Source organism: Vigna radiata, unplaced genomic scaffold, assembly GCF_000741045.1.
Source record: "Vigna radiata var. radiata cultivar VC1973A unplaced genomic scaffold, Vradiata_ver6 scaffold_83, whole genome shotgun sequence".
Lineage (NCBI taxonomy): Eukaryota > Viridiplantae > Streptophyta > Magnoliopsida > Fabales > Fabaceae > Vigna > Vigna radiata.
Genome location: NW_014543268.1, coordinates 1,147,758 through 1,283,720, shown reverse-complemented (window position 1 = coordinate 1,283,720; position 135,963 = coordinate 1,147,758). Strand labels below are relative to the sequence as shown.

General features: G+C 30.5%; 13 protein-coding genes across 28 annotated transcripts; 8 read left to right on the top strand and 5 right to left on the bottom strand.

The window, feature by feature from the left end:
• Positions 1-1,176: 1,176 nt before the first annotated feature.
• On the bottom strand, positions 1,177-2,445 carry LOC106754039. Its single transcript, XM_014635973.1, has one exon. The coding sequence runs from the start codon at positions 2,443-2,445 to the stop codon at positions 1,177-1,179; it is 1,269 nt and encodes a 422-aa protein (XP_014491459.1).
• Positions 2,446-15,273: 12,828 nt separating this feature from the next.
• Positions 15,274-24,631, top strand: LOC106754148 (histone-lysine N-methyltransferase SUVR4). Of its 2 annotated transcripts, none has more exons than XM_014636132.2 (9): positions 15,274-15,289; positions 15,415-15,691; positions 16,057-16,435; positions 19,093-19,973; positions 20,144-20,409; positions 20,837-20,903; positions 21,002-21,052; positions 21,584-21,677; positions 24,376-24,631. In XM_014636132.2, exons 2-9 carry the CDS (start codon positions 15,509-15,511, stop codon positions 24,405-24,407), a joined length of 1,953 nt encoding a protein of 650 aa, XP_014491618.2. In that variant the 5' UTR covers positions 15,274-15,289; positions 15,415-15,508; the 3' UTR covers positions 24,408-24,631. The 2 variants fall into 2 exon arrangements, with proteins under 2 accessions (XP_014491618.2, XP_014491616.2); XM_014636130.2 differs by having other exon boundaries at positions 19,090-19,973.
• Positions 24,632-28,139: 3,508 nt separating this feature from the next.
• LOC106754073 (peroxygenase 2) lies at positions 28,140-29,620 on the bottom strand. Its single transcript, XM_014636017.2, has 6 exons — positions 29,384-29,620; positions 29,096-29,245; positions 28,886-28,971; positions 28,712-28,806; positions 28,520-28,645; positions 28,140-28,423 (listed from the first exon to the last, which is right to left on the bottom strand). The coding sequence occupies exons 1-6, from the start codon at positions 29,493-29,495 to the stop codon at positions 28,270-28,272; spliced, it is 723 nt and encodes a 240-aa protein (XP_014491503.1). The 5' UTR covers positions 29,496-29,620; the 3' UTR covers positions 28,140-28,269.
• Positions 29,621-34,530: 4,910 nt separating this feature from the next.
• LOC106754007 (protein PHR1-LIKE 1) lies at positions 34,531-38,388 on the top strand. The gene is made up of 8 exons (XM_014635941.2): positions 34,531-34,989; positions 35,520-36,072; positions 36,479-36,623; positions 36,715-36,791; positions 36,880-36,919; positions 37,422-37,479; positions 37,724-37,793; positions 37,865-38,388. Exons 2-8 carry the CDS (start codon positions 35,542-35,544, stop codon positions 38,231-38,233), a joined length of 1,290 nt encoding a protein of 429 aa, XP_014491427.1. The 5' UTR covers positions 34,531-34,989; positions 35,520-35,541; the 3' UTR covers positions 38,234-38,388.
• A 780-nt stretch (positions 38,389-39,168) lies between these two features.
• On the top strand, positions 39,169-43,826 carry LOC106754163 (peroxisome biogenesis protein 12). Its single transcript, XM_014636150.2, has 9 exons — positions 39,169-39,435; positions 39,512-39,651; positions 39,740-39,977; positions 40,180-40,289; positions 41,291-41,365; positions 42,503-42,589; positions 42,945-43,031; positions 43,296-43,433; positions 43,537-43,826. The coding sequence occupies exons 1-9, from the start codon at positions 39,222-39,224 to the stop codon at positions 43,606-43,608; spliced, it is 1,161 nt and encodes a 386-aa protein (XP_014491636.1). The 5' UTR covers positions 39,169-39,221; the 3' UTR covers positions 43,609-43,826.
• Positions 43,827-43,839: 13 nt separating this feature from the next.
• Positions 43,840-46,110, bottom strand: LOC106754162. Of its 2 annotated transcripts, none has more exons than XM_014636148.2 (4): positions 45,815-46,110; positions 45,659-45,753; positions 44,381-45,593; positions 43,840-44,080 (listed from the first exon to the last, which is right to left on the bottom strand). In XM_014636148.2, exons 1-4 carry the CDS (start codon positions 45,878-45,880, stop codon positions 43,994-43,996), a joined length of 1,461 nt encoding a protein of 486 aa, XP_014491634.1. In that variant the 5' UTR covers positions 45,881-46,110; the 3' UTR covers positions 43,840-43,993. The 2 variants fall into 2 exon arrangements, with proteins under 2 accessions (XP_014491634.1, XP_014491635.1); XM_014636149.2 differs by having other exon boundaries at positions 45,659-45,744.
• A 1,124-nt stretch (positions 46,111-47,234) lies between these two features.
• Positions 47,235-51,818, bottom strand: LOC106754136. Its single transcript, XM_014636113.2, has 3 exons — positions 51,430-51,818; positions 49,129-51,137; positions 47,235-48,002 (listed from the first exon to the last, which is right to left on the bottom strand). The coding sequence occupies exons 2-3, from the start codon at positions 50,800-50,802 to the stop codon at positions 47,610-47,612; spliced, it is 2,067 nt and encodes a 688-aa protein (XP_014491599.1). The 5' UTR covers positions 50,803-51,137; positions 51,430-51,818; the 3' UTR covers positions 47,235-47,609.
• A 9,343-nt stretch (positions 51,819-61,161) lies between these two features.
• On the top strand, positions 61,162-65,203 carry LOC106754038. Its single transcript, XM_022777834.1, has 9 exons — positions 61,162-61,398; positions 61,508-61,587; positions 61,872-62,062; positions 62,358-63,534; positions 63,682-63,782; positions 63,960-64,019; positions 64,242-64,292; positions 64,645-64,715; positions 64,927-65,203. The coding sequence occupies exons 1-9, from the start codon at positions 61,280-61,282 to the stop codon at positions 65,072-65,074; spliced, it is 1,998 nt and encodes a 665-aa protein (XP_022633555.1). The 5' UTR covers positions 61,162-61,279; the 3' UTR covers positions 65,075-65,203.
• A 2,890-nt stretch (positions 65,204-68,093) lies between these two features.
• LOC106754086 (transcription factor MYB4) lies at positions 68,094-70,083 on the top strand. Of its 5 annotated transcripts, XM_022777837.1 has the most exons (5): positions 68,111-68,202; positions 68,353-68,418; positions 68,839-69,091; positions 69,186-69,315; positions 69,515-70,083. In XM_022777837.1, the coding sequence occupies exons 3-5, from the start codon at positions 68,962-68,964 to the stop codon at positions 69,921-69,923; spliced, it is 669 nt and encodes a 222-aa protein (XP_022633558.1). In that variant the 5' UTR covers positions 68,111-68,202; positions 68,353-68,418; positions 68,839-68,961; the 3' UTR covers positions 69,924-70,083. The 5 variants fall into 5 exon arrangements, with proteins under 5 accessions (XP_014491523.1, XP_022633556.1, XP_014491522.1 ...); XM_014636037.2 differs by lacking the exon at positions 68,353-68,418 and having other exon boundaries at positions 68,094-68,202; XM_022777835.1 differs by having other exon boundaries at positions 68,096-68,669.
• A 1,002-nt stretch (positions 70,084-71,085) lies between these two features.
• On the top strand, positions 71,086-76,252 carry LOC106754045. The gene is made up of 10 exons (XM_014635983.2): positions 71,086-71,260; positions 71,427-71,526; positions 71,600-71,704; positions 72,099-72,176; positions 72,996-73,051; positions 73,669-73,726; positions 73,854-73,979; positions 74,089-74,184; positions 74,776-74,847; positions 75,892-76,252. The coding sequence occupies exons 1-10, from the start codon at positions 71,172-71,174 to the stop codon at positions 75,952-75,954; spliced, it is 843 nt and encodes a 280-aa protein (XP_014491469.1). The 5' UTR covers positions 71,086-71,171; the 3' UTR covers positions 75,955-76,252.
• Positions 76,253-77,678: 1,426 nt separating this feature from the next.
• On the top strand, positions 77,679-82,024 carry LOC106754043 (probable low-specificity L-threonine aldolase 1). 2 transcript variants are annotated; one of them, XM_014635978.2, is made up of 10 exons: positions 77,679-77,887; positions 78,674-79,121; positions 79,288-79,399; positions 79,890-79,940; positions 80,426-80,497; positions 80,574-80,706; positions 80,802-80,860; positions 80,975-81,075; positions 81,395-81,461; positions 81,730-82,024. In XM_014635978.2, exons 2-10 carry the CDS (start codon positions 78,679-78,681, stop codon positions 81,766-81,768), a joined length of 1,077 nt encoding a protein of 358 aa, XP_014491464.1. In that variant the 5' UTR covers positions 77,679-77,887; positions 78,674-78,678; the 3' UTR covers positions 81,769-82,024. The 2 variants fall into 2 exon arrangements, with proteins under 2 accessions (XP_014491464.1, XP_022633574.1); XM_022777853.1 differs by lacking the exon at positions 77,679-77,887 and adding an exon at positions 78,246-78,314.
• An 11,586-nt stretch (positions 82,025-93,610) lies between these two features.
• LOC106754066 (protein G1-like5) lies at positions 93,611-94,979 on the top strand. The gene has a single exon (XM_014636008.2). It carries the CDS (start codon positions 94,165-94,167, stop codon positions 94,681-94,683), a length of 519 nt encoding a protein of 172 aa, XP_014491494.1. The 5' UTR covers positions 93,611-94,164; the 3' UTR covers positions 94,684-94,979.
• Positions 94,980-100,002: 5,023 nt separating this feature from the next.
• LOC106754115 (exportin-4) lies at positions 100,003-130,106 on the bottom strand. 9 transcript variants are annotated; one of them, XM_014636075.2, is made up of 33 exons: positions 129,847-130,106; positions 129,660-129,743; positions 128,643-128,730; positions 125,037-125,145; positions 123,686-123,784; positions 121,196-121,238; positions 117,812-117,883; positions 117,615-117,710; positions 117,269-117,505; positions 116,902-117,085; positions 116,367-116,478; positions 116,160-116,246; positions 115,903-116,041; positions 115,562-115,658; positions 115,386-115,448; positions 113,238-113,347; positions 111,918-112,022; positions 110,859-110,935; positions 110,412-110,487; positions 109,519-109,740; positions 106,240-106,311; positions 105,184-105,255; positions 105,045-105,109; positions 104,864-104,966; positions 104,658-104,789; positions 104,274-104,417; positions 102,508-102,615; positions 102,343-102,393; positions 102,194-102,271; positions 101,998-102,111; positions 101,535-101,731; positions 101,107-101,176; positions 100,003-100,881 (listed from the first exon to the last, which is right to left on the bottom strand). In XM_014636075.2, exons 2-33 carry the CDS (start codon positions 129,741-129,743, stop codon positions 100,693-100,695), a joined length of 3,495 nt encoding a protein of 1,164 aa, XP_014491561.1. In that variant the 5' UTR covers positions 129,847-130,106; the 3' UTR covers positions 100,003-100,692. The 9 variants fall into 9 exon arrangements, 6 of the variants coding, with proteins under 6 accessions (XP_014491561.1, XP_014491563.1, XP_014491562.1 ...); XM_014636077.2 differs by having other exon boundaries at positions 129,860-130,106; XM_014636076.1 differs by lacking the exon at positions 129,847-130,106 and having other exon boundaries at positions 129,660-129,840.
• Between the last annotated feature and the right edge of the window lie 5,857 nt (positions 130,107-135,963).

The following is a 135,963-nucleotide window of genomic DNA, read 5'->3' as shown; positions in this document are numbered from 1 at the left end:
ATAGTCATTATTGAATCAAAATTAATATTAAATAATCATATATTTTAAAAATATCTCTTTTTTTAGTTTCCAATTCTGGATGTATACAATATCTCTTTTTTTTCTCTCATTGGACATATCTGTTTTCAAATATGCAATAATTATAGTAGGTAAAATTACTTTTCAGATACTGATGTTAATAAGGTATTGGAGTAAATCAACTCACTATGCCTGATTAGAGAGCATCTAAAATCAACATTGCCACCAATCTTCACATTCAAGTTTTTTTTACAATCATTCTTTACTGTTTGTGATTCTGGCTGCTATATAAGTTGATAGCTTTTTCTCTGATTGAGTTTGTGTGCTTCGTAATTTAAATCTTTAAAGTTATAACACTTGATATAAGTGTTTCTTTTCTCTGTAAAAATGCAATTTATTATTGAATATTTATTTTTTTTTGTAAAAAAGAAAACCCATAGGTTGGCCTTGACCCATAGGGCTTGGGGGTTTTTTAGCCCTGGGAGCTTTTTTAATAAAGGGCTTTTTTGGCCCTAATCCACATAGGCTAGGGCCAGGACCTATTATAGGAGCCTATTTGACAAGTCTACTCACAATTATGATCCTTCTCTTATTTTTAGTCATAAACCTAAGGGTATTTTCACCCATTATGATGCTTATCTTATTTTTAGTCATAAACCTAGGAGTATTTTCTCTTATACATATATTTTAAATATAAAATTTAAAAGTGAGTATATAATCATTTTATTTCATTATTAAATAATATTTTAGATAAAATTTTGAGCTGAATAAACAACACAAACACTAGCAAAAAAATTTAACATAAGTAAATTAAAAAGTAATTAAATATTTTATTCTAAACAAATAAGTTGAAATTTAGCTTTCAAAAATGTGTATGTAATTTGAAAAAATAAACTTTTAAACACAATTTATATCATAGAATAATATATAATCAAATAAAACACTTCAATTCAAAAAATGTTGTCATGTTCTCTTATTTTTATTATATTTCATGCTTATGAAAAACATAACATATTTATTACTAATGAAAAAATAAAGAAGATTTAGATAAATAATTAGAGACGATGATAAAGAATTAAGAAAATACATTAAGGTTTTGGGCGGTTGCATTGAAGAGGCTGTGTGTGAGTGTTCTATGCAGCTGCTTTCCTCAATTCCTCAAATAAACGATTCACCGTAAGTCAGTTCCGACGACTCCGCAGTTAGACGACTCTTTTCGTCTCCGTTATTCCTCGGCCGGTTCCCCTTCGCGCAAGTAATCGTAATCTCACACCCAAAGACCGTTCCAAAGCACGAGAACGGTTCGCCGCGCCTCGCTCCACGCCTCGGCGTCTGTACCACGCGCTGCGGCGTATGTCCTACGCGCTGAGGCGTCTTCCTCACGTGCTGCGGCGTCTTCCCTACGCGCTGCGGCGTCTTCCCCACGCGTTGCGGCGTCCTCCCATCGCGTTGCGGCGTCCTCCCATCGCGTTGCGGCGTCCTCCCCTCGCGCTGCGGCGTCCTCCCCTCACGCTGGGGCGTCTGCCGCAGCTTCATCCGCTCCTCACCGTAATCCTCAAATGCCGGAGAAAGCTCCGCCCTCCACTTCTCCATCTTCTTCACCACAGCCTCATTCCCGCTGTTCACCGACCACCCGTCAATCATAGAACTTTCGGCCGTACGCGGCGGCGGCATTGGGTACCAATCCTTCGCGATCGCCGCAGCTACCACCGATGGCGACGGCCCCATGTCCGAAATGAGCGATTCTTCGTTGAAGACGCCGCCTTTCCGCACATCCATTTCCGAATCCTGCTCATCGTAGCCATAACGTTTCGCAGTCCCGCGGTAGGTGTAGTCATTGATGGTGGAATCGTTTTTCTCGCTCTGACAACGTTGCAGCGTCAAAACACTAGCAGTTTCCAAAGGCGAGTGCTTTTGACGGTCCTCCTCGGTAATTACTTTTTTGTTTTTCCTAGTTTCCATTAGGTCATCGTCTCCGGAGGAACTGAGTTCGGAATAGAGTGGCATGTTCCGCATGGTGCTGTCGAGGAGGGTGATACCGATGTTGAGATTTCCCCGGGGGCGACCGGAGGGGCGGAGAATCTGGAGCGCGACAAAGCGGGGCTTTGGTTTCCGGCTTTTGGGAAGGAGGTTGGAGACGTGAATAGCGACGGTGCCGATGAGGACGGGGCTTAGCCATGTCTGAGCGTAGATTTCCATCATGATGACTGCCTTGTCGGAATTGAGGAGGTGGTCGTCAACGCGGAACACGAACTTCTCGTCCCACGTGGGGTTGGTGTTACCCTCATGGTCAACTTGGGTGGTAAGTCTGCGGTCTGGGTGGACCCAGCCCACAGCGTAGGCCCGAACGGGTTTGGAGACCTGGGGCAGATCTTGGGCTGAAATCACAGTGATTTCTATGAGCTGGTATGGTCCAATCTGGGCCATGATTTTTGGAAGCTTTGACGGAAAAGGACGGAGAAGATGGTGCTGCTACGGTGATCACACAACCACTGACTCACTCTTTTCCTCGATGCAAAACTCTCTCTTATCGCTTGTTCTTATATACCTTTGGCTCGTGAGCGCGTGGCTGCCATTCCAGACACGTGCGAATGTTACTTTGTTTGTCAAACTTACTGGATAATATCACAATACAGGTGTCTCTTGGGAAGAGAAAACCGAAAAAACAAACTTTTAATAATCATTAATTGTAAAATTAGGTTGGCTTGGAAGCTTCTTCAAAATGCATCATTTTTACACTATTAAATTTTTAGCCAAAGCTTCTCTTATTAAATTATTTTGTAATCAAAATTTAGCTAGTTTTAATTATTTTTATTTAAAAAAAAGTTCAACTATTTGCTATTTCATTTCTAATGATTGTTTCAAAAGTTCGTGTTCCAATATGGGTTTTCGTACAAAGTCTCCTGAACAGCACTAATTGGTGTAAAGGTTTTTTATTTGTCGTTACATATATGTTAATGTTTGCGAAAACTATTCCTCGTGACATATTACTGGACTTTAGTATAATAATAAAAAACTAAAAAAGTATTATTATCATTATAATTATAAAATTAAATAGAAATAATTTTTATAATTTTATTGTTTTTATTTATTTGTAGATAACACTTTACTATAAATAAATAATAAAAAAATATTAAATTTAAAAAGATATTAATTTAAAAAGTAAAATTCATGAAATAATTATTTTAAGCTTAAAATATAGTTATTTAAAAAGTAAAATAAAAATAAATGTATGAACGAAAAGAGACAAGTAGTAAAAATGCATGCGTTAGCATGTGTGTTATTTTCTTATGATAAAATAAATAATAAAATTAGTATTACTGTTATAATTATGATTAGTCTTTATAATTTTATTATAGATGATTATTTTAATTTAAACAAATACATTTAAAGGATAAAAATGAAAAACGAATTTGTATAAAAAAAATTGTCTTTAATTTACTAGTGAAACTTATAAATGAATGAGATATAGAAGATTTGTTAGACTTGTATCCAAATATGCTTTGAAATTCATTGTTGAGAAATTAGACCGAATAGAACATGTAAGACTGAATAGTGGAAGTTGTGGATACATATTGAGACAAACCTATAATCTCTTATGTGTTTGTGAATTAGCATGATATATAACCCTCGGGTAATTCCTTTGACTAAAATTCATGTAATGTGAACCATATTGAGTTTTTCAAATGATGTATAAAATAAATCTTAGTCATACGTATTCATTAAATGTGAACTTGGTATGGTTGTAATGGCATCTATGATACCTCCATTACATAAAACGAAGACAAAAAGTACATAAAAGAGTAAACTTCAACAAACAGAAAGGTCTACAAAGTGTGAGTTGTCATATTTTAAGCACGTAGATGTCTTGCACTCAACAAATGAATCTTCATCTCAAAAAAACAATTGCAATCAAAGGCAAAATTTATGCAAAGGAGAGTACTTATGATAGAGTAGTAATATCCTATGTGTCACCTATACATTATCAATGTTCTTGATGTCATGGTTGATGGTCATTGTGGGTATACATGCATTGTTGCATCACAGGGAGTGGGGGAAAGTCATGGTCCCTTACCCGGCACGGTCTCTACAAATAGCTTGGTAAATGACATGATGAATGCACGACACTAGTGAGAAGCTATGACCGACTCAAAAAACTAAGGAGGTATTTATTATTTGTTTTCTTCTTATTTTTATAACAATTCCTTTCATTCCTTACATGCTAATGCGAATAAGTGGATGATTATATCATATATTACTTATGTAATTGCTAATCAATATAATTTGATCTCAATCGATTTGTCATATGATTAGAATTATACTATCTTCTCACTATGTGCTAAATTACCTTCATATAATATTTATTTTTAAATAATTTTAAAAATACAAAAAATATAAAATTTTTCAAAATAAAAAATAAACGTCTTTCAAAATAGTTTTTGATTTTTTTTTTAAAAGTTATGTATTTTTTCAAATCCAACCCGATTCAAACCCATAATGAGCCGGATTGGTCCATAGATTACAACTCATTTTGAAAGCACTATTAATAATTTTTCTTTTCTAAATAATTAAATATTGGTTTAAAAGTATAAGTATTTGTATGACTTCCCCTACTACTAATTGTTTTCCTTTTTCTCACAATTACTAAAATACTAAAAAAATACGAAATCTTCAAACCAAAATATTAACATTATAAAACAAAGTTGTTTTTTTAAAGAATCACGTAAACCTAATTTTTCATTCGGAATAAAAATATGTATGAGTAAGTTGAATCATTTTCAAATTCATAAAAAAAAATATTTTTGTTTCTTTATAATATTATTTTTTAAAAAAATTAAATATTTAAAAAAACACATCAACTTTATACAATTAATTAAGGATAAACATGGTAAGTACTAATATCTTGTACGTAACCGATTTACAAACTCCTCCAATTTTTCGTAAACCATATTTTATTTAATAATTTCTCATAATCATTTTAGAATAAATTATAGTTGCTATTCCAATTTTTTTTTTCAAACTCATATTTTTTTAATTTGCCGACACCATATTTCTATTAATTTCTCATAATCTTTTCTCATATTTTTAGAATAAATACTATAGAGCTAAAAATTATTTTTCCAATGTTTCCTTAGTCTTTGAAATCTAATGTTTGTGAATTAAAATCATATATTTATAATCTTTATATATACTTTATTATCACATTATTATTTTTATTTATTATCTATACGATTATACAAAGAGATTCTACCCACATTTTTTTTTCTAATTTCCTTTTTTTTTTAATTTTAACCACTTTTTCTAAATTAAATAAATAGAAATTATTTACAAAATAAATATAAGCTAGTTTTATATATTTATTGTAATAATTTTAATTTTTGTATTATTATAAAAAATAATACACATGTTTTCTTAAGTATATCTATACCTAAGAAAACATGTGTATTTTTTAATTTTACTTTTTTTAAGTAATATTTTTATAAATTTAGCCGATTGTTTGAATTTGAAATTTTTAATCTTGAATATAACTATTTTATTGCTGTATTTAAATTTAAAAAATTAAAAATAAATTCGTAAACCTAGCTTAACATAAATGTAAATATTTTGGTGGGGATACTGAACCGTTACAATCCCTATTTATACTCTGAAATGGAAAAAGTTTCGCGAAGAAACAATCCGTCCAAATACACCATTTCGCATCCTTTTCTCTCTCTTTTTGTATCGGCTTCATGCCCTTTCATTTTCATTTCCGTCGCAGCATTGTACCATCGCAACGGCACTGTCTCAGTCGCTTCTCAAAGACCAATTCTCAGGTTCTGATTTTCTTCAATGCTCGTTTATCAGGTAAGTCACTGCTTAAACCATTCTCTTTGTTTTCAGATTAATGTAGCCTTTATTTTCATGTGTTGTGGTGTTATGGTTTGAAAGGAGAAAGAGTTTAAAACTGCAACCTAAAGAAATTGCATTCTTGATCAATCATCTATTTAGTATGCCATTGTTGTTGTTTCTCTTTTTATTTGAACATATAATTAGGTTTTAATTTCAAGATACTTAGATTATCAATAGAAATGGTAGAAATAAACCGCTGTTATTGATTCTATTGAGTTTAGTTTTAATGTGTTGTTGGTATAATTTATTATATTGCTGATCCGATTTTAAACCATGGTTGGATTGTGAAAACATTTTATTCACACTCTTTCTTTATTGCAAAAGAATCACATTGAGAACCTTTTCTAATTTGAGTTTTATTTGAAAAATTTACTAGTCTTAAGCAAATCTTTTCATTGTAATCTTAATTGCCACACAAACATTGTTCACTTAATTCAACTCATAATATTTTTCAAAGAAAGAAAAATCATATCTCCATAGTAATATATATTGTTTAATATCATATATATGTTTAATTCCTTTGTAAAAAGAGGAAGAAAAAAAAAGTGTAGAGAAAATATATTTGTATAAAAGGACAATAGGAAATGGTTGGTTTTCAGGTATATATATATATATATATTATCCCACAATAAGTAACCATTTTCTTATACTAAATAGGTATTTTATCAATTTTATTCTAATTTTTTTAAAATATCATGTCTTCGAGTTAACATGTATTGCTTGATATTCTATGTTCCTTTCATTTGTAAAAGTGACGGAGGTGAAAGAAGAGTCTAGATAAAAGAATTTATATCTCTAAGAAAAAGGACAAGAAAATAGTTAATTTTTATCGGCGATTACATTTCTTTTCAAATTATATTCTTTAATAAGTAACTATTTTCTTAAATTATAAGTATTTTATTAATTTTACCTCTTAATTATTATTTTTTTAAATATCAGGTCTCCATGTTTTGACATGTATTGTTTAATGTTATTTTTTTGCTATTATTTATTAAAAGAATAAAAGGAGGAAAAGGAAAAGGAAAAGAAAATATAAGATAGATATAGAAAAAAAGGAAATTAATTCATATAGAAAAGGACAAGAGTAATAATAGACTTTCATTTGTATCTACATTTTTTTAAACTAAAATAAGTATTTTATAATTTTACTGTTTAGGTAATCTTTTTCAAATATGATTTTTTTTCCTATATGATACTTTTAATTTCTTTTAAACTAAAATAATTATTTATAATAAAAATTATGGGGTTAAATATTTTGATCCTTTAATTTTTAATGAAGTTTAGAATGAGTTCTTTTTCGAAATTTTATATTAATTTACTCTTTTAACTTTATAAATATGTGAATTTAATCTTTTTAATCAAATCTTGGTAAGTTTATTTTGCTTTTTAAAAGTATTTCATGAAACCATTTGAGTTATTTACAAGATTTAATTCATTTTTTCAGTTGAAAAACACCTTTAAAACTTCAGATAAACTTAACAAATTTGGTTAAAATGATTAAATTAATGCTCTTATAAAGAGAGATTAAATTAATTCAAAGTTTTGAAAATTATAGGTTAAATATATGATTTGATCCCTTAATTTTCAATGAAAATTGAAATTATTATTTTTTTCAATACTTTAGACCAATTTAGTCTTTTAATTTTAGAAATGTGTGGATTTAGTCTTTTTAATCAAATTTTGTTAAGTTTATTTGACGTTTCAAAAACATTTCATTAAAATATTTGAGTTGTTTACACGATTTAATACATTTATACTTCAATGTTAGTTGAGAAACACATTTAAAATCTACAAGGAACTAAATTATTGTAAACTTTTGAAGATTATAGGTTAAATATATATTTTGATCTCTTAACTTTTAATGTAGATTGGATTTAGGTTTTGTTTGAAATTTTAGACAAATTTAGTCCTTCAACTTTAGAAATATATAGATTGTATTTTTAATTTAATTTTGTTAAGTTTATTTGATGTTTCAAAAACATTTCTTGAAAACATGTGAGTTGCTTACATGGTTTAACGAATCTTTACTTCAACGTTAGTTGAGCAACACATTTAAAACTGACGAGGGATTAAATTAGTCCAAAGTTTTGAAGATTATGGATTAAATATATGTTTTGATCCCTTAACTTTTAATGAAGATTGGAATTAGTTCCTTTTTAAAACTTTAGATCAATTTAGCCCTTCAACTTTAGAAATATGTAAATTTTAGTATTTTTAATCAAATTTTGTTAAGTTTATTTGATGTTTCTAAAACATTTCATGAAAACACGTGAGTTACTTACATGGTTTAGCACACTTTTTCTTTATTGTTAGTTGAGAAATACATTTAAAACTAATAAAGGAGTAAATTAATCAAAAGTTTCAAAGATTATGGATTAAATATATGTTTGATCCCTTAACTTTTAATGACAATTGAAATTAGTTCTTTTCAAAACTTGGATGAATTTAGTCTTTCAACTTTAGAAATGTGTGGATTTAATTTTAATCAAATTTTTTATGTTTCAAAAACATTTCATGAAAACATTTAAGTTATTTATATAGTTTAACCTATTTTTTCTTCAATGTTACTTGGAAAACACATTTAAAACTTCAAATAAACTTAACAAAATCTGGTTTAAAGACTAAATTAATGCCTAAATTAGACTAAAGTTTCAAAGATGGACTAATTCAAATTTTCAAAATTAAAAAACAAAAAACATATTTAATCTAAAAAATATTTATAAAATAAATAAAAGTAATTTATAACAAAAATTATAATAAGTATTTTTTTTAAAAATTTTCTAATTATAGATTTATTAATTTTTGTATAGATGAACACACATATGCTAGTATTTGTATTTTCACTAGTTTTCTTAAAGTAAAATTAATATCTATAATAAAAAATTGTCTGCCAAGTAAAAAAAGATTACTCATAATAAAATTATTTAAATTATTATTTATGATTATAATTTTTTTGATAAATAAGCATGTAATATATATATATATATATATATATATATATATATATATATTCACTAGTTTTTAAAACTAAAATAAATATTTAGAATTTGTCAACAATAAATTATAAAAATTATTTATACCTACCGTAAAACATTATAATAATAATTTTATCATTTTTTATTTATGATAAAAAAATAATAAACACATACATGCATGATTTCACATAAAAATAATAATGAATAATGTGATTTTAAATTTTTTTATAAAAAAGTCTTCCTTATAATTTTATTCTTTATTCGTTTATCTTTAATCAACTTTCTTTTTTTAATTTCCACCCTCCTAATTAGTTTTTCTAAATCAACCCCAACCTAAAATTTTATATGCAACATAACAGTTGAGCATATTTTCCTTTTATTAACTACCATTATAACATTAATAATAATAATAGTAATAATTAATAATAATAATAATAATAATAATATTAATAATTAATAAACGGATCAGGTTTTGTAGTCAATAAAATATAATTGTTTTGTTTGCAAGAAAGTAAATGATGAAAAAGAAATACTAAAATTTAACATTATTATTTCTCACCTATTTATATTCATCTCTTTATTTTTCATTATATTTTTTTACTAAACTTCAATCAATTTTTTTCATTAACTATTATCATCTACTTAGTTGGTCTTGTTTCATTAAAATCCTTGATTTTAGATTAAGAATCCATTCTACATCAACCATGTATTTAGACAACATATACTCTCTAATATATTTGCATTAACCTTGTTATGTAGAGTATACACAAATCATGTTCATTTTTAGGTTTAGATGGAGAGAAAAAAAGAAAAGGGTGGAATCTAATATATTATTTTTCATAAATTCTTATTTAAACTAATATGTGTTAACTATATTTTTATCTCTAAATTATACTATGATTTTGATCTTCACTTCTATTTCAAATTTTTATCTCGTTAGGTTTCTATATTTAAGAAATAGATTAATTTAATAATTTTCTTCCATCGACGTTAATATATTTTAAATTATGTTTTCGATTATAATGAAAAATTAATTATTAATATATTTGAAGTATTAATATTAATATTATTATTATTATTATTATTATTAAAATTAACACTAAGTTAACATAAGAAATAATAATAAAAGACAATAGACGAGAATAAATGTTTCGGTATATAAAACATTAGATAACAAAAAGAGAATAGATTAAGATGACTGAAAATATTTTATTTTGTTTCTTCACAAAAAGTACATAAATTTTGATATGATCTACAATCATCCCTAATATATGGTTTAGTTACGATACTTATTTCAATTTTAGATATTATAATGTCGTATAAACTTAACCTTTCATGGCAATATCTGAAATATTTTCATTAATGTCTCTCTTTCAATATAATTTTTTTTAAACTATCTTTGTTAGTGACTAATTGACGAAAGTTATAATGAAACTATTTAAAAATAAAAGAGGTGTTCCAAGTTCTTCTCCGCCCGGCTACGAAATTGATGCGATCTCCGAAATTCATTTTTTACTTTAAAGGATAACTTTGTCCTTTTGTGTGATTTATTTTACATTTTAAATAAAATTTTAATACTAGATTAATTATGTATGTCATTTTTAAATATGGATGTGAAATTATTATTATTTTTTAAATTTTATTATATTTTGATTTTAAGTTTTAAAAGTAAATTAATATGTAAAGTCTTGAAGAATGATACTGGTTTAAAAATAATGATACTCAATTATTTTAATATTAAAAAGTTTTAATATAAATAGTTCAGTTAAGAATGAGTTTTATTATTTTAAAACACATAAGAAACTACCTTTTAGAGTTCTCTTATTCTTTTCTTAGAGTTCTCATCCCCTCTTCATTTGTTTAAAGATTAGACACAATTTGTGTAATTATAGCGGCGAGATCTTCAAGTCTAACCGATTTCTTTTCTAAGAAAGTAAGTTAGTTTTTACACTTTTTTTTGTCGGTCTCATTTCTTTTGCATGCGAACCTTAGTGTTTCATCTCAGTGTTCTATATGATTCTCTGTTGATCTTTGCTTCTCAGTGGAGCAGTCTGAGTTTAAGTTAAATTAACGTATTTGTTTATTTTGATTATTGATTTGAATTATCCTTTTCCTATGTCTTTCATCTCTCAATCATGTTAATGATTTTTGCATCATAACGTGCATATTAATCATATAAGTTTAAGAGTTTCTAGGTTTGATTAAGAATGTACTTTGATTGAATTTATGAACTTTCATATGATTAAATAGGTTTTCACTACTAATCGAGAATGTACTTTGATTAATGATAAAAATTTCAACTATAATTAATTGAGAGTTTACTTTGATTAATTAACTTTTAATTTAATTAATAAATTTAAGAATAAACATGATTAAACACAATAGCATTCAATTGAAAATGTATTTTGGTTGAATTTAATCTAGAAAGGTCTTGTTATTGATTGAGAATCTATTTTGATTAATTATAAGATTGTCCTCAAGTTAGTTAAGAATGTACTTTAATTAATTTGATACCTCAACAATAATCAATTGAGCAGGAATCTGTGAATAACGATGATGAATTTATCTTGGAAAAGCCGTGAAATTAACATATTTTATTATTATTGTTTCTAATTGTCTCATTTGTTCTTCATTTAAACTCACAACATTCTTCAACATTAAATTGATTTTCATTCTTATTTTTAAGCATTGCATAATATTTACTAACCTCTCAGAGCCTTCATAAGAATCAAGTATTGAAAAACAATTTCGTATTTGTTGAGAAACAGGTCAGGGTTACTTTAACTCTATCTAGTTTGTTGGCTACTAACTTGACAATATTGAAGTTGCCTTGTAAAGTGGTATTAATTTGATAGCTTCAACGACAACACATCAAATTTGAGTGATTCTAATGGTGTATCTTGATCATGTTTTTGTTGGTTGTAGATGCAGTTAGTATTCGTTGATTTGTGGGAGCTGTCGAAGAGTTTTATAGAACCGTTGGTCTTCAAACAGGTAAGGAAAGCTAATATTTGTTTGAATTTATGTCAAGAAGTATGAAATTATTTTTGCTAGATTGTGAGAATGATGTTTGGTTGAATATTTTATCATTTGGGATAATTATTTAATAAAAATTGTGTTTGATGAATGAAATTGGATTATTGATGAATGTTGTTGTGAATGATAATGAATTGGTATTTGCTTGAATTTTAAATGTTGCGATTTTGGAGTCCTAGGAGGTACAAATCTATTTCAGAATTGAAAGTAGTGAAATGAAAGTGGTGTTAGGAAGGTTTTCGGGTCTAAATTGAGGTTTTGGTATGTGAATTTTTACAGGAGTGGTTTTAGAGGAAAAACATGATGTGTTTGGGGTTGGTGTCTAGGCCTTTTTAAGACTTGTGTAACCTTTTTAGTCCAATTATATTTGAGGTGAAATGTTTATAATATGATATATGAGTTTTAATTTTGGTCAATGGGTAGGTGTAGGGATCAGTTTTAGTCAAGGAAGAGGGGTTTTTACAGGTGAAATATGGGAGGAATGGTTGTTAAGAGTGAAATTGTTGTTTAATGTTTACCTTAAGGCTGTTTTGGACTTAGTAGGCTAGTTAGTACTTTAAAAATATGGTTTAAAACATTTGAATTCTGATATATGAGTTGTGGGTTGTATGTTGATTAGTTGAACCTTGATTATTGACCAAATCAAATTAGTTTTTAATTTAAATTATAAATTTGTTTTTGGATCAATTCCAGTGTCCTAGATGCCATTTTGATAATTTGAATGAGTATTCGGGGTAACCAAGTTAGAAAAATTATGTTGTTGTAAAAAATTGACATGAATAATTGATTATCAGATCTGAAAATGGATTATTGTAGTAGGTATTCTGAGATAATTGATTATCAGACCTGAGAATGAATTATTTTAGTAGGTATTTTTGTTTTTGCGTAAAACTTTCAGAATTAATCGATTATCTCATAAGAAAATGAATATTTATGGTTTGTGAACATGTTTATGCATATGTTTATGATGGATGAATACGACGATATATGCATGAAATGAAATATTGCATATTAATATGTATGGTTCCATAACTCTCGTGGAGAGGTTCCATGTTGGTTCCCTGTAATCTATGTATTAATTAGGAGCTCAGTCTTGAGGGTTATCTTGACACTCTAATGATCATTTATTCTCAAGTAGAGAAGGGTCTCATGTGGTGAGAGTAGTATGAGATCCTAGTTTTGGGCTGATAGTATTGGCAAAAAACATTTTAACGTACTAATCTTGTATGATTGGTTAGAGGATGAGGCAACTGTTCCACCACCACAAGTGTACAATCTGTCATAGATCGACAATAACGCATGTATCAAGATTTTGAGTCTAAGTGTTTTGTTTAGTTTGAAGTGAAAATATAATATGTTACTTTGTGAGTTTTATGTCTTTTTTTTTTTTTTTTTACATTAGCTTACCCTTTTATCGGTGTGTGTTTGTTTTTTTCTTTTGTATTAGGATTTAATTTTTGGCTCAATACCACTAATGGTCCTTATTTTCGTCAGGTTTGTTCGATTTGGTTCTGTTTTTTTTTTCTGCTCGATGTTGTCCTAAATAATGTAATTTATGTTCAATTTAGTTCTTTTTGCAAACAGTGTTTAAATCTTTAACAACACAATGTCAAAGTTAGCAATAAGTAAATGATGTAAGCTATTATATCTGACGCGACTGTCTCTTGTCATCTTCATCATAGCCACTTCATCATCTTCCATGTTTTAGAATTTGGGAACCCAACCTCTTTCACCTTCGCCTTCTTCAAAATTTCCCTTCTTTTCCTTCATTCTCTCTAGACCTACATCCACCCCAGTTCCCAACCCCAATCCAATGGCCTCAAAGCCGCCATCCGTCGTCTCGACATTGATGGCTACGAGCCTCTCTCCTCCAAAATTGTCGCCGAACTCAAGAAAAGGAACAAGTCCAATCACCCCTGAATAATGGGTTCTTCACCAACGAGGTTTTCATTCTCATTCTTTTATCCATTTGAATCTTTACATGTGGGAGCACTGCTCATTAAGGGCATGTTTAAGAGATCTGCGTCCAAGAGGTTCGACAAGCAATTGAGCATTTTTTTTTTGGGTTTTTGGACTTTACTCATGCGATCCTTTATGCAAATCAAGTGCTAGTTATATTTGTATCTTTGTTGTGGATAACCCCTTTGGCTGAGATTTTTGTGAATAGTGGAGATGGTGCAACAAAGAGTGGATTTGGTAATGCAGAGAAATTGGTGGGGAAATGGGGTTCTTGCCTTCTGATTTTGGAAGCTTTAGGAAGTGGTGCTTGTTGGGGTCTAGTTTGTTGCAGATTGTGGCTTTTAGGCCTAACATGCTGCATATTATTGCAAATGAGGATTATCCCTACCCCCATTGAACCACCACCATGTGAGGAATGACAATTTTGGTGGCCCAAGCTATTGCAACAACAATAAGAAGAAGATTGGGAAGTAAACATGACTCCTCAACCACCAAGATTGGAAAGAAGATTGCTTAACCTCGAACCTCACTATGGTTTTCACATAAGAAAAGTAAAAAACCCTAATTTCAGAATCCATCCTCATCAAAAATTGGGTTTCATTAAATAAATGGCATTTCTTTAATAATCCACCTCATTGTGCCGGAAGGGAATCCATGTGGGTAGTTAAATGCCATCTCATTAGTCTTTTGCACACCTGGACTGTCGGCCGTTAACGATTTAAACGCCGTTTCCAAAAAGGACTAAATTTATCATAAATTACATTTTTCATAACAACAATAAATAGAAAAAAAAAACTAAAAAACAAATCGAACAAACTTGACGAAAATAGGAACCATCAGTAAACCTTAATTTTTCATATCTAAGTTTTTAACTTTAAAAATCTCTAGTTTCTCTTGTGGGATCATATTTGTAGCAGTTATTTTAGTATTTTTATAGTAATAAAATACAATGATATAGAATATAATTTTTAATTTAAAGCTAATTATGTTTATTTTTTATATATTATTATTTTTCATACATTTAATTTAAAAAATTATATAAATAATTTAAATATTAGTATGATAGAATTATTTATTTTTAAAATTTTAAAAAAATATATCAATTTTTTAAACAAAAATAATTTTAATTTTATATTAAAATTTAAGAATTAAAATAATATTTAATATAAAATTTAAGAATTTAAAAACATATTTAACTCTTGTTATTATTTATTATTTATACGAATGCAAATATAATTTAACACTGAAGCAGACTTGTTGGATTTCTATTTGTCTTCTTTATTCTGTAATAAACGTGAAGAATTCGTATCTACAGTTACATTTGGCGTGTGTTTGTTTATTAGTATCCATTCCCATTTTTCTACTTAAGAAACTAAACTTGATAACGAAAAATTGCTAGATTTACATATAAGGTTGGAGATAGTTCTCTCCTGAAATCTTTTCATTGTTTACTGTAGAGATCTATTGCAATATAATTGACCTTTCTTAATTTGAAGACCCCCTCTAACATTGTTCTTAATTCTCTGAACTTGTTCAGGATGAAGATTAATATGTGGTCATATAAAATTCAAGCTGATAGGTAACTTCGGTATTGTTTTTGATTCGGGTGGCTTTTATTTGTTGGAGCTATTATGGCCCCTAACGCAGGAGCTGAGAAGGCCTTTAGCTTTATGATGGACTTGGGAATTTCTAAGGAGGAGGTGAAGCCAGTGTTGATAAAGCTGTTAAGAGTTTATGAAGGAAATTGGGAACTAATTGAAGACGACAATTATCGGACACTTTTAGAAGCGTACTTTGATTTTGAGAAAGAGCAGGTTTCCTCTAACTTCATTTTCTTTTTTTCTTTTTTGAATACACACACTTACAAATTTTAGTTTTTTTTTAATTGAGGAAATTTATTTTAAGCATTAGTATTGAATATTTTTGTCAGCGTAATATTAGTTTTTATCTAACACGTATGTTGGTGTGATATAACTGTAACTTCACTTCTGGCGATTACAAAAAGTAGATTTAAAATGTGAATTATTATATCATCAATCAATAGGAAAATAGTATTATTAAATATCTTATGGAAAATCCACTTTAAGAGACTAAAATAACAAAATTCAAAAAATACAGGAATTGTTTTTTTTTCTTGTATAATTTAAAAGTTAATGCCTTTGTTGTCTTCTTCAAAAAGGTAATTGAAGGTGAGAGAAAACCTAATGCCAGTGGTCATGGCCAAATATCAACAGGGGAACCATTCTTGGTAGATGGTGATGACCGTGTTTTACCAATCATGGACAGCTCAAGCAAAAAGTTAAGTGCAGAAGTCAAAAAGTCATCCTCAAAGAAAAACATTAAGCCATCTCAAACATTCACAGAAGATGATAGGCCCCAAACCAGTTCACAAGCATTGCATTCAACGATGAGTGAGGCCAAAAAGACCTCTAATTTACCCCGTGGATCAGCTAAGGACAGTTCACAAACATCTGCACGGCACCGTGGCCAGATCGAGATGAACCCTGTGAAGCCAAGGGCTAAAAAACCCAAATTAGTTTTTTCGACGAATCATAATGGTAATCCTGCCTTCTTTATCTTGCAATAATTTCTTCTTTTTAGATTATAATATACTTGCTTCGATTTTTTTATGGGATTACATGTAGGTTTTTTCTTTAGATTTTACAGGTTAGCGAAGTGTGGGTACCCATGGTTGATGTTTGGATGGGGTTTTTCAGAAAAAATATGAAAAATTTTTATCTGATTTATACGAGAAACTTAGTTTATAAATAAATTAACTAAAAATTAAAAATTATAAAATAAACTTTTACAAATGAATTTGTTCTTATCTTTTTTGTGAAAAATGGAATTTGAAATTGGAAATGATCGTTCCTTGTAGTCGGTGTATTTTTTTTTTTTAAGTTTCTTTTTAAGAATTTGAGATTGACTCCGTTTTTTTGGTAAATTTGTGTGTGTCTATATATATATATATATATATATATATTACTAATATTTTCTCCAACAATATAGTGTTAGTGATTTTTGTAAGAATTATAGTTGACAATATTCATGATTTATTGGAATCAATTTTCTGATGTGAATTTTTGTTAATTTAAGATAATATAATCTTTTCTTTATCTTAAAATTAACTTGGTGTTTCTGTTTTTGGAGAATTTGGATACAAGGAGTTTACGAGTTAGTGTGATGGTCAATATATTCAATTATATAGAAGTGTGAAAATGGGTTCAAATTGGTATGTTAACTCGGTTCACTAATCGGGTTAGGTTAGAAAAAAAATCATTTTTTTTAAATGTTGGTTAAATTTAACCTGATTCACTTGATAACAAATAAATAAGAGAGAGTTTGACCCGAAACTTGCCAACATCAATTATTTTTTTATTAATCATTTTTCATCAATATTTTATAATTATTTATTATTTATAATTATTGAGGTGAACAATTTGGTACTTTTACATACATTACTATTTAATAATGTTTGAATAATTTGAATGCTTAATTTATTTGTTTATATCTACATTTTATTTTTTTAGTACTATATTTATACTAATATTTGATAAAATAAGTGAACGTTTTGATTGTAGATTTATAAATAGATGAGAGGAGTCAATTCACTTTGATTATGTTGAAACCAAAATTAGACTTAACATGACTAGGTCCCCAATGTTAGAGTAAACTAAGACAAAAGGGGATGAAACATATTATGAGACACTACGAGGAAAGAAACTATGACTATGCTCGCCTAATTGACACGAATCACACTCCAAACTGGATAAGTTAGGAAATGGCGGTTGCAATTTAGCAAGACTGGGATGATCTAATTGAGTATGAAGAAGAGAATGAGATTCCATAACTGTGCCAACATGTGTAGAAGGACGAAGAAGATAAAGATCATGAGACTCTCATTCGGTGCCAATCACATTTTTGGAACTCTGATCTAGTAAACAAACAAAATTTATGGTAAAAGAAATAACACAATCAAGAGTATAAGTTAGACGACTAATGGATAATAAGTTAAAAGGAATAACATAATCAAGATAACAAGTTAGATGCCTAATTCAACCTCACAGAACCAACTTAGAAGTTTGCATCAACTTATATATTCTAAGCTGACTTTATCTTTAGTCGATGTGGGATTTTCAACAATACTAATAACATTTCCCTTCAAGTTGGTGAATGGATATCTATCGTTCCCAAGTTGCATACGTGATCATGAAATCGTTTAGTGGGAAGACCATTTTGTAAACAAATATGCTAACCGAGGCCCATATGGGACATATGAATTAGTGATAAGGTCACTATCTAGTTTCTCTTTAATAGTGTCAATCTATCTTTGTGTGTTTGGTCTTATCATGCTGAATTGATTGTGAACAATGTTAATAGCTGACTTATTATCACAATAAAGTATCTTTTAGAATAATCCTTAGCCATAACAATTCACACATCCCTTGTGGTATAACTTGGAATTCATCCTATGCGCTAGACCTTGCAATAACATTTTGTTTCTTACTTCTCCAAGTCACCAAATTTCCACCCAAGAACATGCAATATCCTTAGACGGATTTGTTATCTATGACAGAACTTGCATAATTTGCATCAGTATACACTTCTATTTTTAATTTTTCATTCCTCTTGAACAATAATCTCCTTGGACTTATCATCAAATATTGAAGGATTTTGTTTATAGCTTGTAAATGTCTCTTCAAAGTTTGTTCCAATACGTTCAAATTCTGAAGTCTACATCTTTTAATAGTTGAGGTAACTTAATGAAGTGTCTCTTAAGACAAAATCATCTCAAAGGTCACTAACACCAAAATAGACAATAGACATTATCTCATCTGCAATGGCTCTAACGCTACCAAAATTGAAAATAGGAACAAACATCATGTTCATTTCAATATTACAAATTTCAGCGTTTCAATTTAATTTATTCAAATCCAATCTTATAAGATGAAGTTAACACTCACCTATTGTTATAATTTTTCTATATTTTTAGTCGATGTTAAATCTCTAATGTACCACTCTCATGATCAAAACATCAAGTGAGAGAATAGAGTTGTGTCTGATAATGAGTGATATGATATATTCAAAGAAACCTTCTTAAAATAGATGCTAATAAACTCTTATACGTGAGTTTTTATGTGTTGTTTTCACTTTATAATGTTTTTGTGATAAAATATTGATGTGTAGTTAATTTCTTGTTGATTTTCTTCAGCAGGAGATCTTTGTGTTAAACCTCCGTCAAATCAGGATCAGGATTTGCAAAGTAAAAATCTTGTACCAGCCTGCATCAATAATACCCGTGCTTATAATGGAAATATTACAATCGCTAGTTCTTCACGTCTTGAAGAAGTTAAATTATCTTTGAATTGTGAGTCAGCCTTGGCAGGACTAAACTTCCGTATTCCTGATTTGGATATTGCTATGAAGTTCATGGATAGGAAGTACCTTAGCTCAAGCAAGACTGCTGACCCTCAATTTTCTACGGCAAAGCTATTGAATGATCTTTGTAGCATTTTTCTTAAGCTGGGGCTTCGAAAGGGGTCAAATTCCAACCTAGCCAATACACATACAGAATACGCTAGTCTAGAAGAAAGGAAACCCTTTAATTTTATCAGTGACATGACAAAAGGTTCTGAAAAGGTGAAAATATCGTTAATAGATGAATTTGGCGGTGAAGCCTTGCCAAAGTTTAATTACATACCATGCAATATAATATATCAAAGTGCTACTGTAAATATTTCTTTGGCCCGGATTTCGGATGAGGGTTGCTGTTCTGATTGTTCAGGCGACTGTCTTTCTTCATCATTACCATGTGCGTGTGCTCGGGAAACTGGTGGAGAGTTTGCGTACACTCCTCAAGGTTTGTTGAAAGACGAATTTCTAACTGCTTGCGCGACTATGAAGACTGATCCTAAAGATCATCATTTTGTGTACTGTCAAGAGTGCCCTTTGGAGAAGTCAAAGAATGAGTACATGCCTGAACGATGCAAGGGACATATGGTAAGGAAATTTATAAAGGAATGTTGGAGGAAATGCGGATGTGACATGCTTTGTGGGAATAGGATAGTGCAACGAGGTATTGCATGCAAATTGCAGGTATGAAATTCTATGAATACTCATACAATAACTTATACCAATTGATAAAAATCATGAGAAAAGCCTCTAAAGTGACACTTGTTCTTTGCAATTGGCTCATTGCATCATTAGCAGTGCTACAATTGTTGTATTTGATTTTGTTGAATATATTCTCAGCTTTTCTTCTTCAGGTGTTCTTAACTCGAGAAGGTAAAGGATGGGGCCTTAGAACGTTAGAAGATTTGCCAAAAGGAACTTTTGTATGTGAATATATTGGAGAGATATTAACCAATATGGAGTTATACGATAGGATAGTGCACGAGAGTGGGAATGACAGACATACATATCCTGTAACTCTTGATGCGGACTGGGGCTCAGAAAAGGGGTTAAAGGATGAGGAGGCACTATGTTTAGATGCAACATATAATGGAAATGTAGGAAGGTTCATCAATCATAGGTAACCATATAAAATGAAACCCTTCTGAAATTCAACATTTTCCATTAAATATTATAATTTCGTTATAATGCTCTGTTTTTTTTTTTTTTTTTATCCTGGTAAGTGATATTCAAACACCAATAGTTATATACGGTGATTTTGTTGATTTTGGTACCAATTTCTTTTGCCCACTTCTTGCTTTCGTTTAAAATGTTTATTTAATGATGTTATTAGTTCGACTGTTCTTTGATTGAAAATTTTTAATTACCATCTTTAACAAAAATGTTTATTTTTATTGTAAATTGAATCTGATACCATCCGTACAAATGAGTTACTGATCATTTGAAGTGTTTCGTTCTCCCCTGTTTCCGATTCTTTCTTTTCTTTGCATTTAAGTAACTGATGAAAGTAGACGACAGAACCGTTACTAATGTTTGTGTAATCGCAGATGCTATGATGCAAATCTCATAGACATTCCCGTTGAAATAGAGAGTCCAGATCACCATTATTATCATGTAATGATTGGTTAATTTTATATTCACATAGTTCTCTTTAACATTTTCTTAGTTTTGAGTAACATAATAAAATTTCTGTTTTTGTTCTTTCTGTGCAGCTTGCCTTCTTTACCAATAGAAATGTAAGTGCGTATGAGGAATTGACATGGGTAAGTTGGTTGGACCGAATTTTTATTCGTGCGTTTTTTTTTTCTTTTTTTGTAAATTCATAATATGAAAGTTTAAAAAAGTAATAAAAATTATTTTATCTATGTATAAAGGATTAGAAGACATTGAAATTAATTTAGAAAATGTAATTAAAAATACTTTCAAATTATATTTTGCCTTATCTAAAATCTAATCTAAATCGAATTGTAAACATTCTTTCCTATCTTTCATTTGATAATATGAAAGTTAAATAAATGTAATAAAAAATGTTATCTATAAATAAAGGATTAGATGAAATTGAAATTAATTTAAAAAATGTAATTAAAAGTACTTTCAAAATATATTTTGCCGTATCTAAAATCTAATCTAAATCGAATTGTAAACATTCTTTCCTATCTTTCATTTGATAATATACTTATGCCTTGATATACGAATTAAACAATGATTGTTATGCTGTGTTTTAAGTTAGCGGTGGGAAGGCATAGACGCTACTGTCGTAATCAATCCTCATACGTAATTGATATTATATGCAGGATTATGGTATTGATTTTGATGATAAAGATCATCCTATTAAAGCATTTCGGTGTTCTTGTGGAAGCGCCTTCTGCCATGATAAGAAACAAAAAGGTTAGTTCCATTAATCAACTGTTTTCCTTAGTTGCGGAATTCCTCACCCCTAGATGCAAGTGTTAACTTCTGTATTTCTAAATGGCTGTGTATATTATTTGTAGTAAAATCTCTGTACATTGTTTATTACACTTAAACAAAATCAAAGAGAAAATATATTTTAGATAGGTTTCACAAGTATCTCTTAAGTTATGGGATTGATATTGAAACTCTAGATTAATGAGATACAATGAAAAAAGGAACTACTTAGTTAAGTCTATTACGAGTCTATTAATAAATCTCTAAGTTGATCATTGCATCCAACAAACTTAGTACAAATTTTCTTGGAACAACTTTTCTCAAATATAATGTCAATCGATTTTTATGTGATTGGTCCCCTCGTAGAATATAAGATTGGTAGCAATATGAAATGTTGGTTGATCATCACGAATACTTCTTCATTGATTAATCTCACAAAATTTTAGTTATTGGTGGAATTTTTTTATGCACAAGTTCACAAGTGAGAATTTATTTTCCTATATTTAATTTCAAAAGTTGATCGTACAACTACATTTTTTTTTCTTATTTTTCTTGGAAATATTTCTTTCAAGGAACACACAATATCTTGTTGTAGAGTATCTCCTCATAGGAGATCCAAACCAATCAATATCACAATACCTAGATATTTGGATATTCCCTTTATATTCATATTATAAGGACCTAATGATCTGCCTTATTGTGTCCAAAGAGTACTTTTAATATCCAATCGTAAAGGACTAATGATGACTAGTTATCATGGGAAATAAAAGGCAAACAATCATCATGATGGTTACTAGAGAGAAAGTATCCATATAACGTATGTTATTGATAATTTTTTCTTGGATATCTAGGGCAATGGTAAGCTGACCAATTCCTTGAGAAAGAGTAACGTAATATTTGTTCATAATATGTACATTGAGGACGGTTTTTACTACTATGTCTTCTTTCACTTGTCTTAAAACATTTTATGGCTAGAAACATTGACTTTTTAAGCTATGATTGCTAGTGTGATCAAAATTTGGATTAATTGCACGAAGAAACATGATCGTAGGGTATCTTCTTAGCATAAAAGATTTATGTCGTGATCAATTTGTTCAAGAGATTGAACATGTTTAAGAGAATGTCATTTGCAAAATTACTACCAGACTTCTTTCTAAAAGATTGTACATGTTTTGTGAGTTTAAAGGATCAATTGTATTGGGCTGGATTTCACTTATTAGTCGCAACATAACAAATATTGAAAGTTCATCTTTTGTCTTTGGGTAGTATCTTCTAGTGATATCTCTCTAACATCTCTTTCCAAGTGAACATGAAAGTCTTGGTCAGAATCCAAAACTCAACTCTTTCTATATGACGTTATGGTTGGATAACCTAAAAAATAGTGTGTTGATCCAAAAGTCGTTTGGTACCTGAAAAGAGGAGTAAAACAATGACTTTACAAAGAGTAGATGGTAGTCAAACAATTGACCGCAAGGAAGGGACAAGTAAGGTCTATGAAACCATACCCGGGAAGAGTGTGTGGGCAATAACGATTTAGAAAGTGATTAGTCTTATGAGGGGGATTTAACCATTTTCAACAACAACGAAACTTAGAGTCAAATTCATATAAAGGCCAATGAATTTGTAGGTCCTTTTTTATATTGTGTTTTTCATCTCTAATTAATGTTACTTAATGTAAGATATGGACTCACTTAAATTCTTAATAATTTGTTTTGGAAGTTTCACATCGCTTAGAGATAAGACCAATTTACATAAGTGAGTGTAAATCTTACTTTTAAGTTGGTTTTGTGGAATTGAATTAGACTTAAAATTTATTTCTTAACATGGTATCAGAGTCAGGTTAGAGCCTATCTAACGATATTTGTTGTTTGTTGAGCATATTGTTCCATCCACTAATGGATCACCTATTAATATCTCGGCGTGAGGGGGTGTATTGGAAGACTCACATCAACTAGAGATAAGACCAATTTACAGTATATAAATGGGCTGAAACTTCACCTTACAAGTCGGTTTTGTGGGGTTGAGTTAGGATTAAAATTTATTTCTTAGCAATCTCTTTCTCAATAGTTAGTCCCCTCATATTTATAGATCCACTAGAATGGAAACATTTCAAATCAGATATACTCTTTAATGGGACATGTTTGCTTGAATCTTTTGTCAAGAAGACTTTTTATACAAGGATGTACTATGCTTTTTTTAGCCAATCATCAAAGCAAACCATTGATTTTGATACCATTAATAGATTTTTTGAAAAGATACAATGGGGATATTCATAAAAGTGAACTAACCCAAAACATCACCTTTAACACAACTTTAAAACAATGATTTTGAGTTTTTTTCCTTATATGATATTTAATTTTTTCATGATAGATTTTTTGAATGAGACATCGGGATTATTAGACACCGTGAACTAATCCATATAGTAGACCAAGATGTCATATTCAACTCAAAACTTAAGACATTGAGTTTTTGGGCTTTCTATTTTATATGATATTTAACTTTCTCTTTTTTATTTGTACTCAACGTGGAACTTAACAACTTCTAAGACTCTAGGTGTGTACATATAGTTACAACTAAAAAAATATATACTTTAAGGATTGTGTTCTTATAAATAATCTGTATTGTTGCTTGAACGAATAAATGAGAAGAGTTTGATTTATGATTGATCAACTGTTATTAGGGAAAGGAAAAATAAAAAAATCAGGTTCTTGACATATTCTCTTCATTGACTCCTGCGAAGCAAACCATGATGAACTTGGTGCCGTGGATCAACATGGGTGAGGTGGCTAGATGCACAAATGAGAATAGTTTTCACTTTTATTTGTATGCAAATCTGATTTTGAATTCTGTTATTCTTTTGTAACAGCTTTAGTTTTAAGATTTGTAGTTTGAAATGTAATAAATTCATTTAGTACAAATTTAAAATATTTAAAAAATTATAAATTTAGTAGATAGAAAATAGTCTAAGTTTTTAGAGGAAAAGTAAAAACGACGCAATTGTTTTAAACTTTTTAGTAGTTAATTATTTCTAATTGAATGTTCTCTTGCATTAGTTCTCTGTGCCCTAATAATTTGTTATATATGAATCTCTTGACCTCTAACCAATATTTTTATAACTAGAATAGTGATAGGGATGACAACGGGTCGGATCAGACACGGATAGTACTTACATGTAATCTGACCTGACAAAAAAAAGTTCACCTGCTATTTGACTTGTTATACGGATACTTGCTTAAAAATATCCACGGATATTTTAAAATCCACAAATATCTATAAATATTTAAAAAAATATATTTTTATAATTTATTAAAATAAAATTTAAATAGAATTATAAAATATATATATATATATATATATATATATATATATATATATATATAATATAAATTAAATTAAATATAAATTAAAATTTAATTTTTGTTTCGGTTGAATTGGTGTGATGGTCAGTCGTCCTTCTTTGTTTTGTTTTCTTTTGATCTTCAATCCTTTTTGAAAATGTTTGACTTGCATAAAACACTCGGACGTTCAAGATATAAAAAAGTCTAAATTTTATTAGGATAGAAGGGAAAGATTGTACTTAGACATCAATTGTATATTTATAGAGCTTGTGGTAGGCAAGTTTATTGATTAACTATTAATGCAATATATTTTTAGGCAATCGAATCCAATAATCGATAATTAATATCGTATATTTTGTAAATAACGTATATTGTGAAGAATAAGACAATCTGACCCATTAATTAGTGCAGTATATTTTTAGGTAATCATACCCAATAATCAATACTGTATATTTTTTTGTAAAGAGTAAGACAATTTGACCTATTTGTGGGTAGTAGAGCCGTCAAAATGGGTCACAACTTGTGGGCCAATCCGGCCCGTCACGGGTTTGATCTGGGTTGGATTTGAAAAATACAACCCATTTATATGCGGGTCAGATTTTAACCCGACTCATTTAGACTTGGCTCATGCGGGTTGAACCTGTGGTGAGCCGGGTTGACTTACTAACCCACCTACCTAATTTTATTTTTTTAATTTTTATTTTATTTATGAAACCCTATAAACTAAAATACTTTCTTCACTCACTATGTATACCAAAAAAGTAACCTCTGCTCTCACAAATCATTTTCACGGTACTTGCTCTCATTTGACGGTGCTCTCACCCTCACTTCACTAACATTCTTCAAGGAAAACACCCTTTCCTTTTTTTCTTCCTTTTTCTCCACATTTTTTTCTCACTACATGGAATGATTTTTTTCATGTTCTGACATGCTTGTATCAGATTTTGTTCATTTTATTTAAACAATTTCAATATACATTATTTGAACAAGCTCTTTTTGATATCTTTGAATTTGGGAAAGTATGTTACAGATTAAATTATTAATTTTTTGTTGATGTTATTGAGTACTGGTTCTCTTTTTTTTTTACTAATATTTTTTTTATTGATTGTCGGAATTGTTATCGCATTAGGAAAATCTTTATTAGTGAATTTGGAGACAACAAGAACAAGGGTCAAAGGTTACAACAATTAATGTGATCAACTACATTTAGGTTGGTTTGACATTCAAGATGATTCAAGAGAGCAGAATATTGTGGATTTATCTATTCAAGATTCTAATATCGTAAATGGATAAGAAACAAAAAATGATGAATATAAGAAACTTATTTGTATATTTTTTGTGTTTTTTTTGGATGACATTTGGATTATATTATACATTTTATTATTATTTTAAATTGTCTTTAACATAATTTTTTGGGAGTGAAATTTGTTTAAATTTAAATTACAGAAAGTTTGTATTTTTTTATTTTAAAAAAATATAATTAAATGGGTTAGTGAGCCAACCCGTTTACCCACCAACCCGTGGTGGGTCGGGTCGGGTTCAAGTTTTTTCTGGCTCGCTAATAAATGAGCCAGGTTAGATTGGCTCACTAAGTGACCAACCCGTGGTGGGCCAGGCCAGGTCGAGCTGGGTTTCCCGTTTTGACAGCTCTAGCAGGTAACGGATATCCGTTGGTACGAATAGTATAATACTTGCACCCGACCTATTTGTAAGCCGATATTAAATATCAACTATGTGTCGCGAATTTTATTCGTAGTGCAGGTACAAATTTTTTTGCCATCTCTAAATACTGATATGTCAACAGATAAGACGGTGGAGGGTTCAATTATTCCATTTTTATTTTTAAGTAAAAATTCATCTTCTTCCATAATTTATGGATATAAACTTATCTTATACGCATATTTATGATAAAGAAAACATAGCATTATCAATGGTTATGTTTTCATCTTTTAACTTGTTGAAATTAAAAATAGTTAATTTTTAAAATTTTGATTTAATTTAATCTTTCAACTTAATAAAGATATGAAATTAACTTTTTTTTATTTAAATTTTGTTAAATTTATTTAATATTTGATGATAATATTTGATTTTTTTATATCATTTAATATAATTTTTTGTTAAAAAATTAAATTCAAACCGTAAAATGTTAAATTGATCTAAAATTTTAAAAAGAGATTAATTTCAATTTGTATTATATTTAAAGAATTAAAAACATATTTCATCATATTATTAAATATTTAACACTAATATGACATTTTTATTTTTCTAATGTCAAATATTTAACAAAATTTTAATCGTATAAATTTCATATTAGAATAACAAGAATAATTTTATAAAATATTTTATAATGATATATGAATAAATTTTTTTGACAACCAAAATATATATTAATTTTGTATTATAAAAGGAAATGACAAATAAAATATTAAAAGAAATAAAAAATGAGAAAGCGTGTATCTTAAAATTAATTTGATATATCTTTGATAGATGGAAAGTACCTCTTGTACAAATGAGAAATCTTTTTAAATATCAAAATAGTTAAATTATTGATAAATAATGAAAATTTTTTTAGTGAAAAAAGTTCTTCAAACCCTTTGGAAGAATTAGAAATTCTTGTAAACAACATGCAGTAATGTGAAAGAATTATATTTTGAATATAATTTATTAAAATGATGATAAAATTTATGGACATATTAGTGAACATTATACACTTATTAAGCAACAACCACTTAGAATAAGGGCTAAGTTGGGAGGATGAGTAGGTTAAATGGAGATTTGAATCTTAAAAGGATTTGGTGTTTGTCATATTTTACAAGAGATTTATAATTATATTTAAAAGTTTCATAGCATGGTTTCTTTTGAGGACAATGATATTTTGACAACATTTTTTAATAATTTTTTTATAACGAGACACGTGTTATTATTGGTCTATTTGAATTTATGTTTTAAATATTTATGTTTAAAAAGTATTTAAAATAGACCAATCATAAGCTACCAGGTATGCATTGTAAAAAAGTTGTTAAAAAAATATTGTTGAAAGAAGTTTTTCATTCTTTCAATTATGATTTTAAGTACGTGAAAGATAGAGAGAGATGAAAGAAAGAGATGAAAGAGAGAAGAAGTTCGAAATCCATTACCATTCTATAAAAGAACACACATAAATGGTAAACCACAATTTTGGTTGCAGAATTGTTATCCAAAAGTGTTATCCTAACAGTGAAGATCTGAAGAAGCTGTTAAGCCATCTTTCCAGCACCACCTTTGCGATGTTTAGCACAATACTCAAACAAGCTCCCATCAAAGCAACGCCTCACAGCTTCTTTTGTCAGATACCCTTGTTCATCTTTTGCAAGGACATACAACACTCCCCATTCAAATTTGCTGGCAACCCTGCAATGGTTTCAAGAGATTCACCCATTTTCAGTCCAGGTTTCTCAACATTTCTTGTTCATGCAAAAAAGTTTAATAAAGAGGAATAAAGAGGACCAGCCAAAGAAGTCAAATGCAACTCTGTTTGCTTCAGTCATGTGCCACAGTTCTCTCAGTGACAATTTATCAGGCACTTCTCGAGCATATTTACTGAACATGAATTCCAGATTTGCTGGCATGAACCTGCAATGTTGTTTTAGCCACACCACACTGTTATATAACATTCATCGAATCATTTTCTTGACTTACCTTCCCTCTGTGTCATAGCTACCACTGTCACTTCCATGCTTGGCCTTATGTATGTTTTTTATGTGAATTGGGAAAAAAGGTGAAGGTAGCCATGTCTGTGAAAAAAAACCAGAACATGTTACAAGTGGAAGTAATAACAATGGTAAGATAAATCATACAGGAAGAGTGTCTTACCGGAAGAGTAGGATAACTGAGAGCTACATGAATAACAATCGAGAATATGAACGAAAGAATTACGTTGAAACCCAGTGAACGAAATCCTACAAAATCACAAAAACAACCATCAAAGATGTGAACTTTGAGTCATCAGAGGTTGAACAATTTTAGAATCACATGCTTAGTTGCAGCTAATTGAACCAAAATCATATAAAAAAAAAACATTACCCTTGTATGTCTCCCATGGGTAAACCACACCATCATTGTTAAGGTCGAAGAAGGACACATGCTGCTGAAGTACTGACATGTCGTTGTGTTTGTAGCCCCACGTTCCATCCACATTCTCTGTGTCAGGGGCAATCAAAGCTCGTGGCAAATCTGAATTTTAGAAAAAACAAACACCATTAAAGATTCCTCCTTTAGAACCCTTAATTGGATTACATCATAAAACCAGAATGCCCATAAACAATATCATTAATTCAAACAAGAAAGCAAAATAAGAAGAGAGTGGATGACATGGTTTGCGAAGCTTGGTGTCCAAGTCCTCCGGGACCTTTCTCTGAGCAGTTACCGGAGCCTTGTCTGCCACAGTTGCCATGGATTCGTTGGCTGCTTCCACCGTTGTCATGTTTCAGGAAATGCCTTTGTTTTTCACTTTGGTATTGATCGTGATGTGAGTGAGTTTTGTTAGTGTTGGAAGTGGTGGTTGCAGAATAATAGGGAAGATGAAAGAAGTGTTGCGAAGCGAGGAGAAGAAGGGACACTCCACGCTAACAGTGACAGATTCTTCCTCATGACTCGCGATTATTGGACACGTGGCATGTTCTTCTGGACATCTTATGTTGTTACTTTTTTTTTTTTGTAGCTCTTCTGTTTCAATCATATGATTTCTTACGCAACAAAAAAGGAAACTTGACGTGGTAATGCTAACTAGAAACGTGTTTTTGAATCATGTCAGTGTCACTGTTAAACACAAAACCTTCAAAAAGAAATTATTTAATATTTCTGTCGTAGGTTGCTAGATGTAGCTATTGAAATCACTTCCTATGGTTATTAAGAAATCCTACTTTTAATTATATATTTTATTAGGTTAAGAATTAATGAATCAATTAATGAACAATAAAATAATATAACAACAGAAAACGAGGCAATATTTAGTTCAAATCAATCAACAGGAATTTTCATCCATCATGTTGACAAATTACTATTATATGATGTTTTTCTGTTTCACATCCTTTTCTCTTATGCGCATTGCTTAGTTTTTTTACCTTTGGTTAAGTGCTTCTCATTGCTTATAGCTTTTTACCTTTGGTTAGGCTAGGCGCATATCACGTGTTTGATATTTTGTCTCATAAAACCTTTCCTTTTTGTTTAGGTCCTTATGTCTTCAAGTGAGTATTCATCCTGTTATGATTAAAGTGTTTTTGTGTCAATTCATTCTCTTTTCAATAATATGAGATCAGTTCCTTTTCTCCTCTCTGGTTTGCCTTAAACCATGAGGGCCTTGCAGCTTCTCTTGTCTTTCTAATTTCAAAAACATGAGGTCTGATATGGTATCAAAGCTTTTTTATTGAAGAGCTATGTTGTTGTGCCAACTCTAATATCTTGTTCTTTCTTTTCCTTTCTTGTTATTATTTTTCTCTTTCTTGTTGTTCTTTCTTTTTCCTTCTTTTTGTTTTCTTTGCTACCATGGCAGGAATACAAGACCAACAATCTGTTCACAGTTTTCCAAACCAAGAAAGTAGATCCTACAAGAATTCAAATAGTAAAAAGATATGAACCTACTGTAATAGAACAGGACACATTGTTGATATCTGCTATAAAAAACATGGGTTCCTCTTCATCGAACCAAGAAGCCTCATGTTCATTATGTTTCTGCACAAGATCATCATTCTTCTGCCAAAGATCTGCATGAAAACGACAGCATTCGCCTGGCTTAGCCAAATCAACCAAACTGGTTCTTCCTCTTCCAACAATTCCATAACTGGTAACATTCACTCCATTTTCCACTCTAATAATTCCAATCATGTTTGAATCTGATCACATTTGTGTCTCCAAATGTGATTTCTCCTCTTATAAATTGATAAAAACCCGTTCAAATTAACCTTCCTAATAATGTTGTCTCAGCTTATATTGGAACTGTAGTCTTTAACAACAAATTCAAACTAGACAATGTTTTATATGTACCATAGTTTTCTTTTAATCTTGTTTTTGTTTCTAAGATTGTTGCTTCTCTTCACTGTGATCTTATTTTCTCTTCTTCTGGCTGTGTTATACAGGACATGAGAACCAACGAGAAGATTGGTTTAGTTAGGATGCATGCTGGCTTTTACATGTTTAATTCCAGTGATTTTCTTGACAATACTAAATATTCTGTGTGTATCTCTAAAAACATAAATATTTAGCATCCATCTAATGAAAGATTGAGTATTCTTCATGAAAAATACAACTGCATTGCTTCTGATAAAAATTATCAGTGATGCTTGCCATAAGGCAAAACAAAGAAAACTCCACTTCCCAACCAATCTTTCCTAAGCTTCACATAACTTTGATCTCATTCATATGGACATTTGGGGGCCTTGTAATATTTCCATCAATGGTTTTCGATATTTCCATCTCTCTGATTCTTTTAAACACACCATCATGTCCATCACCGCTGCTATTGAGCCATAAAACTATGCTCAAGCTTCCAAAGATCCTCAATGGGTGCAAGCTATGAATGATGAACTAAATGCTCTGCAAGACAACAATACCTGGATCATCATTGATTTACCTCCTGGAAAAACCGCCATTGGATATTGCTGGCTCTATAAAATCAAATACAACTCTGATGGATCCATTGAACATTTTAAAGCTAGATTAGTCGCCAAGTGTTGGAAGTCTCACATTGACTAGAGATAAGGTCAAATTATAATATATAAGTGAGGTGCAAACCTCACCTTACAAGCCGGTTTTGTGAGGTTGAGTTAGGCCTAAAACTCACTTTCTAACATAGTATCAGAGCCATAGTTAAAGCGTATCCTAGTAAGTTCTAAGTGGGCATTTTTCTTTCTATTCCACCCGTTGTCGGGTCAGTATTGGACCACCCAATTTCTACTATCACGCACGAGATGTCTATACCTCGGCGTGAAGGGGGTGTGTTGGAAGTCTCACATCGATTAGAGATAAGGTCAAATTATAATATATAAGTGAGGTGCAAACCTCACCTTACAAGCCGGTTTTGTGAGGTTGAGTTAGGCCTAAAACTCACTTTCTAACACTAAGACCACACACACCTAAGGGTCTTGATTTCTCGAAACTTTTAAACCAGTTGCTAAATTAAACTACCCTAAGACTTCTTCTTGCCATCACCACCTCCAAGAACTGGGTTATCAAACAGTTAGATGTAAACAACGCTTTTCTTCATGGCAATCTCTCCACGAAGAAATCTACATGAAACTCCCTCCAGGCTACCCTGCTCAGAAATCCAACAAAGTCTGCAAACTCCAACTTTCTCGATATAACTTCTAACAAGTTGGCCGTCAATGGTGTTGGGATCCAATAGAAATTAGAAAGTAAAATACTATATAAAGATGAAAGACCCATTAACCCATTGCGTTAAGGTTTTGAATAAAGAATGGTGTCAATCTTCTGTATAGTTGAGCTCAGATGTTATCCGTGTTTGTGTAATTCGTAGGTAACTTCCTCCAGCTGATCACTCCTTCTAAGCAACCTACCGAGTTCTTTGATATCTCAAAAAGGCTACTGGCAATGGTATCTTCTTCGACAACAAGATCCCTCTTCAATTACAAGCTTATAGTGCAACTTGTCCAAAGTAAATCCACCACTAGCTTTTCCATATATCTTGGCAACTTCCTCATTTCATGGAAATGTAAAAAACAACATATTGTCTCTCCTAGCTCAGCTGAATATCGCGCTCTTGCTTCTACCACTTTTGAACTTCAATAATGAGATATCAGTTCGTTTTCTTCTCTCTGTTTTGCCTTACACCATTAGCACTTTGTACAACCTCTCTCCCGTCTTTCTCATCTCAAGAACATGATGCACGTACATGAGTTCTGATATACCTCATCGAAATAAAGGATGCACAAGAAGGGATGAAATTAAAATCATAAAACGTTTTTTTTCATAAACTAATTTTTTATTCTAATAAAGAGTAAATTAAGCATTTTTAACATGGTTTTTGTTTTGTTCATTTATTTTATGATAACTATTTCAATATATGACATCTTTCATGTAATTGAATTTCAAAATTCAATATATATATTACAATACTATTGAAAATTTAATTCATGTGTCTTCCTATTTTTAAAATTATCAAAAATAATATGTCATTTAAAAACGGTTATTATTATCTTTTAAATACAAAACTATTGCATTAAAATTAATCGGTTTAATTTAAGACTTATTTATGATTTATTTATATTAGGTTAAATAAGATGTTGTTCTTTAAATTTTTATGTGAATTTGAAATTCTTTTTTTTCTCAACTTTTATATAGTTTAATTTTTGTCAAAACAATAGTATTTTAAATTGTATATATTTAATATGTTTTACTCAATGTCAACTTATAATATTTTAAAAAATAATAATATCATTATATTAAAAAATTTTATAAATTTTTTAAAGTTCACGATTAAAATGTATTAAAATTTAAATTATGAATGTATTCGGATTTCATTTTCAAGTTTAAGGAATATAAAAATATTTAATTCTTATATTAATTTGTTTTCTATACCGCAAATTACATTTTTAAGTTTATTTTATTAATGTAAAAGGTAACGCTTTTGGTTATTATACGTGTATAGACCAGTGGTCAATAACACATTCTTTAAATCTTCGTTCACAATAAAAAAAAAAATGCATTCAAATAATATTTCTTATATATATATATATATATATATATATATATATATATATATAATGCAATATATAGTTTTTGATGAATTATTTTAAAAAAATACATATTCCATTTAATGAATATATCTTTTGTAATTTGCACTAGCTTTTTTATCTGGAAAATAATATTTTAACACTAATTTTTTGATACTATCTTCACATTGTAGACGTGTTAAAACATAGTTGGACGATTTCAAATGAAAAAAAAAAAAAGATTTTAATATGTCTTTGTTTCAGTTTTTTTAATTTGTCCAACCACATTTTGACACATGTGCAGTGTCAAAATGATATAAAAAATTGGTGTTAATTTTCTTTTTTATTTACATAGATGGACAATTCCATAATTATTATACCATATTTATATTCCTTTTCCATTCTATCCCTTTCTCTCCATGTGTGAAGTAACAGTACACATTCAGTGCACTTGGACTGCAGAGAATAAAGGAAATTGCATGCAATGTTTGGAAAAACAATCACCCTTTGGTGGCAGCAATGCTTGTTTATTTTCTTTTCCTGTCAAAGTTTGAAACTTGAGAATATTTGTTAGTATTAGCTGCAGAGTGATTACAGCATCTCTGGCATTGAATTTTCAGAAAATAAACAGAGCAGAGAAAGTTGTTGGAGGAAGAAAGTGGCACCATGAAGTTGCCAAAAGGAAGTAGAAAGTGACATCATCATGGATTGACCATTTTGGACACTCTCACTTCACACACACCCAATAACATCAGCAGTATTCATCAGCAGCCAACACCAACACCACCAACAACTTTACTTTACCCTTTTTTTAATATTTTTCATTTTCCATCTCATTATTTTCTTGGCTTATCAAAGTCAACAACTTGCAAATGGCAACTCACGACAAAACAAACCCAAATGGACTGAAATCTGACGGCCCAGAACCACCCTGTCCCCACACGTGCGAGCCGCAGGATGTTTTTTTTTTGGGTTCACCTGCTCTTACCATAATCATGAGAAGTAGAATCAAAAGCAAGAGCCTTGGACGGACAGAGTTTGGATTCTAAGATTGTTTGTTTGAGTTAAACACGACAAACTCATATACGTGTGCATTACATTTCTTCCCTCTTCCTCCTCCTCTTCTTCTCTATCTCCCTCTCTCTCTCTCTCTCTCTTACCTTCCGTTTTTTAGTTGGATTCCTCGGCTTTTTAGATTCCGTTTCAGGTTTTTCCCAATTCCAAAGACTCATCATCGTCATCCCTTTATAGGTAAGATTTTCTACTGCTGCGTTTTTTATTCCATGTGCGCACTTTCAGTTCTTCACCCTTTAACCACTCCTTGGCTTGGTTATGTTTTTTCACAACAGATTTTCTTTATCTCTTGAAATTCTGTGTGCCCTGTTAAATTTTTGTAATTTCAGTTTTTTTTTAATGAAATTCTGTGAATCTGGGGGTGTGATTTTGATCTGTCACGGGCTGAATTGGGTGGTCTCAATGAATGGTTATGGGCTGCAAAAGAGGCATCTTGCGTGGTGGGTTCGTTTTCTTCAATTTGTGGCTGCAGAGAGGGTGGTGTGGCAGTTCTGGTGGTTCTGTTCACGGACTACGACACTTGTCAATGCTTTTTAACTAACTGCGAATTTCAACTTGATGACCCCTTTAACATCTCTTTTTCTTCAAACCTCCCTTCTTCTGCCAAAGCTGATGCTTGAAACTGAACTTGTTTTTTTATGTCTCAGTGTTAAATTTCACCAGCTTCAAGGCTAAACCAATGTACATACTGTGTTAATTTGCTGCAGATTCACTTGGGACTCGAAAGCTATGTCTTCATCTTCTCGTGTTCTTCCCACTCCCCTAGAAAACAAGTATATGAAACCCCCAGACTCTTGTCATCTTTCACCTGCCAGTGATCTGGCTGCAAATTCTGTCTCGTCAAATTCAATAACAAGTGCTGGGAAGATCATCTCATCACCCTCTGAATATCCTGATGGCACCCCTTTTTCCTTTGCTTCACAGAATGATAGGCAAAATGAAGATCTCCCCTTTGTTTCTCAGACATTGGGTGACAATGTGTCTTCCGAAATACACTCAACAACATTCATTTCTCACCCTCATGAAAGCACAGATATTACCTGGGGACCAGATCCATTTCAGGATATTCTTGGCTTTCCCGAAAATATTTCTGCCCAGCATGATCAGGTGGTAGACAATGCCTGTTACATAAACGATGAGAATGTCAAAAGAACCGATTTTGGCGAGTGGGTTGATCAGTTAATGTCAATTGATGATTCTCTTCACCCAAACTGGAGTCAGCTTCTTGGTGATGACAATGCAGCAGAACCAAAACCAAAGGTATGTTTCTCAAGCTGATTAATACTTGTCACATCTGGGAAGTTAAGTTACTAGAAGGAGTAGGTGGCATCTCATTTTTGGTTGCCTCTACATAGTCTATGGTGATGATTTTTGTACGTGAATGAACTAGTCACCGATGCATATGAAAATTAAGTCAATCTTGATCTTTTTATCTTGTTATAACTAGTGACTAAATGATCTCCATAAACATCCTTATTCCATCACCTTGTACATTTGAATTTGTGTATACAGTTCTTTCCTTCTTCTGTTGTATGATGTATATGGGATTCTTAACAGTTTGAACACTATTTTCATCATGCACAATAACCTCTTCGTTCTATTTGTGTATTTATTTTTTGTAAAAGTTGCTGAAACACATCCTACTCCGTTAATGCGTTCATTTCAGGTTCCTCAGTTGCTGGAGATACCATCTGGAGAAGTTAATGGCAATTCAGCAGCAACCACACCACAGACTAAGACTAGAATGCGTTGGACTCCAGAACTTCACGAGGCCTTTGTGGAAGCAGTCAATCAGCTTGGTGGTAGTGAGAGTATGTTCATGTCCGTTATCTCATTCTTTCTAGCCTTCTCTCTGGAATGTTTATTGTTGTCTCATGATGTTATCAACTACTTAACATGCAGAGGCTACTCCAAAGGGTGTGTTGAATCTGATGAAAGTTGATGGCCTTACCATCTATCATGTAAAAAGCCACTTGCAGGTACATCTTTGGTTTATCATCCTCTTAAATAGCTTTTAGGTGTGTCAATTTATTTAATCTCATGTTTTCCAAATCCTTTTAATTTCAGAAGTATAGAACTGCCAGATACAAACCAGAGCCATCAGAAGGTATGTTAAAGTGTGATTAGGAATCGTATTGTGCCTCTTCTTCATAGAGAGACACAATAGGAAGGAAAGAACGTTTTCAAAAAATAGGAATTTCTCTTGATTGTTGAAGAAGGATAAAAATTCAATTTTTTCTCTTCATTGTAAAGTTCAAATTATTTTCTCCTTTTCTCTCATCAAAACAAAGAGAAAGTTAAGTCTTTAGGTCAAATTGCATTCATTACAAGCACACAAATTCTTTTTTCTTGTTTGTCTGTGAATGAGCTGCTTTTCTACGTGTCAACAGAATAAATGGAAAAAGATATGCAATTGTATATTTATTTGTAACGGTTATTCTCTTAATTATGATAATTAAGTGTAATAAATGTATATATTGCAGTTTAACGTATTTAGTAGGCTGAAAATCAGTTTGACAGATTGTAATAATTTGTATTTATATGAAAATTCTTCAGTAAGAAGACAGTTTTTTGCTCAATCTTCTCTGAGTTTGACACTATGCATGCAGGAACATCAGAGAAAAAGACGACTCCAATAGAAGAAATGAAATCTCTAGACTTAAAAACGTGAGTTCTCTCTCTCCATCTCTGTGCAGGCTCATGCATGCTAGTTATTAGAGAATGTAACGTTTTCTCAGTTTAACTCTTCTCTAATATTATAATTTGAGATATAATTTAAGATTAGTACCAATTAATCGACTCTTGCTATGATACCATTCTGATGTCATATATGAACAGTTGCTCCTTGAGATTCCTTTCTCAGAGTGAACATAGCAATGCTGAGAAACATAGTTTGGTAATTCTTTTGCAGGAGTAAAGGGATCACTGAAGCATTACGATTGCAGATGGATCTCCAGAAGCGACTTCACGAGCAACTTGAGGTTGTTAACTTATCAGTTGTGTTTGGTTGCTCTTACTTTCTGAGACTGTAACTGTTGTGTTGTGTATGCAGATTCAGAGAAAGTTACAAATTCAAATCGAAGACCAAGGGAAACGTCTTCAGATGATGTTTGAGAAACAACGAGAGATGGGTGACAAGAAGGTTAATGGCTCCTCCGGAGAGGTGGCAGCAGCTGCTGCAACCACCACCACCGCTATCACCGCCACCCCATCAAACACTGTGCTTCCTTCTTCTCCTCCAGTAGAAACCTCAAATGAGGGAAACACTGTGCTTCCTTCTTCTCCTCCAGTAGAAACCTCAAATGAGGGACGCGAGAAAATGATGCATGGAGAGAAGAATGGAAGCACAAAGCAAAAAACAAGTGAAGGTGAAGATGAAGATGAAATTGCACCAGCTACAAAACGGGTGAAAAGTTCATAACAGTTGGATTGTGTAATGGTTGTAGGATGATATTTGGGATGTAATTCATTGCCTAGAATTGTTAAATATTCTTGGACTTGTTTGGAATCCATGGAAGTTGTAGAAATATTTTTGGAAGTTTCAACGTGCTTATCGTCTTCTTTTTCCTTCTAAAATATGCCTTAAATAGTACTAATTACAATTGAACTCTTCTCATTGTTGTCTTTTTTAAAATTGGTAAAATTGATTGATTTTTTTTTATTAATAATAGGATCCAATTGAATAAAATAAATAAACAGTAGAATTAAAATGATATTTAAGTGAATTTTTTTTATTAATTTAATTTACAAAACACAGTATACAAAAACTTACTTAACTGATAGAACATATATTAATTTCAAATTATTAATCCAATTTATTTTATTCAATATCATATCATGTAAGTCAATTATTTATCAAGTAGGTTTATTTTTACTTTCCTAGAGATTATTTTTGGTAAAAAGGGAAGATTTTAGTTTTAATATGAATTAAATATTTTTTTATTTTTTAGGTTCGGAAATGAAATTAAAATTTATTTATGTTTTTTTATTTTGATTTTTAAAATTTAAAAATAAACTAATATAATTCTTTTATTTTTTTTAATTTTTTATGCTGACATTTAAACTAAAAACTATCTATTATAATATTTGAGTTAAAATAATTTAATATAATTAAATTTAAAAAATTTCGTTTATTTAATTTTTAACTTCAAGACCAAATTGTATTAAAATTCTAATTTTGTATTAAAGTGTAAAACTAAGAATATATTCGTCCCAGTTATTATCATTAATCGATTAAAAAATGATTAATTGTATTTTCAAATTTTTGTAATAAAAAATAGGTATAATTATATTTTTACAATTAACAAAGAGTGAAAAAAAAAAAAAAAAAAAAACAGAGCAGGAAGAAGAGATAAATGGAAACGAGGTGAGCATGGCGGTGGTTGGTGTGGCGGGATTGAAAGAGAGAAATGTTGTTCCAGGTGGGTGGGCAAGGCAGCCGCCCCACCTTCTTCGAGATGGCGGCGGCTCAGCAGCTTCCGGCGAGTCTCCGCGCCGCTCTCACTTACTCCATCGGCGTCTTGGCCTTACGCAGACCCTTCCTTCACAAGCTCCTAGACTTCGAAGACGAATCCTTCGCCTTACTCATGCTCGTACTCGAATCTCACACCTTACGAACCACAGGTACACCCAAAACCACACTCTCCATCACACATAACACCAATTATTTCTGCTCATTCCTCTTATTTCCTCATTCTAGATGCTTCTTTTTCGGAATCTCTGTACGGTCTTCGAAGAAGACCGGCCAATATTACCGCCAAAATTGACGATACTGTTGCTGCCACCGCCGCTGGAGGCAGCTTGCGGAGACGCCAGAAAATTCTTTCCGTTGTTTTTTTGGTACTGTAGTTGATATTTTTTATTTTTATTTTGTCGTGTAACCCTAATTGTTACTTCTTAATTTCCCACATTATGATTGATCAAACAGGTTGTGTTGCCGTATATGAAATCTAAGTTGCATTCAATCTACAACAGAGAGAGGGAAGCGAGGCTTCAGGCCACTCTATGGGGAGATGAAAATGGGGGATATGATGATGCCCGAGGAGATTATTCTCCGGTGTCAACGACAACCTCTGACACCGGTGCCTCCGTTACAATGCGTATCACTAAGAGAGTTGAGAAAATTGTAGGGTTTTGCTACCCGTGGTTGCACGCTAGTACTGAGGGTATGTTAAATGCAAGATGTTGAGAGTTAGCATTTGTATCCTGATTTTTTTTTCCCAACGGATAAACCCAAATCGACTTGATTTTAAGAACTCGGTTAAAATTTTTTATTCAAGGATATGCTTTCGTTCTATCTGTAACGACAAAGTATTCTCTGGAATTTGAATATTTTTCAATGTGTAATGTAGGATATTTGCTATGCAGGTTTGCAATTTGCTTACCAGATGTTATACTTGCTGGATGCTACTGGATACTACTCGCTAGCACTGCACGCACTTGGGATTCATGTCTGTCGAGCTACTGGGCAAGAGCTGGTAGACAGTTATGAATTAGGATATCATTACGTTTAGACAAATTATTGTGTTATTTGAAAAAGAAAATATGATCAACCATGCATTTTTCGTCGGTGACAAATATTTAGTATTTTATAACTGACTGTTTTCTAGTGAAGTACAATTGTAGTCCCTGAAAACTGTGAAGAGATGTCATGATAATTCCTGAAACTGGGAAATGCAAAACAAATCCTTGAAATTGAAAATACTGTCACTTTAGTCCCTCACATGTACAACTTAATATCATGATTATCCTTAAGTTCTATAGCTTTGTAATAGCATTTTAGTCCGTAGTGGAACTATAGCTAATTTCACAAAGGGGCTAAAAGGAATGAAAAATTACAGTTTCAGGGATACTAGAAACTAAGTTAATATGAGGAACCGAAATTAGAAGACTGATTTGACTATTTACTCAATTTTTTTTCGGTTGTTTTTTCTTTTGCACGGGGATACTATCAAAATTCCCAAGGTTGCCATATATTAGCAGGCTCCTTGTTTCTAAAATGTAATTGAGTCAAATAATAACTTTTTCAGCATTCCTGAGTTGTCAACAAATAAAATTATTTTTTATCTTATGGTGTTTGTTAAGTGCTGTTGTGTTATAGGTTTCATATTTGTTTGTTTGTTTGTGGGTGCATGTTAAAATGGCTAATGAGTAGAATTATGGGAAGAAAAAAATTTATTGGCATAAATTGGTTAGTGCATGATCCTTCCAAGAATATCAAATCTTTTTTAAATTGATGAGTTTCTGCACCATCTATCATGTACCTATGTTCTACTGTATGGTAATTGTGCTTGAAACACATACTATTCTTTTATTTGCATTCTTCAGTATATGGAACTCAAATAAATTATTCAATGTAAGAATTTGTGAGTTGCTTAACAGCTTAAGAATTCTCCAATTTCTTGGTTAAGACCAAAAAATAAATTTGTCATTTATGTTTATATGATTGATTTTTTTATTCTCTCTCGTGTCAAGATAGATGGATATGTCTTCTAGAATTTCAAAGATGCGTAACCGTGAACGTGAGAGACTTCGTGGCCCCCAATGGTTGAAGGTATATGATTTTATTATCAGTATGATAACCTTATCTTTTCATGAATTAAGAAGAGACTCAAGAAGCTAGTTATACTCTTATACTTTATTGACGTTGTCCATGGCTTTCTCTCTTTCCATATTAGACTGACATAATATTTTCGATTTTTCTCTTTTTGTTTTGGGCTAATTGAAGTAAGCAATCCAACTTCAATGAGAGTAATGGGAACTGAAAGGATATTTTGTCAAACAAAAATTAGACAGGAAGCAAAAGAAAATTTAGCTAAAAAAGTGGCGATAGTAGGATATGCTCGGCCAGAATTAGAATTTAAAAAATATATCACCAAAGAAACAAGTGCAAAGAACCCATGAATTGAATAATGGCAAAAAATTGTAGAAAAAAAAAATAGAGACAATTTATCTGAAATGGTTATACAATACTTATTATTGTTTACACAAGCCCATAAAAACCATTTATTTTCCAGAAATATACTCATAAAACCTTATACATCTGTAGATTTAGACAAAAAATTGAAAATTTGGGTAGATAGAGCCGCCAACGAAAATAATGTTGGACTGTAGTGATTATGTTATATAAAGAGAACACCCCTCATGGTCTCAGTCTATAAAAATATATTTTATAAATTTTTAGATATTTTTTTTCTGAGATAGCATCTAACAATTACAGCCAGTCCCTCTTACACCAAAAGGTGCTTTTTGCTTACCATTTATTGGTTACATTTAAAGCTGTAAAACTATTTTACAATGAGTAATTTTAAGTCAGTTCTATTTTTACGTTCAACAATAAGAAGCATGGATTATAATACGGTTTTAATTTTGTTTATATCTTGTTTGACATTATTAAACACATAATATGAATGATGTTCGTACAAATAAAATCTGTATAATGTTGTCAAGAAAGTCATTGTGATCAACGAATTGAGAAGTAGAACTTATATAACTGGTGCGCTGTACCTGTACCTTTCAAGTATTGGGCCTGCATTGTGAGAAACTTGCTGTGTGCTGAAACCTTTTATGTTAGGTTGTGCAGGATAAAGTGACTAAACGCTCCTTATGTATGTAACGCATTACAATGCTGACGATGAATAAATGTTCTGTCTATGCTCCATTTTAATCACATGATGTATTCGTATCTCAGACTTTGCAAGGAGCATTGCTCAGCTGTACGTACACTGTTCTTGATTATGCACAAACCGGTTTGATTGCAGCAGTGTTTTTCTTTAAGGTGAGATGGCTATCCACGTATGTATGCGTATCTGTCTATATGTATATGCATGTAGTTATGTATATATGTGTATGCGTATATTTATGTATGTATATATTTCTTTTTTCATTGAGTACTAACAATATGGTGAAATACGTATAAACAATATCGTAGCCTGGTGGATTATTTTATTGACCTAGTTTCCAATTCTAGATTTGATCTGTGTCCGCCGGTTTGGTATAATTAAATATTGCTACAAACGATGGTGATCACTATTGGCTCAAGCCTCTTGTTACATTGCTGGCTTGGTTCAGTTTAAATAGGTTTAGCTTTGTATGTGTAATTATTAATGCATCACTTATGTGAACTTATGTAGATGATGGAATGGTGGTACCAATCTGCTGAGGAGAGAATGTCAGCTCCAACAGTATATCCTCCTCCCCCTCCTCCTCCTCCACCAAAGGTGAAGAAATCAATTTTAAGTGTTAATTAGTTGTCTATGTTACCTTAGCCTGAATTACAAATTATTCTAGACAAACAGATTGTAAAGGTTTATTTTTCAACTTTCATTGTAAAGGTTTATTTTTCACAATTCACTAGTTAGACTTGCACCCTCTATGATGTAGTGTCACACTGTCAATAAGTAGAATTTAAAAGTAAAAAAAAAAAATGTGCTGGTTCGTTGCCTACTAAAGATTTGAGTCTAATATATGTGTCCTAAAAACAGGTACAGAAAGATGGGATACCACTACCACCAGACAGGACAATTTGTCCCTTGTGCTCACAGAAGCGTGTAAATCCATCTGTAGTTACAGTTTCTGGGTTTGCCTTCTGCTATGCTTGCATATTTAAGTATATTACTCAGGTGACTGTTCTATCTGATTTCATGGTTAAATTTAAACTATCGGCATCCAAATCACTTTTCCTATTTTGTATCTAATGCTAGTTTTTGGTTTTCCACGTTACAGTATAAGCGCTGTCCAATTACTTTAATGCCTGCAACAGTTGACCAGATTAGGAGACTCTTTCATGATGTCTAGGCCTCAGTTGAGCTGGGTTCTTAGCTATTTTTTTTTTGTGAATCTTTTCTTTTGTTGAATACATGGGGCAACTATTCATGTACTAATGTATGTATATATCCCAATAATTTTTTGGCATTGTTTTCTTCATCTTTCTCTATGTACTAAGTTTGTATATATACATCATCATCTCCAAGCAGCTGCTGCCTATGATTGAGACAATGTTTTTTATCTTTCTAGACCGTGATTTTATACCGAATAGAGAAAGTAAGAATTAAGACAACATCTGCGCGCAGCAGCAACTGCGAAAGTAAGAATTTCAATATAAATCTGGGCATCAAATGATCAAAGATCTCAAAACAAGCTACTTAAGAAAAAAAATGGTCTTCCAGGGCTAAAACAAAAATCACGATGAACCCATTGATACACTAGCATCAAATGCACCTTCTAGTCTTGTTTGTAATGACATTGTAGTCCTCTTTGGTGATACATCCTGCAATAAAAGCAGTTAAGATCTGTTCAGCCTTCTCCGTCCACTAACTACTTAGTATTTTTCTTTGAACCAAAACCATAGTCTATATATATACATAGTCTGTAGAGACTAAATAAAAAGTACTTCTATTTTAATGTACTAGTTTTAAAATTCAACGCTTTAATATATAATAATAAAGAAAGGTATAGCCGAAAAATCATTTCAAATTATCTTACATTGTAAAATAACTATAATTCTACTACAAAATAAAATTGCTAGAATAACTACAGTTTTGAATTATATATGCATAATTCATCTTACCTTTCCTTTTTTGTTGAACTGCAAATCCATGCTCTGTTCCGTGTGAGTCCAGTAGCTTCCAACAGTACCGATGATGGGTGTCTCGTCGGGACTCCGGCTTCTAGACCTTATCGAAGATGCAGATAAAGAATACATCCTGATCTCTTCAACTGTTAATGCTCCCAAAATTGGCCTATCCTCGTGACTCCACGGTGAACCTCTTCTTCCTTTTGGTGTATGTTCTCCAACACAACTGTTACTATTAATGGAAATAGGCGTGCTTTCCGATTCAACCAGCCAGCTAGAGAGGCTGGTGTCTACCCCAATTTCTTGCCTTCTTTTGCTGTCACTGAATTGCCTACCCTTTCTGTTTGACAGCTTCAAAGCAGGCTCTGAACTAACGGGTATGTTACCATCTTGCACTACCAAGTTGATGTTTTCTTTATCCATCTTCAGTGGATGCACCTCTCTTGCTTTCACCACCCTCTCTTTCGTAACATTCTCGATTGGATTCAGCACTGAGGAAACATCAGGAATCCTCCCTTGTGCTTCTTTTTGTGTGATGTTCGCTGACACTAGACTGTCCACTTCATTCTCTGCTTCTGCTGATGAAATTCGTATTCTGGAATCAGCAGACAGAGAAAACAGAGATTCCGAAGACTCTTCTTGAACCCATGTTCGTTTAACAACACCGCCTTCTTCCCCCCTTTTTCTCTTCTCACTCTGAGGATCGTCATTTTCTAGCGTAGAATCCAAATCACTCGTATCTAAATTAACGTCGTCGTATTCGTCATCTGGGCAATCTCTATACCTATACTGTAGAACAGGGTGAGTCACTTTCCCATTTTCTCCTTCCTTATCGTCCTTCTCCTTGGATGGATTTTCATGGGTAAATTCTTCAACTGGACTCAGAACGGACGAAATATTTTGAAGTGGTGCATTTGGGGATGACCCAAATGCTTCAGGTACCTCTCTTGTGCATACCAATTGGATTGGACTGTTAACTTCAGGCTCGACTGTTTCGGCATCTGAAACTTTTTTTCTTGAACAAACAGACAGAGAGAACAGTGACTCCGAAGACTCTTCCTGATGCAATCTTTCACTGATCTCATCATCTCTTTCATGGTCATTCTTTTTCTCATCTATCTGAGGTGCTTCCCCTGCTGTTGCCCCTTTGTCACGCTCCTCCTTGGTTTCAACACTGTTATTATTTGATTGCTCTGCATTTCTTATTCTGAAAGCGTACATATGTAAATCAAATTGGATAAAAAAAAAATCACAACAAAATGGATAGCTTACTTTGATTCTGCTATGCAATCAATGAGTTCTTCAACATCAGTCTTCTGCCGTGCAAGAGGTTCAACAGCTCCTTCCCCGACATGGGTCTGTGACAACTTTTGAGAAACTTAGATTAAGATAACGGAGACAGAGAGAGAAAGAGCAAAGTGAGCTTACTTGTGTGAGAGAACGCAATTGGTTGCGGCGTTTTGAAGTGCGAAAACATGGTAGAAAGCACCTCATGATTGATTGATTAATGAATCTGTGTTGCGTAAAGTGACTTTGGTGCTAAAGAAGAGTGAGATTGCTTAGGAAGCCATGCTATGATGAAAGAAGAGATTTTTAAAAAAGGGATTTTTAGAAACAGAGAAACAAACGGTCATGAAAAAGGTTTCAGAATCTCGGAGCGCAACTTTTTCAAATTGGACCGTTAAGATTCATTCCCACATCAGTTTTCGCTCCTAATTCCACTCTATTAGTTCACTATTTCAATCTTCAATAAATGAATCACTCAAAACAATTATAACCACTCAATAAATGGAATTCAATATCCTTAAACACCCTGTTAAAATACAATAATATATATATATATATATATATATATATATATATATATATATATATATACATACATAAAACATATTCTAGAAAAATTTGACTTATAGGATTTTATGAAGCATTAAATTTCATTTTATTAAATATTATAAATGTGTGTTTTTATTGATAAATAATGAAAATAAATTAAAAGTCATTAATATTAAGAGTAAATTTAGTATATTATTTTAAAAATTAAACCAAATTAATTACTTGTATTGATTATGTTAAAAGGGATTTTTACTAAGGATTATAGGGAGTTTTATATATATATATATATATATATATATATATATATATATATATATATATATATATATATATATATATATATTGATTATTTGAATAATATGTTTCATACGCTAAATGTTTCTATCATGTGAAGAAAGAAAGTTCTTAAATTAAATAATAATATTTTTTTTCTGGAATTAACATTGGAGTCACTTAAACTTAACACCGTATTTTCTTCTTTTTTTCTTTCAAACATTTGCGTAGTGATAAAAATAATGTTAATATACATGTATTAACGTTAATTCGCAAAATTATTAATATTTTACCTAAATGAATAATTGTCATTATTATTATTAGTTGCAATTAGATGAGATATTAAAAATGAATCAAAATTATTTAGTTTTGTAAGCTGAATGACTAAATTGATAAATAAAATTTTATAAAAGCTAACATTGACATTGGCATAATTATAAGAGCAAAAATGGATTTAATCTTTTAATTTTAGAAGGAGCGTCTCATTAACACAGTGTACCTTGTAAATTAACTGAAATTGAAACTTAAATTTCAGTTTTTTTATCGTTTGAAGAAAAATTAGGGATCACAATAAATAAATTATAAGGGTAATTTAATACTACACATTATTTAAAAGGAGCGTTTTATTTTAACGCAGTACCTGCACTGATGTAGTAAATTAATTGAATTATTTCGTTGAATTAATTGAAATTTTCTTAATGAGAACAGGGATAGAAATAAAGATTAGCACTCAGGAAAATGAAAAATGGATAATGATGGAGATAGGAGTGAGTAGATACAAATAGTAGGTAGTAGTATCTAAGGACAACTAGAATGAAGCCAAGCACCCTTGCTCTTCAATTCCTCTTCACTGCCAATACAACAATTTATAGAAGATAAAGCTTGCTTTGCAAAACGAGGGAGAAAAAAAATTAAAAATAAAGGCACCTTTTTCTTAACTAATAACAATTGGTTGCCCAAGAAATTTCTAGTAAATTCTTGGAGAAACCCTCCAACATAGAACTATAATGTCAGCTGTGGCTGTGTGCACAAAAGAAATATCATTTTTCTCTGGCAACAACTATCAAAGCCTCAAGCAATTAAACCCAGAGATACCATACCATCATACTACTTACTACTCTTCTTCTACGTCCTCCGTCGTCCTCTGATGCACTCCATCTCCACCTTTTCCCGCTGTCTGCAACTTCTTATGTTTCTTACTTTTCGCTTTCTTTGCCTTCATTCTGCGTTTCTTCTCATTCGCATCTACCCATTTGTAGTCCGCTGGTATGTTGAAAGGATCAACTTCATCTTTATATCTGTGACTATCAGAGTCACTGGACTGCCCCCCACGACTTCCTTTCATCCAGGAAATCCATGAACTAGAGCCCTCTGATTCCTTGGATTTGGCATCATGGAAATGTGCTGGGCTGGATAGTGGAGTTGAAAACTCCTCCACAGGCTGAAGCTCCTCAAATTTCGTAAAAGTGACAAGGACCCGGATGGTAGGAACTATCGGAATAGCAACCTGAGTCCCAGAGGTTATTATCATTAAAACCAGATGCTTTTATAAAGAACAAGTATGGATGCTGAAAAATGTAATGACAGATAGTAACAGATTCGTAGAAACCAGGCATGAATTGCACCAACACTCAAACAGAGATTGATTTCTTTGAAGTAGATCAGCTAAATGACTGATCATCTAACTCACAGTCAACTGAAATATAACTATTCAACCATGAGAAAAGTCTAAGTGTGATAGGAATAACAATAAATCTAGAAAAAACCCTCCCGCTCGTTCCCTTGTCCAGACAATAGCAGCAAATCTCGGCTTTGCCTTGAATCATTTTAGAATAGGCTGGCATAGTTTAAAATAACAATTAACAGTACAGGTGTACCGTGCAGATGATATTCACTCAAAAAGACACCTATAATCTACTCATGCGCAGATACCAATACAAGAAACAGGAGAAAAGATAAACCCATGTCAGTCATAATGTCATCAAAGTTGTAAAACTTCAAATGTTCTTTAGGTACGTACGTGTATATATAGGCCAATGAAGGGAAAATCATGAGTTTGTATGACAATCTAGTACGTTTCGGAGGGTGCAGCTGTGATCAGGGCGAAATCACTTATCTTGGTCGTAAGATTGTGAGATCATAAATTTTTTAGCCAATTTTTGCTAATGCAGTTAGGTTTAGTGGGTTGAGTTTCGCAACCCAGTTTGGAAAAAAAAAAAATATATATATATATATATATATATATATATATATATATATATATGACTTTGGCATTCTGTATCCATGCCTTGGGTTCTGCTTTCAAATGTTCTGATTTTGTCAACTGGTTATCTGGCCTCTGTGTTTTGGTTCTTCCAGTGCTTTTTACGACTTGCAGGTGAACTAATAATGGATATGAATAATGAACTTTCAATTTAAGTTTTCGGGTTTAGTAACTATCCATTTTATATGATATTTGTTATGCATAAATATGTACTTAAGTATAATTTTGCATTTTCATCATGATATGCAATTTTAGCTGACTCACTGCCAACAAAAACCAGCTAAAGGAGATATGAACATGCTGTCCTGCAAGAGTGCAGAGCAACCGTGCATATCATAAAAAGAACTAGTGGTTATGGTATGTAGATTACCTTGACAGGAAAAGTTCCATGAGGAAGCTTAGTTGTTAAAAGTTCTCTGAGTCTTCTGATAGCCTTAACCTTATTTGCTAAGATGTCAAGTAGAGGCAGAAGCTCATCCGTTTTCAGAGGAAAATCTGGCGTCAACCACAACACAGGCCTTAAACCCTTTTTATACTCACTCTCATTCTTTGACTCAGTGTTTGTTCCTTTCTTCTTCTTCTTTTTATTGATTTTATCTTTTCCCTTCTTAAGGTCTCCACTATCCTCCTTTAGAGACTCAGATGCTAACTTTTGCTGATCAACAGATCTTTGATTGCTCCCTTCTGAGCCAAACTTGGAATTTTTCTTCACACTTTTGGAATCCTCAGGGTCATCAGTGCTGTTCTTCATACTTTTCTTGTTCCAACCAAACCAGCTCTTCTTTTCTTTAACCGTGCCATTGGCTTCAGAATTCTCAAAGGAAGCTGCAGAACCATTTTCTTGACCCTCAAAGGCTCCATTTTCCTCATCCTCGTATGTACCATCGGAGTTTCCCATATGTAGTGCAGAATCTAATTGCATTCTTTCCTCAGCAGTCAGTACATCATCATATTCGTCATTGTTTTCCCCATTTATCATGCTTTCTCCATCCTCCACAGCAAAAAGCTCTTCATCAGTCATAGCACCAGGAACCCTCCTTGACTTCACACTAACCATCACATGAAGCATGTCATAAACTTTTGCCTTCCAACTCCCAACCATCTCTGTCTTCTCCTGCCGCCTCCAATTTAAATGGGGAACAAGCTCAGCCTGAGTAACGTCAATACCTGGTCTATACATATTGGTCTGAGACATCAAGGAAACTTCGTGAGCAACTTCAGACTCTGTTGGCTGTGTACCAGCCCCTTCCAAAGCATTTGTGATTTCCTTCTCCTTATGAGAAAGAGCAATCAAAGAACCAGGTGGCAGAGTTAAGTTGCCCTCCTCTGCGACATAGCCCTCTCCAAGGAACAAAAATGTCTGGTCAGATCGTTGGATTCGCAAGCCATCAAAACCAGCAAGGGTCATATCAGCACGGAGATTAGACCCACGCTTCCAAATCCGATAAGTGTCAGAAGGAGCTATTCGCCCAATAAAAGGAATGACAGAGCTCTCAAAATGAAAACTTATCTCCATATAAAAATCACGAATTCGGGATGCTGAAGCAACAATGCGGGGAAGCCTACGACACCATTTAGCCCACGCCAAAGGTTGATAATGCCGTGCAATAATCATGGCAATAGCTTCCTCTCTGGTGCACACTGCTTCTTGCAGAGCACTCCAACCATGCTCATTCTGTAGACTCCAATCCGCACCAGCAGCCATCAGAATCTCAGCAGACACTGGATCCCGAAGTCGCACTGCAAGGTGCAGAGGGGTCTCCCTACCAGGAACATCACGGCGATCAATAACAGCAGAAACCTCATCCGAATGAAGTTCGGCTGCAAGAGATTCAGCTTCTGTGTTGACCTCCCCAGCCTTAGCCAGCCTGGGAAGGGAGGAAACAATGCGCCTCAGGGCAGCATGGTCGCGCCTGGCAACAGCCAAGTGAGCAGGACTATGTGCATATCTACTTAAATCTTCCATCGATTTCTCTCCCACCTCTCTCTTGTCCCTTCTCCCCGCTCCTAGGTTACTATCATGAATGATTCCATTGACTTCCATTATCCGTACACCTTGAGTTACGAAGCAGAAACAGCACACACTTCACACATACCTTGACCTTGCCTTACACACTCAAATCAACAATTAACACGGTTCCAATGACAAGGGAAAACCACAGAAATGGGTAATTCGAGTTTATTTCCTGCCCAATTCTAACCCTCTTTTCCCCTGCCACAATGAACCAACCTCCACTACGAAATTACAAGATACTACTTCACTTGCATTAACGATTTAGAAGCAATAACGACAAAAAGCAAGATGTCACGGACTGTTTTTGCTCCAAAACCCGATTTTGGTCACGAGCACAAGTATGCAGTGAGCCGATCCAATCAAATCTGCAAACAAAACGAGTCTGAGCCTAAACCACCGAACAAAGATACAAGCACGGAGTGCCAAGACTTACAATTAAACCCATTTAGCGTTTGCCCATTAAACAAAACGTCTCGAATTGTAACCGCTCCCAGAAAAAAATAGTGTTGTAAAACGTAAATTGAAATCAGAAGCAGAACAACAGCGAAAGAAAAAAAAAATAAAATAAAAAATAAAAAAGTGCTAGGAAGGAAAAGAAGGGTATAAGATTGGCGTGTTGGAAAGAATTAAGAAAGAGAGGAAAGAAGAATCCAAGACCTTGGGAGGGCGAGAAGGCGAAGCGAAATTGAGTTGCGGGTGCGATCCAAGGAGTTTAGAGAGGATGTGTGCGATGGTTGCAGGAGCAGGGTGTGATGGTTAGGGTTCTTCAGAGAGGTTCAAATTCTCCCGAACTGAAATTGAAATTGGGAGCAATAGAGAGAGAAAGAGAAAGGGGAAGATCGGACGGTGGGAATGAAATTGGAGAGATGAGATCGAAGGGTGAGGATGGATTGGCAAGGGAGGGACCATTAATGCTGACAAATGACAACACGAGACGACTCAAAAGGATAGAGGACGGAATCGGTCACGACTCGGTCCTCCGCTCTGACTCGGAGGTCCCTCCCCAACATCCCGCGCTCTACTGTTCTCTGTCCGTCTCTCTTTACTCCTTTATTTTTTTTATTTTTTTTTCTATAATCTTACTTTTCTCCCATTTAATACACTTGCCACCAATTTAAATATACATATAAATTAGAAAATAAATTAAATTCAGGATAATTTTTTCTTGAAGTAACTTAGATTTTCTAATTTGTACTCTCTTATCATCTTAAAGTTACATTTCAAGTAAGTAATTTCAAATGTGAAGAAGAATATTTATAAAATTAATTAGGTATATTTCTTACGATAAAACTTGACTAAAAAAATTTCTTATATTTTTTTTTTTATTGTTTTGATTCTTTACGAGAATTCCATTTATTTCTATTACATCATCGTAATTTAATTATATTTTATGAATATTATTTTGACATGAGAAAACTTAAGGAGTAGAAGTTCAAATATTATTTTAAGTTGATCTTTAATCTTGTTCGGATGATAATAATAAAATTGTAAAATGACTTATCAAATATAGATTTTAACACGTAAAATATGTTTCAGTAATCTAATAAATATATTATGTTATTCCGTTATTTTAAGACTCGTCAAATGAATGTAAATTTTATAAAACATTAAATTTTGTCTCAATGCATAATTCTCATACCTTATTTTAAATATAATGTAAACTATTTTTGAGTTGTTTTATTACTTTGACAAGATTTTTCATATCATTATTTAATATATTTAAAATATCTTCATCATGTGTATATTTGAATATTAAGACTTAAATACATTAATTATTATATGTCTGGTATTACACAGATATTTAAGAGATTTAGTGATTTATTTATACAACATTAATCAACTTTATGTTCAGCACGACCGGTATAAGTGTTGAGTTGCATTCCAACATGTAGAATTTCCTTAAGATTTTGTTTGCATACTTATTTTGATGCCTCAAAATTTCATGTGAAGTATAATAAAGTCGAGGCCAAAAAATAGCTAAGAGTATTCATAAATCTCATTTCAAATGTTGTTTTTGTTTATGATTTGAACTCCTCAATTTCTTATTGCACATCTCTTGTACTAAGAAATCATCTACATAGAGACAAATCAACAACAATCTTCTATGCTTTATTTCTTTTACATATAAGTGTTATAATTATCTATCATTCACAATTCTTATAACCTCTTATCTGTCTTTATATAATATGTTTTGAGTTAAATTTCATCAAAAGATGTAAGATTTGTATATAATTTTCACATATAGATATAATTTTATGTTTTTGGTTTATTTTGCAAGAAATCAAAGATTATAGAAGATTAAAGAGATGTTTTCAGAAACCACTTGCTTAGCGAGACAGTAACTCTAACCTAGTGAAGAAACCTAACGAGTAAAATAAGTTAACGTGTTATAAAATTACCTCTCACCCAATAAAAGGATATTTTGGCCTAATGAGAAAACACATTTTACTAAATGTTTAAAGTGTCAAAAGTTGAAGAAAAAAATAGTTTTGGACGTGAGAACAAATTAAAAACTCAAGACACGAGTTGAAACTCTTTTGGTAGTGTCTGGCTTTTAAAAATGTTTTGAGACCTAGACATGGATAAAACAGTCAAAATGTTTCGTTCTAGACATAAACCAATGCTCTTAATGATTCTACACATATTTTCTTAATACAAATATTATATTTAAATATCTGATGAATTGATATTTTCACATAAGTATTTAGAAATTGTCTTTAAAAAATTTGGACTTGTATGGTTATGACATAAATGTTTGAATACGTAAAAAATATATTGCGTGGATAAGTGTTTTAGTCTCTTGCAAACTCTCGTATTTTTTCATATTTATTTATAGATTAATTTTTTTTCAAAAAATCAAGAATGACAAATAATATTATATTAAAATATAAATTACGTCTAGTAAATTTAAAGTATAGTTTACAAATTAAAAGCATTTAATTATTAGACATTACAAATTTAATATAAATACAAACTAAATCATATTTATTTATTATTTATTACAGTAATATAAAATAAATATCTACTGCATGTACTTTACAAACTACACTACCAATCTAGAATATATAAGACACATATCTTGAAAATAGTAGATAAATGAAAATAGTAAATATTTAATTTCTGCACGTATTTAATATGTTTAATAAATTTAACATAAGAAAAATATAATACTCTTTTTTTTCATTTTTTTTAGTTAAGTTTATTTGTGTTTTCAATTACAACTCGCATAAGTTAAATTAGATTTTATATTATAAATTTAATAAAATAATATCACTCTATAATATACAACATATGTCTCGGGAATAGCAGATAAATGAAAATAGTAAATATGTTTAATGAATTTAATGTAGTGAAAATATAATACTTGTTTTTACTCTTTTTTAGCTAAGTTTAGTTGTGTCTCCAATTACAACTCAATATGCATAAGTTAAATTAAATTTTGTATTATAAATTTAATAAAAAAATATCAGTCTAGAATATATAACGCACATGTCTCGGAAATAGAGGATAAATGAAAATAGTAAATATTTAATTTCCAAATGTATTTAATATGTCTAATGAATTTAACGTAGTGAAAATATAATACTTGTTTTTTCTCTTTTTTAGCTAAGTTTATTTGTGTCTCCAATTACAACTCAATATGCATAAGTTAAATTAAATTTTGTATTATAAATTTAATGAAAAAATACCAGTCTAGAATATATAACACACATGTCTTGGGAATAGCGGATAAATGAAAATAGTAAATATTTAATTTCTACACGTATTTAATATGTCTAATGAATTTAATGTAGTCAAAATATAATACTTGTTTTTTCTCTTTTTTTAGCTGAGTTTATTTATGTCCCTAATTACAACTCGCATAAGTTAAATTAAATTTTGTATTATAAATTTAATAAAAAAAATACCAGTCTATAATATATAACGCATATGTCTCGAGAATAGCAGATAAATGAAAATAGTAAATATTTAATTTCCGTACGTATTTAATATGTCTAATGAATTTAACGAAGTGAAAATATAATACTTTTTTTCTCTTTTTTTTTAGCTAAGTTTATTTGTGTCTCCAATTACAACTCAATATGCATAACTCAAATTAAATTTTTTATTATAAATTTAATAAAAAAAATACCAGTTTAGAATATATAACACACATGTATCGAGAATAGCATATAAATGAAAATAGTAAATCTTTAATTTTCGCACGTATTTAATATGTCTAATGATTTAATCCAGTGAAAATATAATACTTGTATTTTCTCTTTTTTAGCTAAGTTTATTTGTGTCTCTAATTACAACTCAATATGCATAAGTTAAATTAAATTTTGTATTATAAATTTAATAAAAAAATACCAGTCTATAATATATAATGCACATATATCGAGAATAGCGGATGAATGAAAACAGTAAATATTTAATTTCACACCTATTTAATATGTCTAATGAATTTAATGTAGTGAAAATATAATACCTGTTTTTTTCTCTTTTTTGGCTAAGTTTATATGTGTCTTCAATTACAACTCAATATGCATAAGTAAATTAAATTTTGTATTATAAATTTAATAAAAAAATACCAATCTAGAATATATAACACACATGACTTGGGAATAGCAGATAAATGAAAATAGTAAATATTTAATTTCCGCACGTATTTAATAGGTCTAATGAATTTAACGTAGTGAAAATATAATACTTATTTCTTCTCTTTTTTTAGCTAAGTTTATTTGTGTCTCCAATTACAACTCAATATGCACAAGTTAAATTAAATTTTGCATTATAAATTTAATAAAAAAAAATACAAGTCTAAAATATATAATGCACATGTCTCAAAAATAGTGGATAAATGAAAATAATAAATATTTAATTTCCATACATATTTAATATGTCTAATAAATTTAACTTAGTGAAAATATAATACTTGTTTTTTCTCTTTTTAGCTCTTTCCATTTACAATTCAATATATTCAACATGCATAAATTAAATTAAATCTTTATTATAAATTTAATAAAAAAATACATATTTCTTAATAAACGTTATTATTCTATTATTTGAGCGATGACAATTTTTTCATCACGAGCTGTGAATTACAAAAACTGATTTTGTTATGATAAAAAAGTTATGAATTGTTTAAAGTTTTATTATATAATAAATTATTAGGAGTTTTTAGATTCAATTATTGCTTTCAACTTTTAAAAAATAAATAATAATAGTTTAGTTGAAGACAACATCATCACAAAAGTAAATCATCAAACATAATGTATGCGTACCTTCAAATGCTTGTTTCAAAGAATTTCACACTCGAGAGTAACTACTATTTCAATGATAGCATTTTGAGATAACTTAATTTTTAATTTTTAATTTTGAGCTAAGTCATATTATTATTATCATTGTTTTCTTTTGTATATATAAGAATTATCTTATGGGTATATTGTAAAATAAAGGAACAGTTTGTATGTGAAAAATCAATATTTAGTTTATTAATATATATATATATATATATATATATATATATATATATATATATATATATATATATATATATATATATATATATATATATAGTAAATACTAATTGTTAGTTTTTTTTTCTAGAATAAAAATTCCTAAATTTTCATTTTGAAATGAGAGAAAGGGTATCAAATTGAATCCATTCAATAAATATTAAGTAAACTACAATTTATTATATCTTATCTCTAAAAATTTAAAATAAAATATTATAAAATTAAAAGATAAACATTTTCTTTAGAAGTTAAAAAGACGTTTAACTCAAGTAGAATAGTGGAAGAAAAATTGAAAGATAAATATAAAATACATAAAGAACTTACGATATATTTTAAATAAAAATATATTAATGTAAGGTGTTATAATTCGTGTTTAAATTAACAGTTGAAGGTAAAGTTTGCTTTGATAAATCTCAAGTTACAACTAAGCTAGGTTTTCGTAATTATTCCGATTTAGGTTACCGCTGAAATTAAACAAATGTTAATAATTAGTTGGGATCTCGGGTATAGGAATGTTTGACCGTATGGTGTGTTATGCATCCATATAATAGTCAAACTTAAAAGTTGACGAAAAATAATATACAAACCCTATTATTTTTTTCATCCTTATTTGAGTTTCTTATTCAATAGAAAGACACACCTTAATTGAAATATAAAAAAAAAAATGCGAAATTTATTATTATATTAAGCTTAAATAACAATCTACTCTTTATTTTTTTAATTTTATTCAATTCAATTCAATAATATTTTTTCTAATTTTCTTAAATTTTGTTTAGTTTAGTTTTTTTAATGTCATTTATATAATTAATGGATATTAAACCGTGTATATTATGTATCAGTTTGTAATTTTTTATTTATTTTTTGTTTATTTTAAAAAATATATGTTCATCTATTTAACGTCGTGTCAAGGGATAGTAGCAATGTCAATGTAGTGTCACAATATGATCGTTAATTTCATTTAATTCAGTGTTATTTTTAAAATAGCGTATTTTTTTAAATTAAAATAAAATTTAATTTTTTATATAAATATTATATTGATGTTTTTATTAAATATTTATAATTTAAAATTAAAATTGATTTAGAATTAAAATGAAAATGTTAAAAATGGAAACTAACACCATTCATTTAAAAACTTTTAGAAGTTACAAATCACATAAAATATTAAAAAATCAAATCAACTATTAAATAAATACAATAGAACATTATATATTAATTCATTATAAATTAAAATTGTCTCTCTCTCTCTCTCCCTATATATAATATTGTAAAAACTATTTTTAGAGTTTATTCATTTTTGTTTTTTTTTAATCACAGTAATGCAATGCAACGATTTGTTTTAATATTGTAAATTGTGTTAATTTTTATTTTTCTTTTTATTTAATATTTTATATGACTTTTAGCTTTTAAAATTTTAAACTAATAATATTAATTCTTATTCTTAAAATTTTCATTATAATTTTAAATCGTGGTCTTAAATAAAAAATAGTTAAATAAAAAGAGAATTTTAATAAATTTAATATTTATATAAAATTAAATTTGATTTGAATTTAAAAAAAATAATACGTAACACAATACTAGATTGATACGTTGATATTTTTCTAAATAAAAAAAATTAAAATATTACGAATTAATACATGACCTATACTATTTCGTGTCTATTAATTATTTAAACGATATTAGTAAAAAAAATTAAATAGAACAAAATTAATGAAAATTAATATTAAAATAAAAAAGATATATATTAAAATTAAATTACACAAATCTATCAAAAATAAAGAAAAATTAGTATTTGAGTCTTACATTAATTATTTTTTTTCTTTTGGTCATGCAAAATATCAATAATGTTATGTATATATTCTATTATAATAATGATGGTTTATAAATGCATTTAAACTTAAAAACATTGCCTCCTCCTTTAGGGATAGGAACATCTTGTAAAATAAGATGATTAGGGTTTTTTCTTCTAAGTGGATCTCAAACCTAATTTTGAGATCAAACACACACACACATAAAAACTTCCAAATATATATAAATTACAAATACATATACTTAGGCAATACCATTCCAAATGTTCTTAGTAACATATGAAGCTGATATTGACATATACATATTTTTTAAGCAATTAATTCAGTTTAATTTCTTAATGATGGATTATTATTTAATCTTTTTGTTTTAAAATATTGAGTTAAAATGAAAAAAGTAACTTGCTAAGGTAGTGATTAAAGAAAGGGTTGGTTTGTGGAGTGATCCTTATTGTAAGTATGAGTCAGAAAGTGAATAATTTTACAATATGTTGTGTTTTTGGTTACATCTACCATCCGACAACATTGGGTGCCCAAGTTTTGGTTTGTAGCAGACATGGTTTCTTAAACTGTGTTTTGGTCCCCTTTGTCCATATCTCTATGGGATATTACTTTCCTTCAATAACATCTTTTCTTCTCCATTATCTTTGTTGCTTTGCAACTTACACTATTCCCCAGGTACACTAATTAAATTAAAAGAAAAAATAAATAACACTAATGAATCACTTCAATTAGTTTTTAGGATTTTTAATTATAATACAAATCATGACATTAATTCTTTGTTAATGTACTATGTGTTTCAAATCTTTGTGAAAAAAAAATAACAATAACTCAGATGAAAATGATAACATTTTTTACTACTTTACAATGCCTTTAAAAAAAAAGAAAAAATTTCTTTAACAATTTTTTTTTAACAATTTTTTAACAAGACAGTTTGTAATTGGTCCGTTTCAAATATTTTTTTAGAATAAATTTAAACAAATCAATAGAATTGTAATACGTGTCCTGTTGTCAAAAGATTATTAAAAAAAAATTGTTAAAATATAATTTTCCTTGATAATTCAAATTTTCTCAATTCATTCTAAGAAAGCAACCAACCCTACTTTTAAATTTTTTTTTGTCATTTTGTCCAATTTTGGACACACATGTACTTACTCTTTCAACACGAGATCTTCACTTATAATAGGTGGATGTTTTTTATATAATTTTTCTGAAAAATATAAAATTAAATTTTTTATCAAAACTTTTAAATATATCAAGATGAATAAAATATTTTCATTTAATTGATTATATGTAACATTGTAAAATAAGAGAATGCATTAATATTTTTTTTTTTGCATACAGTGTTGTTACCGAAATTAAATTTTTTTCGTTTTACTTTATAATTTACTTGTTCTTTGCAGAGAACTTACTTTTATAGCTTATTCTATTTCTTGGAAAAGACTATAATTATTTTTTATAATAAATAATAAACAGAAAGTTTTGGTGTCTTAGAATTGAACACAGTGTTGAATCAATAATAATTGATATTAGAGCCAAGAACTGTATTTAATTGATTAGTATATCTAAATTAAATTTGACAATTCTTGTAACAGATTTTAGTTATAGTTAAAAAAATCTTAAATTGTAATTTATTTATACTTTAACACGTGTTCTTTTTTGACAACAATATATTTTTTTTTTCAAGTTGTGCAAGTACATTTTATAATATAATGTTCTATGTCTTATCTAATTACCGAAATACATTAATCCAAATAGACAACTTTAAAAATTTATAATCTCACAATTTTACAATCTCAAATATTTTTCCAGCACTCATCCTTTTGCATTTAAATTATTCATTATAAATAAGTTAAATATTCTTAACATGTATGAGCATTGATGTTATAACTTACTATTTATACTATTATATTTTAAATATATTTATTTATCATATTAAATTTTTTAAACATATATTACCAAACTTATACTTTAATATATATGTACATGCAAATAACTCAAATATATAGACTTGTAAGAAATATTAATAATAGAAATGTGTTAAGTTAATTATAATTTTTTATATTATAATCTTCTTTCATGAATCTTAAATAATGCAATATTTTTTAATTTGAAATTCCTGTAAAACTGAAACAAGATATATTTTAAATGATATATGAAAATAATATTTATTACAATGACTTTAAAAAATAAAATTATAAAATTATAAATTTATAAACAAAATATTCATATCTAGGGAGAAAATATTTTTTTAATACATAATAGGGTGTAATTAACTGTTAAATATATATACTTGGTCATCAATGTTATGGTCAAATGAAAATCCCATTAATTATAACTACTTTAACAACAATTGTATCTTTATAAATTAAAAGTAAAAATATTTATATTTAGGGTATACTTTATATATATATATATATATATATATATATATATATAAATTTCCTAACATATAAATATTAAAAGATATTTTATAATTTAAATTTCAATTTGTTACTATAAATAAATACTGATAAATCATTTTAATGAAATGCAAAACAAAATAAAAATGATGTATGAAATTACATCATAAATTAGAATATACATTTTAAAAAGAAATATCTTTTTTCTTTTTTCACTCTCTTAATTAGATATTATCAGTATTAATATTTTTCTGATGTAGATCTCTGTTTAAGACACTAATCTCACATGTAATAAAATATTATTTTCAACAATCTTGTTTTTTTTTTTGTTAAAAAAATTCATTGTGATTTCTTATTAGTATGTTTAGTTTGTTTTGTTTTATCTATATATATAAATTAAATTTTATTAATATTTTTTAATAGTTAAAAGTAATCTTACATTATAACATGAATTATTTATTGTAATTTTAAAAAATAATTTACATAAAGTTCTACCCGAAGTAGGAAATTTAAAATTCAAGAAATAAAATCAATAAGAAAACGAAATATTGGATTTTTTTGAAATCTTTGTCACCGCAATAGAAACCAATAGGAGATTTTTATCTGTGCATCAACCTATTAATTCGTAGTACAAATGAAATCGAAGACATGCATTGGTTTTGTCCATGTAATAATTAACTATTTTCTTTTACCAAAAAGATATCTTCTTTCAAGATCACGCCAGAAATAAGTAGCCCAATCAACCATAACCATCTTAGTCACTGTAATTTATTTTTTGAGATTCTCTGCACCCACAATCAAAATGCTTGAGGACATGGAAGAAACTACAGCAGTTTTTTTACAAAAAGAAGAAGAAAAACCCTCCGAAGAGTGGTGTTTTGGATGCAAGGATGGTGGGGAAATGATAATCTGTGATCATCCGTGAGTCTTTTCATTTCTAGTTTCTTTTTACTACGAAAGTTTCCTTTGTTTAGTGTTAGTTAATCAATGGGTGTTAAAGACCGACCATGTTTATTTATTATTTTTGTAGGAATTGTTGGAAAGTTTATCACCCTATCTGTGTTGGGAAGGATGCTGCTTTTTTTGACAATGTAGAGTCTTGGTTTTGTGGTAAGTGTTTTGGATTTATTGTTATTTATTATCTGTCTTCTGCATGCAACAGATGCATTGTTCTTCTATAACCAAGATCAAGATAGTGATAAAAAAATACAATAGTAACATGGTTTGCATGTATTGGAATCTGTACTTTTTTTATCTATTATACAAGGAGGGGATAGATTTTATTCTTATATTCTCCCCTTTCACTGGATATTTTGAAAATTTGTAGTGGGTATGCTCTTTTAGGAAGTGAAAGTTGAAAAATATATTGATTTGTTTTTTCTTCATATTTTCAGGTAGACATGTCTGCTTCCAATGCAATGAACCTTCCAGGTTTTATTGTCTTGGCTGTCCAATTGGTGTGTGCAGAAAATGCTTTGCTGCCTCAGAAGAATTTACTGTTGTTCGAGGGGTAAAAGGCCTATGCATAAATTGTTGGAAGTTAATGGAGATTGTAGAACAAAATTTAGACCATGACTCAAATGGGGTAAGTTGTGATAATGAAATTTTGAATAGTTCTTGATAAATTTACTTGCTTGACATATGACCTTATTTTTAAAAAGCTAATACATTGATGAAACTAGCTAGTTTGACAGTTGAATGTTCGATGGATTATAATGTATCTTGCAAATTTGGTTTCCATGTTACCCTTGTTACTCTTATTATAACTGAATTAGGTTTTCTTTTTGCCAGAACAGTAATACTGGTTTAATGACACATAGTGCTTATCCATTTTCTATTTATGTTCTTATTGACAATGAAAACTTTTTTGCTCATTGCAGAACAAAATAGCCTTGAATGACAGGGAAACATACGAATGCCTGTTCAAGGAATATTGGGAAATTATTAAGGTAGAGGAAAGATTGACTAGTGCGGACGTTTTTGCTGCACAGCCAGATTTCAGAACGTGTAAACATTTTCAACATCATAAAAAAAATAGTAAAGGTGAAGAGAAAGAAGTACAAAATGAGTTAAAAGAAGAGTGGAGAAGTGATGCTGCTTTTGCTGCAAGCCCGGACTACAAAAGGTTTGATAGTTTACTACATCTTAAAAAAGTTAGTAAAGTTGAAGAAGCTCAAAATGAGGTGAAAGAAGGATTTATTGGTGATGTTACTTTTGCTGCACGGGATGAGTACAAAAAGTTCAAAAGTTTTATGCATCATAAAAAAATTAGTATAGTAGAAGAACAAGAAGAAGAAGAAAGTGAGGATGAAGAAGAAAGTGATGAAGGAAAAGAAGAAGATGAAGAAGAAGAAAGTGAGGAAGGAGAAGAAGAAGATGAAGAAGAAGAAAGTGAAGAAGGAAATGGTTTGATGTCATTGAGTAGTGATGAAGATAGTAAGCCAGCCAAACGGAAAAGGAGCAATTCAGAGGAGTTTGTGGGATGGAGATCAAAACCTCTCATTAGCTTCCTTGCATCCATTGGGAAACATGAAACTGAACCATTAACCAAATGGAATGTGAATTCTCTCATACATGAATACATCAAAGAGAAAAGTCTTGACCACCCTAGATACAAGGGGAAGTTCCTCCCTGATGAAAGGTTGTTTCCTATATTTAGAAAGAAAGTTGTCTCAAAAAGGGATATATATTATCTGCTTGAGTTTCACATTGCCAAGAAAATGAACGATTCATTTGAGGATAAAAACAATGTTCAAATCAGTAACAGTTCACCAGACGAGCATCTCAATGCTAAGAAATCATGCACTCGAAGCAACTTGTCAACCTTAATTGGAAGACCTCCATTGAAAAAGGGAGATTTTTTTATCAAGCATAGCCACTTTGCATCCATTAATGCTCATAATATAAAGCTCATTTATCTGAAACGAAGTTTGGTGCTGGAGTTATCAAAACAGCCTGAAAGTTTTCTGGGTAACATCGTTGGAACTTTCGTCCGAGCTAGAATGGATTCCAATGATTCTAGGCAAAGGAAGTCTTACCATCTCGTGAGAGTTTTAGGTAACAAATTTCATACAGATCTGATACTTTTTGTTCACCACTTCCATTCTTTCTTTTTTGTATGTTACTTTATATTTGTTCACGAAGCTTTAGTCTCTTATGTCTTAATTCTCACATGATTGACAGTTTCTCTTGTTCAACTTCTAGGTGTTGAATTTGATGAAATATCTAATAGAACCCTCTTGCAAGTTTCCTTAATGCCTAAGGCCATTGCCATTTCAGAGCTCTCTGACGAAGATTTCACAGAGGTAAAGGACTTGCACAGAGCCTGTTATTATTTTCATGGAATCAACTATAAACATGTAATAGGAAAGCCATCTTTCCAAATGTTTCCAATGCATAGTTGCATTGGAAATTATGTAATTTTGACATTCCTCTCATCTCCTAGAATACATTAGATACCAACTGTGTTATTTTTCTTACAGCAAGAATGTGAGGATTTGCAGCAAAAAGTGAAAACCAGCTTGCTCCCAAAGTTAACTGTGGTAAGTTATCTGATACATAAAGAGAAAAATGTTTTATCTTTCGACTATCTGAAAATAGTTTAAAATTTGAACCATATTTGTACTACATATTCTTGTATCAGTTTTGGTATGTGCAGTTTAATGTATCTTTTCATAACTTAGAAAATGATAGTTTCTTTCCATTGAATATATTGCAAACCACAATTATAACTACTTTGTCTTTACCTCACTGGCGTTTGGCAGGCTGAGGTTCAAGAAAAGGCTGAAAGTCTTCATGAGGATATAACAAAACATGTATGCTTCCCTGACTCTGCCATGTCAACATTTATCTTTGTTGCTCTTCTGATTTCAACATATCTGATCAATAACTAATTTAGATGCATTTTCTGGATTCTGTCAATCGAATATCATTGCATCAAATGCAGTAGTCAACCTTATGGTTTCATCTTCTACTCATCTAACTCTATTTTACTAATATCATGTTAAGATGTGTAACTATTTATGCAGCAAAACTTTTACTTGTGTGGTTCACTTTCGTCTACTTATATGTTACATGGTTTAGTATCTATTGATTTAACAGTTTGCAAATATGCCACCTAATATTGTTTTTCTGACAATCCTCACTCCATGATTATGTTCTTGGTAGAGCTTCACGACTCGCCTAGTCCATTTGCAAAATCAAATTGACCGTGCAAATCTCAGAGGACGAAACAAAGAATATCCTTTTATATTTTACATGGAAGTTAATGAACATGTGAATTCATTCTAGCATCACATTCCTACATACTTACTGATACTAACTAAAAGTGATTGATTGATACATAATGCATTATGATGTATGCTCCTAAAACGTGTCATCAAAACCATTCAAAATACAAAAGATTTACAAGAATGATAGTTTGTATCTCCTTAACTGCTTTTGCCATACAAAAATTGCATTACTTGAGGAAAGGGAACGACTTGAAAAATCATGGAAACAAGAACAACTGTTGAAGAGCGTGCCATCAGTTCGTGCAGAGCTTGTTGAAGCAAAATGTGGTGATTCTGAAGATGAACAAGATACAAATACAAACTGATTCCTCACTCTTATTGTGAGTTTTTGAGATAAGGACTCCGTTTCAGACTTTGTTTTTTACAATTATTAAGTGTCTAAACTGACAAAGGAACATATTCTATATCTCTAATCTTATATAAGAATTCCAGTCTCTGCATTTTAAAATTTTCTTTCTGAATTTTTATATACAATTTTTTTTTTTGAAAAAAATAAAAGAATGTGTTCTTACTAAAATATTTAATCCATTGCCATATTAAATGGTTTAATATGATTAATACGGTTTCTTTATTATAATTTGAATTGGGAAAATATAGATAATCTTCCACAGATAAATGTGATGCTAAAGTTTACCAACACTAATATAAAAAGTTGACCAAGATGATGAATGTTTTCAGATATGGTTGCAACTACATTGAGTGTCAACTCTACTGTTATATATCTTTATCTTAAGTAGAAAGTCAACCAACTTTTGGCATATGTTATAAAGCTATAAGGCATTGTTTATCCAATTTGCACACCTTGAAATAATAATAATTTTATCATGTTATATGATAATAGGATGTAATTAATTAATGTAATCTCTTCTTTTATCCTATTAATAACAATGATTTCTTATTCTAATATAGGTGTTGAGTTAACAAAACATTTCATAGCATCTATATTGTTCAAGAGATTACGTTTATCCAATTCTAGAGTCTCTTGAAATCTTTCTCATCCATCTCTTTAATGGTAGATTAATTATACATTGGACAAGAAGAAAAAAGTATCTTTAATGATACACTTTTTTTTTTTACTGAGCTGAAGATAAAGTAAAAAAAAGAGAGAAATGTTGCATGCTTTGGAAAAAAACTGAGAAAATAATATTTTTCTCATGTATTTTTTTTTTCATTTTAAATTTAGTTTTTTAAAAATTGATTTCTTCCGATCTTTACTAGTGTATAATAAAATAATTCCTCAATAAAAAGGAAAATCTCTTAAGAGATAAATCAAAGAAAGATCAAGGATAAAGATTATATGGAGAAAAGGAACAGTGACTAAATTTCAATTTTTGAAAATGTTGAACTTAATAACCCAATTTTGTCCTTCTATATTAATTTACATTAGCAATAAAAGTAATTGAAGTTAAAACTATTTGAATTTATTGTTTTATCATACTAATTTTTTATTTTATTTTTAGTATAACTTGTATATTTTTTTTTTAAATTTGTTTGCTGTAATGACAAAGAAATTAATTTTTTTCTTAATTTATATAAAAATAATTAAAAGCTATTTTTGTTAAAAATAAACTTAAACCTTTTTTAATTCAATTGAAACAATAAACTGGATTTTTCCTTTTAATTAAACAAAATTTAATTTTTTGAATAATTTGATTTAAAAAATTAATTAACGTGAATATGGAGTTTTTATTAAAAACTTGTTTGTTTGTTTGTTGGGCATTGTTGGTGCAATAATTTACATTCTTTTAATCTTTTAAATAATCTAGTCTTTTTTTGGCATTGCATTAAAAAGTTAATACTATTTATACACAGATATAAAAGAAAATAAATCATCTTTAAATATTGTAAAAAGTAAATAAATAAAGCCACATGTTTGATTAATTACAGGTAATCTTGTTTATGACAATGTTAGTAACTTTCTTATATATACTCGATTTATAAATTAAACAAACGGAAACCTTAAAACATGTTTTAACTTTTATATTTTAACCAATATTTAATAAAATGCAGTGAGAAAAAACTAATCACATTCTTTAAATATCGATTAAGAGTAGAAATATAAAAAAAAAATTACAAAAATTATTTACTCATTTCATTTAATTTTTAATATTTCTTTTATTAATAGCCAACACGTTATTATATTTGTTGAGAGTCTATATCAACTATAAATAAATCATTTTAAAATATATAGATTGGTCTAAATTTTATCTTACAAATTGTTTTTTGTGAAATAAGTTAGATTTAAAAATCATTTCCTTAACATGTAATATGATATTAAAATTGAGTTATTGTTTATTTTAACTGTATTTATTGTTTGTTAGACATATTTTTTTATAATGTCTAATATTAATAGATTAATTAAGCAAAAATAACTAATTAACTATTCTTTTACCGTACGGAGAAATCAAGTAATACCTATATTTAAATTAGATGCAAACTCTTTCTTTGAGTTTGTTGGCTTTATTTTTAAATTAATTTTCTCAATTACATATTTAAATATAAAATATGTTGTGAAACATTATCAATAACTCAAATTTCACTGTAATAAAAATAGGTTTAATTGCTGTGTCAAATTCGTCTCCTTTTAGAAAAATGTCAATTTTGTCTCCATATAGAAAAAATTTGTATTAATCAAGTCATTTCCGTTATGAAATTTGTATCAATCAAGTCTCCATATTACGAAATTGACATTTTTCTAAAGAAAACAAAATTGACACACTTCAACCAAATTGGGGACAAAAGAACCAATTAAACCATAAAAATATTACAAATTAAATATAAAACAAAGGGACAACATGTGATGTGATTGTTTGAGTTTTGCGATGGTGGTCCAAGTTCAATGTTTTGGAAATTGAGATATGCATAAATGTTTTAGTACATTAATTAATAATATAAGAAAAGAAGAGCTTCTTTTTCCTAACACTAAGTCAACCTTTATCATCATGATTTGACCTACGCTAAAGCTAATTAGCCCAAAGAGATACGGAGATAGATTATTCTGTCAAATCTTGCATTACTAATATTATTATATATCTCATGACAATAATAATAATAATATTAATTATTGTAAAAAAAATATTTATTTTTTTCACTTTAATTTAATTACTTTGAGATGGCATGCCGACACACATTTCATAAAGGTGACCGAAGCATTTTTGTGTATGGATATTTTTTTTTAATTTAATTAATCTAAAGATATCATAACAAAGAGAATTTTATTATTTAAATATAAAAAGTAAATAGTATATAAATATTTTTTTTATTGAGAAATAAGAACGACACTTAAAATATTAAAATTTTTAATAATTTTCAAGAAATCGTTATTTTTTTGCCTAGCACAGCACAGAGTGAGAAGAAGAGGAGAAAGAGCATTGCATGGATTCAAAGCCCGTACTCTTCTTCTTCTTCATCATCAATGGTAGTGCGCAGAACAGTGAGTTCAACGTTTTATGTGTGTAATTAAGAATATTTGGAAGATTTGAATAATTTTATAAATTTTGAGCATGTTTTTTCATGTATATATAATGTAGCTAACGTGTTTGTTGTTATACGTGACTGGGAAAATCGAAAATTGGGGAAAAAGAAAAGCATTAGATTGAAGATAGTAACTAGCACTTCACGGGGACAATGGAAAGAGGCGGCAGAAACAGTAAGAAAACATGATCAAGAAGTGCATAATGTTCCTGCCGCGCGCATACTACTTTTGACCTATCTGCCCAAAACAATCATTACTTTTAGCCTTTACCAGATGCCCTAAGTTTACAAGAGAAGCAACCTGGAAACTCCTTTGGAGTTGGATTCTACAAACCAATGCTACTTTCTCACACAATGCATATAAAATTATAGGAGCAGTTTCTTCTAGTGCTACATCTCTCTAAACATCATTACAAATCTGATTATGTATGTTTTTTTTAATTTTATTTCAACAGTTTCTGTGTGCGTGCGTGCTTTAGTTTGGAATTTTATCACACAAAAGGGGATGTCATCGATCATGTGATCACTATCATGCACTTTTGTTTTGAAAGCCATGCTGTTTATTTGGACCACATGTTCATTTTCTCTGGTATAGTAATCATAAAGGAACCGAAGCTACCTTGAAAGAGCTTAAGCGGCCACCAAAGTTATTACTACTCCATAGTACAGAGGAAAAGGGCACACATTATTGTGTTGTGCTGTGAAGCAAGCAGTGACTATGAAGACTCCTTGCTGTGAGAGAATGGGAATGAAGAAGGGACCTTGGACTGCAGAGGAAGACCAGATATTGGTTTCTCATATTCAACGATATGGCCATGGTAACTGGCGTGCCCTTCCTAAACAAGCTGGTAAGTTCTTCTTCTAGTTAGCAACATTTTCTCTGTAAACAGGCAAAGGTTAAACAAACATATGTATGATTATATGATATGGTTGTTTAATCAGGATTGTTAAGGTGTGGCAAGAGTTGCAGGCTTCGTTGGATAAATTACCTAAGGCCAGATATTAAACGAGGGAAATTCAGCAAGGAAGAAGAAGATACCATCCTAAAGCTGCATGAAATTCTTGGAAATAGGTGGGCATCTAATAACATGTATTCATTGTAATGTCTTCTGGTTCTTTCTATTGTCTTCCCTACGTGCATGAAACACCATGAATATGATTTCCTAGTATTATTATGATTTAATGTAAGAGATGTAATTAACATGTATAGGACTGAATTTGGTTAAGTAAGAAAATGTGAAAAATTGACGATGATCACCCTTGATGCTTAGGTGGTCTGCTATAGCGACAAGCTTACCCGGAAGAACAGACAACGAAATAAAGAATTTTTGGCATACCCATTTGAAGAAGAGGATCCAAAAAAGTGGAGTGCATATAAATGGCAATGCTTCATCGCATATTTTGCAAGAGGCACAAGCAAATAGTTCATCAAGTTCAAGTGCAGTTTCTAGTGCCTATGGAAATGTAATGATTGACAATTACGGTTTACCCTCAAGGAAGAATCCAATCAATCCACCTATTGTAGGTACTGGATTTTATGGTGCAGTCCCCTCAGATACTTTTGGAGAAACTGAGGACAATCATGATTCTTGTCAGATAAGTGAAGAAATGGAGTTTTGGTACAATATATTCATCAAATCAGGGCAAACATCACGAGACAATGAGAATCTAGGACATTAGGATGCATGATATATAGTTTGTTTATCAGCTTCGAAGTCAACCTCTGGTTTCAGCTTAATTGGTGTTTGTGTAAAAAAACTTAAAATCCTTTTTGAAGGTTCAAATTGGAAGATGAAAACTAAAGATGAATGAATAATTTTTGTTAATAAAAACTGGATAAGAGTTGGGCAGTTACAATACAAATTTGAACATTAAAATAATTTTGGTTAATAGAATTTCTACATTTAAAGAGACACATGTGGATCATGATCTTTCAAATAGATAGAAAAATGGTGAATTCAAATGAAATCTTTCATCTTTTCCTCATAATGCTACTACATTAAAATAGTACCTGTAATCTTTGTTTGAAAGTTCACAATTGATAAAATTTACTTATTAATTAACTTTTATTAATAAAAATAAACTTATTTTTACATATTTTAATTGAATTACAATAAAAAGTTCTTACGAAAACATCACCTTCTTTGAGTAGTAAATCTGGGCAGATTTTGGATATGATAAGTACCACCAGATGCTAAACGTTTAGGTACTGATTCTTCCTTATTTTTAATAAGACTTGATTACTTGTTTGGTTTCTCCTTTAATCAAAAAAGTTTTAAGTTACTTGTTTGGCTTTTCCTTTAACCAACAAGTTTTAAGTTAGTCTTCATCTTTTGAAAAGTTTTAATAACATTTTAACTTTTGAAAAACTGCATCAATTAGATGATTTTTTTTAAAAAAAAAATACTAACAGTGATATACCATATATCTTTCCATTTTTTATTTTTATTAATAAATTTTTTAAATAAAATCAATTGGTTCTTTCTTTATATAACAGACAATTTTTCATTATATTCTGTATTAGGTTTTTCTTCTTCATATAAAATGTTTTGTTACGTTATAAAAAATGTATTATACAAGGGCTCAATTAGTAGTGATGATATTTATCAATTCAAACATATAAATATTCTAAAAAAAAATCAATTGTCTCATGTTCAAAGTTTTTGATTTAGGATTTCAAGTTTTCTTCATTGTTTTTTGGGTTAGAATAAAAAACAATTTGGTGTGTTAGAATCAAATTTCTAACTTTAATAATTTCATAAAAAAAATAATAATTGTTTTTTCTAACTTTAATTATCGTGAAAAAAAAATAAAATTTAGAAGTAGCATGCAACAAGAAAAGTTTGAAAGAAGAAAGCGTGAAAGATAAAGCAAAACCCTATGAAACTAAAATTTGAGACATAAAGTGAGAGAGATAACAGTGCATCAATGGCTCTAGGAATCTCAAACATTCTGCACTGCCCCAAATTGAGCTTTTCCAGCAGCAATCTCCGTCCCAAAGTTTCAACCTCTCTCAGGTCGTCATCCATTTCTCCCTCTTTTCCTTTCCATTTGTAACAATCAAAGAACGAATTTACTTTTCCTTCGAATTTGTTTGTTTTTCGCATACGACGCGTTTCTTATCTTATCTTCGTCGACATCATTTCTACGGTTAATAGAATGCAGTTCGGTGTCGATTTTCAGGTTTCCCCAGACAGCAACATGGAGTGATAGAAAGATTGTCTGTGCTGCTGCATCTGCGGCAGGGAGCTCTAATTCCGATGGTGACTTTAATCCTTATGAGGTAAAGAGTAAAATCTACTCTTTGAAATTTGAAGTTGTTCGAATTTTATCTTAGTTTCTGTCATGTCATGTAGGTGCTAGGTGTAAGCCCTCTTGAGAAATTTGACATGGTCAAGGCAGCTTATGCAAAAAGAAAGAAGGAAGCTGAGATGAAGGGCGATGAAGCAACTGCTTCCAGAGTAGGTCGACTTTTTTTATTTTTTCCTTTTTTTTTTTTGTGTGAAATGGTTTTCATGACTATCGGCATTCCAACCATGTAATATTACGGAACAGTCTGCATTGTCATTGCTGATATGGCAAGTAGTTTCCCAAGTTTGAAATGGTCGAGGTTGATTTGCTGCATCCGTATTTGGAAGTTAACAATATGTAGGAGCTGTGCAATATGTATAATATTGTTGAGTTTACTTATAATGCCTGTCCTCCAAAGTAGAGCTCACTTATGGGATACAAGAGCCTATTATTCCTTTATTTTGAGGTTCTTAGTGATGTGTATTGATATTTGATTTTTTTTTTTCTCTCAAAGTTTAATGCACTAATGTGTGGGATGTTGTGCGCTGTGAATGTATAATTCAGCTGGAAAAGGCATATGACAAACTCATGATGGCTCAGTTGACTAATCGGAAAAAGGGTGTAACTTTTGGATCATTTAAGGTAAATGTAGGGCAATCTTTCTTTCTGTGGACTGTTAAAATCGCGCATATAACTTGAAGGCATAATAACAGTGAAGTGCTTAGTGTTTAAATTCCGTTTGAGGTGCAAGTTACTTTTGTTAATTTAATTTTGGATGTATATGATGCTTTCAATATTCACTGGACTTACTTTGACGAAGTAGCCATAATTTTGTAGAACATCTCTTTTTACTGTTTTTATCTTTTCTAAATGAACCCAGAGTGCCTATAAATTATGGTCATGTAGAATTTGGAGGAAATAATACCATATTATCTTGAACTCGATATTGTTCACTATATTCTTTGTGCCGTGGAGGGTGAAGTTAGATAATTCTATTCATAGTGTACCACAAAAATTAGTTTTTCTCCAGCCATGCAAATCTTTTATGCTTAGCGTGGGTAGTGGATATTGAGAGAGTATACGACAGTCATGATTTTTTCTTCAGCTATTAATGCTTCCGTGTCTATATACAGTGGTTTGTTAGTAGATACTGAAGAACGCAGAAATATTTCCCTAGGAGATACTTTTTATGAAAAAAAGATGTTCATTTAAGTATGTTTTGTGCCTTCTTCCTATTTTTTCCCAAGCATCTGACCCAAGATAAATGCTAGCAACACACTCATTTGAAAACACTGGTATTTTTATCTTCACGTGTAATTTTGTAGTCGCCAATAAATTTTAACCAATAGAATGAAGTGTGAGGAATGATGCTTAAGAGTGTAATGCTAGCACTGCCCTAGATTCAAATTTGTTATTTTGTTTGCATCTCCAAATCTTAATTGTGTATTAAACTAAATGCAGGTTTCAAAGGAGATTAAGTATGCTGACAAGCAGCCAATTCTACCTTGGGGGCCAAGGTTTGGTGTTTCTGCTTATGATTAGTAACAATGTATTTTTTTTGCTGTATATTGTCGTTGCTACCATTAGGTTACTAAAATATCTGGTAATTCTTACTTTAATGGATGATTTAATATTTAACTTCTCTAGTAATCACAGCCAGGATTTCTATAGATTGCTTTACCGTATGACAGTCATCTCCCCTTTATGAATTACGACCTTCTCCCCACCTCCCAGAAAAAATAAGGTTTTGCCAAATTTTGTAAATCTAATCTATTTCAATAGCTCTTTTAGAAACAAGACAAAAACAAGTGATATTTCTCTCTAAATTAAGCTGAATCAAGCAATCACTCAATCAAACCATCAAACAAATAGTATTAATTAGGATATCCGTATACTCTTGTATTATGAGAAGGTGATGCTTGGATTGGAATCATCTCTATTTGGATTAGATTTTTTTAGATGTTTTATAAATAACAGTTTGGAAGGAAAATATCATTTTTCTTGCTTGCGTAGATGGATTACATTTATTTCTCATTGTTTTCTTTTTATTCAAATCATTGTTTCTCCCCTTATCACTATCACTCTATTGATGGCTACTTTGTAACTTTTGATGTTATTTTGTATGTAATTTCAGGTTTACTAAATCAAGTCAAAATGACACACGCATAAACTTGGCAATATCAGCTGTTTTTGTGAGTTGGATAAAGATAGTTATTTATTTAATTTTTTGGGAAAATATCAATACTAAACCATATCAATCTTGTGACTTATGTCTTAAAATGTAGTATTTAAGCAGAGTTATTTATCATCTTTCTGCAGACAGCATGGATCCTTGTCAAGCGCAGTGCTGAATACAAACCTTTGCAGTTTTTAGCCTTTGCCTTTGTTTATAGGCTTTTTGAGAAGTTAAAAGCCTTTGAATCTCCTGTAACCCGCATATATAATGTGAGTCTCATCTTCTATGTCAGCACATTTGTGAAATATATGAATTCTGTTTTTGCACTGCATTGAATTACTAGTAGAATTGTATAGTTCATGCTATTGTTGGCTACAGGAAGAGGGTGAAGACACAGGAGAAGGATTGCGCATGGGGAAAAGACTGCTCCGAGCACTGGCTTTGGTTTTTGGATGTGTAGCAATTTCATCTTTGGTATGATGATTCTTTAGATCTTTTGGTGTGACTCATGGATCAGTACTTTGATATCCCAAATTCTTGGCTTCCCTTTCAATTGATATACATATAGTTTTTTTATCCTGTAACAAGAAAAAGACAAGAAGGGAGAGAGGGATCAATTCATCTTTTTACCCTCTTTTCCTATTTTGCTTTATGTGAAACTAAATTGTTCATTATGGTATGATGCATCAATTATGTTTTTTTTTTTTTTTTTTTTTTTTTTTTTTTTTTTTTTTTTTTTTTTTTTTTATCTATATTGAATCTCTTTTTTGAATGAAGAAAACCACGGTAGCCAAACTACGGAATTTATATTTTGTAGCCTGTTTGACTTCCACTAGTACGGAACCAGGCAAATGATGCCCTGACTAGTTTTTACCACGTAGTTGTAGTTTTTTTTTTTTTTTTGGAAGTTGGATATTCTATTTATTTGTCACTCAATATTCATCCTAGTTGAATGTGGCTCAAGTTCTCTTTTTTCTTATCATCTTTACACGTTGGCATGGGCATGTCTCATAATTATTTAATTTTCCAAATGAAAATTAATACTTTCTTGTTCTTCTCATGCAGGCATATACTTTTATTTTGAACATAATTGAGTTTGCAGGTGGTTTTATTCCTGCTCTTTTGTACAACAATCAGGTATACTATAAATCAATGAGAGCGCCCCTCATGGCTTGAAATATATTAAGATAAAACTGTCCTCTATCCTTGTGAATAATATGATGTGTGCCAAGCAGGTTTTTTGCCTTTAAAACGTTGGGACATTCTTTATGTGAATTATCTTGCCAAATACATTTTGTTCCCTATTTGCCTAATGCAGATAAGAGAAAAATGATCTCATGGTTATTGATTTAAAACTTTTTCTCCGTTACGTGAGTATTGTCTTTTAATACACGTGATGAGGGGATGGGTTGCGATTGAAGTATCAAATTGTTGTGAACTAGGATAAGGATAGCTAGTTTAGTGGCTATGTTTCTTAAATAGCAGATGAATTTAGATTGTGTATTAAAATAAATTTTACGAAGCACAGGTGCAATGACAGAGATTTTTTCCCTTGAACAGTTGAAGGTATCAGCTAATATTTCATGAATTCATTGTGGTCGAATGTAATTCAACTGCCAGTTTATCCTCTACAATATAAAATTTCCATGATATATTTTTCATTAGCCATATAATTAACAGCCATTTTGGGCCTCTAAAGATGTATGTGAGATTAGATTGGTTCCCCAAAAGATTGTTGCTTTGATAATAATTAGTGACATTGGTTTTCCTTCAAAAACCAATTTAATGGTAAAATGTGAAATTTTAAACCAATTTGATCATATTATTGATTTGATGTATCTATCTATAAATGGAGGACCAGGGTTGTGTTGCTATCATCTTTGAGAGGCCAATAATGTCATTTAAACTAAATTTACGCGTAGCATGCAACATGGTCCACGGGTGATGGTGGGACTAGTCTGGTTTCTTGTCTGCCATAACAAAGAAGCTGTTTCTTGAATGACACATTTTTATGGCATGCACATTGGTTTTTTATTTACTCTGTAAATAAGATACACACCTCTCTAGTTACTAGTTTTATTTGTCAGTTTTTTTTATTGCTGAATGCTAATCCTAGTTAGTATCTATCCTATTGGTCAGTGTGTATTTCTGCTAAGTTGACAGCCGTTATGGTATCTGCAGGAATTGGTAATCACCACTTCATCGGCAGTGATGCTTTATATCATGGCATCTTATTATAGATAGTGGAGCTTGCCTTGAAGACGAAGAAAACACGCATCGTCATCATCCATTTTTATCTTTTTTCGCACATTTCTTGCTTTTGTTCCTACTAGTGTTAGCTCAAATTTTGTCAAAAGAGATGTACTTTTTCCTTGTTTTAATATAGCAGGAATTGTGTTAACTTTCTTATGCTACTTTTTTACTTTTTTCTTTGGGGTGTCTTTATATTCATTTTGACTATTCACATATCATAGTGGCACATACAGTCACGCACTCTCGCTCGTTTTTATCGTTTATTTATTCCATTTTATTGCCAAGTAAATGAAATGGTCATTTACGTCTTGGACTACCATCATGCAATGTAAGATGCTTTATTTGACCGTGTCCATGAATGAGATAGTTACACACTTTCATACGACAAAACTGTAATTATGTTGGGAAAATGTATAATTTGGTTAAGTTCCATACGTTGAAGGATTAAGTCGCTTGTTGTGTCAATGGTTTTCTCGATTTCAACGGGAAAAACGATATAGGTTAATTTGAATTCAACATCAACTTATTTTTATGATGGAAAATTGGTATAATGGGTCAGTTTGTTTTTTGTTTTTTCCAAAAGTATTTTTTTTAATAAAATAAGCAATTTTTTATGTGTATGTTCAATCTGTTTATTTTATAAATAAGTTTTTTCATTTTTTGCTTTTTTAACAAAGTTTGAATTCGTTTGTTTATACTTTTCTGGAACTATTTTGTGTCAAATCTACTCATTTTAAAATATAAGACAGTTTTCAAATCATTTCAATAAATAATTATATCTCCTTCTAAATAAGTGATTTAGAAAATATTCATTTAAGATAAGTTTGTTGAATATGTTATACTACCATTTAGAATGGATTGAATGCATAAATGTCACATAGTAATATACTAAATTAAATAGCATTAAAAACCAAATAAGAATAAGAAATCATACATGATTCTTTTTTAGGCTTTTGGTGGTGCGATCTTGTTAAGATGCCAAGATAGCAAAGAAGGAGTCAATGAGATGGTGAGATATGTATTTTTGTTTTGTAATGTTCTGTTTGGTATTTTGCCATTGAAGAAGACTGAAAAACAGACACCATATTGTGATGAGAGAAAGAAAATGTGTGGTAGGTTTGTAGAGAGGTTAGATCCTCTTTTTGGTGCTTTAGGAGCTAACACAGTCGGTTGTCCCATCAGGAAGATGACTGTTTTCTATTCATTTGTATAATAAATACAATTATAAGACTGACTGTGTGAAAGAGTTGTTGTATAAATTATATAAACATAGTATTTGTCTCAAATATTAATGTTTTCATATAAAATAAAGTGTCAAGTGGAGCTTTTATTGGCACTGCAAAACTGAATTATATAATATAAATAAGACTGAACCGATAGGATATTAGTTTTATAAGAAATGTCATACACATTATGATAGAGAGACAGACAAAAACTTAAATTATTTGTGTGTACCGTTTCAAATTTTATTAGTGGCTGTAATGGGACAGAATAGACGACACAATGCATAAAAACAAACCAATAATTGGTGGAGGAATCCATTGAAACTGCACTCTGCTCATAATATGAATTGACAATTCAATAACGTATTATATAAATTACAATGATGTACTTTATTAAGAAAAGAAATACAAATGTTAATAATTTATTAGAGTAGTCAATTTGAAATTATGTTTAAAGACTTTCAGAGCAAGTAAAAACAAAAACATCTGATTATGCATATACAAAATGACAGTATGATTCCTTTTTTCTTCCTTGTAATATCTTAGTAATTAAACTCATTTATTCTTCATCCTCCTCAAATCTTGAAGCATAGCATGCACTCCAACACAGTTCTTGAAACATAAGTGTGTACTATAGATACGGTTAACTTGATCACACTTAAATTGGTTTGCTTGCAATCTTGTTGGAGTACCCAATCTAGGTAATTAATTTCCTTCAAAATTTCTGTGACTTTAATCTGTTCCACTTTCTTTGTTTCTCCCATGTTCTTTGCAGCTATATATATATTTCTGTCTTCATATCTTTTCCTCTGAACTAAATTGAGAGTAATTAGCTGAACTATTACAGGTGATAATTCTTCTTCAGATACCTTGTTGAACATGTCTGTGCATGAAACCTAGTTGAGAAAAAGATTTGTTTTTATGAAATTCTTAGTTTAACTCAAAATCATTGAAGAGCTCGAGCATGTAAATGCTCTATATTTGTCCCTTTATTCAATGTATAGAGTCGAAAATTCACTTAAAGTAATTTCCTAATCACATGTTCTAATGTTATTTTCTCTTCTGTTAAGTTGTCCTCCAATCAATCGGAAGTATGTGCTAAAGATGTAAAGATGTTCCGATGTTAAAGTGAGTTTAAACTTGATTGACAGTTAAGCATCAATGTTTGTAATGAATGTGTAGTAAAAATTTTAACCATCATACTTTTCAAGTGTATTTATAATTTTTTCTATGAATTTTTAATTAAGATTGGTTTAATCACAGTTCAGTTCCATTATGCTCCTTTTGTTACAGACAACATAAAAATCATATAGACTATTTCAAGATGATATATAGTGCACCACAGGGAACATAAATGTCTAGTAATTATGGAATTTGAATCCAAGAATGGTTGCAAAAAAGGTCACTGTATGATTGTGTGTTTGTAATTTTGTACTAAGAGCAACTATGGCTCAAAACGTCTACCTTGTGGCTTGTTTTGGTGGCAGAGAAAATGGTAGCTAAGATAGTTGATCTTCGGTCAGATACAGTGACAAAACCAACTGAAGCAATGCGAGGTGCTATGGCAAGTGCTGAGGTTGATGATGATGTTCTTGGACGTGACCCCTCCTGTTTTCGCTTGGAGACAGAGATGGCAAAGTTATTGGGAAAGGAAGCTGCACTTTTTGTTCCATCAGGCACCATGGCCAACCTTATATCTGTGCTTGTGCATTGTGACATTAGAGGAAGTGAAGTTATTCTTGGTGATGATTCCCACATACACATTTACGAGAATGGAGGCATTGCAACCCTTGGAGGTGTGCATCCAAGAACGGTTAAAAACAATGAAGATGGAACAATGGACATTGATTTAATCGAGGCTGCAATCAGAGATCCAAAGGGAGAGTTAGTATATCCAACCACAAGGCTTATTTGCTTGGAAAATACTCATGGAAAGTAAGCAATTATTCTGTCCAAATTTTTCTAGATAGTACAATATTACAACAATAATAAAAAAGTCCCTTGTGAAATCAGCTACATACACAAGCATTAAGATTACATTATTAGATTTCTCTTAAGGACATAAGCAGTATCAGTGGTTGGTATGTTTTCTTGAATGCAGCTGTGGTGGTAGATGTCTTTCAGTTGAATATACAGACAGAGTAGGAGAGGTTGCTAAAAAGCATGGATTGAAGCTTCACATTGATGGAGCCCGAATATTTAATGCATCAGTTGTAAGTAAATTTTCTGTTAATTAGTATTGATTTTTATTTTGTCCAAAAACTGAGTAATTTCACTGCAAGGATATAAACTTGTGCCTGAAATGCACCTAGCTAGATGAATACTTAAGAAATGTGTAAATAATATCTGTCAGCCTTAGATCTCCAATAAGGTAAAGTAAGATAGATTTTGATTCCACTATATGCTTTATGAGTACATCTGTTTGTGTAAACAACATGTGTCAGCAAAAAAGTTCTCCATCAAAAATTTGGTTACTTTTATACCATGTATGGTTCAACTTAACTCTAGAAATAACTACATAAATGTGGCATTGGCATTTCCAGATAGAAATGAATCTGGGTTCTTGCTTTTTCAGTGAGTGCTTTGATATTGTCTATTGTATTTTCTTATTACTGTAGTTTTATTGCAGATCTTGCTTTCAGTTCTTTTGTGCCTCATCATATGCCTTTTTGTTTACCCTTTTGTGTTATCATGCACTTTCAGGCACTAGGTGTCCCTGTGGGTAGGCTCGTTCAAGCAGCTGATTCAGTTTCGGTGTGTTTTTCTTTTCTCATTTTTCTTCTTTTGCACAAAATTCATGGAAAGGCTATTCAGAAGTGACTACTCTATTTTTAAAGGGAGTAAATAAGATTGTATCTATAGGTGTAAGTTATAATTAAGGAGTATACATCTTAATCTGTTTCTCACTTCAGAAACAATTTCATATCAGAAGAACATTCTTCAAGATGTAGGAAGTTCTTTTTTTCTTCTCAAAAGCTGCTTTGATTTGAAGTTAAAAAAAGTTGAATAATGTGTTATTAAATTTTGAAATTTCAAATAAAAAAGAGAAGGAAAAACTCTTGTGAAGGTTATTTATGCAAAAGATGCTTTTCTTTATTGAAAAGTTACTCAGCTTTTGAATATCTTTTATAACTGTGGTTATCCCTCTTTAAAAATAAGTGAAATCTCTTGATTTTAACAGATTTTAAACCCTAATCAAACTTTGTTGTGAATCATATCCTTGAATACATGAATTTTAGGTATGTCTGTCAAAAGGCCTGGGTGCTCCAGTTGGATCTGTTATTGTTGGTTCCAATAGCTTTATCAGCAAGGTAAATACAACAGTATCTATATTCTACCTCCTTTCTGAAAGAAGCTGATACTAGCAGAAAATATATACAATTTTAGGCTAGAAGGCTCAGAAAAACCTTAGGTGGTGGAATGAGGCAAGTTGGCATCCTTTGTGCAGCTGCACTTGTTGCTTTACAGGAAAATGTTGAAAAGCTAGAAAGTGATCACAAGAAAGCTAAACTTTTGGCTGGTAAATGCTATTCAACTTTTAACTGTTCTTATCTTTTTAAACACCCTTTAAATTGCACTTCTTAGTTTTCTCAAAAAGATTTCCTTTTGTCTTAGATGGATTGAATGAAATTAAAGGTCTGAGAGTGAAAACCTCTTCTGTGGAAACCAATATGGTCAGTATTCAGTTGAGACCACTGATAACAGTACAATTGCATTGTTGTTTCTCAAACAGATTTGATGCTCTGTGATGTGATTAGAATTAATGTTTGATTGATACCATGGTGCAGATATATGTTGAAATTGAAGAGAGATTAGGAACTACAGCATCCAAGCTGTGCAAGGACTTGGAAGACTATGGTATTCTTCTCATGACAGTTGGCTCATCAAGGTGTTATTTGCAGTTATACTGTTTTCTTAATCTGCAATTGATTAGTCAACTAAACTTTTCATTATTTTAGCCCATTCTTATATACTCACCTAAACTAGAAACCAGTCCATGATGTGGAGTCCTTTTGTACTTCAATTTTACAAAATAGCTAAGGAAATTTTATGCAGTTATGGTGAACTGAGAGACAAATTACTGTAAAACTTTTTGTAACTATTTTGGTGTAGAAAAAGTGATGTTTTCTAAATATGATTAGTTTAGTAATTAATATAAATAGGAATTGCACTTTATGGTAATTATGAGCAGTATCTACTTTTTGCAGATTGAGAATTGTGTTCCACCACCAAATATCTGCAAGTGACATGCAGTACACCTTGTCATGCTTTCAGGTGATGACTAGGAATCCATTATTATTAACCCTACACTTTTCACTTCATCTTCAACAGTACTTGAGAAACATCAAAAATATCTGATACTGTTACTCAAAATGACAATTTTCTTCTTTTTTTATTTTATGTTTTGAAGTTTCAAAATGAGCATAGAATTTTGGCCTTATTTGGCCTATAAAATGTGTTTCTTTCTTCACTTGCTCATTTCATCAGCATGCATTTTACATTGGAAGATGATATTGAAAGACTGTTTTGATGAACACTGTAGCAAGCTGTGAATGGTGTACGAAATGAAAATGGCAACTGAAGTTTGCAACTTGGTGGCACATGAAAAACTAACACCAAATTCCATTCCATAGCATGAAGCTTTGTGAAAAGCTTTTAGCATTTGAAACATTGTATAATGAAGGCTTTATGGAGTCTTTTATACTCTTAAATTTTTCAGTATCTTCCACAAAATGAGGTTCTTCCTTTCCTGCATTTTAATTAGTAAGAATTAGTTGCAAAAGTACTTGATATTAATTATTGGAATTAAGAATTAATATGAGTGACTTATTTGTCTATATTGATTTTAATTTTTTTTTAAAAATTAATTTTATTTTATTTTAGTTGTAAATAAACTATTACAAAAAAAAAATCATTAAATAGCAATCAAATATAAAATAAATAAATTATTATATTAACTAATTTAAATATTGTTTTATAAATTAATAAAAAATTATTGATCTTCAAAGTAATTTATGTTATGAATAAAAATTGTATTTGATTTATGAAATAGAGTCTAGTGTTTAACATTAATTATAAAAATTTTAACTAATTTAAAATAAATAGTAACAAGTAGTTGAAATTTTAATAATTAATATATTAATTTAAACTTTAATTCACACATCAATTATAATTTTATTTATAATAAAAACTATTTTAAGTACTAATAATTTTTAGGTTCTAAAATAACATATAATTTAGTTAATATAATAATTAACTATTGTTATTTAATAACATTTTTAGTGTTAAATTGAGAGAATAAACACCACAAGTTCCTATGTTATACATTTATGTTTATAAGTACTCACCGTAAGTTTTTTAATTTTTTGTTTGTATTAAGATAATGACAATTTGATAACATTTTTTATAATATTTTAATATTATTTACGTATTATTTTGTGATTAGTTCAAAATTATTTTATAATTAATAATAATAATTATAAATATCATTATAGACCACTCATAAAATAACACGTAAATAATGTTAAAATATTCTAAAAAAATATTATTTATCCTTATCCTTTGTATTATAAGCAACTTTAAAGATTTTGATAATTAAGATTTCTACCTCTTTAATATATTTCATTCATACCTTATTTTATGTTTACTTTTTATAGTCACATCACATTTTTTTTCTTTCTCTTTATGTCTGATAATAGGCATAAAAAAAGTATATCAATCATTCTTCAAAAGATAACATGGTATCATCATTCTTAAAAAATCCAAACTCAAAAAAGCATTGATGTTACATCTCACAAGACTTGTGGGCTCTATGCTTCTGTTTATTTATTTATATATATATATATATATATATATATATATATATATATATATATATATATATATATATATTATAAAAAAAATAAAGAAAAATAAATAAATTTATTTAATTAAATAAAATATAAATTTACAATATTTAAAATCTTCTATTAACATTGTTTGTTTTCTTTTTAAAAAAGGTTAACATCCAAGAAAAATATGTCTCATAGAATTCCTTTATAATTATGAATTTCTTTTATAATTAAAAGATGCTACAAAATCCAACAAAATTGATTATGTTGAAAAGAGATTATGCATCGATTGGTCACTTACTTCCTTACTACATTCCAACCCTAATATTAAAATTAAATACGTGTTATTCAAAATAATATTTTAGATCATTTTTATAAAATATAAATATATAATTTAGTTTAAAATGAGATATAACTTTTAAAAATAATTTAATAATAAACTTATATTTAATTTTTAATTATTTCATGGTTTTTAATCTATGTTGTTAATTTTATATTCTTTTATTTATTTTTTCTAAAGCTAGGTTCAACCAAAAAAATTGGATTTATGGGTAAAATATTTGAATGTTAGTTTTCTTGTGTTAAGGTGTTTGTTTAGAAGAAAATTTTCTTAAGTTGTTAAAAACAAAGTACTAAGTATTAGTAAACGAGTATTTTCTTTCTTAAAGATATTTTTTAATTTTATTAACGTAAATAGACTATTAGGATTTTTTTTTTTTGTAAACTAGATCTTTTAGGATAATTATTTTTGCGAAAGACTAATTTTTAAAATGTTTTGTTTTTTAATTTTATAGGTTGTTTAATGCTAAATTATGTTTTATAGGAACGTCTTCTTAGTGATATTTTTTTTAGCTTTATAGATTTGTATATTTATTTGTAATAAATTACTTTATAGAAAATTTATAACTTTTCATAAATTCACGTGAATATAAATTTAAAAAATATATATTTAATTTAATTTAATATTTATGAATTAATTGAGAATAAAAATTTGAAAAGTGATTATGATAAATAAGATAATTTAAATAAATTATAATAATGAAAAATTATGATAATAAATTGTTGTAATTATGACTGCTTTTTTGTAAAATTAATTTTGATAAATGTATATTTATTTGGTTAAAATAATTTATGTAATAATTTTTGTTTGTAATAAGTTAAAAAATAAAATTAAATAATAATATGATTGAAGGTGAAAACATTTGAAAAAAAATATTAATGTAAAGACACAGATCTAGAAAACTAGAAAAAATGTTATTAAAAATTCGTTTTTTAGAAAAGAGAATATCAACCACAAACAACCTGAAGAAAATACATTATGAGAATTTAGTCTTTCGCAAAAATAATTTATACTTAAACATTAGAAGGGTCTAATTTAGAAGAAAAAGAAATATTGTATACTTATGTTAATAACATTCAAAAGTGATAGAAAAAAAGGTCTTAGTAAACCATCATAAGAACTTTGGAATAAATAAAAAAATTAATTAGTTCCTTGTCTTCGATTTTAAAATAAAAGTACTGAAAATTCATCAAATTTTAGTTATTTGTTTAAAAAATATACTTATATTGTCTAGTAGGTAATAAGTCTTCTTCTAGATGATGTGTTGATGACTGATCCACTTTAACTATATTAGTAGTATATATATATATATATCCACTTTTATTTTATGATTATAAAAAAATAAAATATATATTTTTTTAAAAAATAATTATAAAAAATAATACAGATTTAAAAGATAGTATAACTAAAATAATTTATGCTAATAAAGGCACAATGGATAATGAGATGTGTATATCAAAAGACGGATTCAATTCTCTATATATAGATATATTTGATCAAGTGTCTTGATTACAAATTAAAGATAATATTAATATTAGATAATGCAAAATTATTACATATTTACTATTATTATTATTATTTCTTTAAAAAAGTCATTGATACAATATTAATTACAAAAAGAAAAACAAGTTTAAGGGTGAATTGAGAAAAAGAATTTTAATAAGAAAGTAAAAATATTGAAACATATGGAAATTATGAAATGGTTGGGCATAAAGAAATTAATTGAACCTATTTTTAAGTAATTTTAGATTATTTCATGTTTACGCACTTTGAAAATCCTTACCTAGAGTTCTTAAAACGGGTTACTCGGTCTGAGCTGATTCGGTCTATTACGGGTTAGTCACTTAGTGAGTTAACCTAACTCGGTTCATTTATTAGTGAATCAGAAAAATTTGAACCTGACCCAACTCACCACGGATTAGTGGGTAAACGGGTAATTACCATTTTTTTAAATAAAAAAATTTTAAACTTTTTATAATTTAAATCTAAACAAATTTCACTCCTAATATGAGTGTTTAATTAATTTTAAAAACAAGGAATTTAAATAATTTTTTCAAGCAGAAGAAATAATAGATATTATTTTATAAAATTAAAATTAAATTTTAATAAAATAAAATTAGATAGGTGGATTGGTGGGCTAACTCGACCTACCATGAATTCAATCTGCATGAGCCGAGTTTAAATTTGACCCAAATAAAAAAATATAATTTTTTCAAATCCAATCTATTCTGAATCCGTTGTAGACCGAGTTGATCATAAATTATGACTAATTTTGACATGTCTATCCTTACCCTTAATTTAAAAAATTGATTTGATTAAATGAAAGTAATGTGAGTGGATTTCCTTTCCAAATGCAGATGCAGCGTCTGCTCCGGTCAGTTGGTAGTTTCAACTCTCTACAATATTTCTTTCTTAACCTCCAAATAAAATCGATACAACTTTTTCTTTCTTTTGTCTATATTCAGATAATGTAGATACATAAAAAATGCAGAAAATTGCCTATAATTGAAAAACATTGTTTAATAAATAGATATGTTTTGGTAAATGATAAATATTTGGTCTATAGGAATTTTATACAACATCATTGAGAGTCAAATTTTTTTTCTTCTTCATAATTGAATTTTGGAATGTAATAGCATTATTTTAAGGATTATATATATATATATATATATATATATATATATATATTGAAAATGTTAATTTGATTGATGACTTGCAAATCAATCTATTTTACTTGTAAAAATGTTTTTTTTTTTATGTATTAAGTAAATAAGTTGAAGATGAATACTATTAGGGTGAAGATACTTTAATTTATTATAACTTTAAAATAAAACTTCAATTAATTCTTAAATATATTTTTATAATTATATAAGTTTTTAAAATATTATAAATTTTAAATTGATTCATACATTAATTACAAATGGATCTTTAAATATTCTTTTATTATTTACAATTTAGTTGTGAGGTTGGGGTTCAACTCGTTGTATTTATGGTTTATCTGACTTTCACTTGATTCATTTATATTTTTAGAGTATGATTTAGAGTCAATTTGACTATACTTTAACCTGAATTAACCTAATTTAAATCTAACAATATTTAGTTCAATTTATGTTTAAATAAACTCAAATAAACCTTATTCCAAATCAAATCAATTTAACTAAATCTTATATTGAATTAATTTGAAATAACTTTAATTTGACTTAAACTTGATCAAATCTTACTTTGCATAAACTTATATTCTATATCTCAACCTAAATTAACCTAAGTTTTATTTTAAATTTTAAAATTCAATGAAAAGATAATACAATCTTAATTTAATTTAAAGATTTTATTTGAAAAATACTTCCTCATCTTTTTATCATAAAAGAATGTAAGCACATAAATAAAATTAGTTTATACATAGAATTTTTTTTTCTAAAAGTGTATTTTTAGTTAATAAGTACATTTTAATTTGGAAATAATGAATTACGAAAAAGAAATTATCCAAACAATACTAAGGCTAGAAATTATAGTCATGAGTAGGTCATTGGGCGGAATGCAATTAATTGGTGCTTAAGGAATGAAAGAGAGTGTTAATATTAATTGAGTTTCATATTTAAGTAAACCCAAACCAAAAACAAAGCCCCGCTGGCAACTCTATCGGTGAGGGTTTGGTCATTCCTATTGCTTGGTTTTCAACCACCATTAATTCTTCTATTGCATTACTACAAATATTGTACCAACTAAAGAAAAATTATCTTTTACTAACAGTTTAACGTTTGTTTTTTTTTTGTTATTTTATTTAGTGAATTTATATCCCGGTCTAAAAATTTGGAAAATAATATTTTAGAAATAATAATAGTTTAAAATAATAAAATTTGATTATTTTAATATTAAAGAATTTTAATACAAACAGTTTTGTTATAAACGAGTTTCATAATTTTAAAACACACTACCTTTTTATAAATCATTTTTATAGAGTTTTTTTTTTCTTTATAAGAGTTTTTGTTTCATATTCATCTGTTTGAAGATTAGAAATCATCTGAGTGATCCTCGCGGTGAGATTTTCAAGTTTAATCGATCGATTTCTTAGGTAAAATAATTTTCTATCCCTTCCTTTGGTAAGTTTCGTTTTTCTTGCATGTTGGCTCTCTTTGTTTTGCATGTGACCTTTGAGTGTTTTATAAGACTCTCTGTTGATCAGTGATCATAACAGTACACATTAATCGTGTTTTTGTTATTCATAGGAGCAGATAGAGTTTTTTGTGCGTTTAGAGTTGTTTTAGGCTTCCTAAATCAGTTTTCTCTTCTATTAGGTAACGAAAGCCAAATACCTATTTTCTATTGTTTTAGTGCTTTGATAGTTTGAGTTGGTATGCTTGAGTTTGAGTTAGAAATTAAGCTTGTTTAAGATTTTGTTGTGTTGTGGTATACTTGCTTAGACTTTACATAAATGTGTGTAATCTGATATTGAAAGAGATTTGTTATGATTGCTTGCTGAATTATGCTTAAATCTTAATGATCTGTCGATGATAAGTTATGGTTTGGTTGATCAATTAGCTGCTGAACTTTAGTTTAATAATAAGTTAGAGGCATGACTAGTTTCTGGTCTAAAATTTTGGGTTTTAACAGGTGACATTCTAGAATAGTTGATTTAGGAGGGAATATGAAGTTTGGAGTCTGTTTTGTGTCAATTGGGACTTGGTTAGCCATTTAGTTCATTAAAATCTGATATGAAATATGTGAAATTTTCTATATGAGTATTGGTTTGGTTTTGAATTAGAAAAGTGAAATTGTGTTCAATCTGACGTCAAAACCTATTTTAGAACTGTCCATTGAGTCAGGAATACCAATTTGGCCATCTAAAAAAAGTCTTAGGTTCCCCAATTCATAGAAATGAAGTTGTTGGTTTCTAGTATAGCATTAAGCAGCTTTGGTATGGTGTTGAGTGCTAGAAAAATAGTGAATCTTTGATTCTTGGGCATTGAGCATTGCTCAAGTGAGTGAGCCACTGGTTTCCAGGCGCTGAACACCAGTTTTCCCCTACAAGTCTGGACATTTTTTTGCTATAATTCGTTGGGTAGAGGTTTGACTCGCTAAGCGAGGGCTTAAGCGTTAGGCGCTCCCTGTTTCGTAATGGTGTTTGTTTTATATGTTTTTCTTATTCTTGATTTCGCTTAGACTGGTGTAAATCGATTTGGTGCATGTTATTTTGTCGTTGGAATGGATAATAGTACTAATGTATGTGTTATATGTATGATGATGTTCAAATGAAATGGAAAGTGTGAATTAAGTATGTTGTGAAAGGGATTCCATAGGGAAATCCTTATTGATGTTCTGTAATGTATATATTGAAGTAAGGACTCTGAGATTGGGATGATTATGACAATCTTAATAACATTCAATTTCAAGTAGAGAATGATAGTTATGTTGTGAAGAGTAGTAAGAGGTCCTTGATGGTCATGTATTGGTTATAGATGTTTGACTGATTAACCTTGGTGTGTGGTAATTTGATGTGGGTGGATTGTTTCACCACACACAAGGCAGGTTTCCCATGAGTCTGACATCAATACACGTATCTGAATGATCGAAGTCTAGAGTTGATATGCTTATTTTTGTATTGTTTTATTTAAACAATTATTGAGATATTAATGATTTAAATGGTATGAATATTTTTTTATACTTTAGCTTACCTTCCTATCTTTGTCTACGTGTTTGTATTGTTTTCTCTTTGACAATGATCATCTTAATGATGTGAGTAGAGGATGATGATTCTAGTGAATAGGTGCTAACTAGTGGTGGAAGTGAGGCTTAAAACTAGACATTTCGTTGTTTCTTTTTGTTTTGTATAACTATTACGCTTTTAGTTCAATGTAATATATATTCTCGTAATATATATATATATATATATATATATATATATATATATATATTATTATTATACATTATATACGAATAATTGTAATAGTATTTTATATGTTTTTTTTTTCAAAATAATTGTTTTATATTATTAAAAATGTGATAAATGCGATAATAATTAAACATTATAAATATTGGATGTTACAATTAGTGAAAAATGTCAATATTAAATAAGTATTAATTTTGATATATGTGAAAACTACAAGTTACATTAATGAATTAATTAATTACTGATATAATGTCTTGTATTATTCATGTAGTCACTTAATGTATGTATTATTCTATAGGAAGGCTAAGCTCTTCTTTTGTTTAAAAAATGTTAACTTCTCAAACAGCATTTGCTTTTTCCCCCTTCATTTAATTTTGATTCTATTTTTCCCCATTTCAATTTGCCTCAAAATAAAGGTAGTTGGTTAATCGCATTTAGTGCATGATTTTAAAAGCATTTCTAAGATTTTTATTTTTTTTTTCATTTTGCATCTTAAATTTTGTAAATATATATTAAAATTTTCCAAATTGCATCTTCAACTTTTATCGAAAATAGTCATAATCAACTAACAGGAATTGCCTTTACCGAAGGTAATCTTCGTACGCTACGAAGGAGGCAAATTTAATTTAAATAAATACCATTCCCGTAACGTTTATTAAAATATGCATATACAATCATACTTTTAAATATAAATAAATTGAAAATACTGTTAATTTATTTTGAAATGATATAATTTTTAATTGGTAATAAAATAAAATGTTATGTGGTATTTTCCTTAACAGGTGCATGTGTGGAAGCGCGTTGGTAGAAAAGTTAAAAAGTTTGGTTAGAAGAGAAGGTTGAATTGAATGGGTTTAGAGGAAAAAAAACACACCTGTACGTACTAATTGGAAAGACAGTTTGGAATTTGGATTTTCAAAAGTGATTTTAATGATATTTAAAGAGAAGAAAACCAAGGTGGCCAGAAAATAGTAACGCAGAAGCTATTAAATTAGATAGATGTGCCAAACAACATGTCAACGTGCTTATTGACTTCTTCTTTATTAATGGGCCACCCCAGGTGTCTGCTTTTCATAAAACAATAAATAAATTTCTCTTTTATCTTTTTTTTTTTTTTTACTTTTTCAAAAATCGTTTCTAAATATATTATAAGATAATATACAGAGAAAATAAGTACAAGATATTGAAAATAAAAAGAGAAAAATTGTTGAATTAAAAAAGAGATAGCTTTGGGTCCTCCAAGATTTTTTGTCTTTCCATCGTATCTCACTCAGCTACCTTCTGCCATTATTCAACCTACTATTTCATCTCACCCACTTACAAAATTATACAAATAATTCTTTTTTATTAAAATTATTTTACATATAAATTAAAAAATTCATAATTTTATTGTTTCACAAGAGTCGTTTTCATGACTTTCGTGTGTGCGAATGGGCCCTCATGCTAGATTCTTTACTAAGATCTCTATCACCATAATTTCCACAATTAATTTCTATCACTTTCTTTATTTCTGTCAGTCAAGTTTAGGTAAGTTCCACCTCTTATTCTCACTTATAAAAAAATTAAAATACATCTATTTCTATAATTTCCCAATTATTTTTAGTTTAACTTCAGTTTATTTTTTTATTTTCATAAAAAACATTTTTCCTTTTATTTTTAAAATAAATATGACAATATTTTTCTTGTACTGTATGACTACCTAGTTACTCAAGGACCGGACTATTGACCACCAAGAAAATGATCAACCAGTTCGGACCAATAATTAATTAATAATTAATCTAAACAATATTTGAAATAGACCAATCACACACTATCACGTATACAATATAAAAAAGTATTGTTAAAAAAAAAAATTTCGTATTAAAAAGAAAACATTTAATGTACTTTTACTTCTATAACGAACCTATTTCAAAAATAACTTACTTATAAAAGAAAACATTTCATGCAATTAGGAGAAAACATGTATGGATTACGGTTTCACAAAATCAATCTAGTTTTTAATTTGGATTTTTAGTATTTTTAAATATATTGATATATCAGTTTTCATGTTTTAAAATATATTATTCTTTTAATATATTATAATTAATGTATTTTTAAATATTCTCATTTGGAGTTTTTGAAATGCTTGGAAACTTCCGTTTCATGCATTGACTGCATTCGGAATCTCTTCTATTCCCCCGACACACTATATCAACTTTCTTTCCTATTTTTCCACTCAAATTCTGCCCTTTTCTTCTTTTTATTTATTTTTTCTTAATGCTAATTCACCATTTTTAGGCGATAAAAAAATTTCATAAATATATAAAAAATCAAATATAAAGACATATATTATGGTTAAATTATTTTGAAACACCAGTTAAATTTAAAATATTTGTTATATCGTGCACTTAAGTTTTATGATTATACTTCCAATTTTCAACCACTTTCTACGCTTGTATGTCATATATTTTAGGATAATGATATTTAGATATTTTTTTGACAATATTTGAACATTGATTATGTGTCAATCTGTGATTGCTCAAAAATTATTCCACAATAATATTTATGATTATTATTATTGATTGTGGAGTAATTTTTTACCAATCACATATTGACACATAATAAATGTTTAAATATTGTAAAAAAAATGTTGTCTAAATATCATTATCCTATATTTTAACATTCACACTATTTGAATACTCATATAATATTTCACACATTAAAAGAACATTCGATTGAATGAATGAAAGCCTACTATCGAAGTTATTTTATACGAGTGAAATTTCCAGAGTTTAACTCACATATCCCTGATTAAAATAAACATAATAAAATGAGTTATATCAACGATGATAAATGAATATTTACTCTAATAAAATAAATGTATTCAAACTATAGTTAAAAAATAGAAAAATAATTTTCTTAATAAAATAAAGAATAATATTTATATAACCCTAAAAATTCATGTCTAGGAGCATTTTTTTATGGAATTTTTATATTTATTTATTTTTAAACGATTCTTATTTATGTACCTTTCTTGAAAATTTAAATATCATTGTGCTTGCTTTAAGTTCATATAAGTAAATACTACTAATAATAATAAATAAATAAACAACATGTAAATATATAAACAACAAAGTTAAAAATATTTTGAATTAGCTATAAATGAGATAATTTAGTTGAGAAAAAGAGAAATTGTTTAGCCCTAAAATAAGTGTTTTCTTCTTTAGCCAACTATCTGCGTCGCAGTCACCAGAAAACAGAAACATAAACCTCAAAGTTGATGTTCAAAGATACAAAACGCCAACCAAAGCAACTAAATAATAAATCATGCAAAAACCTATTCATTTGGAAAAATAAATATTTAATATATATGCTTGAAATTCAGTTAACAAAGTTTACAAACTAAACTTCTTCACATCACATTTGTAATTGTAGTTTTTCACTGTTTTGAGTTCTTAAAATATTTTTTTTTTATCTTAAGAAAAATTTTAAATTTAATTCAATTTCGTAAAATCAGATGAACTTTACGTTCTTATATATTTTAAATTGATTTTTTATCTTAAGTTGATGTAAATTTTTTAATATATTATCAAATTACAAATTTAAGAAAAATTGAGTTTATTAGTAAACAAAGAGTTTGGGATTTTCAAAATGTAGTTTAAAAACTATTTCTTGTAATTTAGTTCTTCAATTTTTAATTATCTGTAATTTTTGGTTATTGAATTTCCTCTTTACACGCTTTTCATTTTTAATTATATGAATATTCGTTTAATTATTCATACTTTTATTTTACCTTGGACGCAACATTACAAAATGACTTTGATACTTGTTTTTTTTTTTTTTTCTTTAAGGGGTCGGAAATGTTAGCTAGAATTGAAGTGGGAGACTTTTTAAAATGAAAATTGAACAAATTTAAATATAATTGTTAAAAGCTAAGAGATCATAACTTCATAAAAAAATTGTAGAGACTAAAATTATGGACAGTTAAACATTAAAGAACTATAATTTTGGAAAAAAAAAGAACGAAAGTTATAGGTTTTGTAAAATATAGTAAAAAAAGTATAACTAAAATTTATTTTCGTTTATAAAAAAAAGTTAAACATAAATAAGTCATTTAAAAAAAATAAATACAAATTCAAATAGCTAATATTTTTTTTATATTAAATAATTTAATTTAACCATGGTAGTACTTATGTAACTATCATTTCTTTATTTCCAAAACCCGTTTTTTATTTTTACACAAACTAAGAAGAAGAAGAAGAATAAACATATATTATCAAATTAGAATATTTTATTTTTCAATAGATACATTATTTCATATAATATTAAAAAAAAAAGAGTAAAAGTGAAGGAAGTGGAATGACGCGCTTAGAAGCAGAGCGTGAAAAAAAGAATGCAAAGATGTGTCTATAGAGCTATGGTCAGCATCATCACTATCTCTCAGTGCCAAACTTTGTCCTGTTTTGGGGCACAGTGCCCTCTTCTTCATTTAACTCTTCTTTTCTCTTCTCTCTCACTTTCTCCTTTTCTGCAAACACAAATCTCTCCTTTTTCTTCCATTTCCATTTCACCATACAATTCCATCTTCTTCTTCTTCTTCTTCTTCTTCTTCTTCTTCTCATCTTCTTCTTCTTCCCCTCTTCATCTTCCATTTCACACTACAACAAGTTAATAAAACACAGTGAAAAACATGCACCCTTTTAGCTTCTATCTCACTAAGCTTCTCTGACCAATACCAATAATTTTTCTACTACACAATACAAAACCCTAGCTACTCCTCCTAAGAACATCTTCATTTCTAGATACACACACATATATATATGTTTGTATAGCAGCTGGGTTCGTGGTGGATCCTTCTACTTCAACCTACCGCTACAAAGTCAACCTCACTATCCACAAGATCCGACTCAAATCCAAATCTCCAAGCATCAGATCTTTGCAATGGAAACCGTGCCATCCCCAATAACAAGCAGCACCAACAGTGGTGGTGGTGGCGGCGGCGGCAGCGGCAGTACTACTCCGAGTAGGTACGAGAACCAGAAGCGGCGAGACTGGAACACGTTCAGCCAGTATCTGCGGAACCACCGGCCGCCGCTGACGGTGGCGATGTGCAGTGGGGCGCACGTGCTGGAATTCCTGCACTACCTGGACCAATTCGGGAAGACGAAAGTGCACAACCCGACGTGCCCGTTCTTCGGGCTGCCTAACCCTCCGGCGCCGTGCCCCTGCCCGCTCCGCCAGGCCTGGGGCAGCCTGGACGCCCTGATCGGGCGGCTCCGCGCCGCCTACGAGGAGAACGGCGGGAGAGGCGAAAGCAACCCGTTCGGCGCCCGCGCCGTGAGGCTGTACTTGCATGATGTTCGTGAGTTTCAGGCGAAGGCGAGAGGAGTGAGCTACGAGAAGAAGAGAAAGAGGCCAAAGTCCTCGAACATCTCTAAGGCAACTGCCACTGCTACTTAGTTTCTTCACATTCAAACCAATTATATAATCCCATGCCCTCACATGCATATCGTTTATCTTTTTCTCCATTTCTTCTTCCTCTCTCTCTTTCTTTCTCCATTTCACCATTTCGTTGTGTTTATTTTTGGCAACTTTAAGGTTCTATTTATATACGCCTTTGCTTACAAAGGTGTTCATTCGTGAGATGTTTTTCTTAGTTGTCTGGCTTCCTGTGTTCGACTAAATAGAATCTATACCAAACTAGGATACATGTTTATGCCTATTTTTAGTGCTCAAATTAATGGACATTTTCGGGATTTCAGATTCTCTACAGTGATACACTCACTGGAATCTATAAAATCATGAGCAAGATTGAAGTTTTATGAGGATCAATAATGTTTTACTTTATATATACCTGAAAATTCATATGGATGGTTGAACTGCAGTTACCCATGTACCTGTAAAGTGATCAGAAGTTGCCGGTGCTGCCAATGTGCTTTCTTTTTTGTAGTTTTGTTGTGTAATTTTTTGGTAATAATTACTCACAGATTAATTAATACATTTTCTGTGTTTGGTTTGTTTTCCCAGTGATCCATGCAAGGAGAAAGAAAGGGTGTTATGAATAGTTAGTTGGGTGTAATATAATATTTATGTTAAACTAACAGTGTAAGTAACAGTTAGGTTGGTAAGTGGAAGAAGACAGCGTTGTGAAATGGAGTTAGGTTTGTGAAATCTGTGTTAGATTGTCTGTGTAGTGTTATAGGTGACATCGAAAAGTAGCTAGATTTGTAACAACAATTTTTGGATTATTGAGAATGAGGGTAGGTTATTTGCCTAACCCCCTCTAAGTAGGACAAGGAGTCCTTAAATTTGATGAAAAGTGGTTCTACATGGTAGGTTTATATAGGTTTATGATCAACCGGAGTTAAAGGAAAAAGATTTTTTAACAATTTTTTTATAATGTATCAGTCATGTTACTTCATTTTAAATATTTTTTTTTAAAATAAATTCAGATTAATAAAATTATGATATATGTTTTACTGTTAAAAAATTATTAAAAAAATTAATAATCATGATATATTAATAATTTTTAATAATAAAGTCTGTGTCGTTATTTTATTAGTTAAAACGGAATAATATAAAAAAGTGGTAAAGAAAAAGTTCTTAGAAAAACGTTTTTTATGTTCTAATGTCTAAACCCAATAAGATCATTGCAAGTTAGTTGAATCGATTGCTTTAATTAATTAACTTAATTGGGAATTCTTTGACAAATGATTATTTTTTTCATTTTCAATGATTCAACAGATATGGAAGTTAAGCCACAACAAAAAAATAGTTGCGTTTAAAAATATTTAATAATTCGCAAATGTTATGATTTTTTTTACCACTGATATGATACATATTGTAGTATATATAGTTAATGTATAATTGATATATGTTGTTCAGTAATATTTTATTAATTCAAATATTGTTTGTATGGTTAGATTACTTTTTATAGGATGAAAATTACATTAATAGAGGCTGATTTATGGCATGTAAAATTATTATATATGCCACATTTTATATAGCCCAGGATGCATGTCTATATATGAGGCATACATTCAACTTTGATACATAACTGATGAGATAATTATTTCAGAAAAAAAAAACATAAATAACTTTCACAATTTCATAAATTTGAGAATTTTTCATATAGTCAATAAAATAAAATTCTCATTTGAATCATTGATATTTTTTTTTTAAAATTTCGTTTTAGTTATATTGTTTACGATCATTTCCCGTCTTCCTTAAGGCCTTGTTCACTTGAGTGGATTTGAGAGAGAGTATTAAGTAGATTTGAAGATAATTTTTTTGTTGTTTGTTTAAGTGAATTTGGAAATAAAGTGGATTTGAAAGTAAAATTTGTGAGAATTAGTGTAGGATTTAATTTATATGACATATTAAAAAAAATTATCTCCAAATTCACTCAAATAAACAACAACAAAAAATTATCTTCAAATCCTCTTAAAACCATTCAATTACTCTATCTCAAATTCACTCAAGTGAACAAGACTTAAGTAACAATTCATTCGTTAAGTTAAGCGGTTAAATATGAATAACTTTAATTTTTTCTTAGTAATTTTTTTGTTTTAGTCTTTTAAAATGTATTTCTATTTTTATTTTCTTATATTTACTAAAATTTTCTAAATTATGAATTGTGTGTTAAATGACTACGTTAATAAATAAGTATATTGACTTACATATTTTTTTTAAAAAAAAAATTATTTTACTTAAAAGGAATAATCCATGTGATATAAATTGCTTTGTTTTCTTTGCTAAGTTTGTATTTCCTTTTTTCTTCAATGTTTTTTATTTGCCATCGGGAATATAAACAAAGATTCTGAATCTGTTTTTCTTTATTGTGTTAACTTTAACCTTAAATAAATAAATAAATAAATAAACTTAAAGAAATAGAGGATATAAATCCTAATTAAAGATAAATTAAACTGTTTTCATAATTTTTTTTCCTTATTGACATGGATACTTAATGAAAATAATGTCAATAAACAATAGAAATTAAAAAAAAAAAATCCATGGAATCAGTGACTTTTTTATTGAAAAAAAATTTGAATTAAAAAAAGAACACACGTATCACTTAATGAATGCTAGTAGATAAAAAAAAAAAACATAAATAATCTTTTTATGAAATAAAAAGAAAATCAATGACCATAATCTACGGGGAAAATTATTTAAATGACTAATGTAAGTTATAGTATACTAAAAAAAGGCGTACTTTATAAAGCAAAATTGATCTAATCATATGTTCCTTGTTAATGACATATGAGAAAAGTTGTATAGATGCATGTATCTTTTGAAATATATTGTACTAATAATATCTTATAGTATTTTGTAATTATTAGAGATAATAGAATTAAGTTAACTTTACAAGATTCTAGTCCCATCATACCTTAAAGTAGTTTGGGACAATAATTGTCAAAAGTATCACAATTTGTTTTATTTATTGTTCTTTTCCAGAAACACCATGATTTTACCATTATTTATTTTAATAGTGTTTTAAGAAATTATTGAAAAAGAGACCATTCTAAAAGAGATTTTTCAAAGAGAAATACTGAAAAATGTTTGACATTATTTTATTTATTTTCAGTTAATATAGGACTTCTAATTATCTTCATTTTTTATTAATTAAGTGTGAGTCTTTTCTACATTAAAATGTCTCTTTATTAAGAATAATTTCTACTATCATTATAAAGATTTTTAAGAAGAGAAATTTGACAAATGGTGAACAAATTCATAGAAAATATTTTAAAGTTTAATATTTCTAGAAATTAAAAATGTAAAAATATTAAGATATTGCGTGGGAAGTAGAGTACCCAAAAAATTGTACTCTACCAAGGATTTCAGAAACCCCATGGGACACTCTACAAATCATGCTTGTTGCACATTTTCGTAAAACTTTCTGACGTCTAGATCGATGCGATTACTCACAATCTATCCAATTTTTTAATCAAAATATAAAGATATGGGGAACTTTTAATATTTTCTTTTTCTTTTTTCTATGAAAAAAGAAGGAAGAGATTTTGGAAAATAAAAATTACAAGAAATAACACCAGTTTCTCATTTTTGACCTATATATATTTGAAATGGAAGTGAAAAGAATATGAAATTTGAAAAGTTGAAGTGTACGAAAAATGATTGAATAATGGTGCATGAAAATTGTGCAAACTTTAGGTAAAGGTGTTGTATGATTGTACCTTTTCTCCAATATTTTATCTGAAGATGCTGTCATTAGAATTCAAACAACTTGTTTTTCTCATAACCTCCTCTTATTGTTACTGTGTTACGAAACCAAGGTGCAAAAATTTGTACTCATTTTCACCAAAACCGATGTCAATGCTTTCCAACTTATATTTCATTTATATCATTCCCACACTTCTTGTTTTGCTTACCATCTTTACTTTATTCCCCCACTAATTATATCTTCAAATAAAATATATACACTCAAACATAACTTTTATTTTATTATGAAAATTTTACAAATGTTAAATTCAAATTTGTTATTTTTTCTCGTCCTCAATAACTCTTCTAATAGATAACAATTTTCTCAACTAATCTTAAACATTTATTATTTAAATTTGTTGAGCAAATTATATTTCATCCAACAAACATACTTTATTTTAAAATTACATGTTATTTTGAGATATATGATTTGTATATAAAATTGAAAATGTTTACACATATGAAATTGATATTTGTAGATATAAGATTTGATAAATGAATTGAAATTCTTGAAGCTATTCATGTCTATTATTCAATCTATCAATATGTACGTTATCTGTATAATTATTTAATGATGTAATGTTTGAAAATTTTGATCTCACATTAATTTGTGTTTAATTGGACACGTAAATGATTTAAGATTAAATATTTTAGATGGTTAAGATGGATTATTTATATAGCTTATAAATTAATATGCAAATTCATTACTGAAAAAATACACTCCTAGGAGGAAAGTATTTAAACAGCATTCACCATTGTTATTGCGGCTTCCAAAATCTTTCAAAAACATATTTCATGTAGGAATATTTTGAAAACTTCATTTCGAAAATCTATTACAAAAAAACGTATTCCACACATTTGGGAAATTTTATTTCGAAAAATTTGTTTTGAAAATTTCATTCCTAAAATAGTTTTGGAAAATTTCATTACGAAAACGTTATCCCAAAATCTTCAGAAATCCTATTTCAAAAAGCCTGTTCCAAAATTAATAATCCAGAAATCAGTTTTATAAGACTAAAAAAAGTCATTCTTTAAAAAATTGATGAAATGCAGGAAGAAATTGAAGGAATGGAGGATGCAATTGACAAAAGGTTATCACACCACAATTAGACATGTATAGCTGTATAATTCTCTCTTTAACATACTTACCTAACATATAGGGTTAAAGTTTGTATGCCAACCAAGTGTTCATAATGAATTAATTTCTTATGAGAAAGTATTGTGAAAAAGGATTATGAATCCATTGGAACTGAATTTTAGATTAAAAGTGTTTTGGTATGAATAAGATGAATTGATAATTGATTTATTTTGCATGTAGATTTTGATATGATTGTCCATAAAATACATAAAAAAGAAAATCCTAAAGGAGCATGGAAAAGTTATGTTGTGAGAATACTTTTAAAAACCCTTTGTTGGTTGTTATAGACGTGATATTATAAGTCTATGTTTGTATGTGTATAGTTATTTCGGGGTTATAACAAAATTTGCAAGGTACTACTAATTATGAATGAGCTTCCCGAGGCGATCACTAGCAGTCATCCTCATTGTATATTAATCGAGGAATAAAAGAATGGAGCTAAATGAAGATTGAGCTTTCATGATTGTCACTCTGACAATTGCATTTACAGTCATACGTAACTGTACATGTTGATGTGCAAGATCTTAACATAAGATGCAGACACACCAAAACAGATGGAGCCATATGTATACTTCTACAAACATAATTGCAAAACTTGTGTGAAGAAAATCACTCTAGCATTTTGATCTTCTCAAGAATGAGCTTCCGTGAAAGTTTAAGTTTGCACAAGCATAGGAATGGTTTAGTATCTCTAACGGATCTGAACGGATTGTGAGCCTTTACGTTAGAGCACAAACATGAAAAGTTGCATTGAATGCGAGGCTCCTGCAAAACTAAGTGATAGTAATGTATATCTACACAAGGATGCATTTTTCCACAAAAGAATGTGCCTCGACAACTATTGTCATTGAATTGCAACTAAGACCTTCAGGCAGCTTTTCTACTTTTGTAATAGCCTCTGACAAACAAAAAAGAAGCTTTTACTTTTTCAAACAACCCAAGTGATATATGATATAACTGAGGAAAGCCAAGTGAAGATAGGACACGGAGTAACTCCAAATAATTTGTATGCCAAGAGATTAGCTCTCTACGTTTATCTTCAGCTGCTGGCTTAATCAGTAGTGATCCCAACTCCACTGTGGAAGCTTTATACAATACAAGCCATACACAGTTGATCACATTGTCCTTAGAAATCCACGAACTTCAACTAGGAAACTAGTAAGATTTTTTCTAAACCTCTGGTAATTTATTCGATCCAGGGAGGAAGAAAGCTGATTTGCACTTGTTAGTGTGTGAAATGCATTTGCCAGCCTAGTTTTGAGTGTTGGATTTGGTTGTCTCTCTATCAATTCATTCCCCAATCTCTGTAAGGAAATTTACCAAAATATTCTCAGGATCCATCCATAATATAAAAGGGGGAAATCATATAAAACATATTCTTGACATGAAAAGTAACGTAGCTGGCATATTCACTATTGAAGAGAATAATGCTAGTTCAAACATGTTAGCTGTGAAAATTTAATAAAGAATGTTTGTAACCTAGAACTTGCATTGAATATTTTTTACCAAATGCAAATTAGAGATCATACCTGATACAGGCCTTGCTCACACAGGATCAATGGAAGGAGAGCATCTGCTGCAACACTGATCAGATCCGAACTGAAATAACAAGGGTAATACTGTTAGCTAATTGCAATGTGATTTTGCAACAGTATTAACTAAAGATGTGAAGTGGCCGTTTTGTATCATTATACTAGGAACTAGGAAACAGATGTATTTGTGTGGAAATGTGTTGTCCAATTTAAAATAAATCATCTAACAAGTTTTATTAAATACATACCGCACTTGAAAATAAAGTATGTGGATGTGCTCTAAAAGATGGGACATTATTTGATTTGCACATTCATTGGACACCCCCAAAATAGATAAACAGTCCCATTCTCAAGGTCCAAAACTCAGTCGGTCTTGGTAAAACAGAAAAGAGAAGGGGAAAAAAGAATTTTCTGTGCATTCTCACCTATAATCCTCAAAAAGGAGAAGCTGCAGCAATGAACGAAGAAAACGGCTCAAAAGACCTTCCTGAACATTCCCACTTGAATCCTTAAGACCCGTGGTGTGAGCACCCAAGCCTATATTACCATTACCAGTCTCTTTGTAGTGGTAAGAAGCAAGAGCTTGCAGAGCTCTCAGACTCATACTAACCACATCTGCGTCCTTCAAAATCCCAAATCATATATAGTTCTTAGACGCAAATTCTAAGCATAATATAAGTTACCAATTAGAAAACAAATTCATCTATGAACTGTAATAAACAGTGGGGAAATTTCTCCATTTTTCAAAAAAGTTTCTTTAGGACACTGGAAAAGAATGCTAAACTGTTGAAAAACTGCTTAAGCTTATTGTAGCTTAATTAGTTTAGTTTCAAACTGCTTCATTCTATAATATTGATTATTAAAGAAAAAGCGCATTACAAATATTACCTGATGGTGAAGACCAAAATCAAGGGTTCCAAGTACATGAGCAAAGGCTTCACTATTTAGTAGCGCAAATGTTTCTGGATAAACCTCCAACATATGTGAAAGGAGAGAAAAATACTGCAAATGAGTTATACAGTAAGTATCAGCTTTGGATAACACTCAATCCCGTACTATTGCACAGAGCACAGGAATATCTTACATCATGACAAAGTTTGGGATATTTTAAGAGTTCCATAGAAATCAATGGGGCCACCATGTGAAGTCCATAGTAAACCACCTGCAACACACATGCACTAGAAATTGACTATCTAACTTAACATAAACTGATTAATGTAATCTTGATATTACCTGAGATATGTTAGTGCCTTGGGCCTCAATCGAATCTGACGAGAAATCAATCTGCCACAATAAGAATTTTTTAGTTAAGTTACACCTTAGTTAAGTATGAGTATTGGAGGCAGGTAATCTCTTTCCAACTGCTAGTCAAATAAATTATGCAAAGAAAATATTTACCATGTCTTTAGAGCAAAGACTTGAGAGAAGTTGAAGAAGTGCACGCAAATCTCTATACTTGTCTGTTTTAGACTCACTAATTAAGCTGATTGACAGACTTAGTGATATCTGAAAAAGGAGCGAATAACTTGAGAGAGAATATTTTTCAAATAACAAAAAAGAAAAATTGAATCAGAAACAATTATGGGGATTTGTTCAGACAGCAACAATATATTAACTTTATATCGGGCAGTTTGTTTAAACTTAAAAATAAGTGTTTTTGAAATAAACAATTTGTAAGAAATCATATATTTAAATGCAGATAAGACTTTCTTATAAAAATAAGATGAATAAAATTTCATTTTCTAAATGGTAAGAAATGGATTTTAAACTTAACTTAATCCCACAAAACTAGTTGTAAGATGAAGTTTGTACCTAGTTATATATTCTAAATTGACTTTATATCTAGTCGATGTGAGACTTCCAACACACCCCTCTTATACCATGGTCCGATAGTGGCCCGATAACAGGTGAAATGATATGTCCAACAAACACAAATCTTACTAAGATAGGCTTTAACTCATGGTTCTGGTACCATGTTAAGAAATAATTTTAAAGTTAACTTAACTTCACAAAACCGACTTGTAAGGTGCGGTTTCTAAATTGACTTTATCTCTAATTAACGTAAGACTTCTAATACAAATAAGTATATAGGAATAAACACACAAAAAAAAACAAAAATCTGTTTATTTTAGTAAAAATAAACATCTTCATAAAAAAAAGCACAAACGAAACAACCCATAATATAATTGAAACACTTATTTTTGGTAATGGGATGAAAGAGAAAGGTAGATTAAGAGGGAAAAAAATTTAAATAAAAACGGTTCTTTGCATCTTTATGCTTAATACAAACTTATAAAGGTGTGTAATCATTGACTTTTAGCACTGCAGGTATGGGACTCCAAAGATTTTCCTTTCCAACTTTCTGACCTCGACATTTGTATGTGGTTTGAACTTGAACCAGATTAAAGCTTCAATAGTATACTTTATCTTTTTCAGAAATAGAAAATTCACATGGAAGAGGGAGGCTGAGAGCACAACTAACTAGTGCTCACTTACCCGAGATAAAAATCCCTAGGAAAAATAAAAGAGACATGTAAAAAACCTATTCATAAGGTGAATTTATTTAAATTCAACTTTATCATAACCGAATACATCCAAACAAATTACAAAATGGAAGCCAAACGGAAGCCCCAACAATCTGAGGTACCAAAAGGAAAGTTTAATATTATGATAGAGGAACAATCAATAGCAAATGAGGTGGCAGCCGTTGGCAAGGTGCAAGAGAATTTTGTTACACAGTTAGGACACGTATCTAAGAATGATGAAATCAAGGTGATCCAAAAAGGTGAGAAAAATCGCATAACAAACTCTGTTGTGAAGGACTACGTTTGGGAAAAGAAATGAAATAAAATAAGGGACAATAGAAGAGAAGAGGGAGGAATTGGATCAGTCACTTGGCTTTCTTTCCTTGACCCTCTCTGGAATTCTCTGCTCTCTTAGTTTTCCTTATCTTCATTTAGCTTTTGTATAATTGTATCACCTATCACAGTTTCACTGTTAGTTCTTCCTCTAGTAAGATACCCATACATGAGTAGCATAATACGGTACGGTACTTTTTCTCTTTCTTCATCCCTTTCGCTTACATTTAACTAGCTAAGGTGTTCCTCCTGATCCAAAGTATTTTCCATACGAAAAAAGAAATATAAGTGATAACAGAAAATTACCTTGCCAATATTGTGAGATGAATACAGCTGAAGCAAACGCATGCAGAAATCAACGACAGCAGCAGTTTCTTGGGCCTCCAAGTATGTAATTTGTCCATCAACCCAGTCAACTACAAATTTAAGTAGCAGGTAGACAACTGCAGACTAAACAATAAATACATATAAGTACAGAGCAACAAGATGTCAGAAACTTGGAAATTACACACATTTGTTAACAATATAATGAAATCATTATAAGGAATAAAATTAACTTGATAAAATGAATAATTTAGATACTATAAGATGTTAAAAGAAAATATAAGAGTCATATAAATAACACTTCTGAGTTTGCCAAGAGCAATGAGGATTATATAAGTTGAAGATACTGATATATGGGACTGCTACCTCATGTTTATAAACTTCAAGAAGAATTAGAATGGGATTCATTACAGAGAATCCGAGTTCATAGATAGCCTTCTGTGTCCGAGGTTCAGACGCACTTGCAGCTCCACGTAGCCGTTCCAACATGCAGCTGACCTACAGAACGTTGATGATATTGAGGACAAATTTTCATACAAACATTGCAATGGCATAATTTTTCAAGCCCTCACCGAAAGGAGAATATCTGGTTGTTGGGCAATGCTTCTAAAATTATGCTTCCTAGATATCTCCACTATGTATGTTGCAATAGGACCCATGAGATTTCTTACATACCTATAAATAAAAATAAAAAAAGGTTTACAGCATCAAATTTTGAAAATATAGCAAAAGAAAGTTTAAGTAAATACTCACTGACTAGATGCCTCTGAATTTCTTATGCCTGAAGCTGAACGAACTAGTGTTTGTGCAAGAGATCGCTGGAGCAAGAAACTGATGGCCTTAGAAAACAACTCATAACAACATAGTAGATAGTGCGTGATAAAGATCTTACCTGATGAGCAGTGTCCAACAACATCAAAGTCTTTTCAGTGGAAAATGAGGTTGCTAGTTCATGCCATGAATTCTGCACGTAATATCAAAAGAACAAACGAATCAAACTGTGATAGTAACAGTGGTGGTAAGAAGTAGAATAACAGACGAGAGCTGTATGAAGGTCTTTTTGGGTCTCAAGTGTATTAGAAATAACCATCATTTTTATGATAAATGGGAATTTGATCCTTTCTATTATGCACAACACTTTTAATATTGTTTAAAACCAATTAAAAAACCATTAATGTATGATTAAGAAAGCATCTAAAGTGGCGAACACATAAAATACAAAAGAAATATTATTTTTGAGAATTACACCATCACCAAAAATCCTTTCGGAATACTTCCCAGTTTAAGGGAGTATAAGAACCAGTTAAACAATGAGAAAAACTTCTGTGCTGGATTGACCATTAAGTTGACATGATTACTGAAGATCATATCAAAATGGTAATGCATTATCGGATCTATGTGCTAAAAAACCTTACAACTATCAAAGACATTGACATACACATCATGGTGACATGGACCTTCTGTTTGGAAGTCTATACCCAAGGAAGAACCCTTGCTGTGAAGCATTGTAACCCCCCCTACCCCTCCAATGAGACAGATTTGCAGCTAAAGTAATCAATTATAAAGCTAGTTGTGTTAGTCAACTTTGGAGCATGAGAACCAACCTAGTTGAGCTACCTCAGTAATTAAAATTGTATCTGCTAGAAATTTAAGATACACTCCAATATTCTAAAATAATATGAGAAAATTGGAATGGAAGATGCTATATAAACACAAAGGAAAGGATGGATATGATATGATGCCTTTTACAGTTTGATTGATCATTTTGTCATCATTATATTGTTACGAGCATTCTATTATTATAACTTACAAAAGCAACTACTTACCAAACTTGAATCACCCATTAATGAAAAATACATTTTAAAATATGCAGACTCTTAAGTTTGCATCAATACAACACTTGATGTGCGTTATCAATTTAAAGGTACATAAATAAGTGTTGACTCACCAGAGTAACAAGGTGGATGCATATATGCTTTTGCTGAACCAGAGAATGAAGTAACTGGTAACAAGTGAGTCCCTAGGGAAAAATACATTGCATTCGGAACAAGGTCATTTGACATTTATTCCAGCATCTTTTACAGATAAATTGCACTTTGGGATTCAAAATTGAATATTAAATTTTAGAAGGAAAAAATGGTAAAGAAAATATGCATATCAAATCAATCAAACATAAATGTCTAGGGTGCCAGTCAACACATTCTCTTAACAGATCTAAGAAGATGAATCCATCTACCCAAGTATTAGATGTTACAATTTGTGCTCTTTTTGGATAATAATTTTGATATAGAATTACATATTAAAATCTAATTTTTTCTTTGAAATATCAGAAATGTAACTCATTCATAATCCTAGCACTTTCAAAGAAAAGGTTTGGATACATAAAAATATCCAATAATATCTTAATCTTAGGCCGAAGACTTAAAACATATTAGAAGTCTCACATCAATTAAAAATAAGACAAATTTACAATATATACGTGAATGCAAACTTTGCCTATAAGACAGTTTTATAAGGTTGAATTAGATTTAAAATTTGTTTTTTAACATGGTATCATATTTATGGGTTAGAGTTTATCTTAGCAACTTAGCAAAATTTGTTGTTTGTTAGGTAATAAAGTTTGAATAAACAGAGGAAACAGTCGTGTGACTGTAAAAACAGTGCTTAATATTGAGTTTTGAAAATGATGCAATTAACATCAATTTTTCCAGACAGAACTTAAAGAGAGAAAAAGAGAAGTTATGAGCAATTATGGGTGGTTACAAACAAGTCCAAAAATTACAAAATAAAGAGAAATAAAATATAGAAAAAGAGATAAAACTGTATTACAAAACAATAAAGAAATAAACAAAAAACATATAACATTAATAGCTTCCCTCAAACTCCAGGTGAGGGATTTGGATGAATGAAATCCATCACATTGAGTTTGAAATGGAGAAACTGAAAATGAGCGGAAGAAACTGGTTTAGTATTGGAAATGTGAGAGACCACAAGTTGCTGGGATGGCACTTGCTCACATACAAAAAAGACATTAATCTCCATATGCTCAGTCTTGGAGTTAAAAACAGGGTTATGGGCAATAACAACAACACACTAGTTGTCATATATGGTATGTCATTTACCCGGGTCCCTATATGGCCTCAAGTAATCACTTTGTTCACGATTTGGGATTTTTGGATTTTAATCCAGCAGTTTTGAATGATAAAAGTGATGCTTATTATTCTCTATCTTATCGTCATTGTCCCTGATGATGTATCTATCTCATTGCATATGTGGGTGACATTATTATCACAGGCAATGATAAAGACGACATTTTACAACTAGAACAATATCTTCCTCAAACATTATCATAGGTATTTCCTTGGTATAGAAGAGACGCAATCCAAGGATGCTCAATGCTAAGCCTGCTAACGCCAATGGATCCTAGTGTCAAACCTATACCTGATAAAGGAGGAATATAGATCTTGGAAGATAAAAAAAGGTCAGTTAGTAAACTAATTTATCTCATTGTGACTCTGTTAGGCTTCTTTAGTCAAGAAGCCGATCAACACTCTCCTACTCTCAAGCACACACGAAAAGACACAAAACAGTGTGTATATTATTGATGTATGAATGAAAAAATGTACAAAGAATCTCACCAAAGAAGCCTCTCTCCTTCCACTGGAACAAATTTCCAGTCTATATCCAAATGAATACAAAAATGAATAATCCCTCCTGTACAGAACACACACCCTATTTATAAAGTCTCTCTTCCCCTTCCCACTAACTAACTAACTGTCAAACAACTCTTCTCTCCTAACTGCCCTCTCATTTCCTCTTCCTTCTATCCTAAACCCATTATATCCTATCAGACTCCCCTTGACATCACATTTCCAACAAGTAATAAGATGCAGTCATGCGAATTCTAGAGTGTATTAACAAAGCTCCTTGAGAAGGTCTTGTTTATGAAGACAAGGGAAATAATGAAATTGCTGAGTATTTTGATCCTGACTGAGCAAGGTCACCAGGTGACAGATGCTCTACCTCAAGGTATTGTGTTCTTGTTGGAGGTAATTTAAAAGCATGGAAAAAGTAAGAAACAAAATGTGCCAAAATCAAGCATAAAATCAGAATAGGCAGTGACATTAGTCACTTGCGAGCTCATATGGCTAAAATAATTTCTCAAAGAACTCAAATTTGAAGAAAGTTCCATAATGCACCATGCAACAACCAAGCAGGATTATACATTGCCTCTAATATTGTCCTTCATGAGAGAAACAAAAAAAGAAATCACCACTAGTTTTGTCAACACTAGTAAAAAATTATATTTGCACCAAGTCTCTAATTGGTCACAGGATCGATGGGTTCATACAACTTATATGCTCCAACTTAAAGGGAGTGTTACAATTATATAAATAAGGAATTGATCTTATATAATCAAGAAAATTTCGATTATATATGAATTATTAGAAATGTTTTAATTTATTCTCTTATTATATCTTTATTATTAGAGGATATGATATCTCCCTTATTATATTGATTCCTTTTTTCTTAAAATAAAGTACTCATGTTGTCTCAAAAACATAGTTACAACTCAATTTTCCTCTCTTCCCTAGAGGTTAACAATCTCTACATGAATAATCCTCTGAAGTGCTTATGGAAGTTATACATATCCAGATTACTATTCAAAAAGGACGAAGAGCTCTTTGGATTGAAACCAATTCTTTCCTTACTGTGAAATCCTTTATGATAGCTCTTCGGTAACTTCAAAATTAAGCAAACCATGGCTTAATGTTTTAGAGTCCATTAAAGGGAGGGAAACAGGAGTTGAAGGTTTAGCAATTTATGATTTGACAACTTCGGTTTTTTCAATGGATAGTGTACCTCCTTGTATTGTTTCTGACTTCTTTGGAATATGTGTGGTCTGCCGCTCTTAAATAATAATTTTAAGAATACTGCATATGATTGATACAAGTTGCAGAGTAACTTAATTAGGCTAGCAAATTCTATAGTGATGCTATAACATTCTTTTCTTTGATTAAATATAAAATCTACCCCCAATAATACATTTACATAATACAATAAAACATACTGCATTTTGACAATTATGATAAATATGCATGTAAAGATGTAGTTTGTGAACTCTGAATTTTGATATACACATCACATTAGTTAGAGAAATTCAAACTAGGCAAACAACCATGTTCAAAAGAGAATGTCCAAAATTGTTAAAATGATAAACTCAAACCTGCAAATCCTTCTCTCCTGGATAAGATGTAAGTGTGATGAAAGCTATACGAACAATAATATCAAGAACAAGTTTCCCTTGGTTATGTTCTCCAAAGAAGCAAAGCAAAGTCTTTTTTGAACTATGCTCGTGATGATGACCTGAATCTAATATTTTCTCCGCAATCCCATCAGAAGACATCAAATATGTACGAGACCACCTTGCAAGGAACCATATAATTGACTGCATAGAGCATAAATTTGAAAGGGATTGGGAAATAATAAAGTACCTCACCAGAAAGAATCACAGAAAACAAAATTCAACATACTTAATCTCCAAATAAGACAACAACTTAAAACCAACAAAATTGGCTTCTATTGGCGTACACAGCCAAATGTTATCAATGGTAATGTCATTCTTTATTACTTTTTTAAATACTTGAAAGTTGCTAAAGTAAGAATTCGGAAAATAGTCTAGTTCATCATTAGTATAGTAATGAACTCTACATCCCAAAACTTTTTGAATCATGAATCATTATTTGTATCATACGATAAGATTCACAAACAAGGAAAAACTATTTCAAATATATCATATATAATATATATTATGTTCTGTACCACAAATTTAAATCTGAAAAAAAATAAAACTTACACAAAAGTCTTGTACAACAAAATCATTATATTTAGAAGAATGAAAACAAAGAAAAAGCAACAAAAGAACATATTATTTCTGGGTTTGAATTGTTAGATTCAAATCGTGAATAAGATTTTGGTCTACCACTGAAATAAAGCAAGAAAACGACAAAACCAACATATTCAGATTGGATGTCTAACTGAAACTTATGAATATTGCAGATAGAAGAGCCAAATTAACATTACAAAAAGATTGACATAATATAAGGTGGATTGACATACCTCCATGAGTCGCGGACTAAAAACTGATGCTCTCATTTCCGGACTGAGGCACTGCTCGGCAAATTTTATGATTGAGCTGCATTCATGCATAAGGAAAAGGGTCTTATGGATGCATAATTGGATCAGACATTATGCCTATTGCAAACTTCCACATAAGGTATTGTATTCAAGTGTTAACTCCGTACCAATTGTTTAATTACACATTATCATACCCCAAATTTCCTCAAATTCAGTATTCAAGAAGCAAGATTTTCTATAAATTTATAAAAAAAGAACTAATGCATTAGCACTACCAATTTATTAAAAAAATCAAGAATTTTAACATAGCCAAGGAAGAAACAAGTTCCAATATCCGAACGAAGTTCACTAAACATAATTTGCTAAGATTCCTTTCAAATAACTCAAACATCAAATTCCAAGCCAGAAAAACAGAAGGAAATAATATACCTGGAAAGTAAAATAACAGGGTGCCTATCTGCTTCAACGAAATCAACAACAAACTGGGTTTGTATCGTATTAGGAACCTAAATATCACAAATGACATAACCATAAATCAACAGTGCACATTACAGTCAACAATTAGGGAAGTTCACGGGTCAGGTTGGGTAGGATTTGACCAAACCATTACCCAACCCACCAAAATAGTATCAGATTGGGTTGGGTTTATGCATTTTTTATGTTAAACTCAATCTGACTCAACTCAATCTTAAGCCTGTTGGATTGGGCTGGGTCAATTGGTTAAAGATTTTAAAAAACTTTCTTTTTTTGTTTAAAGTTGTAATTTTCAAGTATCAGCCTAATTAAAAAAATAATACAATCTTTACAAAATTTAATTTGAGACTTCAAGTAAGACAATAAGTCAAGTCATAACAAATTTGTGCAAACTAATTTAAGACATGAAAAAAAGAAAAATATAACATAATTTGTTCATACCACAATAGTAAGAGTGAGTATCGGGTTGAGTTTTGGATTGCCATACAAAACCCATGACCCAAACTGTATTAGAGTTGGTTAGTTTTGCTTGGATCCAATCATAATTGAAACCCAACCCAATTTAGTCCAACCCAATTTAATTGGATTGCATTGGGTCGGGTTATGTCATTGGTAATCGGATCCAATGAACAATCCTAGTCAACATTGCCAGAAATATTAAAGAAATACAGTTATTTTTTCAGTGCATCAAAATGACAACTATTTATGGTAAATCCCGTCCCTTTCCCCTAAAAAACCCCTTGTTTTCATAACAGACTTTTCTCTATATTATCCGACTAGATTTGCAATATTTGCCTATTTGATACACAGGAAATGGAAATATAAAAGAAATACCCAAAATTGTTTTTCTGTGTATCAAACTTGCAAATTGTTTACGGTATAAATGTTGTCCACACCCCCTGCCTGAGCCATCTTTCCAAATAGAGTATTTTATCTTTATTGAAACAAAAATATGTGCAGCACGAACAACCAGTTCTAAGTGAATCAAACACGCACAAAATACAAATCACATACCAATGGTAGTTCCCCCTCCCCTTCATCTGCAATTACATGACCGATAATAAGCAACAATGAATAAAGTTCTTCCAATGTTTCAGTCAAGTCGATGATGCCTCTGCCCTACAAATAAAGTGAATAATTTGAGCTATAGAAATAATTCACAACTTACAAAGAATACAAATAGAGAACCCAGTGTCTGTATTATGAAGTTTTCTCTTATAGAGCTTCAGCTTTTCCATATATTTCAATTTGTTTTATTAGAACGTAACATTTCTACACTATCACTAAAAATTAAGAAACATTTGTTCAAAGGAGAAACTGTTTTATTATATATATTTAGATATCCAATTGGTATTTATTGATATAAAAAGTATTTTTTTTTTAAATAATAACCAAAATGAACAATCAAATTCATCCAAAACCTATTGTCAATTTAACCAGTTTCCAACTTGATTAAAACAAAAACTGTAGTCATGTTCAGAAGAGATTTGCATCACAATTTTCCACCATTTGATTCCAACTAATCCCACCATCATTTTTGTACACCTAAACTCTGATTTTTTCCATTTATAGTTGGTGTTAGATAATGTACACCCAAAAAATGTTTACAAAACATTATTCTTGTGTTTCGATAATCCTAGATCCATGTGATTACATGGGTGGTGATATAGATGACAATGCTAAATTAATGGTGGTTGTGTTAAAAGTTGCATTATATCTTAATGGGTGTAAACCAACAGTGAACCTTTTTCTTGTGAGATCTAAAATAAACTAATAACGAACAGATCTAAAATATTCATAAAAAAAAGTTAATCTCCATAAAAAAAAAAAAGATAGAGAAATCTAAACTCATTCTCTAACACAATCTTTACCATCAGACCATTCTACTGGGATTTTCAAAATTGTTTGATATCACATAAATACAGAGGGCGACCCACATCATTTTGAGAGTCCCAAAAATTTGTAATCTAAAACCATATATAAAGAGGGCTATTTTTGTTATAACTACCTTTCTTGTGACTCATTTTTACCCCTATAAATATAACATTTTATTAATTTATAAAAGACTACCCACTATAAGTAATACTTATCATAAAGAAAAATTACATCTAATCTTATTATACAATTATAAAATAAAAATTAATAAAACAACTTTTCTTACACATTTTTATAATTTTAATATAAATTTAATAATCACTTTTTATTTTAATAATTATTGTAATAATTAATTTGTTAGCAATATATTTTGTTATTATGGTGAGAAAAAGTGAATAGATGTGTTTCCACTAGTCAATAAAGTGCATCTTGCTACCATTCCACAAATATAAAACCAACCTGATTAAGGCGTGCAACCCGCTCGGAAAATACTCTTAGGAGCAAAGGAATTGTAACATCAATAGAAGCTCTTGCAATAAGCGCATAGCAGCTTAACCTTTCATCCATGGCTGCAAAAACATTGTAATTTGAAAACAAAAAGCCCAATTATGATATCGATGTGATTTCTGGTGATGAAAAATCATAGTAATTTGTTATTGTAGAAGATATTTTCACACAAGAACTGAATGTATTCTTAAAGGAAACCATCGGCCTTAAATAAAATCAATGAAATTGAACTGTGGAAAACTATTGCAGCCCCATTTAAGTTAATAGTTCAAATAAATCGAAAAAAAGATTTTGTTCCACTTAATTCTAACTAATACTAATATGGTATAAAAAATAATACAATGACTTGAAAGGATTGATCTCAAAACATTTCACAAAGGATGGTAGTCCTCTAGTACCATGTTGAGAAGAGAGAAACCAAGGAATACAACGAAATTTGTGCGTTGGGTACACACATATTTTTTTTTTTATAATGAACAAGAGATACAATAATAAGGAGTAAAATTAATATCTAATAGGGAAAATATTTGATAAGATATTTCCCTAAGAAATACATCATATCTCTAAAATAATCAACTCATTTCAAATTGTGATATTGTGATAGGATATAAGGTAGGGGTGTAATGATAGGGGTTGGAAAGTGTATGAGAGGAAAAGAAAGACAGGGAGAAGTGAGGCCGAACAGTATTAACTGTTAAAGGCCGAATGGCATTAATTAACAGTTAAAGGCCGAACGGTATTAATTAACAGTTAAAGGCCAAACGATATTAATTAACGGTTAAAGGCCGAATGGTATTAACAGGGAGGAAGTGAGTTAGAGGCCGACTGTTTTACCAGTTAGGAAAGGGCGCGAGAATGAGATACTATAGATAGTTTTCCTTTAACTTTGTTCAGGGGGAGTTTTCCTTTAACTTTGTTCAGGGGGATTTTTGTATTCTTTGTCTAAAGATAGGACGGTCCTATGGAGGGAGGTTAGGCTCTCGATTAGCTTACCATACATGTACATTTGTTCTTTTGTTAATACAGAAGTTCTATTATTTCCTTTGGTGTCTTACTATTGAGCACTTGAGAGGGAGTGAGATAGGTTTCATTTGCCAGAAACCTATCATATTGTATTTTAGTTGTTAAGTAATTTGTGATGCCCCCACACTAGGTCCCTAGCCATTCCCATTTCAAATATTAGTTTCTTTTTTTAATAATAAAAATGGGATTGAATTATCAAGGAAGAGGATACCACAGGCATTTTATAATATATGTGGTGTCATTGCCCAAGAGTGAGTTATAATTTTCAGCTTGAGAGGCCACTATGTCCTAAAAATATGACAGCACTTCAAAATCATGGCCTTTTACTTAAATACTCTTTAACTTATTTCTAACCCACCAAATACCAATGTCCCAAACGCCCTTGCCTCCAACTACCTTCGTCCAATTCTAACTTGCCTTCAATTCCCAGCTTTGGATTGTACTTAATGTTTGCGACTCAGGCTACAGGTCTTACTTTCCTTTATTGCCTGAACTTGGGATTCTTTTCTTAAGTTTTAGAAGCCACAGGTCTGTCTGCCTTCCATTACTGAGCTTCTTTTTTGTTGAGTATTTCATTTTGTTATCGGCCTCTTTTTCTAATTGGATTACAAGTCTTCCTTAGATTTATAGGCTTTGGTACCATATTAGAATTATGAGGGTGTGCGTAAGTGAGAGTTAGTAAGCTTTCAACTTGAGTAACTTGCATGTACAAGTGTCTTATAACTTTGGATTATTACCCTATTACATATGATTTAACTTGTTTCTATCCTGTGAATGTGGCATTTGTATTTCAACAAAGCATCAATGACCATGCAATTTTACCACATTTTGAGTTTACATTTTCAAGGCAACAACTCCTCATTTGCAGCACTAAATGGAGTTTTAAACCAATCACTGACATTATAAAGCAGGACTCTGTCTCCTGTCCACATCTGCTTTGTATGCAGTCTGTATTCTATGTTCAGTAGTATAACAGCTTAAAGAAAATCCAGCAATAGAAAAAGACAAATATCAACAAGAACATAAATTACAACATAATAATAACATGTGCAATGTTTTATAATCTTGGTTTCATACCTGATACAGAAGCATGAAGATAGTCTGAATCGCCCTCATCATTAAATGCTGTTGCAGAAGCCACTAAATAAAAAAGAAAAGTCACATTATCATAAGACTGTAAATGCAGAAAAAGAAAGTAATACAATTGTATGAAGAAAAAGACAACATTGTAGAAATTTTTATAGAGGTTTTACATCGTAGCTCGCACTCTACAATGAAACTGAAGAGATTAGCAGCAGCTGTTATCCCATCAGGCGGAAGCAAAGCATTCACATTCATTGTATTTATTGGCTGGAAAGAGAAATAAATATAGTTCAGTGTAATGACAAGAACTAGCATATGATTAATGGGCCTTTGGGGCGCTAGCCTGGCTGGGATGTCCATGTTACATAATGTCACCTACTACGTGAATTTTATGGGAAAAAAAATAATACCAGAACTAAACAAGTTTCCTTATTTACTTTTCATTGAAAAAATGTTATTAGAATTAGATGAAACAAGGTAAATGTTGCAAACAATTCATTCAAATGAATACCGTTAGAATGGCAGTCCAAGTATCCAATAAAACGTCACGTGCTTCCCAGCTCCAAGTCTCCTCTTCTGTGTTACTAGTCATGAGGACTTTAATAACTTCAGACATCAACATTGACAAAAAGGTAAGAGTACCCATAGGCCTAAAGTATCAAAACAAAATGTTTACCCTCGTCAGTTTATTTCAACTGTCATTATGGTCAACACCGAGAAATTATGCTAAACCATAAACCTACACTATCGAATTACGCTAACTATGACCTCATAGATTTTAGCAAACCGTCAAAATCATGGGGAGTTGTTACATTTGCAATGGCCAATAATGCTCGACAGCCATCAAGCATCTCACTGAATGAAACCAACATCAAGTTGAGGGTTAAATACATATAGTAAAAACTGATTAGATGGGTATGTGCAGGTAGGTAACTGAATTTGAACGTGTATAGTGCAGATGAATATTCTCCAAACCTGTCACTTTTCCCATTTTCAATAGCTTTTAAAACAGCATCAGGAGGATCTACCCACTCTATTATCCCAGATAGGAGCTGCAGAAGATGTTGCTCATGCATTTTTCTATCATCTAAATCATGGAACCACAATGTCAGAGAAATTCAAACAAAGGATTTCCAAAACTTATATATTTTAGGGAACAGGGGTTGTAATGGTTACACAGAGAAACATGTCCCTGAGGCTTAAGACTGGTCAGGATCCTTTCATCAATAACTAGTAATCCAATAAAATCCAGCAGTACAACTGTGCGAGTAGCAGTTTGAAATTTTTTATATTGAAGCAAGAACCGCAAAGGTTGTAATGAAGAGTTTAAAAACTTTAAAGCAACATGGACTTCAAAAACCATTATCACTATAGTCTCATTTCATGCTTCTCAGAAGACATCTCTGTCAAATCCCCCCTAATATAGGTAGAATACTTATCAACTTGAAGATTGTAATTCTAATAAAATGAACATACAATACGCAAAAGGGAAGACAAGTAATACTTATACCAGAAAGAAATACAGGCCCTGTTAAAGAACAAAATTGTACAACTAGCTTTCGAGCAGAGACTGCAACAGGGCAGTCAATCCAGTATCCTTCGCGTGAAAATTTCAGCCTCAATGCTGCATATAAACTCAAAAGCCATCCAACATGACCACTTAAAACTAACACATCACGCCATTCAGAACCAGGCTGCATATTAGCATGAAAAACAGAATGAAGGCCAATTGAAGGGAGATTTACAGTCTAAATTTCTAGTTATGACCTAATCATGATGTTTCTTGCTTAATGTGCAATGGTGACCAAATTGTAGTGTGTTACGTTTAGTTCTATCAAATGCATGTGCATTGTTAAGTAAGCAAACCAACTCATTACCTGCACTACGTGACATTCAGACTTTTTGAGAGAATCCCCATCCTGTCTAACTCCAGAAGAGAAGACATTTACATTTAGTTTTGTGTCACTGTTATTGCTACGAAAATCCCAATTCAGGATTTGAAGCATGAGATCCAGTGCAGCAGTGCAAACTTTAACCTCAGGTACAGCAGAGTCAGATTCAATAATCTGGTTTGTGACACTTAAGGCAGCTTCTTGGGTCCATTGGTAGAATGTCTATAATATAAAAGAGTGGGTACCAATTCAGGAAGTTATTGCTAATTCTAATGAAAATCAATTACCTGGTAAAAGAAAACTGAAAATAAATATTAAAAATCAGAAAGACCTTCAGGTACTCCCGTTCAAATGACCTCCTACACTGCTCATGAAATTCCCTTGGAAGGCCCATTGCACTTGAAGTAGATGGAGAAAATTCTGATAGCTATAGATATTGAATTAAATAAAAAAACTAAAACAACACGTTCAAAGCCAAGGCAATAAGAAGAAATGGGTAAATTTTCTTAATCATAAAATGTCTAATACCAATGATTCAAGGAATTTTATTCCAGCAAACTGCATGTCTATGCCATCAGCACCCACAATGGCCTTGTTCACCTGCAATACATAAAACTGTCAGACTTGCATGAAACATGGATGTTTGAGAGTAAACTAAAAATCCTGAATGGTATAGCGTCTTAAAGTTAAGTGAATAGAATAAACAGAAGATGAGGCAAAGAATAGATTGTCCATCGCAATGGTTAGTCATTTGAACATATTAAAATGTAAAGATGTTAAAATTTAGGAAAGAGAAAAACATTGAATAGAAATCGTGTACTGCACGGATGTTTTATCGATACTGAGAAAAAAAAAATTAATACAAGAAATAGGGGAGATTTTATATCCTCTTATAACAAAGATATAATTCGAAAGTAAATAAAAAAAGTTCTGAATAATATAATACACACACTGTAAGGGCCTGAAAAATATAAGGTCATTGGGCCTTATGTTTAGACAGTCAGGTCCATAAAGCTAAGGACAACTTGACCTTGGAGAGGGCTTTTCAAAAATCTGAATTCATTTGCCAACTTTCCATTCTCTCTCTAGAACTCCTTTTCTCTAAGTTTTCTCTGCCTTCTCTCTAAAATATCTCTTCACTGAAGAGTTTAATCTTTATTCTGAAGGTACTCAAGCGTTCATCGCATAAAGAGCTCCATTTCTACCGAAAGTTTTCTTCATTCCGACTGGTAAGTCGCTTTTCCCTTTTTCTTCCACTATTCTTGAACCTAGGGCATGCAACTTTACTGGTTGCATGCAGCTGGTAACTTTCCCCTTCAGTTTCTCCGTTTATTCTAGCTCTAGAGCTGATTTTCACTACCATTTCAGTGGGTGTAGGGCGCTGGTTGCGTTTTCCTCCAGGGAGGGCATTTTAGAAACTGTATTCTAAGCTGCGTTGAGAAACTTGCAAGGTAAGGGAAGTTGATTATATGTTTTATATCGTTGTTTGATATGTATGTATGTTCATTTCAGAAATAGTATGTCGTTTAACTATAATGTTATATTTTTGTGCTTGAGTGGTATGTTCTATAGTATTGGAATTGAAACTATCGAAATGTGATGTTATGAAGTGATTTGTGTGAAACCAGTTGCTGTAATTGGACTTGTATGAAGCGCTTGGGGGATAGAAATTATGCGGAAATCTGATTTAGATGGGAGATTAAATACTGTTTAGTGCTCTAGGCTAGTTTAAGGGAAGTGGGGTCTTGATTTTTAGGGATTGGAGTCTAGGGTGTGTTTGGAGTGTTGAAACAGTTTAGAGGGGTCATTTGGGACTTGTTGAGAGCAATTTGTTGGTAGGATAGAGGAATCTTAAAAACCGGAGTTGGTACATCCCTGATCATAGCTGGTTCAGCACGTTGTGACTAGTCATATGTACCGGCGCTTAAGGTGAGTTTGATGCGTCAGACATTTGATTCTTCTTCGATGACCAATTAGGATGGTAAGGAGTGTTTAGGGGAGGTGAGATCTCCATTGTAATAGTAATCAGATAGACAGTTTAGTAATTAGGAAACATTTTAGGTTGTTTGAAGGGAATTGAGAGGGTGATTTTGAGCAGTTGGGGTATTAGGTGCATTTGGTCTATTTGGGTAGTCTAAACAAGTCAATTGTGACTTGTTACAATCATAAAACTGGCCTAACACATAATAAGAATGGTATAATTGAATTGGAACTCCTAAATAATAGGAATTGATGTTTTAGAATTGAATTCAAGTCTAAATCACTTTAGAATCATAGTATAATAGTTAAAATTAACATAGACATGTTTAAATAGGTCCATATCATGAATTAGGAGTGTTAGAAGTAAGGTTGGAGGGTTGAAAGTGGTTGGAGGTGCATGAGTTGCATGATTCTGCAGAACTGGCGTTCTGCGGGTCATGCATACTCGCTATGTGAATGGTCTCGCATAGCGAGTCGCTCCAGGGAGGAGCTCTCTGTCCAGGCTCTCTCGTTATGCGGCTCTGGTATGCTATGCAAGAGACCCAAAGTCTGTCACTTAATCAAATTAATCCGCAAGGCGAGAGTTAGGTGTGCGCTATGCGAATCCTCCTGGATTCGTAGTGCGAATGGGGTGCGCCTAGCGAAAGGTGTTGTGTCTAGTCTACACTCTTTGAGTTTGGTTGCATTGAATTGTGATGAAATTCTTTTGGTTGTGGAGCATGCTTCAATACTTATGATGTGATCTTTTAGAGCTTAAACATGTGGTTTGATTATGGTTCAAAGGAGTGTGAATTGGGAAGGAATGAAATAGGATTTCAAGGTTGCTCATGGTAGTTTCAATGTAGAATCTCTCGGTGAGATTCTTAGTGTTTAGAATGAAAGTAGGAGCTCGGTCTTGGGGTCTTCCTGAGGCTCCAATGGTCTTTCTTCTCACGTAGAGAGGATCGAACCATGTGGTGAGGAGTAGCAAAAGGTCTTAGTCTTGGAGGCTTCCAGTATGCTCCAAGGCGCGGAACAGACTGGTCTCGTGAGTGTGGCAGGATGGGGAACCCAAGTATCATAAGCTACCACGAGCGCATGACTCGTCATAGCTCGACTATCATTCTAAAGTTCGGACGAGTCAAGTCTAGTATTCAACATGTTAGGATGGAAGTTTTATTCTTGTTTGGTTAAGTTAACTCTTGTATGTTTATGCTCTTTTGTTGCATGCTTTTGATATAATTAGCTCACCCTTGCTTGTGTTGTTGTCTTGTTTGTGTGTGTTTTCTTTTGCAATGATCATCCACTTGGATGAGAGCAGAGGAAAATGAGGTTTCTCTGGAGCATGCATTGGAGGAAGATGATAATGTTGTAGTCTAGTCCATTAGGCTTCGCTTCTCTTTGCCTATGTTATTTTGAAGAACTTTGTGTTGTGTTATTTCATTCAAGTCATGTCATTTGGAAGAACTATCTTATGTTGAAAAATTTTAAATTCTTAGCTTTTGTGGATGACTGTAAAACCTTAACCTTTACTCTAAGTCTCCTAGCTGCTTTATCATATTATAACTGTTGATGTCTTTATATATACATATTTGTTATATAATTGGGATGTCACACACACACATATAATCTAGACATTCCTAATTATTTAAGATCAGCTCCTTATTCCTATAATTATAATAATATTTCTGATTATAAAGATCAGCTCCTTATTTCTACACAATTCCATACCGAGCAACCCAACAAAAAGTTTCTGTCCAACTAAAAAAAAGCAAACTACCACTTAAATTTACTTTAGTAGTTCATTCATCAGTGTAATCAATTCAGAGAAATTTGAACAGCCCACTGAAATATGAGCGGAATTAAGAAAAAGTTGCAGACAAGCAAAAAGTGTAATATTGAGACCAAAATAAGCTGAAAGCAATTATAAACAGAAACAAAATATGTCGGCACCTGATAAAAGAAAACCACCTTCTCTCCAACCATAAACTCAAGCCTACAAGAAAACATTTACCAAACAAACTATAAGACAAATGAAACCATAACCGCAAAACCTTAACTGTACGGATCTGCAAGAATATAATAATCTTTTTCTTCTAAAGAAAATACACAACTTGCTATAATATAAGCACCACATAGAAGGAAATAAACACTACAAATCTTTAATTAGAACAAGTGCAATGCAGGATGTCTCAAACAATTATTGTTGATGTTTAACCAAGTCAAAGTGTGTTTATAGTGTTAGCAAAGTCAATATCTAAAGAAAGGATTACAAGGGTCGGTTCTTGCTGAAAATCACATTCCAACATGGATCATTCAATCCAACTCTTTTTTTGCTTACCCTAAAAATCATGTAACTACCAGAAAATGCATTTAAGGAGTTTTGTCCTCACTTAGAAGCTATTAAAGTATAGTTACTCAACGGGAATACTTTTCTGCACTAGAGGGCTATCTGACAAAGTACTTTTGCTAAGTAACTACACTCTAATAGAAGCATTCAATTGTGGGATCATGACTACAAAAAACATATTTGCAGGAGCAAACAAAACAAGTCAGGTCCCCCTAACCATCTAAGAAACTACTTTTTAATGCAGGATTCCCCAAATGCTGTTGCGCAACCCTTGATCTAGCTCTCCCAACCCTTCTACCGTAATAATGTGTTGTACGTTATGGCCGCTTGGGCAAGTAGTATTATACTTGCTAACCAGGTCCAGTCTCCAACTAACCGTGAGTCACCAGTTTGATTTAAAACCTCCAAGTCAAACAGGTCTATTTCAGTTTAAATGCATGACCAATTGAATAATATGCTCAGAAAGGCTAGCCAACTACTTTCTGGTTAACCAGTTGAACCAACTGCTTTGAACTGAGTCTAATAAACATACTCAATGGAGTATTTAAGTGTTTGGTTCTTCCTCCTTAATAGCTTTGTGGTTGAGTTTCCCAAGTGCTTCGGTACTCAACATATAATATCAAAAGAATTCACACAATCATCATCTTGTTAAGAAAAATGCGTACCATGTCTCAAACCTTTATCTTAACCCTTAGATTGGAAACAATAATCCTTGGACATGAAAAAACTATAAGACCTTCATCCATCTGAAATATTTTATGCTTCATTGAAAAATTTCTTTGGCGGTGAAACTTTTAAAAGTAATCACATTACATTAAAACTTGGCCATCTATATATTAATATCTGGTTAGTATTTACCTCTCTGGTTGTCATTTAAATTTGACTCACTTAATGTATGTATTCATGCATGTGTATGTGTGTAAACATGTTTCCCAAAACTTCTCAAATGTGTATATATAGAACTTCAAGGAAAAGTTTGGGTGGCCACAGCTTCCTTGTCCCTAAGAAGCTCCACTGCTGGATATGATCTCAACAATATCATTATATTTCCAAAATACCAAAACAATCTATGGTGTTCAGCATGGAATTAGTTAATTTTTTTCAGGAAGAACGACATATCAAGTTTGTTTCTAAGCTAGTCCCTCAGTTAATCAGGCCTGGGACATGATTTAACTATTCTGATTCCAATTTGAAGTGAGGAAGAGCTTTTAAAATTTCAAACGCCTCAGCCTACTTTATTAACATTTGGAGGGGTTTGGGTTTACTTATCTCAAAAAGCTTTTTCATTAATTCGATAGATAAATCATTATGCAATCATATAATTTTATTTATACAGTAATTTTTATAATTTTTTAAGTCACTAGTGTTTATTGAAAGTGAACAGGAATTTTAATAACAGTCTCTGAATGTAAATAACTTATATTGATGCACTAAAGTGTATCTGCAATGTAAGATTTTTTAATAATACTGCATGTTAGTAGATACAAGTTATACAGTTTATGTTGTTATTGGGATATTAAATATTATACTAGAGGTTGTTAGAAGCTGGTAGAAGGTTCTAGAGATCTTCTTGTAATTATTACTTGGTTAGACTTCTCTCTCTCTCTGTATTAATTCTTTCAAGTCCATTTGTACAGCTAGTAAGACTCTATGTACAGCTGTAAGATTATTAGTGAGCTAGTTAGTACAGTTGTCAATAAGCAATGTCTATAAAAACATTCTGTACTCATGTTTCAGAACCGACATACAATAATAAAAATATTCAGTTCATTCTCTTTAATTCTATTCAGTTTAGTTACTCTAAGACGGCAGTTTGAAAAAAAAGCTCTACAGCATCTGCACTCACTCCCGTTTAACGCTCTAGTGAATTAAATTCTGACAACAAGTAGGATCTCTCTCAAACAAAGCTAATAATTCAATTCAATGTGAATTTAGACAGTCACTAAAGTAAGACCCCGACCTGCCAAAAGTTTGCAACAAAAAGAATCCAGATTACAAATATATGTATAAATGAGACATGGTTGTATATGCAGGTTACATATTCAGTTAATCTCCTAATAAAACTAAAATCAAAAATAGAAGACACTACTTACCAACCCCTTTTCATCAACTGACTAGCCACAGATGCGACCTTTGCTTGAACATAACCATCAGGAGAACTAGCATGTTGCATGATATACAATAGACAAAAACTGCAAGTAACAGATATTGAAAGAGGAATCGGACATCGGATTAAACGAATAAAACTTCTGTTTTAGGTAAAACTGAGTGGCATTTCTCACATTAACAAAGTGGTTATTTCTGCTACATACACATCAGAAAAATACTTATTTCTGTTGAGCTAAGTCCGACATCAGCTTCATGCTTGTATTATATAAATTGCATCTCTCACTTTAAGAAATCAGAAAAGAAATAATTGAAGCATTATTTTTCAGATTTACATTTACCTTTTTTTCTTTAGATCTAAGTTTTATTTAGACAATCAGTCATTAAAGATCAAATAGAAGCATCAGCATGACTGAATCTGATAGAAAGTTGTCTTGTAACTATCAAACAAGAGACATGTTATACATATTTGGCTCCCTCCCAGTTCTTGAGGCAACGATTTAGGAACAACCATACTACTTGAAGCCATAACAAAATATTTGGTAGCATGCATAGTTCCATGCACTACATTTAGGTGGATCGATAAGGAAAGTCTAAAAACAAATGGCACAACAATGTTTTCCTTTTTTATGACACGGGAAAAAAGATCAAGTATCAGTATCATTAAATCAAGGCAGCTATTAAAGTGGTATACATACATCAGTTATGTTTTACATTTACATTCTTGATAGGCCCTTCAATTTTATTTATAGATTTTGTACTTCTTTAGGTGTGCTTTGTATTTCATTCAATTTTGCAGTCCATGGGCATATGCATAGTCCTGAAAGTTCATGCCTTTTCCTATTTTATTTCTCTCATTACAGCTTTTCTTAACCACAAAAAATTTGTGCTAAACATGATGTAAGAATCTCTACATTAACCTACGCAACAGCATAACATACAGAAGGAAAGGGTGGCTGCAGTATGAAAAATCTTGCCCCAAACCCAATAAATGGGTTGGGTGTCTTTAGGATAAATTAATGCTTAATCCAAATATTCGGTTTGGCTTGGGCCAGTTGGCATGGGATGAATGTGTTTGGGATATATTAACCCAAACCAACAAGGTTTATTTCCCACAAAATCATGGATACACAACTCAAGCCTTTTTTACCTTTGGGTTGGATTGAGAGGCTTCACAAGAGTAATGTTGTCAACAGTAACAACTTTTTGGTAATGTATGGAACAACTACTATTAGGTGCATAAAAAAGAGATGTAATTGTAAACTATATGAACAAGGCCGCTTATGAAGGAAATATCAGAAACAGCACAAAAGTTAGTAGAATAGAAAGTTAGAAAACCAGATCAAGTTTCTCTTGACATCAATACTGAGAACAACCCATTCTCTAATAGCAGCTTCTCGGATTGCTGCAGCCGCTTGAAACCTGGCAGTTGCCACCTGTGAATTTTCTGCACAGATAAAACCAATGCAGTATTGTAGAAAACCTATAAGTTAAAAGAGAGACAATTCCTAAGAACTTTGTTCGTATTTCATATTCTAGTCTCACAAAATATGAGATCAATTTAAATAGTAACAGAGACTAGAACAAGATAAGCAACAAGATAGTCTAACTATGTTGATGCAGCAAAAAAGCGAAACAACTTATAAAGTACCATCTAACTACAGCAACTAATTATGCTGTTGATAAAAAACAGAAGCTGATGTAGCATAAGCCAAACAACATTAACTAATCGTGATCATGAGGCAGATAGTCAATCAGCTTACAAAGAAAAAGAGCAGAACTCTACTACTCCTCCACAAACTCGGACTTGTGAGAAACTCAAAACCCTGAGTTAAGCAAGTCTTCAAAAGAGCTTGGTCAGGATATGAGCAACCAGAGATTGGGCCAGAACATTAGAGACAACAAGTAACTTGTTGAGAATGATGTATATTCTAGATATTTTTTATTATATAATACTTGCTCCTTATTTCTATAGTTATAACATGTCACCTCAAGTTTAAACATACAAGTTATACACACCCAACTTGCTACAAATATTTTCAATATTTGGTCCTCTTAGAGACTTGGTGAATAGAATTGACAAATCTAATGTCAATATTTCCAGGTTCCAATTTTTTATGAAATGACAATCCATCTCAATATGTTTGGTAACCTCATCAAAGATAAGATAAGGAGAAATGTTTAATACTTTCTGGTCATGGCAGATAAAGCGTATTAAGGAACTTTCTTGGAATTTAAGCTCTTAAGGTGTTGTTTAAGCCATGAGCTCACAAGTGACTAATGTCATTGTCCCATATTCAACTTTTGCACTTTATCGTGCCACAACATTTTGTTCATGCTTTTCCTCGATACTAAATTACATTCAACAATAGCACAATACCTTGGAGTGTCTCTCGCTTGGTGACCCTGCCCAATGAGTCACATACCCAACAATTTGAGTATTTCCCTTATCTTCATAAATGAAGCCTTTTCCAAGAGCATTCTCAATATAGTTTATGATCCCCTGCCCAATGAGAGTCACATACCCAACAATTTGAGTATTTCCCTTATCTTCATAAATGAAGCCTTTTCCAANCTCAATATAGTTTATGATCCCCTGCCCAATGAGAGTCACATACCCAACAATTTGAGTATTTCCCTTATCTTCATAAATGAAGCCTTTTCCAAGAGCATTCTCAATATAGTTTATGATCCATATGACGGCATCCCAATCGTAACAACAAGGAGATTTGAAAATTGAATTACTATGTTCACTACAAAGATAATGTTAGGAGGAGTCAACAGTGTGCTAATTTAACAAACCAACCAATCTTTTGTACCTCACAAGATCATAATACAGTTTTCTTTGGACAAGTACAAGTTTGACACTTGGATCCATTAGTGTGTCCATAGATTTAACATTTAACATTCATGTTTCTTTTAAAAAGTTCAAAGCATGTATTCTTTAAGATATGACCAAACCATTCTTCAACTGTGCAACTTTTTATACCAAGGAAATACCTAAAGTGTCCAAGATTTTTTGAGAAAGATACTGTTATAGTTGCCCAATGCCCTACTTATCACTACTTATAATAACAATGTCATCCACACATACAATGTGATAGACACATCTTTGGGGAGAATGACAATAAAACAGAAAATAATCAACATTGTATGAATTTTCTTTCCCGTGTCTACAATTCCCCATTGACCTCAACAATACACTAAATATCAAGGGTGTCTTCCTTCATGGTGATGTAAAGGAGGAAATCTACATAAAGCAACCTCTTAGGTTTGTTACATGAGGGAAATACGGGTTAGTTTGTAAATTATGTCAATTTGTATGGTCTAAAACAATCTCCACCTGTTTGGTTTGGCGAAATTAGCCACGTTGTACAAATTTATGCATTAAAACATAGTGAAACATACATTCAATCTCTTCTTGTCTGATAAGAAATGCTTGCACTTAATTGTGTAAGTTGACATAGTCATTATAGAGAATTTTTTCACTAAAATTTCTTATTTAAAGAACCATTTGTGAAGTCACTTTCAGACCAAAGATCTCAAATACACTACTTGCATATTGAAGTAGCTCAATCAAAGGTTTTGTAATATCTCAAAGAAAATATGCCTTAGATACAAGAAACCGATATGATTTATTGTAGACCTATGGATACTCCTATAGATTCAAATTAGAAATTAATGGTAGAATAAAGTGAACCTTTCTCAAACCTAAAAGATATAAAAGAACCTTCCGCATTTGGAATGCTCCTCATCTTGATCTCTAGAATGTTGTCATTTGCACCCTCAAAGAGACTCAAAATAGGGATTGGTATATGAAGATAATGGAAAACTCATATATATGGTTATTATGATGCTAATAGGGCAAAATCTTCTGTAAACAAGTGTCGCACTATGTTAGAAATCTCACATCGACTAGAGATAAAACCAATATATATATATAAATGGGTGCATACCTTAACTTATAAATCAGTTTTGTAAGATTAAGTTAAATTTAAAATTCACTTCTTAATATGGCATCAAAACAATGGGTTAGAGTTTATTATAACAAAATTTGTTATTTATTGGATTTATTGTTCCACCTCCGTCATTGAACTATCATCGGACTACCAATTAATATTTAGTCTTGTGTTCGATATGTATATGCCTCGACGTGAGGAATGTGTTAGAAGTTTCCCATTACCTAGAAATAAGACAAGTTTACAATATATAAGTACAAACCTCACCTTACAAGTTGGTTTTGTAAGAATGAGTTAGGTTTAAAGTTCACTTCTTAACACACTACTAAATATTGTGTTTTCATTAAAGGCAATATTATTTATTAAAAAAGCAAGAACCAGGATGTGCTTGCTTGATCTAGTGTTGAAGTTGAGTATAGGGCAATAGCGTAGTTCACTTATGAATTGGTGTGGATAAAACAATTCCTCCAAGAACTAAAATTTTGTGAAATTCAACAAATGAGAACTTATTGTGATAATCATGCAGCTATTCACATTGCTTTTGTTCCTATATTTTGTGAGAGAACAAGATACACAAGAACCTTTTGTCATTATGTCCAAGGAAATTTGCACAAAATTTGTTAACTCCAATAATCACCTTGCAAATGTTTTGACTAAATCCTTGAATTCAATTTGTATGTTTTACAATCGATATTAATGGAGAGTGCTAGAATAGTTTAACTTGTCAGAATAGGTTAACTTATCTTTTTGTTTATCTCTAGAAAGCTAAGAAGTTTCTTTTATTTGTCACCTAGGTATAGTCTTTTTATGTCTTAGTATCTTTGATGCAAGGACTCTTATATATAAATGCATAAATAGGCTGAGAGATGTATTAATTTCTTAAACATTCTTTCTCATACGTCCACTCTCGTGTATTTGAATGAACAATATTATTTGCATTACAAAATAAGCAGATATTTTGTTTGTCACATAACATGAAACTCACCAAGAATGAATTGGCAAGTCTTATATGGCTGAGAAGACTGGCCTAATGACAAAATAACTGCCTCTGAAGCTCCTGGATTGATATGCATCTGAAAATAAATGCATCATAAGTATAAGAACATGACTACATATGCATATCTGTTTGCATGTCTATATGTTCATATACATACATACATATGTATATACATATATCTACACACACTATAAATAAATAAATATATATATATATATATATATATATATATGTATATGTATATAGAGAGAGAGATAAAGGGAGAGATTTTATATGTGAGTAACGGTAGTTCTCCTAGACTTGATGAATGGGTAATCGACAAGAACCAAAATTATTAGAAAAGAGACCAGGAGTTAAAGCAACATTTTATTATGCAATACAAATAGTAGAAAATGCAGAAAATATGATAGTGTGTTACACATTTATTTCTTGTCAAATATTTTGTACTAACGAATGAAGAAGATGTCAGAAGCAGTAATGCACTTGCCATGTTCATCAGTTTAACATCTGCATTTTTTCCGAAAAAATGGTTTACAGTGAAATTTTAAAGACAGGTAAATATAGTACCATATTAGTGTACATAACATAATAATTGATTCGTGTGCATTAATGTGATCGTGCTATTTTTACCTTCTACTCTGGACAAAACAAATAAAACACTCATCAGAATAATCACGACCAATGGAATTCCACTCCGCCGATCTCTCATTATTTACCACAAGCATGGCAGGTATAACAACAGACGTCAAAGTACATATCAGATACTCAAGCAAGTTCTATAATCAGAACCAAGGTGAACAACTAAACGTGAAACGACGTTTTCCTAATTAAGTATTTAGATTCTCGACAGAAATTCACAACTAGGGAAATGAGTTCCTTATTCTTAACTCTACATTCTCTCCTTCTTCAAAATTAAAAAAAAAAAAAAAAAAAAAAAAAAAAAAAAAAAAAAAAAAAAGAAAAAAAAAAAGAACGAGGATTATAGCGTGAGAGAATGATTGGAACCTGAATGGAAGTGCAAGCCTGCTCGATGGCTCGCATGGTGGAGTGAAGCTCTTTCAAATCTGAAGTTGGAGTAAACCCTTCCATCTTCGCGAGAGAACAAATTGGAAAAAGGAATCGAAAATACTTTATCAGGATTCAATTAGTTTCATTGGCTAAAATTCGTTACATGCATTAACGGAAAGATCACCGCAGAAACACGCCTCGTGTCGTCGTCGATGATGACAAGAAGCTTGAGAAGTGAATGAATCGGAAAATGAGAAGAGAAGAGTGAAAGAGTGACAGTGTGAGGAGTTTAGGGTAGTGAGATAAGAAAGAAGAATTTATTTGAAGCGCGGTGAGAGCAGAAGCAGAGGGTCCATTGGACTGTGATGTGTCTGAGCGACTGGGTTCAGTCCCTCCACTTCTACTACACCCAACCCAGTCTCCTTTCTTCTGTCTGCCCAAGTTCCGAAATGTCAGAGTTTTTTTTTTTTTTTTTACTTTACTTTACAAAACTAAAATTTACGATAATACTTGTAATAATTAATAAAATTAAAAATGTAACTTTTTTAAAAAAAATAGCAAATTAAGAGACTAAACAAAAAATAAAAATAAAATCTTCTAGCCGCCATAATCCAAGAAAAAAAAAAGCCTACAAATACTAAATCAAAAATTGCTATTTACATTATTATGTGATTAATATGAGACTATGCCGCCGACCTTGGTATTTGATATCTTGGGATTATTCGATTACGAAAACCCAAATACCTTAAAATTATGTGAATTAATATATTCTATCTTTTAAAATATTTATCCATAAGATTTTACTTAGGAGTAAAATTTACTATTCATTAATTATGTTATCCGTATTTTATTGTGTTGTAATAATTCTAATTATGAAGAACACATATAGTTGACATTTCTCAATAATTTCAATGTTTATAGTACTTTTCTGAAATTATTAATCTCTAATGAACGATCCTTGGTTTAGAGATAATGCTTTTAATTATTTAAATAAGAGTAAATAAAAAACATATATAACTATTATATGGCAAGGATATAGGGATTGGGGTTTCACAAGAACTTCATTTTGTTAATAACGTTTGTTTTATAGATTATAGATAAAATAATAAAATAGGAGAATCATTTATAAAATAAAAAATTGAGAATCCTCTTCAGTATTATTATGTATTTTATTAGAAAGAAAAAGAACTATAAGTTATTTATATGCAAGGGGCAATTTGTTGGACAAATCGCACAAAAAATAATTTTTGTTTCAAATAAATGGATAATTTTCAAATCACTAAGTACAATTTTACTTACTTGATGAAAATAAAATATTATTTAAGATGATAATATACAGACACTCAATGTTTTACTCACGTACTCAGTATCAATAAAACTGTAGTTTTATTTTAAAGATAAAATAAGTTTAAATAATTAAATAAAAAAAATATTAAATATTTGATAGAGATAAAAAAGTTTAAAAGTGTACATGTATAATTTTTCTTAATTAAAAGGAGTGTGGTGATTTATTTGAATCTCTTGGTTTTAACTTTTACTAAACAAAATATTTGTCCTTTTTAATTAGGTCATTTTATTTAATTATCCTAAATACGAAAGAACATTGGAAAATAATAAGATTTATCTCATTGATATGGGGTTTGGGCATTGTAACCGAGTTTGAATTGGACATTAAATTAAATTAAATTATATATATATATATATATATATATATATATATATATATATATTCTGTTCTAAATCAAACACAAATAATTTAAAAAAATAAAAATAAACAAGTGTTTATGAATGATTTAATTTAAAGCTTGAAGTGAGAGAATTGTTGTGACGTCCAAATATTATACAAATCTAATATAATAGAATTCAATAAATATTTCAACAAATATAATATGATAAAACACTTCAGATTGAGAGATAATAATATTAGAATTTACACTTATCTAAAAAAAATCTAAAATTTAAACGTTTAATTATAGGAATAAAGTATCTTAAAAGGTGTAAAAGACTAGGTAAATGTACTAGCCAAGGTTCTACAATACTAGACTATCCTGAACTACTCTATAGCATTCGCTTCATCCAAAGCCTGTTTCAGAGAAACTTTTTCTCTCTGCTCACATCCAAAGTTGGATGATCATTCCAAGGAGAAAAGACATGGCACATGCAACACAACTACAATAAGAGTAAGTTAGGTTGAAAAACATGCATGTTATCTTATAGCATTTGAAATGTAAAAGCATAATTATACAATGAAATGAACACAACATCTTATCATGTTATAACTCAATTAGATTCGTCCGGACTTAGAATGAATATCGAACTATGGCGAGTTGTGCACATGTGGTGACCTCTACTACTTTGCAAAGTCATTGCCAATGGGTTTCACCCTACCACACACAAGGTAAGTCCGTTACCGCGCAATAGGCTTCCAATAAGCACCTACACTAGGACCTCCTACTACTTTCACCACATGCATCAATCTTCTTTAAATGAGAATGAAAGATCATTAGAGTGTTAGGATAACTCCCAATACTGAGCTCCTATATTAATCTTAAACATTAAGTTGATCTCACCAAGAGATCTTACTTTCCTACTCAATCTCACCATTTCAATCACATTGTAGTTCTCTTTGAATCGTCGACATGTCATTTTCTATTTGTATAATCATATACATGCTCATATCAAGTCATAAAAGTATCACACACCATGAATTAATCAGGCAAGGAAGAAGAAAAGTGTAAACCATAACGAATGAATTCGCTATGCGCATAAGCTCGCCATGCGAAACAGGTATCATTCGCATAACGAATCTGGTTTGCATAGCGAGTCCTCAAATAGAGGTCATCCACTCCAGATAATTCATGTAGCGAAATATATCGCATTGCGAATTAAACCACAAAGGCTGCAGGCCTCACCTTCTCGCACATTGCCTCTCAAACGCCATTGTAATTAATTTAATGATTTTCCCAGCTCATACCAGTGGCAAAGTGACAAAGTCTCGCAAGGCGACTCACCAAACAGAGGAGAACTCACATAAGTGATTCGCATACCGAACACCATGCGCTATGCGAATGCCCTGGCAAAGAGCACATCGCTAGGACAACTCGCTGTGCTAATCCTCTCGCACAGTGAGTCTGCATAATTTGCAGAATGAAATTCTGCAAATTTGCACAACTCAACCAACCCAATTTTGTTCTATGCATTTTGATGAACTTCTAATACCCTTAGATCAAATTAGATATTGATTTAGGTCTGCCTAATTGATTTTAAACCTTTTTAACCTCACCCCTTGGTGTTTGAGCATCAAATTCCACTCAAAAACCTCAATTTCATCAACTTAGAGCCCTAAAATTAAATCTACCACTTTGGATCTGTTTTTAACTATTCTAACACTCCTAACAAGTCAGAAAAGACTCACCTAGACCATCCCAATAGTTTAACTCAGTCCCTAACCCCAAAATATCAAAATCACTACCTCACTTCCTCTAAAAATAGCCTAAAACATCATAATTTAAGAAACTTTTTGCCTAAGAACCTACTCAACAGAATTCACATTATTCTAGCAACTCAATCCATCATTTCACCTCATTCATACCAATTCAAACACAACAATTTCACAGTTTCATACTTTAAAATCAAAGAGCACCCAACTTAACATGTCGCATCACTCAATTTAAGCTCAAACAACACCAACATACCAAAACAGTTGCACACATACATTAATTCACAACTTCAAATATTGGTGATGGAAAGCAGTTCTCAAACTTTAATTGAGTCAAGAATTTAACGAAAGGAGCGGTTAAACACATGCAAGGGCAGAAACCTTGCATGATCACAATTCAGAGAGCACAGAGAAATAGAAAAAATGCTTACTAGAAGAATAACACAAGACTGATCGGTGAAATCAAAGCTCTTTATTTTGCAATCGCTAGGACACCACCTAATTAGGAATCCGATAGTTCAATGATAAAGAAATATAGAAAGATGGTAGAGAAGGTTGAAGAACAAAAGTTTAGATAAATAGAGTAATAAGCAAGTGAACCAGTGTGTTTTTAAAAATTTCTATTTAAGATGTTAACATGTTTTAACCATAAAACCTGGTTATATTAGCTTAAATCAACCCCTTTAATTCTATTTTTCAGGTTATTATAAGTCTAGACCTTTAAAATATCTTCCTATCATAGTCAATCGGATTGTCTTTTGAATATCAACTTTTATATTTTATGCATCTATGAACATATATAAAATCCTAAAATATAATATAAATCATACATTTAAAATTATAAAATTATATCTTCTAACATTATAGGAGATGTGTTTTAATTTATTTATACTGTTAATTAGTCTAAAGTCGTTTTTAAGAAGTCTTGTATTATTATAATATACAATCCCTAAACTTGAGTTGATTTCGTGTGGAAGATATATTTGGTATTTGGTATTTGGTATTATGATGGCACACTGTCTTTAATTTTGAGTCATGCGAAACGGTCAAGGCAAAAAAGGTTTAAAAGTGATATTTGGACTTTTTCCAGTATTCCAAACATCACGTTGCATCCAAATTAAATTTTTCTTTTAATCATGGTCTCATCGGTCCATGACTAATTTCTTTAAGGACATCCCTTACTTGGTATAAAGACACCAGAGACAATATGTCAATTAATAATAATTAAGTATATTTCTTAATTTAAATAAGCTAAAGAACAATTATCAATTATAATTTCACGTTTTATATCATACTTCGGATTTCGATAATGTATCTCAGTATGATAAATATAAACTTTTCAACCTTAAATTAGATAAGATGTAAAAACTAAGGTGATTAAAAAAATTATCCTTGTGATGATACAAAGATAACTTGACTCGAATTAGGATCAAAATAAACGTTAATCTTGATTTAGAACAAATTAAGTTTAAGTCGATGTTGATGTTGATTTTGTCAAAATCAACCATATCCGAGTTTATGTTGATATTGACCTTTGTTTTGTCAAAGCTAGTCTTTAGCTGAATTGAATCGATACTAACATTAGTTTTACCAAAGACAATCTTTACTTGAGTTTGGATTGATATCAACATCAGTCTTGATAAGGTTAACCTCTATGCAAGTTAAGATTAATACGAACCTTGATGTTCTCAAGGTCAATGTTTGACCTAGTGAAAATCAATATTGACTCTAACCTTATTAATATCAGTCTCTAGTTGAGTCAAGCCAATACTAACATTGTATTGACAATTATAACCTTATTGAGATCGATATTCATCTTAATTTCATTAAAATTAACCTTTAACTAAGATAAAATTAATATCAACAATTTTCCTCATCAATTTTTTTTAATCTTAATTGTAAAATTAAGTGAGTTGTAAACTTTACATTTTACTTTTTATTTTTCAAAATAACAATTTTATTACTCAACATATATTTGAAAGGATTTGATAATATTTATTTTAAAAAAATCAATCTTGTTCATTCTTCTTGTATTTATTTTGAAAGATACATACAACGATAGATTGAATTTCAATAAAAAATATTCAGTTTAAACTAAATTGAAATATTCATCTATTAATAATAGTATAATAAACTGTAATAATAATATTAAATAATAATAGTAATAACTGCTTCTTCTCTATTTTCTTTTGCCATGTAAAATTATTTTCATAGAATTTTTTTATTCAGATTATTAGTACAATTTAATTTTTTAATTATGTATTTAAATTCAATAATTTTTTACAAAAATATTAAACTTAATTTTATTCAAAAGATTTACTACTTCTTTATTAAAAATTGAAATTAAAATTAAAATTACAAAAAAATATTGGAATTTTTATTTAAATATATTGTATGAATTACTTATTAAATGTATTATATCAAATTTAGTTATTTTTTTAAAATATATTGTATTAATTATTTATTAATATTTTTGATACAACTATTTCAAATAATCTATCAACAAATATATTACTCTTAAATATTATTTTAGCATTTTGGTAATTTTTATATTAATTTTATCACTAACAATTATAATTTTATATTATTTTATAATTAAAGACATTTTGATAATCTTCAATTTTTATCTATCAAATTCTACACTAATTTTAACAAACTTTACATTCAAATACATTATTTCTCACCTCCAAATTCACTAAAAATACAACAATCAATTCATCATCAAATATTCTCACATTCATATATTCATTCTCTCCATATCAATAATATAAAGGGAACACAACCTTACAAATCACTTGCATAAAATAGTTACATATCTACCATTTATATATGACCTTTAAAAGTGTATACAAATTTAATTCA

Bases quoted from the DNA above. Each gene is read 5' to 3' on its own strand.
- LOC106754039 (XM_014635973.1), bottom strand. From the start codon at position 2,445: ATGGCCCAGATTGGACCATACCAGCTCATAGAAATCACTGTGATTTCA.
- LOC106754148 (XM_014636130.2), top strand. From the start codon at position 15,509: ATGGCCCCTAACGCAGGAGCTGAGAAGGCCTTTAGCTTTATGATGGAC. The intron at 16,436-19,089 runs GTAATCCTGCCT...GATTTTCTTCAG, and splicing joins TTTTTCGACGAATCATAATG to CAGGAGATCTTTGTGTTAAA. The intron at 20,410-20,836 runs GTAACCATATAA...GTGTAATCGCAG, and splicing joins GGAAGGTTCATCAATCATAG to ATGCTATGATGCAAATCTCA.
- LOC106754073 (XM_014636017.2), bottom strand. From the start codon at position 29,495: ATGACAACGGTGGAAGCAGCCAACGAATCCATGGCAACTGTGGCAGAC. The intron at 28,972-29,095 runs GTAATGTTTTTT...GTGATTTTGTAG, and splicing joins CCCATGGGAGACATACAAGG to GATTTCGTTCACTGGGTTTC. The intron at 28,424-28,519 runs GTCCTCTTTATT...AAACCATTGCAG, and splicing joins GCATTTGACTTCTTTGGCTG to GGTTGCCAGCAAATTTGAAT.
- LOC106754007 (XM_014635941.2), top strand. From the start codon at position 35,542: ATGTCTTCATCTTCTCGTGTTCTTCCCACTCCCCTAGAAAACAAGTAT. The intron at 36,920-37,421 runs GTATGTTAAAGT...CTATGCATGCAG, and splicing joins CAAACCAGAGCCATCAGAAG to GAACATCAGAGAAAAAGACG. The intron at 37,794-37,864 runs GTTGTTAACTTA...TTGTGTATGCAG, and splicing joins GACTTCACGAGCAACTTGAG to ATTCAGAGAAAGTTACAAAT.
- LOC106754163 (XM_014636150.2), top strand. From the start codon at position 39,222: ATGTTGTTCCAGGTGGGTGGGCAAGGCAGCCGCCCCACCTTCTTCGAG. The intron at 43,032-43,295 runs GTGAAGAAATCA...TCCTAAAAACAG, and splicing joins CTCCTCCTCCTCCACCAAAG to GTACAGAAAGATGGGATACC. The intron at 43,434-43,536 runs GTGACTGTTCTA...TCCACGTTACAG, and splicing joins TATTTAAGTATATTACTCAG to TATAAGCGCTGTCCAATTAC.
- LOC106754162 (XM_014636148.2), bottom strand. From the start codon at position 45,880: ATGAGGTGCTTTCTACCATGTTTTCGCACTTCAAAACGCCGCAACCAA. The intron at 45,754-45,814 runs GTAAGCTCACTT...GTTTCTCAAAAG, and splicing joins AATTGCGTTCTCTCACACAA to TTGTCACAGACCCATGTCGG. The intron at 45,594-45,658 runs GTAAGCTATCCA...GTACGCTTTCAG, and splicing joins GATTGCATAGCAGAATCAAA to AATAAGAAATGCAGAGCAAT.
- LOC106754136 (XM_014636113.2), bottom strand. From the start codon at position 50,802: ATGGAAGTCAATGGAATCATTCATGATAGTAACCTAGGAGCGGGGAGA. The intron at 48,003-49,128 runs GTAATCTACATA...TCTGGGACTCAG, and splicing joins ATGGAACTTTTCCTGTCAAG to GTTGCTATTCCGATAGTTCC.
- LOC106754038 (XM_022777834.1), top strand. From the start codon at position 61,280: ATGCTTGAGGACATGGAAGAAACTACAGCAGTTTTTTTACAAAAAGAA. The intron at 63,535-63,681 runs GTAACAAATTTC...TTCAACTTCTAG, and splicing joins CCATCTCGTGAGAGTTTTAG to GTGTTGAATTTGATGAAATA. The intron at 64,020-64,241 runs GTAAGTTATCTG...GGCGTTTGGCAG, and splicing joins TGCTCCCAAAGTTAACTGTG to GCTGAGGTTCAAGAAAAGGC.
- LOC106754086 (XM_014636037.2), top strand. From the start codon at position 68,962: ATGAAGACTCCTTGCTGTGAGAGAATGGGAATGAAGAAGGGACCTTGG. The intron at 69,092-69,185 runs GTAAGTTCTTCT...TTGTTTAATCAG, and splicing joins TGCCCTTCCTAAACAAGCTG to GATTGTTAAGGTGTGGCAAG. The intron at 69,316-69,514 runs GTGGGCATCTAA...CTTGATGCTTAG, and splicing joins CATGAAATTCTTGGAAATAG to GTGGTCTGCTATAGCGACAA.
- LOC106754045 (XM_014635983.2), top strand. From the start codon at position 71,172: ATGGCTCTAGGAATCTCAAACATTCTGCACTGCCCCAAATTGAGCTTT. The intron at 73,727-73,853 runs GTGAGTTGGATA...ATCTTTCTGCAG, and splicing joins TGGCAATATCAGCTGTTTTT to ACAGCATGGATCCTTGTCAA. The intron at 73,980-74,088 runs GTGAGTCTCATC...TGTTGGCTACAG, and splicing joins CTGTAACCCGCATATATAAT to GAAGAGGGTGAAGACACAGG.
- LOC106754043 (XM_014635978.2), top strand. From the start codon at position 78,679: ATGGTAGCTAAGATAGTTGATCTTCGGTCAGATACAGTGACAAAACCA. The intron at 79,122-79,287 runs GTAAGCAATTAT...TCTTGAATGCAG, and splicing joins TTGGAAAATACTCATGGAAA to CTGTGGTGGTAGATGTCTTT. The intron at 79,400-79,889 runs GTAAGTAAATTT...ATGCACTTTCAG, and splicing joins GAATATTTAATGCATCAGTT to GCACTAGGTGTCCCTGTGGG.
- LOC106754066 (XM_014636008.2), top strand. From the start codon at position 94,165: ATGGAAACCGTGCCATCCCCAATAACAAGCAGCACCAACAGTGGTGGT.
- LOC106754115 (XM_014636075.2), bottom strand. From the start codon at position 129,743: ATGGAAGGGTTTACTCCAACTTCAGATTTGAAAGAGCTTCACTCCACC. The intron at 128,731-129,659 runs GTTCCAATCATT...ATTTATTTTCAG, and splicing joins AGGCTTGCACTTCCATTCAG to ATGCATATCAATCCAGGAGC. The intron at 115,659-115,902 runs GTATTCATTTGA...TTCTCTTTCCAG, and splicing joins CTTGGACTGCCATTCTAACG to CCAATAAATACAATGAATGT.